Source organism: Toxorhynchites rutilus, chromosome 3, assembly GCF_029784135.1.
Source record: "Toxorhynchites rutilus septentrionalis strain SRP chromosome 3, ASM2978413v1, whole genome shotgun sequence".
Taxonomy (NCBI): Eukaryota; Metazoa; Arthropoda; class Insecta; order Diptera; family Culicidae; genus Toxorhynchites; species Toxorhynchites rutilus.
This window is the reverse complement of record NC_073746.1, coordinates 185,641,911-185,779,548: the sequence shown is the minus strand read 5'-3', so window position 1 is coordinate 185,779,548 and position 137,638 is coordinate 185,641,911. Positions and strand designations below refer to the sequence as shown.

Sequence of the window (137,638 nt, the reverse complement as noted above, 5' to 3'; positions counted from 1 at the left end):
ATTGAACGGATCCATATATTAACTATTCGTCACTAGATTCATACGTTCAAAAGCAAAATATAAATGTTTGACTTTTGTATAGATGTTCGCTGAATATAATGGTCATACATATACATACTTGCGAAAGAATATCACTTGTGGAAGAACTATAAACTATGAATTAATCGGTAGCTTATGGTAATTTTTAACAGTTACAGTTTCGGGGATTTTCTTTAATAATGGACAATATCGGCAAGAAAACAAGAAAAAGAAAAGGAAGTTCCTAGAAATCCTTTTATATCATCTTTTTATGCCACATATAAAAAGACATTAATTCTCAGTTTACCAAGAAAACAGAGACAAAGAATATTAGAAATATGCAAATTTTATATTCCAGAACCTTTATTATCTGGTAATTATCTAGAAGGTTGTTATACATTCTTCTCTTCGATAAAAAAAAACCCGAAAAACACGCAACAACTGCATGAAATGTAATAAACATGTTTGTTTCGAGCATGAAGTTATGCTATGTTCTGATTCTTACTTCAATGAAACCACAATCGATTAATACGTTTTTATGTTATTTTATAGCTCTTTATACTTCCATGAATTATATTCAGTTGTTTACTTTCAATTAATAGCAGTGAAAAGTTCGAATTTCGTTATTTGTGTTGGAGTATCAAAAATTACTCTATTTTGAGGAGGCTGAATTAGATGACTATTAAAACATAATAAAGACGAAGAAAACATATGTTTTGGAGTTTTTTTCATTCAATCATATCCTCTTCTTCAAATGCCAATGAAGCCTGAAAAATACACAATGGCAACATTACAGAGAAGTTCAATTTTCGGTCTGTGACACCGTGCGCGAGTATACTTGTTATGATTTTGCACGCGAGTACAGGAGGGTTAATGAAAATTTCGATATGGATAAAATTTCATTCAATCGGATCTCTGCACGGGTTGAAAAAAGCTTAGTCGCTTTGGGTTGGTTCTTGAACTACTGTATATTTTATCCGAATTACTTTATTGAAGTTCGATGTTTATTTACTTCACGTTTACTGGCGAACTTTTAATATGAACGTAAACGTGAACAAAAACATTCTATTCACCACAATTCTTTTAGTTGTTTGTTCGCAATGTAGTTCACCATGAAATGATCGTACTATTCCACCACCTGTTCAAGTTTACGTTCACGGGAACTCTAAACCAGCCTTAAAATGGCAGCGCTTGTGGAGTGAAGATGAGTTCGGTTGTTGGTTTCACACGATTATCTCTAAGGTCTCGACAAGTATATGGTTCAAGGGATTGAATGTAGGTCGTGATTTCATTCGCGTGATATCTCGCCTTATGTTCAATCACTACAACCTAAACGTGCATCTTTATCACATTGGCCTCGCAGCAAACAATCTTTGTGATTGTGGCGATGGCTTCCATGACGTCGAGCATATTGTCTGGTCGCTCTCAGCTCTCTAGACCACCGAGAGCACAAGGCAGACAATCGGATATCCCCGTCCGGAATATCTTAGGTAGCCGTGATCCTGATCTTCTGATTGTTTCTATCATTTGAATTGAAGCTCTTCAAGCGCTCTACAATTTGTTCTCTGACATCCTGCCAATCCAATCCACTTTTAATCTCGATCTTCACGTAGAAAATTCGCGTCTAATCGAGGATTTATATTATGCATATCATATTGAACACCTTCAACATTCAAGAGACGCCCTTAGAAGTTTTATTTCTGCCTTACTTCCATGTTTGAGATCTAATCTAAAGCAATTGTCTACTTCATGGCCCATCCTTGCATCAATCATAAAAACTACTACATAACGTAGTAGAAGGTATGATCACTGCACAATGGTCCATGAGATGCATTTAAGTGGAAATTAGCATTTAGAGCTCGATAATTATTCTCTAGACAAAAACTGTCTTAGACAAAGTTGTTACTCATGATAGAGCGCTCGTTTTTATGTTGTCAAAAATAGGGTGACCAAAACTGTCAATGAAAAAAATAATTTTTTATCTTTAAAGATAGAGGTAAACATAGTTCGACAATGTTGTAGCTCCAATCATTTGAGACATTTTTATAGAACAAAGTATTCCTCTATCTCTTGAAATAACCGATATAGCGCCTTTTTCCAAAGTTACGTTAGGGTCACCATGAAAAAAAACTGTTTTTTTTGCTCTAACTTCTATATTTCAAATTTTACATGCAAATTGTCTTCGAAAGACTTTTAGAGCTTACTAACACAAACATTTTTCGATGCAGAACTTGTCAGTATCTCAATTTTACTCAAAGTTATTGATATTTCTTCCCAAAAAACGGGCTCTTTTCATTTGTTTGTCATTCTTTCTGGGGCAAACATAAAAAATGTTTGTTGGCGGAATTTTAAAGAATAGATTTCACTCTATACAGGGTTTTCCAACTTTAAATTCCGAAAGTAAATTGAAATAAAACACACTTAGAATTCGAATTTCGATGAAACTTTTATTTCAAATTAACGTTTGGTTGATGCCATTTTGTGTGAAATACAACATCATTCAAATGTCAACCTAGGGCTTCCTCGCACACCTTGATCCGGAACAGGTAATTTTCGATGACTTTTCGGCACATATGGGGCGGTATCTCGGTTATAACTTCACGAATGTTGTCTTTCAAATGTTCAAGAGTTTGCGGAGAGTTGGCATAGACACGGTCTTTCGCATAACCCCACAAAAAAAGTCTAGCGGTTTCAAATCGCATAATCTGGAAGGCCAATTGGCATCACCAAAACGCGAAATTATGCGTCCCTCAAATTTCGTTCGCAATACGGCCATGTTCGGTCGTGTTGTGTGGCACGTGGCGTCGTCCTGCTGAAACCACATGTCATCCGTATCCATATCTTCAATTTGTGTCAAAAAATATCGTTTAGTTACCGTCTCGCCGTCATCATTTTCAAAGAAATACGGCTCGATGACTCCACCAGACAATAATGCGCACCAAACAGTGACTTTTGACGGGTGCAATGGCCTGTTCACATAGCCACCGAGCTCGAAATGTGCCTCATCGCTAAAGAAAATTTGATGCGAAAATTCAGCATTTTGCTGCTGTTGTTCGTTCACCCAATCGACGTATGCCCGACGCATTCCATGGTCACCACGCTCTAATTTTTGTACTAGTTGGACTTTATATGGCTGTAGGTGCAAGTCCAAATACGAAATTCGCCACAATGATGTGTTTGACAAGCCCAATTGCTGAGCACGCCGTGGAATCGAAACATTCGGGTCATCCTCCACACTGGCAACAACAGCAGCAATATTTTCGGCCGAACGCACGTTACGATGATGCACAGGTTTCACAATATCCGCTACGGATCCAGTTTGTTCGAATTTATGCACTACATTAGCGATTCTGTGCTCTGTAGGCCGTCCATGACGACCAAAATCCGTCCACAATGCTCGAAAAACATTTGCCGGTTTTTCATCATTTTTATAGTATAATTTAACAAAATTAACATGTTGTGCGATGCTAAAACGATCCATATTGTAAAATGGCAGACATTCAACTAACGATATGACGCTTTGGTTGACAGCTATGTCAAACGGTTGTCAGCGCAGGGCTGTATAATTTCGGAAGCCCGAAATGGAAAACCCTGTATAATATGAGATTTTCAAAACTATGTTATTTTTTGTGTTTGAGTAAATTAAAATTGAAATCATGAGTTTTTGGGATGAAAACCCATCAATAACTTTGAGCAGAATTAAGATATTGACATGTTCTGCATCGCAAAATATTGGTATTGATAAGCTCGTACGAAGACCATTTTGATGTAGAATTTTAAATATAAAAGTTAGAGTAAAAAACCCGTTTTTCATAGTTACCCTAATGCAACTAAGATAGAAGGCGCTAAAAACGGAGATATTTATTGTTTAGACAAAAACAAAGTTGTTAAAGCGCTCATTTTTATGTTATCAAAAAGGGTGACCAAAATTATCGATGAGATGAAAAACCAAACTTTCTTATCTTTATAGATAGTTCAACAATGTTGTAGCCCCAGTTATTTTAAACAACTTTGTAGAACAAAGCTTTTTTTCTATCTATTAAAATAATCTATTTAACGCTTTTTTCTAAGTTGCATTAGGGTGACCATGAAAAAACGTGTTTTTTCTGCTTTAACTTTTATATTTCAAATTCTACATCAAAACTGTTCTCGTACGACTTTTAGAGCTTATCGATACCAACATTCTACGATGCAGAACTTGTCTATATCTTAATCCTACTCAAAGTTATTGATGGTTTTTTTTACACAAAAACTCATGATTTCAATTTTAATTTACTCAAACACAAAAAATAACATAGTTTTGAAAACCACACATCATGTACAGTGGAAGGTCATCAACGATCCCTTGCCAATCAATATATCAATCAAGGATGGCCCGCAATCCACTGAACCATCTCGAGCTCCATTTCACCTAACCAGGAACATCGACTGGCAAATGGAGACAGCCGAATGGAGACAGGTCGAAGTAATAGCAATTCAAAAATCTGGCAAATCAGCGTCTGACCATAACTCAAACTGTCCGTTTGCTATGCTTTGGTGCATTAGAAAATTGTTGGAGAAATGATCCTTCGAAGTCTCGAGACTAGAATTTGCTATCAAGTACACAATTTGGGTTTCGCCAGCGCACAGGAACGAACGATTGTCTAGCGTTGCTTTCCACAGATATACAACTGACCTTTGCGCACAAGAAGCAACTGGCTTCAGTATACCTGGATATTAAGGAAGCTTTTGATTCGGTTTCCATAGAAATAATGTCAGACAATCTGCACAGATGTGGACTTCCTGGAAATTTGAATAATTTCTTGTATAATTTGTGGTCAGAAAAACGAATGAACTTCATCCTCGGGCAACAGACAACTTCCATAAATAGTTATATGGTCTCAACTTCCTTCTTTATAATTTGTATGTGAAACTGACAGTTGTTTGGCAGAACAATACACGCTGAAATAGCTTGCAGATGACGGTGTAGTTTTTGTAAGAGATCCACAAGTCGAAAACTTGCAAAGACCATTACAAAATTCCTTAGACAACTTGTCTTCTTGGATAAGTAATTTAGGGATTGAAATCTCGCCGCAGAAAATGAAATTGGTAGTGTTTACTCGGAACTGATTTAATGATTTGATTCAAAATCCACTTGGAATTCTAACATTCAGGGATTGGAAATATTGAATTTGTCAAGTAATATTGAAAAAACGATTTTTATCAGTATAACGCGTTTAATTCGCTTGTCGATACTGTTGCCATTCTTTCGACGTCAGTGTTTGCCAAATGATCCACTCATTGAAAAAATCGCTTTCGTTCGTTCAAATATGATCTATCAGGAAACATTTCCCCCAGCGGTATTCTATTGTTGTTATGTGCTGCAAATCACGACACAAAAGAGAACGAGACAACTCTGCATCGGCTCGCACTTCATTGCACACCAGCATGCAAGCAAAGCTATCATATACGCTTTCGGTGCAGAAAGCTTATTTTCTTCTTTGCCTCTAACATATACATACCGACTTCTCCATGCATCATGAAACAGCAGGATCGTACGGACAAAGCAAAGCGAAAGATTCATATTCAGCTAATGTAGCAGATCCTGATTTTTAAGTCTCAGAGAGTGCAAACTATATGATTATTTAGCTCGATAGAGGCTAAGGGAAGGGTAGTCAGATTATATTTTCCATTTTTAACGCCTCTATCCCTTAATATTCATATAGACCGCATAGTTTTACTAGCAACACCGCTCCAGTGAGAAGCAAAAACTCTCGCGTTTTATCTCTTCGCTGCTCTCCGCAAATGGTGACGTAATGATGACGTAATTATTCTTGTATCATTTATTGCTTTGCACTTGTCTGTTCAGTGGGTTTCACTATAGTAAAATGGGACGATATATGCGGTTCAAACTTGTATGCAGGCTTCGAAAATGGAATGCGATGTTTGATACAGATCGGATATGCAATCAACAGTCTTCGTTCCTCTCTCAGTTTAATCACTAAATATTACACAAGTGATTACTGACATTCATACAAGTATCTGAATGATCCTCTCATATATGGTACCGACGTACCGACACCGGCAGACAAATACATGATGTATTCATATCATCAGGCATAGCAACTTCTCTGTAGGGGCCGGCAGCGCAGACGGAGCGGAGAAATGCTACTGATGATTGAACCGATGTCGTACCGAAGAGCGACGAACACACCCATACCACGAACTTCGACGTTTGATTTGTATGTATGGTGCTACTCGCCCGTGTAGTTCGTGCCCGGCACCGGCAAATTATTCTTTTCGAAAATTCCTTCATGCATTTGTCTGAAACGTGCTGTGTATGTCCGGAGCCGTTCCGCTATATATACGCATACACATTTGAAACACACGTAATAATATTTGACTTGCATGAAACGTGCCGTGCCGGTTACACTACGTGCCTGATAATATAATATTACCTTTATTCATTGCTCTAATTATTCCCAACGCGGTCGTGTCTTGGACACCATCCTTCTATTTATTGATTTTTTGTTTGGGTTTTGTTTGCACCTCTGGTTTTTAACGTGGTTTGCTGTTTAATTTTCTTCATAGAACTAAATAAACCAATACCGGTTTGACTCAATTTTCCGAACAGACTCAAATTTCGAACACTTCATTTTGAAAACTAAATTTCCTGAACATCAATGTTCTCCAGGGTATAGCCTTCCATATAACAACATTAATTAGGAATAGTCTAGCTTCAGGAAGCAGTGCTTCCAATCGAGTTGAACGTCGGATGGTTCCTCTTGCCCGGGAATTATCAGGTTCAATACTTCCTAATGATCATGACCGATCTCACTTGAATGAAAAACTCAAAACAAGGTACTCGAAACTGAAAACGAAACATTTTGAGTATGGGGAATCGCTAGCTCATATATGGAATCAATGGAGAATATATTGAGTCAACAAATTACCAAATCGATGAAGCGGGATTAGTAGAATATTTTGCCGAGTGGTAGTCACGCAAGGACAACCCTAGGTAGTGCGGACTGAATCAAAACGGCTGTCAAAAAAGATCCAATTGAAATGTCAAAAGAGATCCAACGATCAGGAGTGTTATTTTTCTTATGATAATCAACACTATAAAAGAGGTATTGTTGTCAGGGGCAAAAATAATTCAAACAATAAAATGAACGAACTACATTTTTCCGTAAATTGTTTAATTAACCATTGCATCTCTGAAAGAGCATCTCAGCCTTTCACTGAGCTACGCCTTTTTAATGTCCCCTCTCTTTGACATAACGTTTTTCCGAACGAAATAAAAAACAAACGAAGTCAGAGTCACGTAAATGTTTACTCCTGCGATTTGAAAATATTCCATAAAAAGTGGAAGGAAGAGATGCCAGATGATTTTTAAAAAAAGTCTGTAAAAACATGTGAATGTCTGTTAAAAATGTGGAAAAGTCTGTAAAAGTGTGCAGATCTATAGAAATGTCTTTTAACGTTAATTTTCACATATTCATTAATACTTTGTACATCGTGATGCACGTAAGATTGTATTTTGTATATATATACAGCCATTCCATGCCAAACCAATATAGTGGTTCTCAGATCTTCGTCAAAAGTGGTAATATTGTACTTTATCGCAAAACATTAGACTCGTATTTTTTTATTTTTTCATTGGGGTGCCCATTTCCATTTTAGGGTGATCCAAAAAATCATTTTTTTCCACTTTTTCCCAAAATGACTTTTTTCAAAAATTTATAACTTTCGAACCACTTAACCGATTTAGATGATCGGCATATCAAATTGAAGCCAATGAGCTTTAATTGAGAAATATTGAACTTGCAGATAACATGGATCCTATTTTCGTAATTATTGATTGTACTCGTTTTTTAATGTTTTCATGGCTTTGGACTAGGGGGCGCTATATTTTTTTATATTTTTTCTTGAAACGTGAGAATTTTTTACATAAAATATCTCGATATCAGAGATGCTATTTTTTTCGTTTTTGAAATATGATTTTTCAAAACTAATCGATGGTTTGAAAAACAAATTTTACCTATTTTTCCCACTACAAAAACATAACTCTTGAACTATTGGACCGACATGATCAAATTGAAGCTTACGAGCTATTTTTCTTTGGAAAAATGTTACTTTTGCGAAAAAATTTAATTGTTGTTTTTGTAATTATTGATTGAGTTATTTTTTCATAGTTTTCTCGTTTAAAGATAGGAGCGCTATATTTTTTTTATATTTTTTATGGAAAGCTGAGGATTATTTACCTAACATATCTCGATATCGGAGATGTTATAATTATCGTTTTTAAGTTATAAATTTGTAAATTTAACATGTTTTAAGTCTTCGATCAATATTTATATGTGACTAAACTAGAACTATGCTACTAATATCCGTCCCGCAAGTGTGATATTTTTTCAAATTTTGCTTATTGGCTTCCATTTAATACATCGATCATCAAAACCGGTTCAGTAGTTCAAATGTTATGATTTTTTGCAGAAAGTTATTTTTGGACAAAGGGGAAAAAATGATTTTTCGAACCACCGGATTACTTTGAAACATCATATCTAAAAAAACAAAAAAATAGCATCTCTGATATCGAGATATGTTATGTAAAAAATCCTCAGTTTTCAAGGAAAAATATAAAAATATAGCGCCCTCTAGTCCAAAGTCACAAAAAAAAATAAAAAACGACTACGATCAATAATTACTAAAATATAATTATTTTTTTCGCAAGTTAAATATTTTTTAATAAAAGGCTAAGTCATTAGTTTCAATTTTATATGTCGATCATCTAAATCGATTCAGTGATTCAAAAGTTTTTAATTTTCATTTGTCATTTTTGGGAAAAAGTGGAAAAAATTGATTTTTCGGACCACTTAATGACTTATGTGTTGTAAGTGTGTTTAAATGTTTCAACGATCTACACATACATACATACACATACATACGCGTTGTTAATTTTTATAAAAATCGGTATTTCTTCGTTGATATATTGGACATCCACCAAGGTTTGCGGTCTTGTCGTTGATGAAACTTATAAGAAAATACAGTGTATATTTTCCATCCGCCATGCAAGGCTATACAAGTTTTAGATCCCCACTTAGCCATGAACTATGTCTGTGGTAACAATATCGAACAGTAACCCATATTTCGTCATAAGCAGGCCCGAAAGCGAATGTAAATTGTTGAGAATAGAATGAAAATTTCTATTCGATTTTGTTTTAATACTAAGAAGACATAGTCCTGACCCTAGCCTTACTATTTTTCAATAAATCTCCTTGCATTTCAGCAAAACAATCTTATCTAGAACAAAAAATAATTATCAGAGACAATTTTCGTTCAAGATTTTTCGTTACCTGCAGAGAATGCAATTTTTCATTAATTGTGAATAACCGTATCCTCTCTTTCGTCTGCAATGATGTCAGGGCAAAAGTACGGGTTCCAAACTTCATACACACCATATGGGTCAACCAGAAAGACTGCCGGGCCGCAGGTTGAGAATCGCTGGTCTAACGTCATGTGTATTGATATAAACTAAATATAATAACTTTTCTGTATTAAAACTGTGGAAAATGTCATATGGTTAGTCGAATATTTTTGATGTGATGAATAGAGCCCTTTTATTTTTCAAAAACCTGTGAAATATTGTTATATCCAAAAAGTCTACAACAAAAACAAAAAGTGTTTTACAGACATGTCTGTAAATTTACAAACATATTTGTAAATCTGGCATCTCTGGTGGTCTAAGAATTTATTGCAAGAAATCGCTTGAAAACATGCATGAATTTGCTTGAAAATGAAGTGGATTGAGTCCGCACCACTTAGGGACAACCTAGTACCTTTTGTAAGCGGTGTAATGTAACGACAGGAACTGCTGCATTGAACCACGCAGTAGTTACTTTTGTGTAAATCAACATCAATTTATACCAGCCCATGTTCCTTTCAGCTAAACGCCAGATGGTTTGAAAGCACCAATCCCAACTGACGAGTTTACATAAAGCTGCATCAGTTCATGCGATATCTACATTAGAGCTCAAAACCACAAATTGAAGTTTGTATTTCTACGCGCTTAAAATGTAGATGCGACCGTGATTATTTTTATTAATTTCTATTCAAATTAATTTTAACCATTAAATGTCGTCAGTAAATGGCAAGAAGGTTAGATTTTTGTATATTTACAATGGTTTCAACAAGATTTCACCAAAGTCATAGATAATCTTCGAAACTTTTAAGTTTGATCATGCTTATAGGTTATGAGTACTAACTTCCGGACATTTTACAGAAGCTCATGCTGTGGATTATAGAGATGCAATCGATATCATAAAAAGTAGGTTGATATTATTGATTATGTAGGGAATTCCATTCGGACAATACGAGAAGGATCTACTGTATTTGAAACGCAAAATATGCCGCCCAATGTTTGCCTAGTAAAAAATGTAAATCACAACACTTATACCAATTCAATCTTAATATGTTGTAAGTGAAACAATGTAAGGTTTTTTTTACACATCTTTTTTTTAAATTTTATAACCTTTTCAGCGTAGAAAGAATACTTGAAACCGGAAAATATTAATAATATTTTGAATTTTCGAAAACAAATTCTAACGAATTTCAAACCGAAAAAAACATCATCATAATTTTACTCGCTGAGCCATCTGGTTGTAAATCTAATGTAAATTCGTGTAGATGTGAGCATTAATTTTCCCGCTCTGTTTGTTCGAAATTCCATGAACTTGACGAAAGTTCTTCCGAAGTCACTTTTTTTTTCGTTGATATTTTCATTACATTAAAAAAAGCCAAAGTATTATGAACAATTTTCAAACGACTTTGACTTCAATTGTGTTAGTACCTTAAGAGAGAGAGGGGAGTTTGTCTTGCGTTACTTATTGTTACATAGGTGGGGGCCAAAAAGCGTATTTTAAGCGTAACGTAATTTGTGTATCACGCCTTACCCACAAACTCATGAAAACGAAAGTTACGAATCGTTCATTCGAAGGATACGCATAGTACTTTGTACTTCTACTACAGTTTGCGAAGAGGCGTTCCTTTGATTTACTTCAAATTTCGATCGATCGTCTTTAAAATTTGTCAAACGTTAACAGGGGTTTGGAGGCTAAAAAAATCGGCTAACGCGAAGAATATTTTCTAAAACTCTTCAAAAAACCTACTTGTGACACTTTTTTCAAATCGATGCAAAAAATCAATTTAATCAAAAACTCAAAATAAATCAAATAAATTGAGTTTTCAAATATGCCTTTCGATTTGCGATGCGATTTTCATTTATTGAATTATTCATCATCTTAGACGAAAGAAAAAATATGTCTGTATTTAAAGTAGTGATGAAACGGATACTAGTTTGGCCGGATGCCGGATACCGTATATCCGCCCAGCTCCTAGGCCGGATGGCTGGATGTCAGGCAGCCGGATATTCGGTTCTTTATTTGCGAATGCGAAACTGAGAGAAACTGCATGTGTGCATGAAGAAAATAAAGGATTACATTTTAAAGAGAAATAAACACATTTTTAAATAAAAATAATGAATGATGATTAAATTTTCCGTTTGGAATAAAGTGACCAGATGGTCAGAGGTTCAACGCGGGACACAAAAAACAAAACGTTATGTATATACGTTATGTGAACATAAACCATAGTTTAGCGAGTCTAAACTGATCAGTATTATTTCTTTCTGAGTATCGGCACTCAGTTGTGATTTTTCGGTGGTTTAGATTTTCTTTACGCCCGAAAATCACTCACTCAATCAGAGCATTTACGCCTGGCAAGCACGATTCAAATTCTACAATTTTCTTCAAATTACCGAATGGTGTGCAAAAAAAAGGACTAATTTCGGATTGCGATGAAAGATAATTTATAGGAACAAATTTTCTTTAAATCATACGTTTATTAAGTCTACAACAAAAATGATTCAAGGATGTTGGTTCGCAGCAGCAGCACTGTCAAGCAACTTGATGATTTTCCATACTGCAAGCTCCACCCCACAGCGAAGGAGTTGGACATCCTGAGACACTTTGTGTCCGCCAGATATAGCCGATCTGGTATTTACAATATCATCACTTTGCCGCTCCTTAAGCCGGGAGATCGAAGCAACCGGTCAAAAATCGAAGCAAAAATCTGGCCAAAATGGACATTTTCATGCGGAAGGCCGTATCTGAGCAGCAGGCAATCACCCAGAAGGAATAGCTTGAGTTGCTGGTGAAAAATTTCTTTCCGGCGAAAGAAGTAAAAACTTCTTTTCGTACTCATAATGAAAGACGAGACGTACTTGATGCTAAAATTCATCGAATGGCAGGGAACCCGGTACATTACGTTCCCCAGGTAAGCGACGACGTCGAATGTATCATTTACATCAAGTTCTCGAAGAAGATCCTTCTCTGGCAGACGTGAAGCGAATGTCCAAGCCGCTCTTCTTTCGAGTCATATGGTGAACGGGGAGATATGTAGGACGAAGTGCTTGCCAGAGTTGGGAAGGTGATGTGGTCTTTATGCCGAACCTGGGATCAGCCCATTATGCCAAAAGATCACTGGAGGATGGATCGGCTGGAGATAAACATTGTCGCGAAGACCACCAACCTTCCCAACATTCCCCAGCTGCCCCCGATAGAAAACTTTTGGGCGAATGGCCAAAATAGAGACAGACGACCACCAAAGCCACGAAAAGGTAAAATAATACGCCGATATACATATTTTCATCGGCCATGGTTCAGGTTCCGGCCAACTTCCGTAAGACAGCCCAGCGCTTCATTTGCGATAAAGGGTGTGTCACATCAAATTGCATCACGGAAAAAACGATGTAGAAATTTAATTTTTAGGAATTATATCTTCAGCTCTCGCTTATAATCAGATAAGAGTGTATAGATCACGTTGGCCATGCTTCACTGTCAATTTTTCGTAAATTTGGAAAAATGTCGTCGAACGAAAAATAGCGTCGTGAATTAATCCTGCGCACTCATTTCGAGAATCCGGAGTTGTCACATCGGGACATCGGTAAGATGCTGGGAATCGTCCAATCCAAATTCAGCGTTCCGGAGGAGATTCGCAAGCAGAAACTATCCAAGTTTGCCAAAAAGTACATGGTGTGGCAAGCGGAGCGCCCTCTTCGTGATGACCGGCACGGTAAACGGGCAGGTTTACCTTAAGGAGTGCCTACAGAAGCACTTACTACCACTATTGAAGCAGCACGAGGGCCCGACCATCTGCTGGACGGATCTCGCTTCGTGCCACTATTCAAAGGACGTGTTGGAGTGGTACGAAGCCAACGGGGTCACCTTCGTGCCAAAGGAAATGAACCCGCCCAACGCGCCGGAGCTTCGCCCAATAAAGAAATATTGGGCGATTATGAAGCAGGCCCTCCGGAAGAACCCAAAAGTTGTCAAATCGGAGGCGGACTTCAAGAAAAAATGGATTTCTGTTCAAAAAAAAACTACAACCTGACGTTGTACAGAACCTTATGGTCGGGGTAAAGAGGAAGGTGCGAGCATATGGGCTTGGGCTTGAAGTATGAATAAAAAAAAAATGCCAAAAGTTGTTTAATAGTTTTTATTTTACTGTCTAAAATTTTCAAAATGATCGGTCTACTGGGCGAATTTCTACAGCGTTTTTTCCGTGATGCAATTTGATGTGACACACCTTTTACTTCATCAAACAACTCTGCCTCTTCCTGTCGCGTGTACACTAGTTCTTCCGGCTTATTTGAAACGTAGGGCCCTGACCGAGCTAGGGGACCAAAGATGAACTTTTCGTCTGACTCACATTGGTCCCTGCGGATCGATAGGAGACATTCATAAAAATCATTTTCCAATTTTGTTGCTGTCGCTTCCAGTTGACACTCTCTAAACAAAAAGCCCAATGTCGGTGCAATGAAACCAGCTCAACGTATTAATCTTTGGATGCATTAGAAGCGCTCTTGAACAGTCTGCCAAATAAAAGTGTTATTTTAAGGTTCATCCATTTAAGAAAATCAACATGATCAAATTGTGATATTGAAGTATATTGATATCGCGGGACATTTTCGTTTCTTTTGTCAAATGCGGGACGTTTCGCGGGACGGAGTTTTTCGAGGGACATTTTGTTGAAATGCGGGACTGTCCCGCGTAACGCGGGACGTCTGGTCAGTTTAGTTTAGAATCAATATCTTTCAATAGAAAATAAAGCATTTAACGGGTGTTAAATAAAAAATGAGAATTTTTTCAATCACGTATAAAATTTTTTTTTTTTTTTCATCGATTTTAGTATTTTTTATTAATAACATAATGTATTTTTTTTTTTTACGGGCTAGAGGAAGGCAGCCCAATGTGCCGGTGAGAGATGTGTTGGCTCGGTTAGACCTTGATTACATGTCCCAAATATATGTTTTCCTTAAATCTATCGATGTTCGTGTGTGATTATCCTTATATCCTTATACCCTCCATTTCTTCCTTTGTGAGTAATTGGTCCGCTTGCTATAAACAGAAGAATGAAATGTAAATTCACAACTGATGTACGAATAGATTTAAGAATTGAGTGTGTGTAATTATCAACATTGTAATAATTTCCTTATACCCCATCCTTTTCCTGAGAAAATGTCACCCTTTTAATCTCGAGTCCACCACGAGTAATCGGTTTCCCACATTACTAACCATAGATTTAAGAAAATTGTTCATATATATAGTTTTAAAAATATATTTAAGATTTCAGCTCCTTTAAACTTATGTACCTGAGCCTGTAAAAATAAACGAATTTATAAAAAAAAAAAAAAAAAAAATAATGTATTTTCTTCAAAAAAATGTCAGTGAATGTTTGAGTAAGGGCCGTGGTCTGCTGTTCGACGCAACTTTGTCGCGATACTCTCACAAGAACGTTGTACGGCCTTTACGTCCATTTTCGGATACAATTCCGGATTCTTGTAGTCAGTTCAAGCAAACCATTTGTCATGACAATTGTCATGCGTAAATGCGAAAACAGAATAGAAACATACGGTATGAGGCATGATGTCGACGCCAACCTCTCTCAGTTTCTATTCTGTTTTCGCATTTTCGCATGACAAATGGTTTGCTTGAGTCAGTTGCTTTGTGTGCTTGGCCCTCCAATTGTTTTTATACACTAGGGCACTGAGTGAGCCAAAGAAATCCTCTATTGGGCGGCACTGGGGCAAGTTTGTTGGGTTACGATCTTTCGGCACGAACGGTATCTTTTTCTCCTCAAGATACGCAAGCGTCTTCTTGGCGTAATGGGAAGACGCTTTGTCCGGCCAGAAGACGGATGACTTGTCGCTTGAGTAGTAATTATCATTTGCTGGAATATGCGTTTTGGACAGTGGAAAATAGCTTTCGTCGTCCAGAACGAAAGACGTCCCGCGGTATTTTTTGGTCATCCACCGACACTGTGATTTAACCGTCTCAATCTGCTCCTCCGTGTACTCCGGCGACCTCGTCTTCTTCCTGCAGACGATTCCTTCCATCTTGAGGGTTCGATGGATCAATACGTGGGAGCAGCCATATTTCCGACCGGTGTCACGCAGGCTGGTTGCGTCCTTATTGTCAAACAGCTTCTTTAACGATGTCTTCCTCTGCTTCGTCATTATCGTCACCGGACGACCACTTCCGACCTTCCGCTCTACGTTCAGGGAACCCAGGATACGATATAACGTACTGACAGGTACATTTTCTTCCTTAAAATGTGCCACCGTGAACTTTTTTCCTTGCTGGAAATGCGTTTCGTAGAACCGTACAATGCGTTCGCGGAGCACGTGCTGTTTCGACGCCATCTTTGCTTTAACTAAATTCAAACTAGCAAAACCAAACACGCCTACTGTTTCTAGGGAGCCCAAAGAGCAATTTTTTTGGAGAAAGAAAATTTTATGCTCTTTATTTGAGTTACTGAAAGTTATTGAAAAAAATCTCATTTTTTATTTAACACCCGTTATTCAAATGATCTAGAATAGATTTTATTTCTGATGAGGATTTTCTACTACAATGATGAGATTTTTGTGGATATATGAAAAAAAAATTAACTGAACGAGTTAGAGTATGACTACAAATTTAAATATTCAAAGAACATCAATCAATTATTTGGGATGACAATCTGAGGGAGGGTACACTTACGTCACCATAAATAAAAAAAATAACAAAAATAATTCTTGAAATGGAAACAGCTCAGCAGAAAATCTTTTTGGACTATATAAACGACGAATCTTCTGAGAGTAACAGCTCATCACCGTTTTCAATACCTGTTGAACGAAACAAAAGAGATGGAACTGAATCAAGTCTTACACGCGAAACTCACGACACCTTTTGGGGATGTATCATCGAAGTGGCAAATTTTATTCAAATAATTCTCAGCGTCACGTTCAACAACAAAATCCCATTGCTAACGAAATCAACTGTTATGTCAAAACATAACGAATCAACCGTAATCACGATCCTTATATTTGGTGGTCATTAAACTATAAACAGTAGCCCCGAGTGGCAAGGTTTGCTAAAGTCTATCTTTCAGCTCCTTGCAGTAATGTTTACAGCGAAAGCCGATTCTTTGAACCTGGTCTGGTGTACGTAGCGAAGCATAATCGGTTGTCATCATCCGCTGCTGAAAATTATTTATTTGTTTTTTTTCCAAAATATATATTTTTATCAAGGCTCATAAGGCGTTAGCCTGACGGGGCCGGAGTTCAATATTTTGACAGTTTTTCTTATTATCTATGTTAGTAATATGTAACCGATTACTCGCGGTCGGCTCGAGGTTAGTATTACAAGTGTTCTCGTAATTGGGATGTTGCTGTCTCCAATGCTCTGTACGTGTGCCCGACACGGGATACTTCCTATTGGGATGCAGCTGACCATTAATCAGCAATGCCCCCCTAGTATGTACCCCACATCTAGCGTGGTGCGTCTTCTCGACTCGAGGAATCCAGGATAGAATGGTCACTAGCCGGCGCAATCATCTGCTCGTGTAGAGTTGACATGAGCGGTACAGCCTTTGGCTCTTGTTGAATCATCAGTGGACTGCACAACCTTTGGCCCGTGTATCTGTAAAGTGTGTGTGTATGTTTTGCCGCGACTAAGTAAAAGTTTATAGATCGGATAGGAGGGATATGAAACAGGGACACAACGAAGGAAACATCATTAAACGTTGACATCGGCGTTTCTGAGGAACAGGTATAGATGAAGCAGAAGATCAGGATCACGGCTACCTAAGATATCCCGGACGGGGATATCCGATTGTCTGCCTTGTGCTCTCAGTGCTCTAGAGAGCTGAGAGCGAGCAGCATGGAACCGGATACACGACCAGACAATATGCTCGATGTCGTGGTAGCCATCGCGACAATCACAAAGATTGTTTGCTGCGAGCCCAATGCGATAGAGATGCGCGTTTAGGTTGTAGTGATTGGACATGAGCCGAGATATCACGCGAATGAAATCACGACCTACATTCAATCCCTTAAACCAAGCACTCGTCGAAACCTTAGGGATAATCGTGTGTAACCAACGACCGAACTCATCTTCACTCCACATGCGCTGCCAGCTAACGAGTGTGTCCTGACGAGGAATGTGAAAAAATTCATTATAGGCCTTTCAAAAAGTGTGCCTTCTGAAGCGCCCACCTTAGCTAGCGAGTCCGCTTTCTCATTCCCCGGAATTGAGCAATGAGAGGGAACCCATGCTAAAGTAATCTTGAATAATTTTTCGACCAAAACACTCAATAGACATCTTATTCTTGTTAGGAAATAAGATGAGCGTTTATCAACTTTCATTGAGCAGATTGCCTCTATTGAGCTGAGACTGTCTGAAAAAATAAAATAATGGTCGATGGGCAGTGTTTCAATGATCCCTAGAGCATAGTATATCGCACCCGTTTCTGCGACATACACGGAACAAGGATCTTTGAGTTTGAAAGAGGCACTGGAATTTTCATTGAAGATGCTGAAGCCAGTGGACCCGTTTATGTATGAACCGTCAGTAAAGAACATTTTATCAGATCTAACTTTCCCATATTTTTCCGAAAATATCGACGGAATAACATTGGAGCGTAGGTGATCTGGTATTCCATGGATTTTTTGTCGCATGGACAGATCAAAAATGACAGAGGAATTGAAAAAGTATGGGAAGCAAACTTGGTTGGAGATGCCTGGTGAAGGGTGCACGTCGTGGGTAAGGTACTCATGGTATAAAGACATAAAACTTGACTGAGGAGTCAGTTGTAGTAGATTTTCGAAGTTATCAATCACCAATGGATTCATGATCTTGCAACGGATGCGAAATCTGTAGGATAATTCTGTGAACCGAAGAGTAAGCGGGGGTACTCCTGCCAAAACTTCGAGACTCATCGTATGTGTAACTGCGGGTTTCGGTGCTCGGTACGCTTTATTATTTGCTTGGGGAAAAACCTCGCGTTTGGCTACGTTACCTTACCACCCACTTCCTTAACCTACACTCACCTGGAAGCTGGGCTGCGACGACTCGATGTTCCGGTTTTAGAAGGGACAGTTCTCCAATAATAATTCGTCGTCTGTCGGGAAATCGCGAATTCCCGGGAAATTCCGCGAGCACTCGCGGATAACGCACGATCGCACCTTTTTTCTCAATCCTCTTAAACCCCGGATTGATCTCCTTCTTTTCACCAATCTTTTCACTGATCTTATTCGCGCGAACAATCGCCTTTTTTTCCACGCGCGAAATATCCTTTTTCTCTTAAAACTCGACCGTACCGTCCAAAGGTTTCTTTTCCAGTCCCCTTTATACCTTTTCAAGCTTGGTCGTCAACCTCTCGACCCGGTCATTACCCTCATGATCCCAGGTACAGGTCCGAATTCCCATTTTCGGACCTATCTAAATATTTGTCGCCCATGCCAATGCCATCTGGTGGCGGGTGCTGGTATCACCGGTTAAGGGCCGTGTACCCAGTTGTGGCGGTGCAAGTGAGGCGTGAAGCGGTGAAAATTCACGCAACCCCACGCTTAGCTTTTTCCCGACGGTGATTCATCAAAATTCGCGAACTAAAACACGCTAATTTCGTGTGTCTCACACGTTCACCTCCATGAACAGTCACACTCTCCCCCAGCTCGGGTAAAAATATTAGCAAAGCTAATATTTTTATATTAATAAACAAGAAATTCGTTATGATGCAACGTACCTCTGAACCATCGATCAAGAGAGATATCCAGCCGCCCACAACATATGCGGGTCGCGAAGAATGGGATTCATAAGCAACTTTCAGTTCGTACTAGATCTTAATGCTTGCTACCGGACGAGTGATTATTTTTTTATGTATTCGCGTGTCGGGGTCATAAGTTTTCATCGTTGGGGGACCAGCTCCTCTCTGTTTCTAGGGTTAACCCTACTACTGACCATCAATGTCTTGCGACTCCGGTCTCCAGCAATCACGTGAAAATGCATTAACCAACATCACAAAAAACAAATTTAAAAAAATATATAAAAATCCGAATAAAAAAAAATCATTCAAATGAACATGCTACATTTTAAAATTTACTACTATAATTATTGATAAAAACATGCAAAATAAATAACAATTACTAAATAAATAACGAAATTTTATTAAAAAAAAACATGCAAAACATATGTACAAGTACCATGGTATTTTATGCATTCTACGATAGACTATTTACAATAACAAAAATTGCACAGAGTTCAACTCATGAACGGATATGAAATATTTCATTCTGTCGGAGTTGACCTTGGAATGCATGCTATTACTTCGTTTCGTGGTGAAACTACTATTCATTGTTCGTGTGTGTGAGTGCTTCGAGCTTCGAGCTATTAACAATCATACGTTACAGAATGGAACAACGTATGCGGTGTCCCAAAGGATTCAATAATTTCCCGGAGATTCGTGATGGGTAAGTATCAAATCATATGGATATAAATTCTTTATCAGGGATACATGGGTACTTATTTTACTTGTATTTTCAACTACTAAACTAACTGCCTTGCTTGTTTCATCACCTTCTATTGTTCTTCTATTATGTTCGATTACCTATTAACCCTCACACTATAACTAACCTACAATATTAATTTAATCTATTTTCTACATCTCCAATCCAAATTTAGCGACATTGAAAAACATATTTTAATCAGATGGCAAGGAATTGACAAAGAGCATAAGCTTGAGCTTTAAAGGAAGACGGGAAGGATTTATTGAGACTATCCGGACGCCCTGTCCCCCAGACACCCTATTATGGGCCAACCTGTTCTATCCTCGATCTGGGATTTAGCGAATAGATTCAGGTGAAACTCCCTAAATAAGCATTACCGGGATGGATACCATCCTCTCATTTGACCTCCCGTTTCTCAAGAACCGGAGTCCTTTTGTTCACTTCTTATTATTCTTATGATTTATTTTTTTTTTAGATCTACCTACACTCGCAAATCTACGGCCGAGAATGTGCTCAATGGTTTACCATTCATATCTGAGACCTCGTAGGAACTAGTACCCTTCCTGGCCATAATGATGCAGGGTGTATAAATCGGTCCTAGCTTCGCATTGAAGTCCTTAACCGCGGAAGATTGAAGAAAAGTGCGTTTGAACACTCGTTGACCCACAGTAAAAGTAGGTGAGTATCTTTTGTTCCTCAAATCATACCGAGCTTTCGTTGACTCATAAGCTTTTCGCAAATAAGCTATAACTAGCTCATAAATCTTCTTATTAATTCCTTCAAATTTTCCGATTCTCTGATCTACAGAATGATTTCCTTCTTTTTCTCGTGCGTTATCGGTCCCCCGAACCACGATTTCACTGCCGAAAATTATTCGATGAGGAGTGAAATTGGTTGAAGCATGAATGGAGTTGTTCAAAATAAACTCAATTTCTGCGATTCTGGTGTCCCATACACGCTGATTTTCTTGAACATTTGTTCGAGTCATGGAATTTATGGTCCGATTTAGCCGTTCGGCCGGATTGGCTTGACTCCTGTGTCGAGAATTTGTCCAATGTTGCACCTCATATTTATGTAACAAGTCTTGGAATTCTCTAGACAGAAAAGTCGTCGCATTATCCGTTATCAAATATTGGGGAACGGATAGCTTTCGGAACCATTGATTTTCCACGATGGAACATAGACTTCCAGACGATATTTTCTTCACCGGAACAAGATGGCAGTACTTAGAGAATAAGTCCATTATGACTAATAAGTGTGCATTACCATTCTTGCTCCGAGGAAGTGACTGGATATAATCCATGCATATAATCTGAAATGGTTTAGTCGCAATTCTCTGCCTACCCATTTTCGGGACGGTTGAATTGGTTGGATGTTTGTTTTCTTTACACGATTCACAGTAACCGATATATCGTTTTAGGTCTGCGTTCATTCGAGGCCAGTAATATCTTCTCTTAACCCTTTCAATACATTTTTCGAATCCAATGTGCATGCTTTCATCATGTTCCTGTTTCATTATTTGCTGCTGCATCGAATCAGGAACACACTCCTTCCATTCGAACCTATAATCTAATAAATCCGACCGCGCGGACACAAATTTGAGTAGCTTCCCATTTTCGATTTTGAAATCCATATATTTTTCCGGTTGACGTTCCACCGCTTTGAATAATTTTGGATACCACCCATTTTTTCTCTCGACATCTACAGCTTCGACTGATCGCGACAACGCATCAGGGACAATATTGTCCTTGCCTTTTCGGTGCTTCACTTCCATGTCGTACTGTTGGAGTGTTATGCTCCACCTACTAAGTCTACATTTCGCTTTCATAATGAAAGACAACGCTGAAGAATCTGTCACCAGAGTGAAATGCGTTCCTTCTATGTAACATCTAAATTTTTCAATGCAGCGGAGGGCAGCTAACCCTTCCTTTTCCGCTGCATGATAATTCAATTCGGCTCCTTTAAATTTTTCCGAGTGATACACGATTACTTTTTCTGCACCATCCTGAACTTGCGTGAGGACTCCCGCAAGAGCGTTGTCGCTTGCATCAGTCTGTACACAAAATGGTAATGTGAAATCGGGATTGACCATCACTGGAGCGGAAATCAAACGTTCCTTGATATCGTAAAAAGCCTGCTCTGCTGCACTGTTCCACTGTACCCTTTTTGGCTTATTTTTCAACAAATTTGTCAAAGGTACAGTGAGTTCACTAAAGTTTTCGATAAACCTGCGGTAGTAGTTTACCATACCGAGGAATCGCCTTAGAGATCTCACGGAATTCGGAACCTCATACCCCAAGATCGCTTGGACTCGATCTGGGTTAGGTCGAAGACCGTCTCGAGATAAAATGTAGCCTAGATATGGCAGTTCATGGCAGCAGAACTTTGATTTCTCCAGATTGATGCACAAATTAGCATCTTTCAATCGTTTGGCCAACTCCCTTAATTTCGCTAAGTGGTCATCAAAAGTGTTGCTGACCACTACAATGTCATCCAAATAGACAAAAATGGATGGTTCCAGCACTCCAAAACCCAATACTTGGTCCATAAGTTTGCTAAGAGTTGCTGGACTATTTATGAGACCGAATGGCAATCGACGAAATTGGAATAAGCCTTTACCTGGAATTGAGAATGCGGTATATTTTCGCGATTCTTCCATTAAAGGCACCTGCAGAAAAGCATGAGTCAGATCGATTGTCGAAAGAATCCTGAATGGTCCTAACTGGCTGAGTATCCTGTTTTGGTGAGGGAGAGGGTATGCGTCCCTTTTTGTCCGCTCGTTAAGCGATCTAGCGTCGAGCCCAGTCTGACCTTGAGGGTTCGATAATACCCTCTTCAAGCATGTTGTCCACTGCACGATGTATTTTCCTTTGTATTTCGGGACTCCAAGGATAAGGATTCTTACGGACAGGTGGTGAATTTTGGTACTCTTCTTTGAGTTCAATTTTATGTGTCATGTAATTGGTTTTCCCAAACTTACCAGGTTTTGCGGTTAGAAATAGTGATTTGGTATCCTCTAACTGTCTTTGCTGTTCATTATTTATTTCTATTGCATTTTCTCCCTCTTGTCCAACAACTTCTCCTGCTTCGCTGCTATTGATCGTGGGTTTAATTCTAAATTTCTCCCAAAAATCATAGCCCAAAATGCATTTTCTATTTAATTGTGGGGCAAACAATACCGGTAAGATTTTAGTTTTTCCATTGAATGTTATTGGTACATCAGCGCATCCAATCACTTCTAAGTTCTGGCCCACAGCTGTTTTCAAATTGATATTCGTGGGTTTCAGTTTTAGTTTCAATGATTGAACTATTTCCCTTCCACCTATCCCTAAAATTGTTCTTAAAGCACCACTATCCAATAATCCTATCACAGATTTCCCCAACATTTCCACCTTTGCAAAGGGTCTGTTATCTTCCCTGACATTAATGAATGCAGTTACTATTTCTGAATTCTGATCTCTACACATGCTTACTTGTGAATAGCCATGTTGTCTTAGCTGTTTTGGTGGATCAGCTATTGAAGATTTGTGAGGACTTGAAAAGTTTGTTTTACGACTGCGTTGCCTCACTGGGCAGTCGGTTTGGTGTTTTTTGCTTGGCAGTAAGGGCACTCCTTTGTGATAAAACCTGGGAAACCACACACTTCACAAAAAACGTTCCTTTGCTTAGCGCAACTTTTGAAATAATGCCCATTTTCATGGCAATTGAAACAAATCCCTCCCCTCACCGGGATGTACGCTCGAACAATCCTCTGTAATGCACTTGTTCCACTTGGTCCTGGAACTGGACTCTTAGTCCTATAAGGATTGTTCGGATGCGTACTAGAATTGTAATAGTTTTTTGTACCAAATTTATTCTCTTGAACTTTAAAGTTCGATTGTGGTTTCCAAAGCTCTTTCTGGAAACGCTGCTCAAAATCCTGTCGTTTATTATCATTTTCCTTAATTTGTTCTTTATTAGACCGTTTTCTTTTTTGAAATCTATTTTCTTGATAATTTGAATTCTTTTCCTCCCTCATTTCCTCGATTTCTTCTGTTTTATGTACAAATCTATTTTCTCGTCTTTGATAATACTGCCAATTTATTGCATCAAATTTTTTGCCAAATTCTTTCATTTTACGTATAGTGGTAATATTCGCGGCAAGCATGGCTATTCTGCACTCGTCCCGGGTATTTCGGAAAAGGACGTCGAATTTCCGTCTCTCATCCCATGGATTGGACATGCTACGAAAAACTTCTTCTTCAACTTCTTTTAAAAATTCATTCAGCTTTCTTCCATTGTCCATCCCATCATATCGAATTGCCCACTTATGCACCGGTAAACGGTGACTATGGGTATTTATTCTAATATTTTCTCGTGGATTATTTTCATTTGCAATCCTTGATTCTGGATTGGAATAGTTTTCATTATTTTTCACTTTGCCAAGAACTATTTTTCTGTTTCAACCATGCTATAAAATCAGATGGTTTATTGTTTGCTCGTTTTTCTGTGTTTTTTTATTTAACCGGTTCCTCGACGTGTGTACTATTTTTATGATTATATTCTTCTTGATTTTTATTTTGTTTCGACTCTAACAGTTGTATACGCTGTAACAATTGGCTAACAACATCCATGAGCTGTTTGTTTTCTGCTTCTAATTTCTCTCCATTATCGTCCTGAGCTTTTTGTCGTTCAACCGTTTCTACTTCCCTATCTAACTCTTCATAAATGTTCATTTCAACCTCACTCGTATCACTCTCTACCTCTTCATTTGGATTAGCATTGTAATTTCCATCCGTATTTTCATTATCCGGTCCATCGTTCGAACTATTTTCTTCGATTTGCTGTCTCAAACTTTCATTGATCATCTTCAATTCGACCTCTCTAACCTCTGCTAGATGAGAGGAAGTTGAGAAATAACCATTCAACATGCTCAAACATTCCCCAGCTATCACAGCTAGAGAGTTCAAACCCTCCTCTCCACAAGCCTGACTTTTTAGTCTTTCCATTCGTAGAAGAATATGAATCAACCTAGTTTTGTAGCTCTGCTCTGGCGCTCTTTTCCCTTTCCTAATTTCCAACGCGTTTTTAATACTGTAAATTTTATCTCCACAGCTCTCTAATTCACCCATCACTGAATCCGCAATAAAATCTAAAAAAACCTCTTTCTGATTTTTTTCTTCTTTCAGGTGTGTTCGCAGTGTTCTTTCCAGTTAATTAAGCGACCCATTTACTGGAATCTTGCGTATCTTCAGTTCATATTCCAACTCATCTATTGTTAAGTGAGCGGCATTCATAGCTCGATATTGCGACACAAAATGAGACATCGCCATTTTTGAGGACTGCTTGCACAAAAGGACACCAGGACAATGAATAATACAGAATTTAAAAAGATAACACTTTTATTTCATACACAATTATACAATTTAAAAACACGATCAATGAAATACTATTACAAATAGATTAAAAATTGTTGTAAATTAAAAAAAAAAATAATAGAATATTGAATTAATATTATTTTTGACTAGTATAAGTAAAGATTTTAAGCATTGTAATACAGGTACTTATGTTTTTGGTTTCAATTATCTTTATAGTTTGGAAGAACTCACATTGACTTTTTTAAGAACGTTTTGCATTTAGAATAACTCCATTCGAAATGTAAAAATCTAGTTTTAATTTGTTTCACTTGATTGTTGGTAGTCACATTAATCTTTCGCGTTCACTCAAGATCTTTCCGAACCGAAAAATTGTACTCTTCTCGTCTCCACTAACCGTTCTGTTATGGTATAGCTCAATACTAGCTCTTGAAATAATGGGAATTTTCCCAGAGACTTCTGTATGAACCAATAACGAATCTCGAGTTTTTCCCTTGCACAAATAGTTTTGAAACTAATTTTTGTTGGGCGCCAAAGTGTAACTGCGGGTTTCGGTGCTCGGTGGCACACACGAAACTCCCTTTAAAAATGCCTCAGGGTCGGCATACGCTTTATTATTTGCTTGGGGAAAAACCTCGCGTTTGGCTACGTTGCCTTACCACCCACTTCCTTAACCTACACTCACCTGGAAGCTGGGCTGCGACGACTCAATGTTCCGGTTGTAGAAGGGACAGTTCTCCAATAATAATTCGTCGTCTGTCGGGAAATCGCGAATTCCCGGGAAATTCCGCGAGCACTCGCGGATAACGCACGATCGCACCTTTTTTCTCAATCCTCTTAAACCCCGGATTGATCTCCTTCTTTTCACCAATCTTCTCACTGATCTTATTCGCGCGAACAATCGCCTTTTTTTCCACGCGCGAAATATCCTTTTTTCTCTTAAAACTCGACCGTACCGTCCAAAGGATTCTTTTCCAGTCCCCTTTATACCTTTTCAAGCTTGGTCGACAACCTCTCGACCCGGTCATTACCCTCATGATCCCAGGTACAGCTCCGAATTCCCATTTTCGGACCTATCTAAATATTTGTCGCCCATGCCAATGCCATCTGGTGGCGGGTGCTGGTATCACCGGTTAAGGGCCGTGTACCCAGTTGTGGCGGTGCAAGTGAGGCGTGAAGCGGTGAAAATTCACGCAACCCCACGCTTAGCTTTTTCCCGACGGTGATTCATCAAAATTCGCGAACTAAAACACGCTAATTTAGTGTGTCTCACACGTTCACCTCCATGAATATGCGTTCACCTCACATATGTGTCGAATGCAAACACCCCATGGCTATACGCAAGCAACGATATTGTAACCTCTCCAGCTTGAGAATATGAATCCTGGCAGCTGATCGGAATCAAAAACTGCCATATTCTAACACTGACAATATCGTTGTTTTGTACAACTGAATGAGGTCTCCTGGATGGGCACCCCACCATGTTCCGGTAATTGTTTGGAGAAAATTGATTCTTTGCTGGCATTTCTGTTTCAAATACGCAATGTGTCTCCCCCAGGTACATTTAGAATCAAAATATACACCCAGGTATTTGAAAAACATAGAGTGTTGGATCGTTTTGCCGGATAGGTAAAGCTGGAATTGGGCGGGTTCGTGCTTCCTAGAAAAAACGATTTCAGTCTTCTCCGTAGAGAATTCTATACCCAGCTTGAGGGCCCACGTGAACAGATTGTTCATGGTATCTTGAAACGACTTTTGCAGAGCGACGGGATTAGTACCCGTGATGGAAATAACTCCATCGTCTGCAAGTTGTCTCAGCGTGCAGTCTCTAGTTAGACAATCATCCATATCATTGACGTAAAAACTGTACAAGAGGGGGCTTAGGCAGGAGCCTTGTGGTAGGCCCATAAAACTGTAACGAGAAGATTTCGAGCTGCCAATGAGAGAAAATCATGTGCTTCTCTGACAGTAAATTGTACAGGAAATTATTCAGAATTGGTGAAAGTCCACGATTATGAAGTTTCTCTGAGAGAATTTCCATAGAAACTGAATCAAATGCCCCTTTGATATCGAGGAAAACGGAAGCCATTTGTTCTTTGCGAGCAAATGCGATTTGGATTTCAGAAGATAGCAGCGCGAGACAATCATTCGTCCCTTTACCTCGGCGGAAGCCAAACTGCGTATTTGACAGCAAATTGTTCGTTTCGACCCACTTGTCCAAACGAAGTAGAATCATTTTCTCTAACAATTTACGAATACAGGATAACATTGCAATCGGCCTATACGAGTTGTGATCGCAAGCTGGCTTGTTGAGTTTTCGAATGGCTATCACTCTCACTTGTCTCCAGTCATGCGGGACAATATTCAGCTCCAGAAACTTGTTGAACAAGTTTAGCAAACGCTGTTTTGCCAAGTCGGGAAGATTCTTCAACAAGTTGAATTTAATCTTGTCCGACCCCGGAGCTGATTTGTTACATGAGAGGAGGGCAATTGAGAATTCTACCATCGAAAAATTCTCATAATCGCATTGGAGCGGAATATCGCGTACGACGCTTTGTGCAGGAACAGAATCGGGACAAATCTTCCTTGCAAATTTGAAAATCCAACGGTCAGAGTATTCCTCATTTTCATTGGTATGGTTCCAGCCACGCATTCTCCTAGCCGTATTCCAAAGAGTACTCATAGCGGTCTCCCTTGACAAACCATTGACGAATTTCCGCCAATATCCACGCTTTTTTGCTTTAATCAGACCTTTTAGTTTGGCTTCTAGAGCTTGGTACTTTCGAAACCATTCCACTAATCCAGTTTTCCTGAATTTTTTGAAAGCGGATGATTTTTCAAGGTAGACCTTTGAACACTCCCTGTCCCACCAAAGTGATGGAGGACGACGTCGGAAAGTGGTAGCCGGTACACGTTTCTTTTGAGCTTGAAGTGCGCTATCGTAAATCAAACTTGATATAAAATTATACTCTTCAAGGGGAGGAAGTTAACCTGGCTCTCTTCTCAAAATGATCTCTCTTTCCACGATTTTAATATAATACGCTTGGACCGCGATGACAGATACGGAGGGGTACTATTGGGGATTAATAAGTGCCACCCATTTTTTAGAATTGAACTTCCACCTATTGGAGGGATCGAAGCTGTTGCTTGTCATGCAAACATCAGAGGCAAAGACCTCTGTATTGTCAGTTTGTATTGGCCTCCGAGAGCTGCGGTTAGCCGCAAGCAACTTGTTGACATGTGCTCACTCCTTCCTGAGCCACGATTGATCTTGGGAGACTTCAACTCTCACGGAACTGCCTGGGGGGAACAGTACGACGACAATCGTTCATCGTTGATATATGACCTTTGTAACAGCTTCAATATGACCGTTTTGAATACTGGGGAAACAACACGTGTACCTAAACCTCCTGCTAACCCAAGTGCTCTTGACCTCTCGCTTTGCTCGAATTCACTATCGTTAGATTGCAAGTGGAATGTAATCCAGGACCCCAACGGTAGTGATCACTTGCCAATCAAAATTTCCATCACCATTGGGTCGAATTCTTCTGAATCTATAAACATGGCATATGACCTCACAAGACACATTGACTGGAAAAAATATGCGGACGCGATTGATCTAGCCATCAATTCCAGAGATGGTTTGCCTCCATTGGAGGAGTATAACTTCATTTCTCGTTTGATATATGACAGCGCGGTTCGCGCTCAAACGAAACCCATCCCAGGCTCCACTATTCGTCGAAGGCCTCCCAATCCATGGTGGGATAGCCAATGTTCCAAGCTTTATCAGGATAAATCGAACGCATTTAAAGCTTTTCGAAAACGTGGAACCATTGAGAATTTTCAAACGTATTTGGACCTTGAAAATCAATTTAAAAACTTGATCAAAGGGAAAAAGCGTGCTTATTGGCGAACTTTCGTGGGAGGTTTATCACGAGAAACGTCAATGAAAAAATTATGGAAAGTGGCTCGAAACATGAGAAATCGCTCTTCATCGAATGAAAGCGAAGAATATTCACATCGATGGATTTTTAAATTTGCACGGAAAGTTTGTCCCGATTCCGTTCCTGTGCAAAAAATTGTTCGAGATATACCACAAGATAGGTGCGATCTTGATTCCGAGTTTTCGATGGTAGAATTCTCTCTTGCTCTCCTTTCTTGTAACAATTCGGCTCCAGGAACAGATAGAATTAAGTTCAACTTGCTGAAAAACCTCCCTGATGTGGCGAAACATCGCTTGTTGAATTTATTCAATCGGTTTCTGGAGCATAATGTTGTTCCAGATGATTGGAGACAAGTGCGAATTATAGCTATTCAAAAACCCGGAAAACCCGCGTCCGACTTCAATTCGTACCGCCCAATAGCAATGCTGTCTTGTATACGGAAATTGTTGGAGAAAATGATCTTGTTTCGCCTTGATCGTTGGGTTGAAACGAATGGCTTACTCTCAGATACACAATATGGGTTCCGCAGGGGCAAGGGGACGAATGATTGTCTTGCGTTGCTTTCTTCAGAAATTCAAATGGCTTACGCCGAAAAAAAACAAATGGCTTCAGTATTCTTGGACATAAAGGGGGCCTTTGATTCTGTTTCAATAGAGGTTTTGTCAGACAAATTACACTCTCGGGGTCTACCGCCTCTATTGAATAATATGTTATATAACTTGCTTTGTGAGAAACATTTGAACTTTTCTCATGGAGATTCGGCAGTAAGTCGGGTCTCTTACATGGGCCTCCCTCAGGGCTCATGTTTAAGCCCCCTTTTGTACAACTTCTATGTAAGCGACATTGACAATTGCCTTACACAAAATTGCAGCTTAAGACAACTTGCAGATGATGGAGTAGTGTCTGTCGTAGGATCAAAAGAATCCGACCTGCAAGAACCCTTACAAGATACATTGAACAATTTTTCAACCTGGGCCATTGGGCTAGGGATCGAATTCTCCACGGAGAAAACAGAGATGGTGGTTTTTTCTAGGAAGCATAGACCAGCAAAACCAAAGCTTCAACTTTTGGGTAAACCAATCACTCATGCTATGTCATTCAAGTATCTTGGGGTCTGGTTCGACTCCAAATGTACTTGGGGGGCCCATATTAGGTATCTGAGTAAAAAATGCCAACAAAGAATAAACTTTCTCCGTACAATTACCGGCACCTGGTGGGGAGCCCATCCAGAAGATCTTATAATGTTGTATCGAACAACTATTCTCTCAGTGATGGAGTATGGCAGTTTCTGTTTTCAATCAGCTGCCAAAACACACCTCATTAAACTCGAGCGAATTCAGTATCTTTGTCTCCGTATCGCGTTGGGATGTATGCCCTCAACGCATACCATGAGTCTCGAGGTTTTGGCAGGCCTACTCCCACTAAAAGATCGCTTCAATTTATTATCTCTTCGGTTCTTCATCCGGTGTAAGGTCATGCACCCATTGGTGATCGGAAATTTTGAGCAGCTGATCGGGCTAAATTTTCATTCTGGATTCATGACTTCATATCATGAATTCATCTCCATGCAGGTTGATCCTTCTTCGTATATTCCCAACCGTGTTTGTTTTCCTGACTACATCAATTCCTCTGTACATTTTGATCTGTTCATGAAGGAGAAAATCCATGGAATTCCAGATTATCATCGATCGGGGATCGTTCCTACGATCTTCAATGCAAAATATGGGCGTATCAATTGTGATAATATGTACTTTACTGATGGGTCCTCTATGAATGAGTCCACAGGATTTGGAGTGTTCAACGAATTTTTTAGCACCTCACACAGTCTTCAGAATCCTTGCTCAGTGTATATTGCTGAATTGGCAGCGATACACTGGGCGCTGGACAGCGTCGCCTCACGACCTGTTGAACACTATTACATTGTAACGGATAGTCTTAGCTCTGTCGAAGCTATCCGTTCAGTGAGGCCGGAAAAGCACTCGCCGTACTTCCTTGAGAGAATACGAGAAATTTTGAGTGCTTTAACCAGACGCTGTTATGTCATTACCTTTGTCTGGGTCCCCTCACATTGCTCAATTCCGGGTAATGAGAGGGCTGACTCATTGGCAAAGGTAGGTGCAATTGAAGGCGATATTTATCAGCGTCAAATCGCCTTCAATGAATTTTATTCTTTAGTCCGTAAAAATACCATCGTTAAATGGCAACGTAAGTGGAACGAAGATGAATTGGGTCGGTGGCTTCACTCGATTATCCCTAAGGTTAGCCTCAAACCATGGTTCAAAAGTCTGGACTTGAGTCGGGACTTTATTCGCACCTTCTCTCGACTCATGTCCAATCACTGTTCGTTAGACGCGCTACTCTTTCGTTTTAATCTTGCCGATGGCAATATCTGTGCTTGTGGCCAAGGTTACCACGACATCGAACACGTTGTTTGGTCGTGCGAGGTGTATCTTGTTGCCAGATCGAATTTAGAAAACTCTCTTCGGGCCAGAGGAAGACAGCCCAATGTGCCGGTGAGAGATGTGTTGGCTCGGTTAGACCTTGATTACATGTCCCAAATATACGTCTTCTTAAAAGTTATCGATCTTCGTGTGTGATTGTCCTTATATCCTTATATTTTCCTTTTCCTTTTCCTTCGCGAGAAATTAAATCCCTTCTTACTAACAATAGAATAAGGTGAAATGTAAATACATGTTAGATATAAGATAGGCTTAAGAATTGAGTATGATGAATGTGAGTGCGAATGTGAGTGTGAACATTGTCAACATATCCTTATATCCCTTCCTTTTCCTGAAAAAAATGTCACCCTTCTAAACTCGAGCAAACCGCGAGTAATCGGTTCTCTACTTCATTAACACTAGAATTAATGAAAAATGATTATATATACTTGTAACAATACAGATAGGAGTTCGGCTCCTTTAAACTTATGTAACTGAGCCTGTAAAAATAAACGATTTAATAAAAAAAAAAAAAAAAGGGGAGGAAGTTCATGCATCGAAATGATTGCTTCAGATATTAATTCCGCAAATTTTCTCCAGTCAATATTCTTCGTGAGGTCATACGCAATATCGACTGACTCACTAGATTTTAATTCATTGGCGATCGATAAAATTATTGGTAGGTGATCACTACCGTGGGGATCTTGGATTACTTTCCATGTGCAATCCAGGGATAATGAAGAAGAGCAGAGAGATATGTCTAGCATACTTGTCCGTGCAGGAGGGTTGGCTATCCTAATTGCTTCCCCAGTATTTAAAACTGTCATGTTGAAGTTGTCGCACAGATCATAAATCAACGTGGTTGTCATCGTAGAGTGACTCCCATGCTGTTCCATGGGAGTTGAAGTCACCTAAGATTAACCGCGGCTCCGGCAATGCCTCGATAATATCAAAGAACTGATGGTGGCCTACCGTAGTCCTGGGAGGAATATATATGAGTGACGTTTTTTGATCCCCAATAGTACGCCACCAAACGAGTCGTTACGATCTAGGCGAATAATGTTGAAATCGTGAAAATTCAGCTCGTCGGCTGAACAAAGCCATGTTTCACAGAGAGAAAATACATCACAGTTAGAACTGTGAACTAAAAATTTAAATTGGTCTAATTTAGGGATGATGCTTCTGCAATTCCACTGTATGACAGTGGTCAAATCCTTGACCTCTTGCGCTGAATTAGGCATCAAGGGAAATGAACGCTGCTAAAAAGCCACATTTTTCTTTCAAAAATGTTCTCACAACCGGAAGCAAACATAATACTATGCTTTTAAGAGGAGGCCAGGTAGTGGCTGTTGCTTCGACCGTGAAAATGGAACAGACGTGTTCGTTGTTGTTCCGGGAAGTGCTGAGGACCCCTGGTTGGTAGCATGACCACGTAAACCGGGAGGTACTTGCTTCGGCCTATTCTCAGCACGTTCAGTTCGAGGCTTCATTCCAACTTGGGAAGTTTCGGTATTCTTTCTGGGGAGTGATGGAAAAGAAGTAATTTTTCTTTTCCTGATGGCACCCTGCGATGTACCCGAACTTCCTGCATTGGGAGCGTCAGCAACAGGCTCGTCGTTCTGCAGAATGGAGTAGGGATTGGCCTGTGTCGTTGGCACGGAACTCTTAAGCATTTCTGCAAAAGTCCGCTTGGAACGTTCCTTTAAGGAACGCTTGAGTTTTTTCCCTCGTTGTATGTACACCGGGCATTGAGTAAAATCATGAGGAGTCCCGCCGCAATGAAGACACTTCTGCTCTTTCGCGCAAGGATTCTCATCATGGCTCTCTCCACAATCTGCGCAACGTTTTTTATTGCAACAATAGGCGGCCGTGTGACCGAGTTGCATACATTTGTTGCATTTCATTACCCGGGTTACAAATAACCGAACAGGTAAACGAAGTGCCCCTATTGCAACGTAATTTGGAAGGGCGGAAACCTCAAAAGTCACACGAAAAGAGTTTGTCCGATTGAGAATTCTTTTGTCATTTTTATGTGACACAGATTTCAGTCGATCGCATGCAAGAATCTTCACAGTTTTTAGTGTGGAGTTCTTGAAGCGACCGACACCATCGATTATCTCTTTTCGGGTCAAACCCTTTTCGGTTATTACGCCATCTATTTCGACGTTGCAACAGGGTACGTATACACGATACTCAATCGCAAAGAGGTCGCAGGGCGTTATTTTGTTCGCTTGGGTCCTGCTTGAGACGACAACTCGTAGTTTGTCTGGCCCCATCCGTGTAATTTCGGTAACGTCAGAAAAATGTTGAGTTAGTTCCTTCGAAATGCGAATGACATTGAGAGGTTTGGATTTTCGTCTAAAGTACACAATGAATGGGCCTTTGGAGCCTTCAGGGTATTCTTTAGGACGAAAATCCTGTTTCTCGTCGATTTCCTCATCTTCGGAACTATCAACTTCGTAAACAGAATTTTCTACCTCAATTTCTGCTTCATCCTTCTGCTCTTCAGGAGGAGGTTCGGTATCAGAAATATTCAATTGCGTCAACGGGGGGTCCTTTCCGCCCTCAGCCATATTAGAAAAATCGGCCAACTGTTCGATATGAACAGAATATAATAATTATCAAAATGAATAAGTAAAAAAAATATGATAAGGTTATGCTGCGGATAATATTTATATTAATTTATTTTATTTGTATAAAATTCTAAAATGAAAAAAAGTTCCAATAAAATTTCAACGGTAATGTAACCAAGAAAAAATAGACACCCCTAATGCCAACGTTTGCCGATTTGGTAAACACACAGATGAACAATGGTGTAAATCGAGCACAGATGGTAGAAGGAATGATAGGAGGACAAAAGAAAAATAAACTTATACTTGCCGCTGCTGTGTGGCGTGTGTGATGAATCTGTCTGAATTGTATCCTCTGCGTCTCGGTCGCGCACCACTTTGAGCTTCGCTCTACTCGCAAGCGCAACCGATGAAAAAAAAAACACAGTCTGATTCGATGTGGAAAAAAAAACACCTTTGTTGGATCGTTTCGAAAACTTGTCCGATCTACTTGCGAGTTATCGAACGAATGAAAATTATTTATTTATTCATCAATAATTTACCAATGGTTTATTTTGAGTACTTTTAAAAAATAACATAACATAACATAACATTGAACGTAAATTCTTGCATTTCAGTAATTAAACCTCATTTTTCATTATGATGAATTATAAATAATGTTAATCAACTGTTTTGCTATGCTTTATTTTCTGTTAATGAGAAACTATTGATTTTCTCTATGATCTAGGCTGACCAAATAGTTCAGGAATAAAAAACGGGACACGTAAGCCAAAAAAATAACCTTTAGTATTTTTCGAAAAAAAAAAATTGAGTGAATAAAAAAGGGTGGGTTATATCTATCATAGAACCGGCAAGGTTGACGTGGACGTACCTTAGGTTAATAATCATTTGTTTGCATTGCTCAAATTTTTGATTGAATAAAACAAATTTCGAATTCAATTGAATTCAATATATTTGTTTTGTGAGTAAAAAGATTGAACGAATTCCATGTAAGGTCAATTCATCCATTGTGATAGATAATGGTTCTGCGTTACAAGTAAATTTCATGACTGTCCTTTTACGTTTGGTATAATGCCTAGGACTAATAAAATATGTGAATGGGCAAGTTATCAAGCGATTATTGTATTTTACATTTCCTTCTGAAGTTTGCATCCCTCAAGTGTACGTACTTCTCGAACCGCGAACTTGCTTGCTTTGATAAACTTCAGGCACTCAGTTTCGATTTGACATGTACGTCGAACGCATATTGTTTAATCAATAGGCGTTATCGCAGCAAATGGTTATCAACATTTTGCCTAATCATCAAATGGTATGCGTAAAAATATGAAGGCATGAAGATATGAAGGCATATCATTCAATGCAATCTTGAATAACCGAGTTAAAGCATTGTGTTCGTACCCGCTTTTGTAATCCGTGTTAGTGCAGAAGTACCCCTGGCTTGCATGAATCAACAACTTCAACTTCTACTTTTTCATACTATAGAGGCTTTAAACTTGAAAGATCATTCGCCTCTCCAGTGTCTACACGATTTTCCCAGGTTCCTAAGATAGAAGTTTTGCTAAGGAAACATATTCCAGTCGGAACAAAAATGCGTCCGACTTGCATGTATTTGCAATGTCGATTTCTCCAACACTGCTTGGTTTTGAAGTCTGTGTTAGGGAACACAATTTGGTGAGAACAAAAGCCCCATACTTTCATGTGTTTGCAATGCCGATTTCCCCAACGCTGCTTAGTTTTGATATCTGTGTAAATCGTAAATCGGGCCAATAAAAACGAGACAGTTAGGGCGTTTAGATAATGCTTAACATTTTACAGTTATTCTATTATTTATCTAATGAAAAATAACATTTCATTAATTGCGATAGATGCGTAGAAATATTCCCTATCAATTGATGCAAATATGTTTTCGATCCAGTAAGAAATGCTCGAGTTATAAGCATTCGAAATCTTTCATTTTTACATTTTTTTGCATGTTCTGTATTTAGATTTTTATTTTACCCCCATATATTCCGGTTAGACGTAGTCCCACGTCAAAACCGAATATTAAATAAAATAATCATACATTCTTAGGAATTCAACGAAGGAATATTTTGATGATGAAGTGACGTTGTGAAATAAATTAGGATTTTTAGAAGTTTTATCATTAAATTTATCACATTCCAGATCGAAGTTCTGTTTCACAATTATTATTACTTTCATTGTTTAGACATTGAGTCGTGACTTTTCCTTTGTCCACATTATTGCCCATGGCAGGAAAAAAAATCATTTTAAAAGATGCGGTACTACCTGGTAGATACAAAATATAGAACAATTTCACGCCAAACCAGGTAATTTTGACGATACCCTGTACCATTTTTTATGTAGAACTACGAGGCTCATATTAAGGTAGGGAAAAAGAGGCTCATATTAAGGTAGGGAACACTTTTAATTTCTCGAAGTTGGAAGAAATTTTCGAAGCTTCAGACAGAACAAGTTATTGGCACATGAAAAATTAAAAACACAGAGAATGCTGTGCATTGTTTCCGGGTTCGTGGCTTCAAGGTATTTCAAGCCAGATGTAATAAAGGCATTTTCCTGAGACAAAAACTGAAGATGAAAGTTTGCTCCGCAACGCTTATCCTCGCCGGCAATAATTTTGTAGTCCTACGTTAACAATGTGGTCGTGTTTTGGACACCACCCTTCTATTTTTTTAAAAATCTTGTTGCAACTGTTTAAAATCACAATTTTCATATTTAAATTACCAATTTTAATTAAGACTGACTTTTCTCTTATTTATCTCAAAAAGACGGGTGGGTAATGTCGGGGACATAACCGGAGTGACGTAGGACTATACAAAGGGGACTGATTTTTCTAAATATATATTTTAAATATATTGTTTTTTCTGAAGGCTTTGTCCTTATTAAATGTTCAACGCCGGGCATCTTCTGGCGTATACACATATCGTACAATCAAAATGATGGCTGTGATAGGGAATGCATAGGTAGTCATCAGCTCACTCACTATCATATATTTCACTATTGAGCACATTACCGTACCTTAAACTGTGGTTTCGGAGACGAATGAATTGTAATATTTGTAGTCTCTGCAAACAAAGTAAATAGAAATGAAAAAGAACTGAGGTTTTGGAGACGAACTCTACGATCTGTCGAGAAATAAACGAGCTATAAGTGTTCTGAAAAACCAACAGTAAATACAGGGACGGATGACCTTCTGATTAAAGTCCTTTAAAATAAGAACAGAGTAGCAGGAAATACATAGCTCATCATGTTGCTCCTTAGTTATTTTTCTATACAATGCAGATGTAACATCAGTCAATTTTCAACATCAGTTATCAACCAAAAAAAGCAGTTCTTGCTATTGAGAAAATTCGTTAATGCAATCCTGCATACAATGTGTTGTAATTTGAAACCACTTTTAATTCGGAAACCATATATGGGTTTGTGAAAACTGAATGATCAATTTAAAAGACCCTAACCACCAATAATCTAAAAAACAAGCATAAACAAAATAATTCAGTTCATATTATATGTCATATTATGTCACTTTAGAATGCATTGGTATTGTGAATAACTTTTAATAACTCTTCTTTGAAAGGGTCAATGGCCCTGAAAAGAGCCGTGTTTTACGGTGGCTGGTTTTGCCACCAAAGCAGTCTGTATAAACAAACTTTTTCCTTCTTCTACCTGCTGCCGTTTTGCGATTGCGTTTGTCACTCGCTGGAACTAGTTGTTGCCACCGAACCGAATGTGGTATGTTCTGTAGGCGGGTTTTCTTATTGTCGTGAGCAGCTTTGCAAGCCAACTCGAGCACTCCGGCGGCCGAAACTCTATAACCGCTGTTAGGTATACTGGTGCTCCGGCACCAATCCGTTCGGCCTAGTTACCCTTGCGGATCAGTCAGTGAATGCGACCAACAGGGAACTGCAAACCTGCACGATTCAAGTGGGACTTTGCCTTTCCCTTAACTTGTCCTCCTTTGTCACTTCCACACGTCCACGTTGCTGCTTGTGTTGCTTTGTTGATGTTATGCGATGCGATGTGAAACGATGCCATACAACCACACTGATTTACGGTTTGAAAGAGAATGATATATTTTTCAGCGGGTCCGCGCGTTTTGTACTTTAGCGGTACACGCTCACAGGATAGAGACAAATCAGCAGACTCAGCCAAAGGGGCGAGTCCAACGATACGAACGAATGAGCGTTAAAAGGCATCGATGGCAAAAAAATATATCATACTGATTTTAACCTCCGACCGAGAAGGTCGCGTTTACTTTCAGCTCGGCAGTTTGGCGTTTTGGACAGCGGACTAGGACGTCTCCCCCTGGCGATTCCGAAGGAGTTAATTTTAATTATCTTTAAGTGGCAGCAGAAGAAGAAGCAGATAGCAACGGCTAGTTTCGACCGTTAGGAGCGGGCGCTTGCCGGCAAACCGGAAAAGCGCGCGCTTTTGCGGCGTCACCGACGCCACGCCCCCTTTTTCCTTTGGGCAGTGGTGCCAGTTTTTCTTCTAGTATCGTAGTGATTTTTAACATAAATAAAAAAAAAACTAAAAAGAAAACACGCATTACGGACGGTGAAGTGACTGAAGGAAAACAAATTCAAAAGTTTATTCCCCTAAATTGTTCGCTATTATTGGTGGTTTTTGTAAGAGCTCTATAAAAAAGTGACAGTGTTTTTCTAGATAATATCCCAAAGTGAAAAGCCCTCATAAGTGTTCTCTCCTTTAAATAATAAAACGATCTGTCGGCTATACCTAGGGGGTAGCCGACAACAGCATGGCTTCCAGTAGCTCCGGGCCTCCGGGAGGCCGGGCTACAAATTTGTACGAGGGTAAACCTACCCAACGTACTGCTCCAAGGTGGGCCGACCCACTGAACGGCGACCTACAGATCCTGTTACTTCGTGCCACAGGAGAAAACGTGATCCCGACTAACCCGTTCGTCGTGAGTAAGACGATCGCCAACGCTGTAGGAAAGAAATACTACACAGCGCGACCGCAACGGGACGACAAAAAGAGGACGCAGTATATCCTTACGGCCAAGGACGAGGATATAATTGGTAAGCTCCTTTTAATCAACAAATTGATTGACGAAACCCCTATCGAAGTGCGTTGTTACTTGCCGTGATGTCATTGATATCAAAGAACCTGAACTAATTACAGAGCTTTCCGATCAAGGTGTGATCGATGTCAAGCGAATCACCAGGAAGGAGAATAACATTGTTATCCCAACCGCTACTCTCATTTTGACAATTCGTGGAACTGTTGTTCCCGATTTTATTAACTTCGGATTTATTCGGGCTGGGACTAGAAATTTCTATCCCAACCCAATGCAATGTTTCAAACGCTATAAATTTGGACATACGAGCAAGCGATGCAAACGCGAGAACCCGCTTTGTCGAAATTGTGGACAGGAACATCCAGAACAAAAGGATGGAATTAAAACCTGCAACACTTCAGCATTTTGCTTGAATTGCCAAGGGGACCATTCCTCTTCGAACAGGAAATGCCCCGTATGGCAATATGAAAACAATATAACCAAAATCAGAATCGACTATGGTATCTCCTATAAAGAGGCGAAAGAAAAGTTCAACGGTCAAAATAACGGAACAACTTTTGCAAGTGTTCTGCAAGACAGACTCTCCAACTTGCAAAAGCCAACACCCAGCTGCAGTTGCAGATGTAACTGCGCCTCGGCCGCTTCGGCCTCTTCTAGCCGCGAAAGCACACCCCCAATTGACACTACAATCGATACCTCAATGACAGAGTCGACAACTGATAGCTCAACAACTGAATCCGAAAACGAATCAGTCATTTCAATGGACACTTCTGATGTTCCAAACAAAAATAAAAATAAAAGAAAGATTGCGAAAGGTTCATCTTCAGATTCAGATAAAAAATCCGAAGATGAAACCCTAACTAACAAAGACAAGAAAAGAACAAGAAATGAACAAAAACAGACACCAACAGCAAATAACAATACAACCCCAACAGAAAACAACAACAGCAACAACAACACACATCAAACAAAAAACAAAAATAACAACAACAGCAACGCACATTCAACAAAAAACAACACAAACGCAACAAACACTCCAAAGACTTCTACACCAAACAAAAACAACACCAATACCTCAAAGAAAGCTTCTCTTTCCAAGGGTAAAGGACCATCGAACTAATTCTCTTTGAATAGTTCAAACATACACACAAATTAAGACTTAGGAATTAGAGTTAAAAACACCAACACATTCACTCCAACACAGAAATTCGGGATACAATGGAACATCAGAAGTATCCGACAAAATATTCTAGAATTGAAAATGCTTATTTCAAACTCTAATCCGGGAAATCCGCTGTGCTGAGAAGAAAACAGTCTCTGTAGCGCGTGACTGACTTGATGTTTCCATTACGCGCTTCCGTGCATTATTCGTCAAGGCATGGAAAAACGAAGACGCTAATCCCACAGTCATAGCCCTTCAAGAAACTATGACACCAAACAATTTCAATAAACACTTCATCTCAAAATATATCACATATTTCAAAGAGGGTCCCAACCCCTCAAAACACGGAGTTGCAATCGCAATCAAGGATGGCACTCCACATGATCTTCTTCCCATTACCACTGATCTTCAGGCAGTGGTAGTGCGCATTAAACACCCCTTTCCAATCACCGTCGTTAGCATCTACATCACTAATGATTCCGATCCGAACACTCTACGCGGACAACTGGACCATCTGTTCGCCCAACTTCCCGCCCCAATCATGCTTATGGGTGATTTCAACGCCCACTCGTACGCCTGGGGAGGTGCATACCTCGATCGAAAAGAATCCATCATTGAGGATTTCATATCCGACCATTCTCTTCTCCTTCTTAATAACGGCCAACACACCAGAATCCATTATTCTGGTACTACTTCAGCCATCGATCTCACTATAGTATCAGACAAACTCTCTTCAAAGCTTTCTTGGAACATCCACGATGATACTTGCGGAAGCGATCATTTTCCAATCTTCACTTCCTTCGGCCAAACTTCTCCAGAGTTTTCAACAAGGCCAAGATGGAAACTTGAATACGCTGACTGGGCTGGCTATCAGTTTGACATTGAAAACCGCCTCTCCGCTAAACGAGATTGGACAGCCGAGGAATTCTCCAAAGTTGTCCTAGAAGTTGCAATGGTGCACATCCCCAGAACCAGTGGCATCCCTGGCAGGAAATGTGTCCCATGGTGGTCGCCTGAGCTGAAGGCAGCAATCAAAGGTCGACGTAAGGCCCTACGCAAATTAAGAAAGGCCCACCCGGACAGCCCACTGAGACCCACTCTGCTTACAGAGTTCCAAAGGGCTCGCAAAGAAGCTAAGACGGCTATCAACACAGCCAAGCACAACAGTTGGGTTAAATTCGTCAGCGAAATTAATCCCAACGCGTCAACAAAGGAGTTATGGAGTAAGATTGGCAGGCTTCATGGAAAGAAAAGAAGCAAAGAATATAATCTTCTAATTAACGGTCAATACACCAATGACCGGAAAATCATCGCCGAGGCGTTTGGAGATTTCTTTGCATCCGCCTCCTCCAATCAAAACTACGACCAAACCTTTCTAACCCACAAAACGGAATGCGAAAGAATTCCCATCGATTTTCATACCGATGTGGAATTTGACTTCAACAAAAACCTCTCCCTCAAAGTGCTTGATTGGGTACTGAACAAGGTCAAACAAGGATCCACAGGACCTGATGACATCAGCTATCCTATGCTTAAGAATCTACCCCATCTCGGGAAAAAAGCACTTCTGAAGCTCCTCAACAAAGTCTGGGACAGTGGAACCCTCCCCAGTTGCTGGAAAGAGGGTTTAATGATCTGTATCCCGAAACCAGACATGAACAATCATCTTCTTGACAATTTCCGCCCCATCACTCTCCTAAGTTGTGTTGGGAAAGTCTTGGAAAAAATGATCAATCGACGCTTAACGACTTTTCTAGAGTCAAATAAGCTGATTGATCCCAGACAATTCGCCTTCCGTGCGGGAAAAGGTACAGAAGATTGCCTTGTAGCAATCGAAAAAATCCTAGACGACGCAACTGAAAAATTACACCACATTGATATTGTTTCCCTGGATTTATCCAAGGCCTTCGATCGGGCATGGAGGTACCCAGTGCTGAAAAGCCTTTTCGACTGGGGAATTCGTGGGAGATTAGGTCTCTTCATTAAAAGTTTTCTAGAAAACCGGTCTTTCAAAACCGTTATTAACAACCACCAATCTTCTCTAAAAATCCCAGAAAACGGCTTCCCACAAGGCTCAGCACTTTCACCAACCCTCTTCAACATTGCCATGCAATCTCTATTCGAGATTATCCCGGACCATATAAAGATCATAGTCTATGCAGATGACATCACTCTTATCTCTACGAGCTGCTTCGGCTTAATTCAGAGAAAGAGGCTTCAAAAAACCTTAGACTCCATCCAAAACTGGGCTCTAAAAACAGGTTTTAAAATTTCCCCGGAGAAATCCAAACACATACATATCGGAAAAGCTCTCAGAAGGAGAACCTATCTTCAGCTCAACAAAATCCCGATCCCTACAATGAGGACATTGAAAATACTAGGGGTTACTTTCGACAAGAAACTCAACTTCCTATCACATTCCCAAAAGACCAAAATAGCCACCAGAAAGAAACTGAACATCATCAAGGCTATCGCAGGCAACCTAGCCTCTGGTCATAGAAAGACGCTGCTAAATGTTGTAAATGTTTGGTTGGTCCCACAAATCCCTTACGGAATAGGCACCTTCAGCCGTGGAGGGGACAGGGTGTTAAACACCATTCAACCAATTTACAATAAAGCAATTAGGCTCGCAATTGGCGCTTTTCCCTCCAGTCCTACTCTTGCTGTAATGGCAGAAAGTGGGCAACTTCCCTTCACCCACCTGGTAACAAAAGCCATCACCAATAAAGCCATCCGTCACTTGTCACTCCCCGAAAGCGACCACAATGTCCCATTAATACATAGGGCTAAAACATGGTTCAAAGATCTCACGAACAAAGATCTTCCCGATATATGTGAACGTTCATCTGCGACGGGAAGAAATTGGAACGTCAAACCGCCGAACATTAACCTTGAACTTCTCAAGGCAGTTCGGGCGGGAGACCCTTCTCCAAAAGTCAAAGCCTGCTTCAATAACCTCGTTGCATCCAATTTTCAAATTAATCACCAGGTATACACAGATGGTTCAGTCAATGCCGATGGAGTTGGATGTGGAATTTTTGAGAGTAGATACATAGGTAGCTTTTCTCTTCCACCGCAATGCTCCATCTTCAGTGCGGAAGCTTTCGCCCTTTTAATAGCTACCCAAGAATGCACCCATGATTTTCTTCCTACCACAATATTTTCCGACTCAGCTAGCTGTCTCCACGATCTTCTAAGTGGAAACAGCAAACACCCATGGATTAAGCAAACAGAAGAGGCTGCTTCAAATAAAAACATCTCCTTCTGCTGGGTTCCTGGTCACTCAGGAATACGCGGAAACACAGCCACCGACATACTGGCCGGCAAGGGCAGCAAAATAGAACCCCCAGACATGCCCTGTCCTCCATCTGACATTGTCCGCTGGGTAAAACAGCAAGTCCGTGAAAATTGGGACATAGGTTGGATAAACAGCCGTCCCACTCATCTTCATAAAATTAAAAATTCCACTCTCCCTTGGGAGGACCGTCTCAATAGTAGGGAAAGGCAAGTCCTTACCCGTCTTCGAATTGGGCACACTAACTTCACCCACTCACACTTATTCTGCAGAGCCGAAAAACCCCAATGTGCTTGCAACGAAGCTCCGGTTTCCGTTAGCCATCTTTTACTTGAATGTCAACATACCAAAGATGCTCGAGTCCGACACAACATAGGTCAGAGTCTCCGAGATATCCTCAGTAGAGACGAGACCCAAGAAACCAATTTAATTGCGTTTCTGAAAGAAACCGACTTCTTTGGTAAAATCTAAATCGAAATACTAAATACCTTGGAAATTGCTTATTAAAGTTCGCCACTTCACAGTCATGTATGCGTGTTTATGTGTGTATACACATGTATGTACGGGTCGGAAGGAAGGAATTCATACATGTATATACATGCATTCAATAATAATACATAACAAATAATATAATATATACTTTCATACCCACATCTACCTTCTATCCATTACATTATACTTGATTCAACTTCCTATTCCTACAGCCACACTCACCAAGGAGGATAAATTCATTAAATAAACCTCTCCATTTTTCAGTTCTACTATATACCATTAAATTCAAAACCACTATATTTTATTATCTATTCAAACTGTATTTCATTTCATTTCAGATCTGATGATCTGATCTGATGAGTGATTTTTTTGGTTTCCCTTTCGCCAGACCCCTCTGGGCTGGTTTTATTGTGGCTCTTCACTGGGCTAGAGGCGAATGAACTGCAAAGTTTAAAGCCTCTTAAAAACAAAGAAAGAAAGAAAGAAAAAAAATATATTCATTACGATTTGTTCGTTCACATGCAGTATTTCTAACAAACACGAAGGCACCGAAGACTAGTGGAATAGTGGAAAAGCCGCCAAAAAGTTCGGCACGGCGCAGAAGAATATCTCGGAAACCGACAAGAAGAAGGAGAAGGAATCATATGCTATCTACATCATAAGGTGCTGAATTAGGATCATTCCGACATCGGTTTCTCATCGAAGGCGATGAGCGTCATGAGCTTCGTCAATGCATCTTTGAGCGTATCGTAGCGGAAGCCTCGCGTCTGACCCACTACAATAAGCGGTTAACCATTACGGCGTGGGAAGATCACAATCAGTCTGTTGCTGCCCGGTGAACTTGCATGCGGTTTCCGAAGGTACCAAAGCGGTGAAGAAGTATACTTGCACCAAATAAAGATTCGTAAGCAAACCCAAAAAAGGGTCCTTTACAGGACCACAAAATCATCTTTAATCTAAAGAGTTTATTGTTTTGTTATCACTCGATATCCTCATCTTGTTCGGATAAACCTGTTCAGCGATTTCGTTTGCCACTCGCCACAGGATTCGCAGTTGGAAAATTTCTTCCCATCCAGCTTGGGACATGTTGTACTGTAAATTATATTTGATGCGACATGCCGAAGCACCACTCAGTGTCGCATTGGAGGCGATTTTAACCTGTAATTGAACATTTGCGATGACAGTGGTACAGCTTTCACAGTTGCAGAATTTCTTCCCATTCAGCTTGGAACATGTTGGGTCATAATTTGGCCCCCAACTCTATGTTTACAAAAATGTCCAACTAAATATGTCGCATTACAGGTCCGTCCAATTAGCTAAATGTCGAACTAAATGTAAATTACTGTACTTTCAATCTGGAAGCAATTTAATTGGTGAAAATTGAATAATCGAGAAAGTCCCCAACCATCAATAAGCTCAGCACAACTGCCAAATTCTCATACTCATCATATCCTGGCAACAAATTATGAAAAAATCAATTTGTGTTTAATTATTATTTTGGATAATATTTTAGAATGCATTAAACTGTATTTCGTAAACTCTTTTTTGAAAGGTTTAATAGCCCTGATAAGCGCCGTGTTTTATGGAATGGTTCCAATTTAGAAAACTTTGTACTCGTGGTTTTGAAAAAAACCATTTCGAACGCCCTCGATGCCGCCTTGTTCTGGATTTGCCACCACAGCAGTTTGTATAAAGAACAAACTTTTTTTCTTCTGCTGCCTGCTGCTGTTTTGCGATTGCGTTTGCCACTCGCCACTCGCTGCAACTGCCCGTTGTTGTCTTGATGTCCACCGAACCGAATGTGGTCTGTTCTGAATGCGGGTTTTCTTATCGTCACGAGCAGCTTTGCCAGCCAACTCGATCACTTCGGGGGCCGAAACTATATAACGGCGGCTAGGTGGACTGGTGCACTGGTACTAACGAGCTCGACCTAGCTACCCTTGCGGAGCAATTGGCGGATACACCTACGGGGAACTGGAGACCAACACTGTTCGAGCGGGATTTTGCCTTTCCCTTCACTTTTCCTCCTTTGTCATGTCCAGACATGGCTGCTTGTGTTGGTTTGTTGGTGTGATGTGATGCGAACCGATGTGGTGTACGGTTTGGATGAGAATGATCGTTACGGCAGCGGAGCGGGGATTTTTAAGCTGAATGGTTGGCTCGAGAATTACGCATGTGTGAGATTGCGGCCAATGTTTCGTTCATATTTTTTCTTTTTCTTTTCCAATCGTGCTTCGTTGTATTTCGCTGCTGTTCTAGTTGCCCGGTTTGGTCGGTACGATTTGAGGAGCACAAAATGGACCAATCAAAAATGGGCACATAGTGCATTTGGACAATGCTTGATATTTCACAATTATTCAATTGTTTATCTCAAGAAAAATGAAATGTTATTCGTTATGATAGATGCGTAGATATATTTCCTATCAATTGATGCAAAAACCTTTGCGATCTATTGAGAAATGCTCGAGTTATAAGCGTTCCAAATCTTGCATTTTTTCCTACTTGTTCAGTGCCTAGATTTTCATTTCACCCCCTATATCTTCCGGTTAGACGTAGTCCTACGTCAAAAACAATAACTTCTTCAATAATTGTCAACTTACCAAACAAAATATGTTCACCTATTTGAACTCAATTTTTTTAACTAATGCTACTTTGAACATCTGACCATTTAGGAATAAACTTTAATACAATCCATTCATTCTATTGTGTTTCTCCTAGACTAGCCTTCCATTTTTCAATGTATTCCAACGCAGTATCGGAAAACTTTTCAAAGTTTTAATAACTTTAGCATACTATGTTTCATCTGAATTAGCTAGAATTTTTAGGAACAGTTTGTACCTCGCTAGTTGAAAATACTTCTCCCCTTTCAATATAATCTAATAAAATGATCAAAAATAAAAACATCTTCAGCAACATTGTTTCTTCCAACAAAAACGGTCACTATCCGATCTATGGTAGAAGCAACCACAGTTTGCGGCAGGAGTTTTCGAACAAATCGCGTAGTACAACGAGACCAGGAACAAAACATTTTTTCTCTTTATACTCAAAATACGGTACAGATTGATAAAAGGACGGACAATAAAAAATGGTCGAAAAAACGGTACCGGTAAAAACGATCCGGTATCCGGTCGGATAGTTACCGTAATTTGTACAAATCGGCTAAAAATTTTGACTTCGTAGTTTGTTTGTCTAATTTTTTGTCGAGTGTATTGTGTCTTAATCTGGTTATCATCAGCGGCAGCACGAGCTTTCCAGACTTCTCTTGTAATGTACCTACGTTGAAAAATTCACTTAGCCAAGAAATGGTAATGAAATGTGAATACTTTAGCGAACCACCTATCGTAACTTACATCGTAGCTAATTTCAACACCAGCATACCGATTATTTTGTTTCAACTTGTAGTGATGATGTACCATCCTAGGTCTCCGTTTCCGCGGGTTTTCCGAACTCAATCATGGTCGCACGCTTCTTTGAGTGGGAAGCACAAAATGGACCGTTATGCATGACATGTAGATGCAGTTATTGCAATTTTCGATAGAACGTATTTGCTTCAACTATTTTGTTTCAAAAACTTTTCGTGCTCCTTTTGGTAAACTATAGGAGGTTAACAGGAGGCGTATACATTGATTGTTGTATGCCATGACAAATTTTGTAAATTCACGTAGATTCAATATTGTAATTCATAGTTAACAAAAATACAAGGAACAGGAATATAGAATATGTTAAGGAACAGCTCATGGTGATTAATGGATTAATTTCATTTTTTCTAAAAGAGATGAAATTAATATTATTCAAATAAATTCATTTGATTTGTTCAATTATTTTACGCCTCATATGACTTATAAAGAACCAATCTAAAAAAAAAAATAAAATCACACTCTCGAGCTTCGAAATTTTAATATTCATCGTTTAAATATCTTCGTAATAGATTCGTTGTATCTGCTAAAAACTTCCAATGTATCGTTTTTAAATCTTACTATTGAGATGAGCACTAATAAAAAATATGTTATCGTTGAAGGGTGAATTTTCACTGATTGATGCAGTACCATCGAAAAAAAGAAGAAAATATCATAAATCATATATTAATTCAGCCCACTCCCCAGTTCGTGCGTTAATGACTTGTGATTATTTAAGTGCTTCATGATGGATTATCTAGATAATGTCCATATACAAACAATCGTTTATCATATGCATCGAGTGATCTGGTTCAGAAATCAGCGTATATAATTAAACTGAAATCGAATATAGAAACAAATAAGACATAGTAGAAATAATCATCATTCATATGCAACTACGCGGTTTCTGCTTATGCATCACACGTGGTGGCATAAGATTTTGTATGAAACTTTCGGAAATACAAAAAAATTAAACAACCATCGCATCGCATCCATAAATGTAGCGTCCATAGTCATCGCAAACACTCAAATGTTGCAAAGAAGCAACAAGCGTTTGACGCCTTCTCATCCCTCCCACGTGTTACCATCAATGAATAATATTCAGGATTTTCGCGCATTAGATGTAAAAGCTGTTTCGCGCCACCGTGCAGGTAGCATCATCATCATCATCATCGTTGTCGCGTAGCAAAGGTATCCTTTCTCCGTGCCACCTCTCTGGTTCTCTTTCTTCTCCGCGGCGGAGAAAATGCAGAAAAAGTCCTAGGCTACACACAAGATCAGCAGCAGCAGCAACAACGGCATAAGTTTACAGCGGATTCGTATAGCTTAGAGAGAAGCAACAGTGTAACAGCATCGTCATCATCGTTACGGATGCTGGACAAAAAGGTGCTACTTTTTTGGTGAGTTGCTTTATAAATACGTGTGTTTCACTGCTGCTAATGACATAAAGCTCGTGTCAACCGAAAGGGAAACAACTAAACAACAATCAGTAGATGGTTATTTCTAGTCAAAGGACGAGCAACAGTTATCGTGGTCTCGTGGTCGAAAAGGTTCAGTGAAGCGAAGTGTTATCTGTTTCGTGTTTTGCGTTAGAACAGAAGAAGAAGGAGACCAAAGGCAAGTGGTTTACAGTCAATGTGTGACGAAAATTGGCTTTATTTTGGGCATACAGGAAAATGTGCGTGAAATTTTCAAACAGACAGAGTTTGTGCAATATTAAATGGAAAATCTATTCCAACAAATTGAATTTACTTTTACTGTAATAAAATGCATGGTGCTTTCTGAATAGCGTTCGAAGTTTGCACGTTGAAGGAATAATTGTTGTCATTAATATATCGTCAATGAAACTGGGTGCTGTTTTGAATATAAAGCAATAAATTAGCGTGGCCTAGAATGAGTGAAAGTTCCGAAAACACAAATGCCATAAGTGGATCATAACTGAAATATTCAAATAGTTGCGTCAGCCCAATTTATGCGTCCTATTCTGGCGGCAAGTGACCCTTCAGCGCGTGCATATTTTCTGCAGTTAAATGGAAGACAGAAACGTGACCGATTGAAAACTACCATGGGGTCACATATTTTTGATCTGTTCAAATAACAACTTCCATTTTGTCTCGCTGAAATTATTGAAGGATTCAAAATTTGTCACTCGCTTCTGCCTGACTCATTCTCCGTCGGTCTATGAAACCCTATTACCGACTTCGAAACGGAGACTCTAGATTATTATGTTTGAGTTATACCTTATTGTATTGAATTTTAGAACAACATATAGTTTCATGAACATGAAGGATCTCATAAAATATTTCTGGTTGTAAGAAAAATCGTTGTGGAGAATCATGTCGTGGTTGTTTAGTTAGCGTAAAAATCACACAATCTTAGCCGATCTCACATCACTTCGGAATGTGAGTGAGCACTTGGGTTTTAATTAAACTTTTAGCTTTGTCACAATATGATTCCATTGGTTTGCTTATTAGAATCCATTTTTTAGTTTAGTTATTTTTCAGATTTCTAAACTATATTGTTCCATTCAAAAAAAATCCGTTCAGTTTTTTAGGATATATGCGCAGTTCATTGAATTGTCTCAATCATACACATAAATGCATTTTATTCGTGCATTACTTGCAAAAAATGTTCCATTATTTAGCAAATCCATCATATTGCATCATGTTTATTTGTAACAGTAATTCCGCCATACCTCCGATGCATTCTCCTGAACGAGTTTCGACTGCAACTCCCACAGATGGATTAGACTGAAGTCAACAATAGCGTCACGTATTCGACCTGAATATTATTTATATTTTACTCTGAATCGTTCAGTTACTCGTAGTAACGGCGGTTTTGACCATTCACTGATTATTAACACGTTCGACGCCCAACGCGACCTTTATGAGTTTCTTGCAGACCCCAACTTGCGATTAAATTATTAAATGAAGATCAAACTTAGTTTATAGATAACTTTTACATGATCTAGCAATGTTTGTTTTCAACTGAAGACGAATTGATGACAATAACACATGCCAAAGTCATAGTATAGGGGTTTTGCAAAAAACTGCAGTACAAACCATCCGTACTATAAATTAATAAAAAAGTATAGTATAAACAGCATAATATTATGGTTATGATTTTATTATTTTTCTTCATATCCTATAGTTACATTTAGATGCCTATTCTATTAAATACCTTCTGAAAATCCTACTCAATTCGAGCGAGGAAAGTGTCACCCATATCTGGGTGACGGGGCATCGAAAGTGTTAACATGGGTGCAATTACAGCAAATCGTTTTACCACAAATACGGGTCATCAATACAGTGGTGTTTGGTTTTGTGTATTTCAAAACTTGTTACCTACAAAGGCAAACAAAAATTTAGCACACAATTTGACTTATAAAGTGTATTTTATATTATACTTTTGAATGATGCAAGTACTAAGAAGGAAAAGTGAAATTGCCTGAAATAAACGATAACAAAGAACTGCTTGATGATTTATTTCGTACGATGTCAAAATTCTCATTATCTTGACAGCCCTCTCGATAACGTTTGTATCAAAACGTAAAAGTTATTTCTTTGATGAAGAATTCGACAAAAAAACAACATTCTATCTCGACAAAGTGATGCTCAACTGCATGAACTAGAAACTACACAAAATGGAACATAGATTGTAGTAGCAAAAATATGGTTCTTATAATTACTTAGGTTCTGTCTGCAAATGTTGGTGGTGTAAGTCATTCTAGTATTATTCGCTAACGCATTTGGCTAACAACTTTCATTGGGGGAATGAAACATCTCTATCGAAGCTCGTTGACCACCAGCTCTGCATTTCAGAGAAGAACTTCCTGTGATAATGCATAAAATCAAACATTTAGAAGATAAACTCGGCTCTGTTACAGCTGAATTACTAAATGAGCCTAATAAAATAGATGAATAGATGAAAAAAACATTTAGAAGCAAGTTATACAATGAAAAAAAAAGAAATACAATGAATATAGTGTGATCATAGAAGTCGATGGGGATACGAATAATAAAAATGTGGAAGTTAAATCAGTATTTTGTGGATTTGTAAAATATAGAGTGATTCATGGATTGATGATTCTGATATGATCCAAATGCTGTGAAATGACCATAAGATTTTTGACTGCAAATCACAGTGTATGTACGAAAAGCGAAAAAAATTCGAAGATATTCAATGTTCTAGTTGTTAAGTCTTCTATAGAAATACTTCGACGACTTGCCGGGCGACTTTACGGTAGTTGGGCGGAACCTTAGTCTTGGCTGATGAGAAGATGAATATCGGCATGTTTTCCAGCTCGTGGCCCTGGGGATCAGCTTCTTCTCCACGAAATTATTGGAGTAGATCCTCCGTTTGACGTTCTTCAGAAAAAAATTCTATCGACCAGAGCTGGGGACATTATGATGGTTGACGGTCTTTGGTACGATGTTTATCTTTAACCAGTCCATCTCCTTCAACGATCTCTCGACATAATAGACCGAAGTCAGGTCCGGCGTGAAACTTCTTGGTGAAGACGGCATCTTCCGGCATTCACTTCGTACTACAGGGGAACTTCGATGTAACGTACATTTCACTTTCAAAATTGTACGTTGTATGAAAGCATTATAAAGAACCCAAGAACATAGCTTATATCACTTTATTGTGCTGCTGTTTGGATAAGGTTAGTAAATGATAAAAAAGTTCAACTAGAAGATGAAGCCTACCGTTTCCCTTAGTACTGTTGGTTAAAGCTTGATTCAGAATCCGGAATCACAAAACCAGTTGTATCTCGGGATTGGATAAAAGTACAAACATGTTTTTATATCAAAGTACAGATAATTTATTGTTCTTTCAGAAAATAATATTATTCCGTTACAGTTTCGATGAAATTTCGCACTTTTCTTCCGATACCCTCCATTGAAGTTTGGAAGCTCTGTTGAACATCCTCAGTGACCATTTTATTCCACGAGTCACTTTGACTCCTTTATTTAATTCCGCTTGACAGTGTACCAATATTTTTCGGTTGAGCGGAATTGGGGGCAATTGGGAGAATTCAGATCTTTTTCAGTGTAATTTATCCCATTGCCACGGTACCACTGAAGCACATCTCGCCTGTAGTGGAAACCTGCCAAATCAGGCCAAAACTTCACCGGACGTTTCTGCAGGTACTCTCTCCTATACATTTTCGAGCCCATTGTCATGAACGAGGACCGAGAACCTTGGTTTTCTGTCCACAATTGCAAATCCCTTGCCAAATCAAGAACTTTCGGCAAATTTATCAACAAAAACGAACTTATATGGATATGTATATGGAATATGAATTCTCTGGATGGTACTTTGGTTAAAATTGTATTTGTGACGATGTCGTAGTCGAACGTCAAAATATAATAAGCAACGTTCAGCGATTTCACGATTTTAGTATCTGACCACCCCATATTTTTTAATAATGGTGTCCAAAATTAAACTTCTTCTCTTGGCATCCATCCTGCACAACTTTTTTCAAAACAAAACGGATCATTTGATTTTCACCGTCCGAAAATACAGGTTTTCCAATCTATTTGATGTCAAAAGATTTGAGATGCGCCTAGTGGCCGCTGCTATAAAATGAACAATGATTCCAGATTCTAACTGAATCAACTCTTAACAGTAAATAGACAAAATGATCGCATGCACCTTTGTTCTTCAGCACAAGTGTTCAACCCATATTGCAGAGCATGTAATGCAAAAATGCAAATTTCGTATGAAAGTCTTGATTATGGGCTATGATTCAGACATGAGACTACAATCAGCTTATTCACAATGCACAATACACAGATAGATTGTTTTTATGGGATTTCCAATGCTTTGATTGAAATCCGGGAACCCATACTCAGGCCACTAAATGACCTTTGTCGAACCTGCGTGATTGACATGAAACTCTCAGTATCTATTTCGAAAAGATTCTCACAAATTGAAAATGTGTACGTTATATCGAGGGTACGTTATAACGAGGAAACGTTATATCGAATTTCCCCTGTATATATCTCTACGTTCACCGCACACCCCAAGGAAAGAACAACGTCCTGGACATTCCCTTATCGCTTATCGTCGGCCACAGAAGGACCTTCTTCGGGAACTTAATTTCAGAGATATATTTGACGTCGTCGTTTACCTACTTGGTGAGGGATTTACATGGGTGTAATGTAGCTGGATACAAAATGGCTATTTTTTTTGTCGAGATCGAGGTTTATGGCGGTTCTATGTATACAGTGACATCTTGATAATATCACTGTGCGTTATTATAACGTCTCGTTTATATCTCTCTCGAATTTATCACTAAAAATATTTCGCTTATATCACGTTTTTCGAAACATGACAAATAATGTGAAAAAGTCTATTCTTTGTTCAATTATGCAACCAAACAATAAGAATTAAGCAGAAACAAATTGTTTCAAGCAGCCCATATAGGTGTTCAATATTATTGCGCAATATTTTGGTTTGAGCAATAGAATTGTTCGTCTGGAGGCTTCAATATTGCCCCTAAACAAAAAAATATATTGCACAAACCAAAATCTTGTGTAATAATATTGAACGTCTATGTGCCGCTCTAAGCATTTATACCAACTGTGATGATCAGCCGAATTCACGGTGCTTACGGAAAATTTTCGTACTGTACTATTTGTAGCGTATACCAGCTTGTATCATTATTTTATTCATATTTATTTTGAGCGACTTTCTCTTCGATTGTGTGAGATGAGATGAAAGGGCAGTAGTGAAGTATATTTTTTCGAGTCGATCACAAGTAATCGGTTTCCTATTTTATTAACCATAGAAATAAGGAAACATGTACATATATGCTAGTAGAAATATAGTTTAGAGTTTGGTTCCTCTAAAACTATGTAACTGAGCCAGTAAAAATAAACGGATTAATAAAAACAAATTATTAAAGTTTCATTTCAAGATAGTCGGTGATACATTTTTGTGTAGCTCTAGTGGATTGAAATTTGTATTTATTCCAGTGTATTGTCAAGTATACAAAATAAGTTGAGTGAATAGAATTACTAATCAGTGTTTTTATTAAATGCTGTGACTTGTTTTTTTACGGTGATCCATTATATGAGTGCTATGGCCACCTCTTGGCTAAGAATACCGTGGCCAAAGTAACTTAAAGAAAAAGCTGTACGACAGCATATACCAGACGTTTTAATTATTTACAATGAATCTACATTTAATAGAAAGATTGGACAGATTCATAACACAACAGTAGTACGACGTAAAAAATAATAAAAAAAAATAATTTGTTAGATTCACGAAAAGGCTGGATATTTAGAATAAACTAAAATGCAGTAACTTCAAACACAAAAAAGTGACGAAAAGTAACGAATAAAAAATATGCTACTGATGATAGAATTTCTTTGGTTTCAAATAATACAAAAATCTATATTATAATTACTTTGAAGGAAAATACAGTCAGCTAGAAACGACTGTATACATGTGGTTTCTCAAACAAAGTGAACTTAACATCATCATTTCTTCTAAATATTAGGCTGTCAAAAAAGTTCTCCGGTATTTTTTTTGAATTTTCATTTGTTCATAAAATTAGTTACAATCATCTGTTTTAAGTCAAATATGCGCCGTTTTGTTCGATGACTTGTTCCCAACGAGATGCCAACTTCATAATACCCCTGTTATAGAAGCTCGCTTCCTTATTGGCAAAAAACTCGGATAGCCAATTTTCACAGGCCTCTTTTGTGGCTAACTTCTGACTACCTTGCTCGTTTGCCATGGACAAAAACAGGTGGTAGTCACTTGGTGCAAGGTCCGGACTATACGGCGGATGCAAAAGAACCTCCCATCCGAGCTCCCGGAGCTTCTGGCGCGTCACCAAAGAAGTGTGTGGCCTTGCGTTGTCCTGATGGAAGACAATGCGGCCTCTGTTTATCAAAGATGGTCTCTTCTTCATGAGTGCTACCTTCAAGCAGTCCAGTTGTTGGCAGTACAGGTCCGAATTGAGCGCTTAGTCATAGGGAAGCAGCTCATAATAGATTATTCCTTGAAAATCCCACCAAACACACAGCAGAACCTTCCTGGCCGTTAATGAGGGCTTGGCCACCGTCTGAGCCGCTTCAGCGGGCTTCGATCACGACCGTTTGCGCTTCACGTTGTCGTAAGTGACCCACTTTTCATCGCCAGTAACCATCCGCTTCAGAAACGGGTCGATTTTGTTGCGATTCAGCAGCGATTCACATGCGTCGATACGGTCAAAGATGTTTTTTTGCGTCAACGTGTGTGGCACCCATACATCGAGCTTCTTTGTGAATCCAAGCTTCTTCAAAAGGTGAATAACGGTTTGATGACTTATCCCCAGCTCTTGGCCGATGCTACGGCTGCTACTATGCCGGTCTTTCTCGGCTAATTCAGCGATTTTGTCGCAATTTTCGACGACAGGCCTTCCGGAGCGTGGTGCATCTACGACGACCTCTACACCAGAACGAAAACGTTGAAACCATCGTTGTGCGGAGGAAATGGAAACTGTATCGGGTCCATAAACTGCACAAATTTTATTGGCAGCTTGAGATGCATTTTTGCCTTTGTCATAGTAGTACTGTAAAATATGTCGGATTTTCTCTTTATTTTGCTCCATATTTGCGACACTATAACTCACGAACGACTTAACCAAACAAAACACTGTCAAGGACTATATTATAGCGCGCAAAAATACCTTTCCAACAAGCTATAGTATGACTCGATACAATGAATACAACTAGAACTACGCGCTTACAACGACACCTCGCGGAAATACCGCAGGACTTTTTTGACAGCCTAATATATTCACTTGCAGGCCAAAAAGTTTGTATCTACTTTTTGGAATACCTGCGTCGTTTAAGTTCAATGGTTCCTTAATTTTCAATAGAGATTCGGCGTTTTAAAGTTTAACATATTGTATGTGACGAAAATTTCTTGGTCGATTTCCAGGTTTATGTAAAATGAATTCACAATATATAAATATTATTTCTCCCTCCACCAAATTTGTTTTTTTGTTATTTATTCTTCGATCCAAGGTGTATTTACCTTGGATTAATTTTTCTTTTTCTTACACACTCAACTCAGTGTTATCCTTTTCCTACTCACATTTCCGAAGCGCGCAGTGCATATGGTAATAGTATACTGTTTTTCAGTCGTGTTTCAAAGACTTCTGCGACAGGCGAGGCTGAAATTTGGCTCATTCCATTTCGTCCAATTCGTCAGTGTTTTGTCAACAATGCCTAAACGAAGAGTTTTCAAGAATGCTGGAAACTTATAAAACTACCTCAAAAACAAGCTATCGCTCAACTTTTATCTTATTTAACAGCCATACAATAGATCTACCAATTCATCCACAACTGGGGCAATGTTCATAGCAAAAAAACTTACCCATAATAGTTCATAGAACCCGCATTCTATGCTTACTTTGAGCTTATATAAACATCAAATGTTATAGATCCCTCAAATCATTCTAAAGTTCAGAAGGTCATAGAGTCAATGTGCTCCATCGAGTTTAATTGAAATGAATATAAAACCCAAGTAAACTTGCTTCCGTTTACATCAATTGGATATTAGTTTCTCATGGTCACTAAGTATTTTAGTTCCAGATAGTATTAATATAACGCATAATCTAAACTGTCCCAGTTGATTGACGCGTAGCTCGTAATGAAAAGAGATGCATATTTGCATAAAACGCATATGCGCCATCGTTTCTATTTTTCGAGTACAGTAGAACCCCGATTATCCGCGGAATAGTTGGGCAAGATCATCGCGGATCACTAAAATCGCGGATAATACAACAAATGATCAAAAATGAGGTGCAAACACAAAAAACAGATTTTTCAGCATGAAAACAATGTTTTACAAATACAGGAATCATTATACTATCCATCTGTAAGGTCGTGTACACCAGTTGTCAAATAATGTGTAAGTCATGTTCCGAACAGAAGAACAAAAATCTACCACTCATTGACAAATTTAGGGTAGGTTTATAGAATTACTATGGAACTCGCTTTCGCGGATAAACCGCACCGCGAATCATCCGCTCGCGGATAATGGGGGTTCTACTGTATGCTAATGGACACATTCCATGAGGTTATGAACCAAAGAACCAAATTTCAAATCTAGTTTTAAGGAGAAAATTGAAAACGTTATTTGAATAAGCACTAGTTATACCATATGTTCTTTGGAACGAATCTGATTTTTATGCACCAACCATTGAGAATGGCGAGTTTAGAAAACTACATAATCATGTTTTAAATATTTTAAGTTTTTAATATTTTTATGTTTCTTGAGATATTTCAGCACTTGCTTAATTAAAATTCAATGTCTATATACCATTGAATAGATAATTGAATACTTGTTTGAAGAGCCGTAGGTAGACTTGGGTTTTATTTTGAAATTTATGAGAAACAATCATTTATAAAACAGGTATTGTGGAACGTTGTCACGTCACAAAAATGGAGTTGTTTTGTTTAGTTAATCAGATGAACTTAAGTTTAATTTTTTTTAGTAAACAATTAAAATCTACAACCCACAAAATTTAGTTAAGATAGGTCCACAAATAGATGGGTATCAACTGCCAGCGTGACGTGACAACATTTTGACTTATTTCAAACACTTTATTTACGTTTTCATGATGTTTCATAAATCACACTAAATTAAACGATGTTATAGTAATATTGTGAACAATTCAGTTGTGAACCATCAGTTGGAGAATATTTTATAGTTAGATTGGCTTGTTGTCAGTCAAATATTTTTATGAAGTAACAATACCTGACTTTTTTGCTGTTTTGTTTGTTGTTGTAGATTATAATCTTGTTTCGACTTCTGGTTCGTTGATAATTGTATTGAATGAGAAAAAAGTATGGAAAACCCATACGATATGGGTATTGGGTACAGGTGTCTTACCAGCGGAAGTCGAATATCGTTCCGATGCCGTTTTGGAATCGGTAAAGGTGACATTCGGTTCGTTAAAAGGCGTGGCTGTAATTTGGTTCTTTCCATTTCGTCCAATTTGTAAGTATTTCGTCGAAAATGCCTAAACGAAGAGTTTTCAAGAATGCTGGAAACTTATAAAACAGGCTGGATCTAATAGACCAGAAATTGCATGAATTCCCACAATACAATCGGGAATGGTAGTGTAGGCATATATCCATGGGTGCGCGAAGAAGGACGAAAAAAGAGAATAATGTTATAATGAGCAGATAGAATTCAAGCGAGAGCAAGATAATGTTAGAGTGGGAAGAACTTATCCTTAGAGCGACACGTGTCCACGACAATAAAGTCCACATAAAAAACTCGCAAACGTCAACGGTCAAAGTCAACGTCAACGGTCAAAGTCAACGTCAACGTAAAAGTAATTTTCAACACGAAAAACTAAACGTCCTTGAACAGGTACGAGCACATGCACACACAGATGCATACAAATAGTTAATCAAATGTTTCTGATAGCAAAATCAAATGCGTTCCTCGGTAGTGAGAGCCGCTCGGTTAGCCAGGCTTGTGCGAGCCATCTAAAAATCACATTCGCACAGAGGGTGTTGTCTTTTTTTCTGAATTTTACTTTGATATCGTTTACTATTTGGAAGTCGAGTGATTTATACATGAAAACGAAAGTGAGCCAAAATTTTGTCACGTCACGCTGGAATGGGTCTAATCTTTAAATTATGTAAAAACATGAAAATGAAGATCTGTTTACACGGAATAAAACACTTTCAAATGTGTAAATGCTGATAACTAGATACACTGTAATCGCCAAAAGAAGGGTGTCCCATTTCTGTAAGATTTATTTTAATTTTATGCTTTAGACTAGGATTGGGCGATCTCGGATCTATTCTTAGAAGATCGATCTTTTCCATTCCGATTTCCGATTTTTTGGATCGATCTTTTGTACTCGAGAAAATCGAGAAAATCGATTCTTTTGCCTTCGATCTTTTCGATCTTTTTGTAGATTTATTTTTCAGTATACATCGATTTTTTATCTCACCAAAGGCCAACTAACATTTTTTTGAAACATAATGTCAACATTTGGATCGCTTCTTCTACGATTTATTTCTGAAAAAATGCTGACAAAGACAGAACTAGCGGCAGCTACTGAGGGGTTATACCAGTTGCACAAAGGATAACTGAACTTGATGTTGACATCAATTACAGGCGAAAGGTTGTTTTTCAAGAACTGATGGCAAAATCAAAAATCGACTTCGACCAAATGGCAGATGTATGGTACGATTGGTTTTAATGGGATCAGTGTGAGCTGAGTTCTGGCGGTATCGTTTTGGGCTGTTGTTGAATCTAATAATGCGTTTTCAATTAATTTATTCATTAAAACGGCTGCCTGACGGGACAAGATGAATGCATTATGTCCTTCATGCTGAGGACCAAAACAAAATGCTTTTGATGTAATTGATGAAATTTGTATTCCCTGCTTGAAGAAAAAATGACATTCATATAGAATAAGCAGATAAAAAAAAGCTTTTAATTTTTAATTCAGCAAAAATCGATTCGGCAAAGATCGATTCTTTGGTACCGATTTAATCAGTGGATCGATCCCCACACCGTTTGGAAAATCGATTCGACAAGATCGATCTTTTTGAAAAGATCGCCCAATCCTACTTTAGACGCAGTTGCTTCAAATCATTACATTTTCCGGACTATGCAGCCAGACCTAACGGGAGAGTTTTACTTCCTATTAAAGCATCAAAATTTGTGTTAATAATTGGATTGCCTCAAAAGACCAGAATTTTCTCAGGCAAAAAATCAATAAATTGCCTATAAGTGGATCGAATGTACAGGATGTATGTACAGGAAGAATTACGAACTTTGAATAAATCATTCTTTTATTTTCTTTACGAGCAAATGTGTTTCAATTTCACGAAATAGCACAGTCATATTTTCACAACGTCCAACATCCTTCTCCTGCTTTTGACAGATTTTCGTGCACTCTGAATTCCAAAAAGTATTTCGATAAGGTTACCACTTCCCGGAGAAACACACACATTTATAATTATGCTGAATTCAATTTCATGAGAATAAGAAACAAAGAACCACAAAATTACTTCGCTGGTAAATTTGGCCGGTCGGTCCAATAATTCATTTTTATAGACAGACAAGGTGTTGGATGTAATAAGAAAAACAAACGACGCCTTTTGTCGGCATAACGGCTTCTTCTGTTGACATAACATAGTAAGGGGTAAAATTTTACAGTCGAAGCCAACCCGCTTCAAAACTGTCAACGACAGGTGTCCTTACTCGCCTAGGGATATGCTACGCAGGACTATGTGGGGTACAATTTATGTTGTGTTCCGATTCTACAAACTACAACTTCTTCACTACTGATTCGTTCAGCTCATGTTTGTTCAGGGTTCACCAGCATACCCTTCCAATAATATTGAAACACCAACGCGAATTGAAAAATTCTATTGCAATATAACAAGTTTGAGCATATATTTTAAATTTTGACTGAACTTTTTGAAAATCTTTAAAGATTTTCTCACAATAGCCACAAAAAAATCTATAAAAATAAGGGCGAACGCACATTGCAAGGAACAGAAAGCTTGATTGACGAGTACGTCAAATGGAAGAGGATTACTGTAACACCTGAGAAATTTCGATGCTGTCGCATGAAACGATAAGGATGGTTCGTTATATAAGGAGCACATTCTCACAAAAACAATTCGCACATATTTTGGTGATGATGGATTTGTACGAATGTCATTGCCAGACTGAAATCATATTGATTTTATTTGACTAGTTTTCCACGCCGAAACGCAATGATAAATGACCAGAAGTAAGAGAACAAAGTCGCCTGAGAACGACCCGTTTCTGTAGCATTTTTGTTCAGAATTTGGATTCGCAGAGAATGCCTACTTAATATGCTAAATCGATACCATCATATCCAAGCGCATTGCAGTGGAAATATTGAAATTCCGACGTGAACTCAATTAAAGCAATTATTAGAACTGTCATTGAATTGACGAGGCATGATTTTAGATTTCGACATATATGAAACCATCCGTCGGTTTTGGCTGCAGTACAAATTATGAACGGTGCGTTCATCCCGCGCATACTGACTAGAATGCAAATTGCGCGTGAAACTGGACGGAAACATTCATTATAAAGTTATGAATCTCTAATGAGATTTCAAACATGGATATGTAGCACACTAAAGTTTCAAATGTGTCTCATTGGCTTCTTCGTGTAAACAAGTATTGTGGTATTGTAATGTTTCTTACTGTTTCCTCTTAACATTAATGTCAAGTAATCTCATCGAATAAAATGTTTTATAGCAAAAGTTTTCCTTGATTACTAGTCAATTGCTTCAAATATACCATCTTCCAGAAGTCCCCATTCAAAAATATGTGGAAGGGGTGAATAATCGAGAAATCGAGTTGCATATCATTAATAGACAGGGGTGCACGAAAAGAAGGGGGAGGAAACTTTTCTTAGATAGGAACTCTCTATCATTCTGTGTAGAGAACTTTCCCACTCGTATCCTTACAAGTGGCAAGATATCAGACACTTCTGCTTATGTGTGTTCTTCTCTCAAGCTAAGCAAAGGATATATTTATTACATTGTTTCCCGGGAATAAGCCAATAGAGATACTAAACGACGATGTATGGCGAATGAATGAATAGATTGAATGGAGTTTTTTTGCAATTTACGGTGTTCTTGATTATTACATTCAATGCTATTTGATCTGCTCGTTCATGAAGTTAACTAGACTTGTTTTCGCTGCAGTTTTGACGTTTAATTTGTTGCTCCGAGAGAAAGATGCAGTACGTGTACTTGTTTCAGTGTATCCAATGACGAAAATGGGTAAGATAGTGATATTGCAAATATCCCTGTAATTGTTTTGACAACGAAAATAACGTTTTTGCTCACAATGCGCACCTTTACAGGAGATAACTATTATTGGAATCACCACGACAGAATCTTAAAGTACATCTTATATTCAGGAATTCTTAAGAGTTTTACCATTTACCGTTTTTCTGTTTAATAGAAATATTGTATTTACAGTGTTGGAATTATAAATATAAAATTCGGAAACAATGAGCTCGGTTTGCATCAAAATAATGAGAATCGGAAATAAGTAATACATCAAGACAGTGAATATAGATATCATAGGGATTGGAAATACTTATTTAAAATTAAAAACAATATAGCGTGGAACATCGTTTTTTACGAGTTATATTATTATGATGCAAGAAAATTATTCGATTAAAATAAGGTTCATTGATTTCAGTTCTATTTTTAGTAATAATTAGTTATTGGTTGGAATGATAGAGAACCCAGTCTTATTCGAAATGAGACAGTCAAACAACTATAATTCCTCAAAAATTATTAGCCATTGCATAGCATTAAGAATAACGAAACATTTATTGACTCCATTACGTGTTAGTGCACAACTAAAGACTGTAGAGCCGTATTGTTTTTTTTTCTAGTTTGATATAAATCAAAGTACCACCATATAAACAAATTGTTAGGGAAAGGTTATTCACGAACCTCATAATTCCTTGAAGAATATTTATAATTCAATTCCATTTGGAGTAATAAAACAAGAATTAAGAAACAAACCTAAGACTTTTCCAGTTTTTTTCTTACAGATCTCAGACATAGACAAAAATTATAAGCTTCTTTCATTTTCCATTAATTTTTTTCTTGCTTCTGTGAATAAACAAATCAATGTCAAAATGATAAGCGTAACAGTTGAGCAACAACTCGTTATGAAATTTTACAAGAATCATGAACCAACTGCAACTGTATAAGTGTCACACTCTCACAGTAATGCGAGGATTGTTAAAATGAAAGAAACAAAAAACTCTTCTTACTCTCATCAAACCTTCTCTTTCTATCAATCCTGCTGTTTCTTTCTGAAAACAAAAAATAACGACCAATCGTGATTAATCACTGCTTCAATTTTGATTCTGTCAAATATATAACGGGAAATTGGGTTTTTAAAGAAAATACCTTATTTATCATCTTAATTTTATTATCGCCTTCTAAATAGACTCCTTCCGAAGCAATACACTTTTTCCAACGAACAATCAAGTCATCGAAACACTTTTTATAGCTGTATTCAGTAATTGCATCCAGCTCACGCAGCGAATCCTTTTTTATGTCTCCATGTCACCTGTTAAAAGGATTTTTTTCTGCCATAAACAATATGTGGACAACGGAAAAGTCACGACTCAATGTTGAAACCATGAAAGTTATGATAATTATCAATCGATCTGGAATGTGACAAATTTAATGATAAAACTTCCAAAAATCATAATATCCTTCACAACGTCACTTCATCATCTGAATATTCTAAGAATTTTTGATTATTTTTAATTGAGGGGCTTAGAATGAAAGGGATGTAAGTGATTTGATCGATTTCTCTACATCGACTCGCTCTTTTGGTCATAACTTAGCTGCAAATATATTCCCAGCTGTATTTGACAATGCGGAAGACAGGTCAGAGCCTCATCTATCTGATTCTATAGCAAACTCAAATTGGAACGTTTTTGCAGTTGAGTTATTAACTGAAGAAAAAGTTGATGAAGAGAAATCGATCAAGTCACTTACACCCCTTGCATTCTAAGCCCCTCAATTATACTCAGTTTGAACATACAGAACAATTCTCTTTGCCGCAATACATGGAGTTTTCCATTGAGCCTTTTATTTATACTGTGTAACGCTATATATTGTGCTCCCGTGGCCGAGTGGTTAGCGTCATAACTAACATGCCGGGTGTTCGGGTTCGATTCCCGTTCTGGTTGGGGGAATTTTTCGTCAAAGAAATTTCCTCCGACTTGCACTGTGATCACGCGTATTCTAGAGCTTGCCACTCAGAATGCATTCAAGGCGTGTTATTTGGCATAGAAATCTCAACTAAGTACTAATAAAAATGACGCAAGTAATACTACCTTGAGACGGCGAAGTTCCTCTAGGAACGTTAGTGCCATTGAAGAAGAAGAAGAAGAACGCTATATATTATTCATAGGAGCTCCGTTTGGATTCGTGAACAGATTCACTAGACATTAATATTCTTTTAGAAGAAGTGTTAACTGATATATTTTTGCATAAAGTGCACGATTAGTATACTTCCCTGCTGTGATGGCTGAGAGCAGACAAACGACCGCAAAGGGTTACAACTGAATGAAGTTGAAGAAAAAATATTTTCTTGAGTTTTTTCATTCAATTATATCATTTTCTTTAAATAAATACCATTAATGCCTAAAAATACACAATAGCAATATTACAGAGACACACACAGTATGCTGTGTCTGTGTCTGTGAGCATGCAAGTTATAATTTTGCGCGCGAGTACAGGAGAGGTCATGAAGCTGTAAAAAACTATATGACAGATAACACTCAAATTTGAAATTAAGACCACTAGCAATTATACCAACTTTGAAAAACGGAAAAAAAGAAAAACCTTACCAATTCCCTTATATTGGGTTGGGGAAAAAGAAATGTCGTATATTGTCAATATATGGCAACACTTAAACATATCTTGTGTTGTACTTAATCTTTATCATCGTTTAATTCCTTTAATCCGGGTTCTCGTTGAAACTTAGGGATAATGTCGCAATTTTTCAAGTCCTTCTCTTTGATTATGTAAACTGATAAGTGCTTACTATTGTAATATTACGAATTGTTTAAATCATAAAAAATCATAAAAAATACAAACAGAATTTAAAGATTTTTTTTTTATTTTTAAGTTTTTTTATTTTTTTAATCTTAACTCAAAAACTATAGACCTTCAAAATGTCATCCGTCAAATGTAGTCAGCCTAAAAGCGAGAAATTTAGAAAAACAATTAATGTTAATAGGAGTAAGTTTCTTCGTTTTTAAAAAAAAATCAATGCTTTATCTGCAAAAACGGTAACAAATTTAATATTCAAAGTATTTCCCATCGCTAGTCACAAATTTTTCCCATCTTTCTGGCAATTCACGGATCCCTTTTCGGCCGGTTTATCGGCTAACCACGAATCGATCCAATTTTTGACTTCATCAAAAATAGAGAAATGCTGGTCAACCAGGCCATGTTGCATCGATCGAAAAAGGTAGTGATCGGACGGAGCAATGTCTGAAGAATACGGCGGGTGGGATATTTCCTCCCATTTCAGCGTTTCCAAGTATGTTTTGACCGGTTCCGCGACAAGCGGCCGAGCATTGTCGTGCTGCAAAATAACATTATCGTGTCTTTGCTCGTATTGTGGCCGTTTTTCTTCAGTGTACGGCTCAAACGCATCAATTGTCGTCGGTAGAGGTCCCCCGTAATGGCATCCAGTACTGCCCTTCTACGCATACTTGTCTCATGTTACTTTTCGACAATTTTCACTTTTCTTCATAAAACAATGTTTTTATGCATAGTCTTTCGAAAAAACACAAAAAAAAGTTAGTTTGTTCCCAGCTTTAAATAAACAACGTCAAGCTCAATTGTCCAATGTTGATATTCTATTCATAACTGTGCATCATATATTTTTGTAGATCCATATCAAATAAATCGGTTCTAAAGGGCGAACTTATTGCGACACCGAAAATGTCATGCCAATTTTCTTATAATGTAACAATGAGAGTTATATTCTACAAAGGTGTTGCAGATGGCTTTTCTTCATAAAACGAAGCATAAGAATAGTTCGAGTGTTTGTGATACAACCTAATTTTGTGTGACCACCATTGGAAGAAAACTTTTATTCAAAGTGACCCCCAAACCGCAGGAGAATATTCTCTTGCGGTAATGGATAGAGGCAACGTTGTCGAGACCCTCTATGCAGACTTCAGCAAGGCTTTCGACAGAGTAGATATTACAATGCTTACTTTCAAGCTCCAACGTATGGGAGTAACTGGAACTCTATTGAAGTGGGTAGAATCTTACCTCACCAATAGAACGCAGTTTGTTCGCTTTAGAGGAAAAATCTCTAGTCAAGTGAATGTCACATCCGGAGTTCCACAAGGTTCTCACTTAGGCCCTTTACTTTTCATCCTATTCGTAAATGATATTAACTAACCTAATTAATTCTAATGTATGCTGTTGATATGAAATTGTACATGGAAGTAACCAAATGTAGTGACCTTGTGATTTTCCAACAAGAAGTAGATGTTTTCTTCGAATGGTGCGTGAAAAGTCTTTTAGATATTAATGTGAAAAAATGTAATATTATATCGTATACTCGAAAACATGAAACTTATGACTTCATATGTTCTCTAGGATTTGAAACTGTAGAGAGATGCGTCAAAATTAGAGATTTGGGTATAATTCTTGAATTGAAACTCACTTTTGACGAACATTACAATACAATGATCAATAAAGCAAATAGTATGCTCGGTTTCATAAAAGATTTAGTTACAATTTCAGTGATCCATACACAATAAAAACATTGTAGTTTTGTAAGATCTATTTTAGAATATTGAAGTGTTGTACGGAGACCCTATCAAGAACTGCACTCCAATCGAAGAGAATCAGTACAAAAACAATTTTTATTATTTGCCCTGGACAACTTAACCCCTTCCCCCATATGAATCTCGTTGTATGTTAATAAATATTGAAACACTTGAGAAACGCAGAGAAAATGCCACAATTTTATGTTTAATTGACTTAGTTTCACACAGGATTAGTTCTGAGAACTTACTTGAAAATCTAAATTTTTATGCACCAACACTTGCGAGCAAGCCTTGCAAGCTTTGCGAGCACGGAATTTGTTCAAACCTACTACATTTTGAACTTTATATGCCATGAATGGTCCACTTAATAGAATGATGAGAACGTACAAGAAGTACAGTAATGTAATTGATGTGACAATGACGAAGAAATTATTGAAAAAGTCATTGACTGAAAGATCATTGTATTCGTGAATTACAGTTTTGTCATATATGTTTGCTGCGTTGCATTTCGTAATTCATTATTAATACAAAATACATGATATCTCTAATAATTGATTTTCATAAATATAGCTATAAATTATTCATTAAGTATATTGTAATTGTAATGTTATGTATGTTATTGTTGTCTACTATAGTTTGACGAAATAAAGAACTATTAACTTATGAATAAACTTTCGGAAAACACAAAAAAAAACTTATTGTTTGTTCCCAGTATTCCAAAAAACAACATCAAGTTCAATTGTCCCTTGTTGATATTCTAGGCATAACTGCCTCACCATGAATTTTGAACCTGTTACCAAGATTGACTGATAAAATTCAGGGCAACTTTTCACATTTCATTAAACAATATATCTCTGCTCATAAAAAAAAAACCAGTGTATTACTAAACCGAAATGCTTAAAGCTTTTGGTAGACAAATATATGCTAGAAAACTTTGGATGCGTTTTTCTCAGTTGCTGATTTTGGAACATAGGGCAACTATGCGTAGAACGACAAAGTGGATCTCGATAAGATTGGTAGAAGTTAACGTTGACTGAAATCTTACTTATCATTGCCATGTTTCGCTCTCAAACCAAACAGAGCGGCAGAACTCATGGTAGTATGAACAAAAAACTTAACCTGAAAAAACAAACGTATTCACAGCAATACATTCGAGAATATGAGCATGAAATGGCGACATCGTATACAAATTTCACAAACATTATTTTCGACGGTCAACCCTAGGATAAAATATTATGTACCGTTTTTCATGTAGAATCGCATGTAGGTTCCTTTTTTCATATTACTTTCCATAGATGGCTAAGATTACGTGAAGCTTTAAAATATCATACATTTAAAAATCATATTTTCATTTCAAAGAGTCCGATGGTTTCAAAAAAATCGAAGAGGGTCGAGGTATCAGCCGGCTGATTTGGCGTGGACACGCCTTTTCCAATAGTAAATATATTGCCGAATGAATTTCCCATTCAATTGTATTTTTTTCCAAAAACGTTTATTAATCAGACTCAATTACTTATTATTTAACGTTTACAGAATCATATTTCACTTTCAAATATAACTTATTTTCTATACAATTAAGACTAACAATTTAATAATAACTAAATCTTACATTAGATTGATTGGACAGGACTAGGATGGAGAGAGAGAGGGGTAGTTTGGTTTGATGAGAAGGGAAGGAATAGAACAGAGATATCATTTCTTTTGAGAAATTGGTAAAGAGAAAGCATAAGGTTGAGGTCGCGGCTAGCTAAGATGTCTCTAACCGGTAAGTCAGATTGCCTTACTAGTGCCCTGAGTGAATCCGATAGATGAGCCCTGGCAGAATGAAAGTTTATACAAGACCAGACCACATGCTCGATGTCATGATAACCATCACCACAAACGCAAATACTACTATCAACGATCCCAATGCGATACTGATGTGCATCTAACAGGTAATGATTAGACATGAGGCGGAGATCACGCGAATGAAGGCCGGACCTACATTCAATCCCTTGAACCATGCATTTGTCGATACGTTGGGAATAATTCTATGTAACTAGCGACCCATATTATCTTCACTCCAATTGTGTTGCCAATTGGAGAGTACATAACTACGAGGAGTACAAAAAAATCGTGATAGGTTATTTATCGCTCAAAAATGGTACCTTTCAAGACCCTGAGTTTTGCTAACGAGTCCGCTTTCTCGTTACCTAGAAGATTTTTCCACTAGTCTACCCAAGAGCTGTCTTATTCTCATAAGAAAATAACTTGAGGCTCTTATAGGTTTCATCGAACGGATAGCTTCTATTGAGCTGAGGCTATCTGAATAGATAAAATAGTGATTAATCTACAAAGATTTAATTTTTTCCAAAGCGTGATAGATTGCAACCATTTCCGCAACGTACACCGAGCATGGATTTCTCAACCTATAATAGGCACTAAAGTTTTCATTGAATATGCTAAAACCAGTAGAGCCATTAATGTATAATCCTTCAGTAAAAACATTCTATTAGAACTTACTTCGCAAATTTCGACGAAAACATCCGTGGGATACCCACAAAACGTGTATGTTCTAGAATATCACGTATTTTTTGATGCATGGTTAAATTTAAATTTACAGTGGAATCACAGAAGTACGATAGACAGTCTTGGTTTATGATGCTTGGCGAAGGTTGCAATCCTAGGGAACGGAACTCAACATATAAGTTGGTGAACCTTGACTCTGGATTCAATTGAAAAAGTTCTTCTAAGTTATCAATTACCAATGGATTCATAATCTTACAGCGAATAAGATATCTGTATGATAATTCTATAAATCGAAGAGGCATAGGAAGTACTCCACCTCAAGACTTATCGTATGAGTCGATTGCATGCAACCCAAAGCAATACGCAAGCAACGATCTTGTATTCGCTCCATCTAGAATAGAATATGAGTCTTAGTTGCCGTTCAGAAGCAAAAAGTACCGTACTCGAGGACCGATAATATCGTTGTTTTGTATAAAGTTATGAGGTCTCCTGGATGGACAACCCACTATTTTCCAGTTATTGTCCTAATGAAGTTGATTCTCTGTAGACATTTCTGTTTCAGATACGCAATATGTCTCCCTCAGGTATATCTAGAATCGAAATAGATACCAAGATATATAAAATTCATAGAGTGGGTTATTGTTTTTCCGAATAAATGAAGCGGAAATTTTGCGGGTTTGTGCTTTTTAGAAAAAAAACTACCATCTTTGTTTTCTCCGTAGAGAATTCGCTACCCAGCTTGATAGTCCATATGAACAAATTGTCCAAAGTATCCTGTAATAGCCTTTGCAGATCGACGGAGGAGGATTCCCTAAGGGAAACCACTCCATCATCTGCAAGTTGTCGTAGCGTGCAATGTCTCGAAGGCAATTATCGATATCATTAACATGAAAGTTATATAATAGGGCAGGGCGCGGCATAGTCATAGTCAACTGAGGATAGTCGGCTGACTAACCGACTGACTATATCCATAGTCAGTCGGTAAATGACTTTTGGCTCTTCACGCAGTTTCTCCGCCAAAACGACTGAACAGTCAGTCGGGCGTTTAGTCGCTATCTCCCTCTACCTCCCTCTATCTCCCTCTACATTCCATTCTTCCCAGTCAAATTGACCTCATTGCATTTTGAAGTGAGTTCCCTCAAAACGAATTCACGCTTAACTTTTCAATAGGACCTATATGTTTTAATCGATTCTCTTTACTGACTTTCTCTTACAATTACCACGACCTGGCATACAGATTATGCGCCAGTTTTGCCACATAGTTTGATAAACGAAGATCACTTCTACACTCCTGATCATCGAACAGATTAGGGAATGCTTTTCCCGCTGAGTTATTGGCGATAGAGAATGTCGATGGAGAGAATCGATCAAAACAGATAGGTCCTATTGAAAAGTTAAGCGTGAATTCGTTCCTCTCTCTCTCCCATACACGTTTGCATGCATCGATGTTTGAGTTCACCGTGGTTTGACAAACGCTACAGGTGAGCTAGATTTTTTTTTGTTGCGTACACGAAAACTACTCACACGTATAAAATAGCGTGCAGTGTGTGTGCGCTATCTTGCACGCCTAATACTAACTAATACTAATGCGAGGACCTTTACAGCATACTTGATAAATGTCTAAGTTCGTTGGTTTGAGTTCACGATGGGTAGAAAAAAACCGTCCAGTGATGGGGTAACTACTTTTTTGCATCAGGAATCAAGTTTTCGTTCCTCTTTATATGGACGTGCGTATGCGGGTACAAAATTAGTATCAGGGGGAAATCGAAATGTGGATTGAAGTCAGTTGAATGAAAAGGCAGATTTGTATTCATTAGTCGAGTCAGTTAAAATAACCACTGACTGGACTTGTTCACCAGTCATCCTCGCTAGTCAGCGCTAGTCAATTCATTTTCTAGTCAAGTCCTTTTTTGTTGGCGGCAACTGCCGAAGCAGTTCTAGTCGAAGCGAAGCTACTGGGAGTAGAGTCGGTCCTCATTTTTCACCTTCGAAGATTTCGGGCCCTGTAATAGGGGGCGCAAACATGAACCTTGTGGAAGGCCCATACAGCTTAGTCGAGAGACTGCCAAATTTCGATGAGTAATCAATTTTACGTAGTATAACATAATTTTTGCAAAATATGCATTTGAAATCCTTAATTTTTCATTACATGATTCATTTTCAATTTCATAGAATGACTATAGAAATATATAGAAATATAGCAATAGAAATCAAAGACGTAGTCCTACGTTAAAATAGTTTTTATGGTTTTTGGAATGTTAAGATTTTTTAATAGCTGGGACTCCTTCACATACCATATCAAAGATAGGTAAATGTTTCGGTTATTGAGATATACTTTCATTGGTTAAAACAAATGACTTTAAATTTATACGAGGATTTGAAATGCAGAAATGAAAAGAAAAATAATTCTGTACGCTACTTGCAGAATAAATACAAAAGCATTCGTATGTGAATTAGCAAATTTGCAGAATTTGTCTGAATTTGTTGCAGCGGAACTATTTACCGTGAGTTGGTGTTGAACGTTATCTGAAAGATTAAGGATAACCCTAACATCTCAGATTTAGAATGATATATTTATAACGGATAAACTTCTGGGTATGTCCTAAAAATAGGGGTTTTACTTATTACGATGATAGGGAACGTTTCATTCTGGGTAAATTTGGATAGCTGTTACTAAAAGCGGTCACGCTACGATGGCACGAAAATAACGAAGGACAAACTATATTTATCGCAACAGAATTGGATCCACCGAATCGCTCCAAATTCAGGCAAATAATGGAGGTTTGACCAAAATTGACGCGAATTTGGAAATGCAGGGAAATATCGTCGGAAAGATGAAAAATTGAACAAAGTAACAAAGAATTACATTGGTTGATGTCAACACATCATACCAACAAACAAAATGGATAATTTTTTCGAGATGACGATGGCCTATATTTCATCCTCAAACAGTACTAGATCGTTTATCAATCCGATAAATTGACCTAGCTTCACGGCCACTTTTCTCAAATAATTCGGTGGACATTTTTACTATTTTTGAGGAATTGGTCTGAAGTTTGTTATTGTTATGAACGGAAGCCATTAACAATCGCCAACATTTGTATTCAACCTTTTTCACACAATTACAAGTAATCTTGTAATTACTATATTCAAAAGTATTTTTATCTAATACTCTTTGCCGAAAGTTCCAAACGTGAACACAAAAAAGATTTATCACATAAGCATTTGTCGAACGGAGGAATGAAACACATCCATGTACTTCTTTTTCATCTGACTCCATTTTTCAGTAATTTTTTAATTCCTCTAACTAGTCGGTGTTAAGTCGGAGGGGACCAAGTTGCAAAATTAAAAATTTCGAGTTTTTGATTACATTAGGTTAAGCATTTCGTAAGCTACATAACACATTTTTCAGATTCGGAAAATCACGCGTGCAGCAGGAATAACGTATCGAAATTGTGTTGAATGCTCAAAGATAAAAGCATCAAAAAGTTCGTTTTTTTTCGAAATCATGAAAATGTCACATGGTCCGGTCTACGTGTAACGTGAGATAAAGTTCTAAATGTCACCATAATTTTAGTCGATACCACATGTTGGTTTATGGGCTGTGTCATATTTTGTCTCTGGGAAACGTGGTTTGCTTGATTTGAAGTTTTATTCCAATCATTCCAATCACAAAATGAAGAAACCATGTTGTTGATAAAGAAGGGATCAATAATCAGTATTGATTGAGATTCATATATTTATACATTTTTGTTTGTGTGTTTATGTGTACCCAACATTGGTACAATGACTAGACTTTCGACATTCAAAATGAATTCATAACTTATCATTATATTATTATCATTAAATAATAATTGAATTATACATACTGCTCATACATCGATCAGTACAAAAACGCATTTGTACTCTCTCAATGCATGTTAGAGGTGATTTTTCTTCTTCGTCTTACATGGCACTAACGTTCCAAGAGGAACTTCGCCTTCTCAACGTACTATTACTTGCATCATTTTTATTAGCATTTAGTTGAGATTTTAATGCCAAATATCACGCCTTGAATGCATTCTGAGTGGCAAGCTCTAGAAAACGCGTGATCACAGTGCAAGCCGGAGGAAATTTCTTTGACGAAAAATTCCCCCGACAAGAACGGGAATCGAACCCGAACCCCCGGAATGTTAGGTGTGACGCTAACCACTCGGCCACGGGAGCACATGTTAGAGGTAATTGTTGCATCTAAATCCAAAAGTACAATTCAAAATTCCCACAACGATAGAGAAACGAAACCGGAACCACAACTCTGTAATGTTGCACCTGGTGATATTTTATTTTATGATTAAATTATTCAAATAATTAAATTGTTTTCTCCCGCCCCCGAAGTGCCGTGAAAAAGTTGGTCGTATCTGCGTTCGCCGCTGGACGCAGGGCGCTATGCGTGTAGTATACCTACCTTCTAGCTTTGAATAATTTCTTCCTCGATGATATTGTTAGAAGTAAATGTGGCCACTGAAATCCTACTTATCATTGCCATGTTTCGCTCTCAAACCAGCTAGAGCGGCAGAACTTGCGGTGGTATGAACATAAAACTTAACCTGGAAAACAAAAGTATTCACAGTTTTACATTTGAGGATATGAGCATGAAATTGCTGTATTTTGCCTACAATTATGTGTGACAATTAACAGAAGTTGCTCATGTGTTCATTTCGCCACTTTGCAAATATTTCGAAGCCACTTTCTATCTTTCTCGCAATTATCACTAACAAATATAAATAAATAACGAGAATGCAACAATACTCTCATGAATGAATTACATTTTTATTTTTGCATGCGTTTAAGTTGTTCATGTTGTATATGTTAATAGATACAATCGATATAATCGATTATAAAGGAAAGGAAATCTTGAAAATCAAAATACGACAAAAACCAGCTGCACCTCCAACGCCTAAACAAAACGACCAGACCGTTCCATTATGTTGGCGGGTGTCGATTGCAACTATGTCAAATACGCACATGCTCACGGAGAGAGGAGGCATTTGTTAACAAGATGCGAAATAAAAGGAAAGCATTTCTATTGTTGTGACATAAAGACGTTCAGCATCCTTTGAAAGTGCTTCCGAGTGTCGTGTTTACTGGAAAGCGAGATAGCTCAGTTTTTAAAAGTGATAACACTTTGCTCGGTACGAAATGAGCTTGTGAAATACCTGCCAAGACCATTACGACGTGGTACATGTGCATACACTAGTATTGCACATGATTAAAGCCACATTTTGGATGCGGTATAACTTTACAATCCAGAATGTCTCACAATATGTAGAACAATTTCTGATAAATGGTCATTAATCCGGAAAAAGTGGAAATGTTGAGCTGAAACACCTATACTCAGTTGTAAACTTATCAAATTAGAACGCAAAGGTGCATGATTGATTATACAAGATAGTCGGATTCGAAAACGTAGGTAGACAGTTGGGCAAGACGATATTCTATAAACGTGTATTGATCTTTACACTATTATTATGAATGACCGTGTTTCTTCCCTTTTTCAATAATGATGTGATGATAATGATGTGAAAATTCGGACTCACATTATTATTGTCCAACATTTGAACCTTGTTTGTATTACACCTAAGACAAGACATGACATCTGGCTTCTTACTTTTCGTTTTCTAACAATCAAATGAAAGCTGTTTGATAAGATTAATTAAATTTGCTATTGGGTTGGTTGGCAAAAAATTGTGTTGATCTACAAAAAGTTTGGAAAAACAGTTTTCATGTATTTTCACAACTGCAATCTATGCAATTCCGTAAGGAGTCACGCATGAATTCCACTTTTTTAGCAAAAGTATTTTTTTGCATGTAATTTTCTTTTAGCGTCGATTTATTGTTGTAGCGGCGTCAATAGCTTTATTGTATTGGGCCACCACCTGTGGCCCCTAATTCCGCTTGTTGTGTGCTAGTGTTTTCTTTACCTTTCACCTCATGTCAACTAAAATATGTAATTCAAAAAAAAATCATTATTGTTTTGCAAGACATTTCAGCTTTAGCTATGACATAGAAAGTTTGGTAGAGTATAGCAATAAAAAAGAAAATTGCTGACAAAATTAACACGTACTATTGTACGCTAACAGGGATAAGCTATTTTTGGGTATGAAATTCGGTTGATAGTAATTCAAAGATTATGATAAAAAGAATTTATGAAGTTATATGTATCGTAGAAGAAACACTTACTTTCTGCCATTCTGAACCAAGACGCATTGATGGTCTCAGTGCATTTAGCTCCTCACTGAATTCCTCCCACTTTTCCTTAACCGGGATTCTATTTGAACTGCCTCTACAAAAACCTCGAGCAATGTTTACATTCTCTTTCATTGGTTCAACGAGTCGTTTAAACTGGTGGTGATTTGTCTGTCCATTCATTTTCAGCCACTGAAATATGCGCTGGAAGTAAGTTCTGCATTGTAAATTATAACATGATTAATATAAATAATGCTGGATTGAACACTTACCTTGTATAGACTATTCTGGCAGCACCGTAAAACAAATACTGATCAAAACAAACGAACATGTGTTGAAAATTGTATATATTTAAGCGTTTCTGAAATGTTTCTCAAAGAAAAATATCAGGGACGCAAACCAAAACAAAATAATTGTCTGAAGATATGCAACAGGTGAACCAAACAACTCGAAAAGTAAGTAAAATAGAGCTAACAAGCAAAATTCTTATCGCCTCGATTTCTATAATAGGGCCCTATATTGCTCTAGCATATATATTATACAAGTATTGAGGAGTAGCACATTTTCTGTTATTTTTAGGCTCATTCAATGTAATAATCGGGAAGCCAAAACATGAGCTAAAAATAATTTTGGGTGCAGAATTAGAAGATAGTTATGTATGTTATGAATCACAGAATTCCACAAAATCATGTTCCATTTGTTCAAAATTCTTCATTGTGTCGTGATTTTAAATCCGGGCACTTTGTACAATCATAATTTGAATTCCGCGCACTTTTGCTTTTGGTTCCGGACACATGTGGTCAGCAGTATTTCTTTGAGAGAAATTACTTATCGATTATTATAAAACTTATTAACGGATGCGTCATAAGTAGCGGGACGAATTGGAAACACTTTTGGTAAAAAAGTTTTATTATTAATTCAATTATTTACTGCATTTTCACAAGTCCATACAATGCATAATGGTCCAGGGAACGAATTTAAATGGAAATTTGAATCTTGCAGCTCGACAATTACTCTCTAGTCAAAAACTGTCTTCGACAAAGTTTTTGCATATGATGGAGCACTCATTTTCATGTTGTCAAAAATAGGGTGACCAAAATTTTAGGTGAAATAAAAAATCAAACTTTGTTATTTCTATAGATAGAGGTCAATACAGCCATTCCATGCCAAACCGTTATAGTGGTTTCAGATTTTCGTGAAAAGTGGTATTTTTGTTCTTTATCGCAAAACATTAGACCCGTATTTTTATATATTTTTTATTAGGATGTCCATTTCCATTTTAGGGTGGTCTGAAAAATCTTCTTTTTTTCATTTTTTCCCAAAAAACGGTTTTTTTTTTCGAAAATTCATTACTTTTGAGCCATTGAACAGATTTAGATGATCGACATATCAAATTGAAGCCAATGAGCTATTCTTTTATTTAAATTGTTTTATTGTTTTCATTGCTTTGGAAGGCGCCACATTTTTTATAAGCTGAGGATTTTTTACATAACATATCTCGATAAGAGAGATGCTTTTTTTTTCTTGCGTTTGAAGTTCATTGTTATGGCTGTACCAGGTTAGATATCACATCACTAAAATGGCTCTGACTCGGTAAATAATAGGATTTTCGATAAGTCATTTCCAGGGTGAATGCCTAAACTACAAAAATATGAAGGAAAAAATTGATTTCATTCAAATTTTAAGACTAGAATACTATCTTAAGCAAATTTGTAGAACAAATTTTCTTCTATCTGTCAATACAACCGATGGACCTTTTGTTTTAACTTACATTAGGGTCACCATGGAAAAAAACACATGAAAATTGTCTTCGGGCGATTTTCGGAGCTTTCAAAAACAAATATATTTCGATGCAGAGCTCATTCATAATGTAGAGACTTGTTGGCTTATCAAGTATGTGCACAACTTCGGATACCTTGAGATACACACCTACTGCTCGAAACCATGTACCTATTAATCCATTCTCAGATGAGATGCTGAGTCGACAAGTCGAACTCGATATTATACAGACTCGATTATATATGATTCGATTATATACAATTTTTGAATTTTTTTTTAATATTTCAAATGTGGCTTATTTCATAGTTGAGGTGAAAGTTAATTGGTTAAAATAAATTATATGTACAGTTGAGCAAAAATCGTTATTTTTGAAGATTTTGATTGAAGAAACGCCAGTAATTGTTTAAAATGGCATTGCAGCGAAATTAAGAAAGATACAAGTTGGGTGACAAACAACAAATTGTAGATGGGTTAGAGAGCTTTAATTCGATTAATAGAAACTATCAAGTTTATTTTGTATTTTCTGGTTAAAATTAGTAATACACTTTAACAACCACTAACTTCTTAGTTTTTCACTTCCAAAATGTTAACCACTAATTTAGAAGTTTTCAACTATATCCTGTTTTAGTTTTATTTATTTAATGTCAAACGTCTTCGACCTAATGGTTGTACAGACTGCTTATAGGGACTTTATTCTATTCTTATAGATTAACCTACTAATATTAAAATCGAACAGTTCAGATACCTCGTTAAAGACGCGGCAGCAAGCGTCTAATGGATTATTTTGCCCATATATGGTACGGTGATTAGGCATCGCCAGGACTCGATGGTGGCGTAGCTGTCGGGATGGTGCGTGTAGGCTAACGTTTCGAAGTAGATAGCTGCAGTCAATTTTGTCTGTCAATACATCGAAAATAAAAATTCTCTGTAGCACCAATCGTCGGCTTTCCAGGGTTTGCATTTCAATAAGTGCACAGCGCTGTTCATAGGGTGGTAGGTTGATTGGATCATTCCAGGGTAGGCCACGTAGAGCATACCTTACGAAGCGCTTCTGAACACGTTCGATGCGCTGGATATGTACAGCGTGATATGGGGCCCATACTTGTACTGCGTATTCCAAGACGCTGCGAACAAATGCACAGTACAACGACTTCAGAGCGTAGACGTCATCGAAATGAGCTGTGTTGCGTCTCAAAAATCCAACCATCGCATTTGCTCTTGAAATTGTGACCGAGACGTGCTCATGGCAGCTTGCTGTCAAGAAGAACTCCCAGATCTTTGATTCGATTGACTCTCTGCAATGGCGAGAGATGCAACATGTATCCGTGTACAATAGGGGAGCGAGAGCGCGTAAATGTAATGGCCTTGCATTTATCAGCGTTTACATGCATTCCATTTTCCTGGCACCAAACCGTTAATCGCTCAATGTCAGCTTGCAGTATGCAGCAGTCTAAATTTGATTCTATTACTCGGTAAATTTTCAAATCATCCGCATATAACATTTTCTCCGAACATAACCTTTCGCACAGATCGTTAACGAATAATACAAAAATCAGAGGTCCAAGAATGCTTCCTTGTGGCCCACCAGATGGAATCGTAAATTCGTTGGATTTAGTACCGTGGACCTTGACAAAAGCTTTGCGGGATGTTAAGTATGAGGTTAGCAGGTTTATGATCCAGGATGGTAAACCAAGTCGATCCATTTTTAGAATAGCAAGGTCGTGGGGTACTTTGTCGAAAGCTTTGGAGAAATCGACGTAAACAGCATCTACTTGTTGCCGCTTCTCGATTTTGTTGAATAGCATGTGAGTGTATGCCATAAGGTTCGTGGTGGTTGCGCGTTTTTTAACGAAGCCGTGTTGGAACTCTGAAATCACAGGCTGTACAATCGGACATAGTGCACCATGAACTAGACTCTCGAGCACTTTTGCTAGGCAGTTTAAAATCGATATCGGGCGATAGTTTTCGACATCGTGAAAGCTGCCTTTCTTGTGGACTGGAGTTATCGATGCAAGCTTCCAAGCCTCGGGAAAAATACCCTCGCGTAGAGATTGGTTGTAAACCATAGAAACTGGTCTGGCGAGCATCGCTGCACAGTTCTTGATGAAGACCGGGGGAATAAGATCCGGACCGGGTCCTTTTGTTGCATCTACTGAACTGAGTGCTTTATGCACCACATCTTCATCAAACGCAAGTACTGGGAAGCGGAGACTGTAAGATGGCAGACTGTCAATATACTGGCGGGTTGGTTGAGATGAATTGCTTTCATACATGTTTTGGAAAAATTCGGCAAAGAGATTGGCAGAAGAAAGTGGTGAGTCGGAGTTGCTGGATTGATAAACGATTTTGTCCGGTATCCGCGTTAAGTTCTTCCGGTTCCGTACGAAACTCCAGAAAGAAGATGGATTTTGCTTGAATGTGCTTTGAAGAGCATTTATGTACTTGCGGAAGCTTTCAAGCTGCAAGTTTTTGTATTTTTCTTCGGCCTCGTGTAGTTCTCTTCTGCGTATTGGAGTTTTGTCGTGAAGAAATCGTTTTCTCGCTTTTCGCAGCCTATTGCGGAGATTCCGAAGCTGTGGAGTCCACCGAAGCTGTGGAGTTGAAATTCCTAGAACGCTGGGCCTTCAACGGAACTGTTTCTCTAATAATTTCGTTCAATTGTTCATAGAATGTAGATACGGCATTGTCAACTGATGTATGGTCAAGTATGCGGTCCCAATCCAGAGAAGCAATTTTGAAATTTACAGTATGATAGTCACAGCGAAAAAAATCAAGCTCAGAGCGAGAAGAAGAGTCATCTTCCATTCGGGAACAAAAGTTAACAATTAAAGCCAGCGGCTTATGGTGGTCGTCCACTTTGAGGAGCGCCGATGGGTAGTCAACAAGACTTACACGGTCAGGGTTGTTAACAAATGTCAAGTCAAGAAGTTTACCGTTGGCGTTCAGTAGGTCGTTAATTTGATGTAACCCAGACGACAGTGTTGGTTCTACTAATGCTAGTTCCTGCTCCGTAGATGCGTTAAGAGGTAAAAATGAATTGAAATCATCGTCGAAGGTCCACACTAGATTCGGGAGATTATAGTCACCGAGGATTACGATCACATCGTCAGGGTTGGCCATTTGTTGAATTTGATGGATGGATTCAACGTGACGGGCGTAGGTATCCACATGACTGTTCGGGCGGATGTAGATGCTACAGATGAACAATGAGAACCGGGGTAGAATGATGCGCACGGCTGTTTGCTCCAAACTCTCACAGTCTACTAGATGCACCGAACTACAGTTAAGCTCAAATTTCACTGCAATCAAGACACCACCGCCACGGGACAAGTGACTGCTGAGTGAATTACGATCACAGCGATACATCTCGTAGTTACTTGATAATTCAGCACTTGATATTCCAGAATGAAGCCACGTTTCTGTAAGGACCACTGCATCAAAGTCACAGGCGAGAAGTGATAGAAGCATGTCATTGGTCTTAGTCCTTAATCCGCGAACATTCTGATAGTAGACAGTCGGCTGTGCATTATTTGCGTTAGATGAAGGTATTGGATGGCAATGTTGTTCAAGATCAGGCGTTGAAGAACTTGGTTGGGGTATGTGGTTTACTGACTCCCTCCCTGGATGGGGAGTTGCTGTGATTGGTTCGTTGCTGATGTTCCCGTGTCGATGACTTGCGGGGGTTTCCAAAAATGTTGTACATTTGTACCATACTCTAGGAATTCCCTGAACTCGATTTTTCTGGGCCACGTAGAAGGGTCCATAGCTTTGGCTTTCAGATCTTGACTGACGCCTATCTTGAAAGAGACGAAGGTCAAAGTTGAAAATGATATTCTCGACTTTCAAAAGGAAACAACAGAATCCTTCTACGTCGCGTATTTTTCGAAGTAGAGCCAGTTTGAGCCAACAGAACTCGAAACAAAAAAGAAGTTCAATAAGTATGTCATTGTTTAATTTCGAACATATGCCTAAAAGGTCTTTTTTCATCAAATATGATCCTCCATCACATTCTAAAAGATTCCGGATATATGTAGTTTTTTTATGTGAGAAAGGTGTTTTCTGACTTTAAGGGGATGAATCAAAAATTGAATTCTTCTTTCATATTCAAAAACCAACATATATATGTAAATAAAACAAAATATGTTTTTTATCCCATTATATACAGTGGAAAGAATTTGGAGACTGTATATAACGTGTCCGTCCTGTATACCGAAGAGTAGGTACTATGTTTTACACTACACTAAATAGATACAATAGTAGACATCCGTCACATTAATTCAACATGCAAAAAATTCATGGTTACGGTATGATATTGAATGTACAGGCAAACCTGTTTTTGTGCGGTCGGTTTTTGCGTGATTCCTCATTTGTGCAGTCTTTTTAGTGCGATTTTATCATCAAATCTGAACTTAAATCAAACAAACCCTTTGCACAAATAATAAAATCACACAAATAAGGAATCGCGCAAATACAGACCGCAAAAAACAGGTTTGCCTGTAATAAGAAAGGGTGAAAGGAGAACGAGGATTAAAAGCGTCCGGATTCAAAAGCATTACTGTATCCACTCATGCGTTGAATTTTCACGATGTAGCAGCATTTCAAAAATCACGTAAAAATATCAACTTCGCACTCTGTCCTATTTTTTGTCGAGTGTAGATTCATCTTCTTTTATCTTATTTAGCGAATTAGACTATATTTATTTATTATTTTGTTTAGTATTAGTTGGGCTAAGTCTGTAACACTATAGTCTATTTTTCATTGGCACTGAACTAGACTAGTACAAAGTTATACGTTATTTACGTTTCCCCAAAATAATACATACCATACGTGCCTCAAGAGTATTTTTTTTTTAATGTTTCTGAAGCGACATCCAAATATTATCAACAATGCTCAAAGGCAAATTTCAAGCTTCAGTAAAATATAAAATGGATAAATATAATGTGGTTATTGTGGTTATTCAATACGAATGTATATTATCTGCGTGCGGCAGCACTATGTCGCATTTTTGTACTTTACCACAAAATTGAGCCAATACCTCTTGTGATGAAATATGAATAGAAAAAATATGAATGGTGCAATTGAAGATATATTTATTGCACCGTTCTCTTTAGTTGGCATTGGATGAATTTTGGAATACTTCAAAGATTAAACTTTCATGTTAAGCATCGCATAAAGCTTCAAGATATGGGTAATGCATCATTTTAACGGCCTTCTCCTGATTTAGTAAGAAATATTCCAAAGTATGGTGGAAAAAAAATTGTTCAAGGTATGAAGTTTCCGTGAATTTTGGTGATGATTACGGAGATTCTTCTGCAAAAAAGACAGGAAAAAAGATCAATCGGTGTTTCCAGTTGCACGAAATCTACATCATGTTACCCACTAAATACAGCATGAACTTTTCGTAGGCACGCAGCTGTTTTGCTACGTTTGTACAACGTCTTTTGCGTCAATATTTAATCATCCTTGCGAGCATCCTACATGTCCTCGATGATTTATGGACCGCGCAAAATTTTTGCTGTTGATTTTATTGGCTTAATTTTTATGTGCATGTCATCTTAGCATATTTTCGGTTTCCATTGGATAACATGTGTGCGATGTAGAGGGAGTTTTTTCTAATTCAATGTACCGTTTTATTGCCTCAACCGAAGCAACCGCAATTGAGCTATCAGCGCCGCAACAGGAGCCAGTCCGATGGCAATGCATAGAGCTTCCAGCATTCAGCCTCTGGTGTCTTCGCGAGGTAGCAGCGGATGTGAAATAGATTATTTCACACTCCATTAAATTACCATTATCCGGTATCATCCATGCTAACAACGGGTATTCATTTTCGGGAACGAAAAGCACCCCTTCAGAATGATTTGCAATTAGACGATGTAATAGAGCAACTGGACTTCCGGTCCATTGTGCCAACCGTTGGTATGCTGACCATTTTGACGTATGGTATGATCATAAGCTGGAGGACGGACGGAACAAACAAAAACTTATGGCTAGCATTAAGCTGTGGTTCGCTTTTAATCCAAAGTCAATTCGTGGTTAAAAATTATATTCTACAGATCATAGCATAAGGCGAATAGCTGTTCATATTGGCGAATGAAGTACCGAGTACAGACGAAATATTCGCCAAAGAACAATCCAGATGTTTAGTCATTTTTAGTGACTAGCCCACATTCAATTGTTCATGTGGTTTTTGGCACCACCTTTACGCAATCGCTGTCATCTGTGTAATCAACATTCTTCCTCGGGTTATTCCATTTCCAACTAAGCAAAGCATGATACGATTACGGCCGGAAGATGGGGTACACGGATGCGTGCGAATAAACAGCACCGATCCCACACACATGGTTTGGCTGCACAGTGTTTTAACGATGTAATGAGCGAATCTGTGGTTTAATCCTCCATTAGTCGCGTGCTTCCGGTGACTCGCAATGAGTAAAGGTTGAACACGGAAAAATCCGAACACGAAAATCTTGTTAGAGTTAGAATTGTTTTTTTTCAGTGTGTGTACTGAGTTTTATGATCTTTTTAAGAACGCGATTTCATCCTACGCCATAGCTCATAACCCATAGTCCTTCGAGAAGCTTCGGGATATTGGCCAGATTCCATTCCTCGGGAACCACAGTGATGTCATTGTCATTCACTCATATTTCGAAACCCAATCGGGTTTGAAATTAGCAAAATGTTGCATTCGACCATTTTTTCGAATTATTTCAAAATACGTTTTTATATGGATGTGAAATTTGCAGATATGCTTGCAATTTTGATGATATTTAATTATTGTCGCAAACTTTATTCTTAAGCAGACTTCTTACTTCCGTTTGCAGGCTGCAAGAATACGATATTTCTGTTCTTCATGGCTCGGTTCAGTTCTCTGCGCCAACTGCATCTGTTTTAAGAGATCACTCTGCGATTATTGTGGTAACAAGGGTAGCTAACAACTCGACATTTCAGATTTCCTACGCAGACTTTTAAAAAGGTCGTCTAGCATATCTGGAGGTGATGACATGACAAAGGCCAAAACGAGAACAACACAAAAAATCTTCATTCATTTTCAATTTAATTCCATTTCCTCCAAAAAGTGTTTGGTTTTTTTTCTGAAAAGTGCTGAAGCAGAAGTATAAACTATCGTTCCTTATTCCGACTCCTAATGAAAGTCCACGGTCGGTTCATAAGAACCGGTGCGAACCTGACGAAAATTTCTGTGTCAGCTCATCTTTTTGAATTGGTTTCTCTTTTATCTGACTGCGATGTAAGTACGAATTTCGAAATTGACCACCTGTTTGGGATTTGAGACGAACGGGTGGCAGAATTCAAAGTATATATTTGAACTGGATCTAATTGTGAAATCCGATTGCCGATCATGTTACGAAATAGTGGTGATTGTATCACTATGTTTGAATCTAAACAGAGATTCACCCTGGTCAAGTCTAGACAAGAAGGGCGATCAACTTCATCTTGCTCCAGAAAAATATCAGTAACATCATTTGAGCATCTTTTTGATGAATTTCAGAAATTGCGGAAGTATGACATTTCAGTCCGGAGAACGGGAAACGGGGTTTTTAGTCAAAGAAATTTCCTCCAACTTGCCCTGTGGTCACGCGTATTCTTGAGCTTGCCACTCAGAATGCATTCAAGTCGTGGTATTTGACATGGTATTTGGTATTTGGTAATCTCGACTAAGTACTAATAAAAATGACTCGAGTAATGGTACGTTTAGACGGCGAAGTTCCTCTTTGAACGTCAGTGTCATATAAGAAGAAGAAGATGTCAAACGGGGATCTTTTTCGAAAACTTCAACTTATTTTTTATTATGCAGTCTTTCGGACGACGAAAGCCTACTGAGGTTGTATACACTCTTAAGTTATTTCTGTAATGTTTTGATGAATTGTACTCAAAGAGCAAAGAAATTGCACAATTTTTCGTCTATCTGGATTTGTCCGTGTTCAACTTTTATTATTGGATTTGTCCGTGTTCAACTTTTATTATTAGATGATTAACGTGGTTTTTTGTTACGAGATAACCGCGTAAAAAACCAGAGCAACATCACATCTCTCCTTCAGCTCACATTTTTCCCTCATGCTCAGTCATATGCTCAGAGCATATGACAGAAATGAATAGTGATGAAACGAATAGTAGTTTGGCCGGATACCGGATATCCGGCAAGCTCCGAGGCCGGATAGTCGGATATTCGGCTTTTTATTTGCGAATATGAAACTGGAAGAAACTGCATGTGTGCATGAACCAAAAAAAAGGATTACATTTTAGGGAGCAGTATCAACATATTTTTATATGATAGTCTGAGAGACTTTACTGCAAACATGCTTCATGGCTTTATGGAGCAATGCGTATCATATGCATACATGTCACACAGAAAGAATGCTCTTACACCTGAAAATGGCTACTGTGTAATGTACAGTTTATAGATGCGATACAACATGTAATATGTACACTATTAAAATCCGGCTCTGTTACAGCGAAAATACAGCAGATAGTGACGGATACTTTGAAATTTGGCGGCCAATATAAAACTGGATATGGTTCCATGGGAACCCATGGCCTCATACATGTCATGGTATGAGCTTCGTGTTGATTCCCGTTCTGGTCATTTTTTTTCCTCAGACAAAGTTCTTCCGGCTTACACTTGGAAACGCCTGAGCGGTCTTGAGCTTTTTCTTTTAACTTATTTACGGAAAACACGACCATTCTTCACTGTGTCTAGGTACTAACTGCTTTATTTTCAATCTTAGAAAATATATACAAGTTTTTCTTAAATCTATTACCACTTTCGAATATAATGAACAAAACGAACTTACGATAAACTCCCCGCTATCGTAACACCAAAACATAAACAAAACCCTGTCGTAAAACTAGATCTATGAATCACACGATCCACAACATGGATTGTGCAAGAGAGATGTATTCATTTATTCGGGATCTACCCGAGCCTATCATAAAATGTGTGCTATGATCACGATCCGCAAGAAGGATTGTGGGATAAAGATATGTTTATTTTGCTTCGCTCGGGCCCTGTCATAAACTTGGGTAAAATCCCGTCTATTATTATGAGGTCGCTGCACACTGAGACACGCGTTGTTGCGACAGCAATCGAGAGACAACCGTTTTTGTTAGCAATACTTTATTTGTACGTATGTTTGCTTCAAACTAAAATTAGAGTATAATATGAAGCAACAAAGTTATATCATAACTGAGTTTACATTTCAGTGACCTCTTCTGTAGGGGAGATGGGGGTAAGACGGACATGTTAAGGAAAACTTCAATTGTATGTTTGGAATCTAATGTTTTCAAAAATTTAAAAGCAGTTTCTTACCTCTCTTCCCCCCGGTGCTTCCCAGCGTCTCTAGGGACAGTGAGACATCGAGCACTGCTAGCCTGCTAGCCTCGAAGTAGGACGTCTGAAGACTCCCTGTCTTGTTTGCTCGGAAGCCTGTCATTACCTTACCATCTGCACCTTGGAAGATTTGGATCACTTTGCCTCGAATCCACTCGGGTTTTTCACCGTCTGCAACCAAGATCAGGTCACCAACTTGTAAAAGTTTTGTTTCGTCGAACCATTTCGACTGTCTTCTAATGGCTGGCATATTCTCTACCAGAAAGCGTTCACAGAATTTGGCCAAATGTTGCTGCTTGTCCAGGTTTCCCGAAGGTTCCTTTGAGAATTTGTTTTTTTTTCTAATAGCTCTTGAGCTCGCTGTTCCTCCGCACTAGGACAAATCCCGAGTTGGCCTACTTCGTTGTCCTCCACTACGAACTGTTTGACTGTCTCGTGTAGTTCGTCGTTTCCCGATCATCCGCAAATAAGGAAGCTGAAGGATTCCATTGGTCCGTGAATCACACCTTCCGTAGATGTACCAACCTAATCGCGTTTTTACGGCAATTGGTCCACATCCATTACATTTCTTGCCTCCAACGGCACGGCAAGTTTCAAATTGTCTAATCCAATCAAAATGTCCGTCCACCGCAAGCAAAGCGAATGTGGATTTCCTGACAAACCTAGCTGCGCCACCAGTGCACCCTCAACAGGAGTCAATGACGAGCCTACGTCCAGAAAACCGTCTTTCCATTTAGCGTCACAGTTACTATTCGGAACAGAACAGCGGAATCTAAAAGTCGATGAGTGTTACTATTCGCCACTTGAGTTGTAGGAGTCGTTTTCCGAGAAGCAATGGATGATGCTTAAACTGACAGTCATTCGCATTGCATTTGCTGTTACTACGGCATGCTCTTCTACCATGATCAAACAGACATATTTGACATAGCTCCCGTGTTCGAATTGGTCGCCAGCGAAGCTTGTATGGCACTCACAAAGCTTGTGACCTTTCTCTCCGCAATGCAAACATCCGCTAGGCTTGAGTTGTTGCGTCGTCGAAGCAGGTGTCTCTTCTACATAAGCCAAGTGTGAATTATCGTACGTTTACATTTTCTCTCTGCCGCTACTTTTCCGGGAATTCGAATCATACAGGACTACACTTGAAGCATCCTGCATTACTCCGGTCATGTACTCGTTGAACGTTTTCAGGTCTACCACTGGTCGTCCACATTTAAAACCAGCCCACATCAGCTTCTAATCTGCAGGTAACTTCCCGACAAACTCTTGCAGAAGAGTTGGGTTTGACGCTCGTTGGGCTCGGACCTTCTCCAACAATGCGTCGATTAGCAGCTCTGAACGTCCGTATCTCATACGTGATGTCTCAATCACTTGTGGAATCGCTGCCGGAAAAACAAGACGACTTCGAACACAATCCAGCGCACGTCCACGCAGGCATCGTTGAAGGCGAGCCATGTTCTCTCCTTCTGTATACCCGCATGTCTTCGTTGTATATTCAAAATTGGATATAAATTTCCTCATAAAAATCATCAAGACACTTCTCCATCTTCACTCGGATATTACGGACCAGATCCATAGCTGTTTGTTCAACACCAGCCTCTCTCAGTGAGGATAGTAGAATCGAACCTGCATCTCCGGTGGTGTTGAATGTTGGTATGTTTCGATCACTAAGAGGTGAACTGTACATTTCAGTACCAGATTCAATCTGGATATTATGAGAATTATGCTACTGGATCGTTGAAGCTGCTAGCGTTCGATGTGCTGCGCTCGTTTGTGAATCCGCGCTACTCTCGATCCACTCATGGATTCTTCTCATGCTGACTGCGTGGCTCCTTTTCTTCTCTTCGGCGGCAATGACAGCATCCAACATGTTTTGCTGTTTTTTCAAGAACTTCTTCTCTAGCTCGAATTCCGTCCGCTGCTTCTCTAGTTCTTGATGTTCACGCAATCCTGTCATGGTGCCCGCCAAGCATGAGGACGATCCACTAACGACACTGACTCTTGTAGAAGTTCGAGAGTGTGGCTTACAACGGATGCACACCACGAGCGATTAATCCAGAGACGACCGAACAACTCAAGTGCCAACATGCATGGCATTAATCACATTGGACCATATTGTCCGCTTCACCTGGTCTGGTGCATCCAGCACATCCATTTTTCTTTCCGGGAGTCTAACGATGACTCATTTTGAAAAAAAAAAAATGGTTATGCTTATCCAGAAAATTTTTTTCCTTTGTATGGGAGACCCCCTTAGAGAGGGGGGAGGAGTGTCGAACCACCTTAGAAATGTTTCTTCCCCATAAAACCTCCACATGCCAAATTTAGTTCGGTTTGCTTGATTAGTTCTTGAATTATGCGGAAATGTATGCTTCATTTGTATGGCTGAACCACCGTGAAAACATTTATTGCGCCCTAAAACCTCCATATACCTAATTTGGTTTCGTTTGCTTGATTAATTCTCGAGTAATGCAGAAATTTGTATTTCACTTTTATGGCAGCACCAACCCCCCAAGCCCCCACCCCTCAAGAGAGGGAGGAGGAGTATCTGACCACCATAGAATCATTTATTGCACCCTAAAACCCCACATGCCAATTGGGTTCATTTGATTGATTAATTCTCGAGTAATGCAGAAATTTGGGTTTCATTTATATGGCAGCCCCCCTAAGAGAGGAAGGAGGAGTATCTAACCATCATAGAATCATTTATTGCATTCCAAAACCTCCACATGCCAAATTTCGTTTCATTTACTTGATTAGTTCTCGAGTAATGCAGAAATTTGTGTTGAAATTTGGGGGTGGCTTAGTTATTTCTCGAGTAATGTAGAAATTTGTGTTTCCTTTGTATGGCAGCCCCCCTTAGAGAAGGGAGAGGGGTCTCCAACTATCGTGAAAACCTTCCCCGGCCCCAGAAACCCTACATACCAATTTTCATGTCGATCGGTTCAGTAGATTCCGAGTTCATGAGAACCAGACAGACAGAAAGACAGAAAGGTAGACAGACATCACTCCTTTTTTATATACATAGATGCTCAAAAGCTTTGTTTTGAAATTACAAGTCCCGTTCATTTGTTGTAATGTCAAGTCCATTTCAAATCAAAAAATCTACTGTGTTATAGATAAAAAAACAAATGTTTATCGATAGATAGCGATACTCTTACGCCTCAAAATGGTAATAGTGTATACAAAAAAAGTTATCTTAAGATAAAAAATGTAAACGAATGAATTCGGCTCTGTTACATATATATATTTATATATCAAAGCACTACTTCGATATTGTTTTATATATTTTTATTAGAAACCCCTTTGAATTGACGAAGATTGACGTGTAGTGGTGCCTTGTCCGCCTCACCAAAATTAAATTAAATTTATGAAATTTGCAGCTTTTTGCGAGATCGTAAGAAAGCTGGAGATAAAATGGAATCTACATGCGATTCTACATGAAAAACTATATACAACATTTTATCCTAGGACTAACCGTTCTTGTGATATTTCTTGAGTTGACTGATGCGGCGTGAAATTACTCTATAACAAATAAAATAAACCAGCATTTGGAATATTAAAAGTGTCTACTTTACGGAACGATTAAAAGAGCTCAATTCAAAACCAAATGATTCCAACAATTACAATCCTACGTCAAGCTCCCGTCCGCACCCCTAGGAACTGACCTTTTTTTTATTTGTTCTTTACTATAAAACTAACAATGTAGAAACTGTACTACACATTATGATTTTTATTACGTTTTGGGTGCTTTTATTGTTCCAGAATAAAATTTTAAAAAATAAGAAAACAATTGGAAATAGCTTTTTGTTACTTTGAAAATTTGCCTACGATCTCTTGAGTTCTAGAGACGTAATCAGAGCAGTTGTAGTTGTAGAATAGTAGGAATGAAAGAGTCACAATAAACTTTTAAAATTTTCCCCCACGCAATATACCATGGTTTACGCAAAAAATGTGCTTAATCGTGTGAAAAGTCTACAGCGAATTTCTCTTATTTATCCCGTTCAACTTTCTGTTAGCGGAAATCAGATTTGAATATCTCGCGTTTCACCGGCACAACTTTCCCAGTTCGAAAGGCTCGTGGTTAGTTTCTCGTACAAGTACTATCATTTAAAAACAGCCACAACTTCACCAGGCAAAAGATGACGGGTTTACAACAGTTCAAGGAGTGTCACACTTGGTGTAAAATCTCAACGAGAAGGAAACAGCGTAGAAAAGACTTACCAAGCGCTGGTTAACAAAACTCATTAGGCACGTTTTTTGCCAACTGTTTTTTTGTGTCTCATTTGGTTTCGGATTGTAAATAAGTGTTTTTCTCAGGTGAGTGAAATGTTTCGTAAAATTTTCAGATATATCAATGATGATATATGTTTATTGATTTTTCAGTATTGTCAACTTTCGCAAAAAAATAACGGAACTTTTAATAGTTGATCTATGTAATGGATGTGTGGAAATAACTTCGCATTTCTCAACTTTCATGATTTCACACTAAAATGTATTCTTGAGATATTTAAAACAATGAAAATTTGAAAAATTTAAGCACTTGAAATATTTTACAATGAGAAAAAAACATGAAAAGTCACCCAAAATAATCAAAATGGTGATTTGTAAAAATAACTGGCAGATGATTTTAATCAAATGCAATTAACATCGGCAAATGTTAAATGTCGATGGCCTAGAACTGTTTTGCAAGCAATATATAGTATCTGGGTTCCTCAATTTAAAGATATGAAATGCTGGATGACTACTGGAAATTACAATCGATATGTTGATACAAGAAATGTTGATTGAAATGTCAAAAATCTTGATTGAATCCTGGAGAAGCCGGTATGAGTTTCCGAATTTATTTGATACTACCACTGGAAATGGATACCGACAATTAATGCATTTCAATATAATTATACAAGAAAAACGGCAATGCAATCAGATTTTTCAAGAGAGTAATTTGTTTTTTTCTAAAGCATTAATTGGATTTTCTCAAAATATAAGGACTCCTTCAGACAATGAATCCGCAAAAGGGCCAAAAATATGCGTAACTGTATACAGAGCATACTTCAAATAAATTATTTTCCCATTTCTAAACAAACAAGAATGTTTTATTCTCATATAATTTATATCTACGCATTAATAGAATTAATATACTGTGATGTATACTTCTGAGTTCAGTTATTAACAAATATATATGCGTTCCGTTGAATATTCTAAGATTTCATTCGCTTTGTATGTCTTATAGTTTGTTTTTATCATTTTATAGAACATATGGAACTCATTTATTACTTCTAATTGAGGTAAAAAATGCATATTGTTTCAAATCATTTCAAAAAACATAACTATGAACAATTGCTTCAAATATGTTAAAACAGGATCGCTATAAATAAAACATTGACGTTTTAACGAAATTCTCTGTATACTCGAGATGGTTCTTCACATACTGCCAGGAGTTACACACTTCGCAACTTACTCCAGTATTGAATCCTGTATTACGATTGCAATTTCCCCTCTACCAATAAATCGTGGTTTGAAATTACTCCTTTTTTATTTTCCTCTCAACTCCTAAAGACAGATCCTCGTTGAAGCATGGAAAAATCTCTATAAAGCTTACATTACACGCATGCAGCTATGAAGAACCGAACGGATGGGAGAAGTGTCCTATTTATAAACGGTGAAAAGATCCGTAACATGAATAAGCATACTATCGAGCAACAAATGCTCTGTTGCTTCGCTCTCTACAGCTCAAGAAGCTGAATGGAGGATTAACTTATACGATATCCATCTTCTGACAGCTCAATCGAGAGTCTAAATTTTCTTCACGTTGTCACTCTTTCTGTTGTATGAACTTCGTTCTGTGTATTCATTTCAAATTCTTTTGAAGTTAATCTCTACCATAAATGGCGGAGGCACACTCATGGAGCTGAAATGTGTCATCTTGGGTGTTCTGCAAGTGTGTTCCTTATAACACAAAATAGACTAATTTGAATAACAAATGCAATTATATTCATCATAGACAACAAATGATTGGAAAAATTGAGCTGAACAAATGAACGACTATCAAGCTTATTCTCTGTAATCCCACCTTATTCAAAACGGTCTGATTTTCCTTGACATCGACATATTTTGTTTACATCATTGTTTGACGAGCAATTAGCGAAAGCAATGATGAAGTTGAGTCATTATGACAAACTTCACTAGATTTACTCCCGGAATTGCTTCAAACCATTTTAAATATGCTTTGGCACGTCCCACTTTTGCTTTTTGTTAAATGAAAGTCATTAATAAGGCCGATTATCATGAATGACTAAATTAAACGCTTTGAGAAATGGTGCTCTGCTTTAATAATGTCAGTTGATGTGCCCTGTTGTAATAATATATATTTTGGGGTATCAACTGTTGTGAACGAATAATCGTTTAACGCTATCACACATATATCATTTTTCCGCGATGTGTTAGATGATTACGTAATATCATGACACTGCACAGACAAATTAATCGTTATTCTATGAATGAATAATTCAGTTCACGTTTGATATAGCGTCATTAAAAGGACACTTGATCCTCTCGGTTGCTGAGGCAGTAGATTGATTACCTTGCCAACAATTGCTCGTTCAATCCATAATGAATGAGATTTGCTGCTCATATGAGGTGGAAAATGCCAACGATTCAAAAGGACATTAGAATGAATACCACACCAACGGGTATGCTCATAGCCAGAAGAAGGATAACTATTCATTCGTTTGCTCTTCGTTAATTGAGAAACATGATTGATATAGACCACATGTTCCATAAGTGTCCCTTGTCCAATAGAAACGTTACTAATGTGTGGTCGTTCGTGCAAACAGCTATATTCATTCATCTGATTTTCACACTCAGAAACATCTTTATATTCAGAGCAATCGCTAGGCAATCATGGAATGCCTTTAAAACTCAATTTTATTATACACTTTTATTCCTATTGATTATCTCCGATACCACTAGTAAACTGAATTTGCTCGACTCGACTGATTTTGACGTAGGACCTAATTTGACGATACCGGCTAGATGTTTTCCGCCCAATCATTACATACCGGAAGTCAGGTTTCCAACCATCGTTGCTGGGTAATCCCTAGGAAGTTCAATCATGATATAAATTAACTAAACCGGCAGACTGCATTTTTGTCTGGGTGTCGATTTGTGACCACGCTTCGACCCCGAAATGAGTTGCTAAGCTGGTTGGAATGATGGTACTATGTTTCGGAAGCACGAAGTTAATGTTAATGTTCCAGAAGCCAAGATGGTTAATAACTGTTAATAGTGTTTGTTTGTATTATGATTGTTGAATCTGGAGCTGAATCTGATCGGCATATTTTAAAACAGTTCCAAGAAGAGGGACAGAAGACAGTTAAAATCAACATAGAATTCGAGAACCCAGATTAAGTTTTCTCAAAAATTTCGTACCAGACAGACAAAGAAATTTAATGTTTTTCGTTAAAAAAAAATGATAAGGTACACCGGGGCAAGTTGAAATACGGGGAAAGTTAAAACGGAAGTCATAACTTTCACTAGGAAAGATGAAATGACGTGATTTTTTTTATAAACAATACCTCTCAACCCACCTTATGACAGCCATTAGCAGAATATTGGAATGCCTTATTGCAATCCGCGCCTTTGTTTACTCTCCTCGTTCGCGAAATCAAAACAAACATTTTTGCGCGCTGACTCAATCGGTCCGAAAAACACTGATTTTTTTCAAAAAGATCACCCCAAGATTCTACGTCAGGTGATTAAATAGGGATAATCAAGTGTAGGGGTTTTGAAAAATAATCTGAACAATCTTTTTCCGTATAACTCTGACCATTTCAACTCACCCCATGTTTTTTTTTCAATTCTGGGGTAAATTGAAACCAGTGAAAACGACTATTTCAAGTTAAACTTCGAAATAACCGTTTCAACTTGCTCCGGTGTACCTTACTATGATAGAACGACGCCCACACGTTACTAGGGGAAACAAATGCAGAACTGTATCATCAACTTGTATCAAGTATCAAGTACAATCCACAACAATGTAACGGAACATCAACGTGAAGTCAACGTAAAAGAACGTAGTATCAAATACCTTCTCATGTAAATCTCGCAACCCCATTCACATACGCTATCAACGTCAACGTTGACATTACGTTGTAGGGCAAATTGGTCACCTGCTTGTTTGGTAGTATAGCTATTGACTATGGATGTCGTATTGATAGTCACCTTATATTTGAAGAATTTAATGACTTTTGAGTCACCCTGTACTTCAGTAGAGCTGTCGCATGTCAAAATATAAATAAAAACAGAAATTGCTCTCTCGATAGCCATTCGGCCGTAGTTCTGTGCGCATGGTATCTAAGGAATTTCTCGTGAAATTTAGTTTATTCAATCTGATATGTTGGACAAATCATCAGTTTGAACGACTGTTCACATATTTTAGGAGAGATGAACAGATATTTTGTTTAATCTCAGCGATTAATTTACATAGAAATTACTTTGATGTTTGGGGGCAAAGTGGTCATAGGTGAATAACGACTTACAATGTTCTGTTTACTAAAGCTGATATACCTCATCACATACTGCTGTTGAAGTGGTTCCTTTTGTAGCTTTGACCCTGGAAAAATATGCCACTTCAACTAAACCAAGCCTCACTATGCGGAACGTTATGTTTCTTACTGCGTTTTTGTATGCTTAAAAAAATTCAAATTGAGACTTTAGGTAAATAGGCCAAACTTATTTTATACATGTACCTACTATATCAAATATGATTTGAATAAATTTGGAAGAAAAAAACGCATAAATCTATCTCATTTAGATTGATATGTGCAAGTGACCACTTTGCCCCCACTAGATTACCTACCTTACCTCCAAGCAAAAAAAAGTTCGATTTTTCAACTTTTTTTATAATGATGTTAAAAGTACTATTTTGAATTTTTCTAGTAAAAGCCTTTTGCTATCTCGAACAACACTGAATTGAACTATAATATTCTTTGAAAAACGGGCATTGAAGCAGTATGTGGACGCTGGAAATGGGCATATTCCTTAGGGTGACAACTATGACCCCACTTCCCCTACATTATCGGAAATGTCATGTCCAGGGGCTTCCAATTTCACTTCAAATAACACATTGCCACTCAAGAATGAACTTATCGCATTTCATTCGCAGCAAACTCATGCAGGCTGAATATATTGCCGCTCTCTCTCTCTCTCTCTCTCTCTCTCTCTCTCTCTCTCGCTCTCTCTCAATACAGAAAATATCTGTTCTCTAATATACATGTTCGTTTCGCTTCACGTTCGTTTGTTGCATTCTTCTCATTGAAAGAAAATTCTCAAATCATCATGTTGATAGTGAATCAAAATATTCAATTCGAAGTTTCGTTTGAGTTCGAACTCACTGAAACCAATGAAAACGGCGATGTGAAAGAGTGTGCAGTATTCCATCAGATCCGATGTTTCTTTATGCGAATATATTATTATATCCTAGTTCATAGAGAGTTCAAGAGGAACAAGTGTCAAAGAGTAAAAAAATGTAATTATTGAACCTTTCATGATCGATTTCAAATCCTACTCCAAATCCTTTATTTGGTAACTGAACACATGACTGAAAACTGGCAATCTTTAATGTAAATAACAAAAAAAACATTTTCCGAATGTAATAGTGACTTCGTTTCTTCGGTTTTACAACAGATGGCGTAACTTGATTACTATTCCAGTGAATCAAATTTCCAGACATTCGTTGAAAAGTTACTGTTATTGCGCGTCTTGTCCAGTATATGTTACGAGAAGGAGGAAGATGGAGGATGACAAAATGGATGACTTAAATAATTAATTTTGTTAAGTAGCTTTTGAGTGATGCTAATCGATTATTTTTGGTAATTAAAATACAGTTTGCTTTATTGTATTATTTTTGTTGAGTAAATTATACAGTTTAAAAACCACGTCGACGGCGTACTGAATAAATTATATGATTTAATCATAAAATTGTTCAGTCATAGTGGCTGACCAAATGGTCAAGTTTCTGAAAAATATTTTTTTGTTCAATCAGCGTGGACCAAGTACACAAAACCAGTCGTAAAACCCTCTTAATCAACCTTAAAGAGGTTTTATTGCAATAATATAATTTCATGATTTCGTTAACCCCCACCGTGGCCGTGGAAACTAGATAACGAATTGATTCCAAATTCAGAGAACATAATCATTACACGGGGAATAACAAATATTTACCATTGATAAAAAATTTACTTTTGAAACAGTTGGAAAAATTTATGGCTGCCTTGTAAGCTCATTTTATTGCGCCTTTGATTATGCGAAAATCAAAACAACATTTTCAGTGCAGCGAAAAAAAAAGTTTTTTTACATAGAGTTACAAAACAAAAATAATTAAATTTGAATTTTTCATCGCCCTTTTCGTCCTATCGAGAGATATTAGGCAATTATCAAAAACAAACTGAAGAAATGTGACGGAAACATCAGAAAATCAGCTCAAATTGAAAAATGATCGAATAAGATATGAAAAACGGTTACCACCAGTACTGTGCAAAAAATGATTGGTGGTGTCACACTAAAAGTTCGAAAATTCATCCGAACAGCTGACGAATAATTTTAATGTTTTTCCCCTTAAAATTAAAATAAATTAAAAACCTACAAAATGACATCCTTCCCTTTTTTATACGTTGTTTCCATGCTGCGTAATGTCCTACTTTATGTGACTGAATCCTAACTGAAACAGGGTTTAATAATGGATGAAGGGATCGTCTATTTCCAGATGCCATAGGCCGAGGACATAGTGAACGCGATGCGGTGCAATGCGAAGCGATTAGTTAGAGTTCATCGCGTGCATACTGATCGCTTTAGATCGGCGTTCCTCGGCGTTTAATAATATGACAATCCACTTCATTCTACATGCAAACAGCCCAGCACAAGGATGCCATTTTGAAAAACAATTGAATTGTTGTGGGATATTAATTAAACGCTATTTTTCTCAAGAAAAATTTCAACCAAACAGTATACCGAATGAAACTTCTTTTAGTGGCATTTGGTTAATTTTTCTCCAGTGTCTGATATTATGTTTTATTCACTCAATCACTGGCCATTCTCATTTTCAGGCGCATGTATTTTCCTGAAAGTTTTATGCGATGTCACGGTCAACGATGTTGAAGATCGTTGTTGCTGCAGTGGCACATTCACTGACGATCTTATCTGCAACTAGAAGCACGTCTACCAACAATGCCAAGCAGATACCTACAGTCAAGCTCTAGTGAACAATAGGAGGTTCAGCAAGTGCTCAGAAGAGAAGAACGTGTGTTATTGAATTCATAGAATTACCCTTTATAATTTATTTCCAAACTAAAAGCCAAGTATACTAAGGTTTATATACCATAAGACTAGAACTAGTTAGTGCAGGTTATAAAATTAATTATGTTACCACGGATTTATGCTTGAAGTAAATTATATTTTCTTTAATTACTCAACGAATCTCTGTTACCTTCTTCTTCTTCGTAAATGGCACTAACGTTCCTAGAGGAACTATGCCGTCTCAACGTAGTATTACATGCGTCATTTTTATTAGTACTTAGTGAGAATTCTATGCCAAATAACACGCCTTGAATGTATTCTGAGTGGCAAGCTCTAGAATACGCGTGACCACAGTGCAAGTCGAAGGAAATTTCTTTGACGAAAAATTCCCCCGACCAGAACGGGAATCGAACCCGAACCACCACCCAGCATGTTAGGTGTGATGCTAAGCAACTCGGCCAGAATAAACACAGAATAAATCACGGCTATCGGAAAAACAGTGCGTTTTCCCTGACTTACGCGTTTCTATCTGCGAACATGGTGAATGGGAAGTCCGTATCGTAATATCGTGTTAATTAAATTAGAATAAAATTATATGATTTATCGAACAAAACGAAAATAATAATTTAATAACTCAATGTTTATTTTCGTTCGACAAGATCTATTGTGAAAATATTTATGAAAATCATCTGGCAACCATCACTTGCGTTCACACGCGGCATAACACTCCACAAATAGTTTCGCCGCATTTTTATGTTTGTGGTTTTCGATACACTCCTGTTGAATTCTCAAAGGACACTGAATAATTTTTCAAACTGAATTAGTGTTTAATAAATTTCAAAATAATAATCGATATATCAACACAAGTGCATCTCGAGTGCATTGTTTTTTTTTTATCCAAAATATATATTTTTATTAAGGCTCATATGGCATCAGCCTGACAGGGAGTTCAATATTTTGACAAGATTTGCTTTACAACTATGTTGGTAATATGTAACCGATTACTCGCGGTCAGCTCGAGGTTAGTATTACAAGTGTTCTCGTAATTGGGATGTTGCTGTCTCCAATGCTCTGTACGTGTGCCCGACACGGGATACTTCCTATTGGGATGCAGCTGACCATTAATCATCAACGCCCCCTAGTCTGTACCTCATATCTAGCGTTGTGCGTCTTCTAGACTCGAGGAATCCAGGATAGAATGGTCACTAGCCGGTGCAATCATCAGCTCGTGTAGAGTTATCATGAGCGGTACAACCTTTGGCTCTTGTTGAATGATCAGTGGACTGCACAACCTTAGGCCCGTGTATCTGTAAAGAGTGTGTGTATGTATTGCCGCGACTATATCCTAGATATCCCGAACGGGGATATCCGATTGTCTGCCTTGTGCTCTCAGTGCTCTAGAGAACTGAAAGCGAGCAGCATGGAACCGGATACACGACCAGACAACATGCTGGATGTCGTGGCTGCCATCGCCACAATCACAAAGATGATTTGCTGCGAACCCAATGCGATAAAGATGTGCGTTTAGGTTGTAGTGATTGGACATAAGCCGAGATATCACGCGAATGAAATTACGACCTACATTCAATCCCTTGAAACATGCACTCGTCGAGACCTTAGGGATAATCGTGTGTAATCAACGACCGAACTCATCTGCACTCCACATGCGCTGCCAACTTACGAGTATGTGCTGACGAGGAACGTGAAAGAAATTCATTATAAGCAATTTGCATTTCAAAAAGTGTACTTTCTGAAGCGCCCACCTTAGCTAGCGAGTCCGCTTTCTCATTCCCCGAAATCGAGCAATGAGAGGGAACCCATGCTAAGGTAATCTTGAATAATTTTTCGACCGAAACACTCAATAGATGTCTTATCCTTGTTAGGAAATAAGATGAGCGTTTATCAACTTTCATTGAGCGGATTACCTCTAATGAGCTGAGACTGTCTGAAAAAATAAAATAATGGTCGATGGGCAGTGTTTCAATGATCCCAAGAGCATAGTATATCGCACCCAGCTCAGCGACATACACATAACAAGGATCTCTGAGTTTAAAAGAGGCACTGGAATTTTCATTGAAGATGCCGAAGCCAGTGGACCCGTTTATGTGTTAACTATCAGAAAAGAACATTTTATCAGATCTAACTTTCCCATATTCTGCCGAAAATATCGGCGGAATAAAATCGGAGCGTAGATGATCTGGGATTCCATGGATTTTTTGTCGCATGGACATATAAAAAATGACAGGGGAATTGCAAAAGTGGGATAACGATATTATTTGATTTAAATTCGATTGTGTACCACTTCAATTTATTAAAATAACAAATTTAAGAATTCAGTACAATTTTAGGGCCATTGGTTTGCACAGTTTAATACTTTCAGCTGGAGCGATTGTTCAATAGTGTGAATAATCAATAACTTATTTCAACAGGGAGAAATATCTTCACTCTATAATGGCTCCAAAGTTTTTTGCGGAACTTCGGGTTCTTAACGGAATGGGAAGTTGGGAGAAGCTACCATCGCGACATGTTGATTTCAAACTCCCGTTTAACATAGTCCTGAGTCGGGTTCTCAACGTAAGTGTGCAAAGATTTTTCCCGCGTTTCGCGTTCCATCGTCGATAACTTTTGAATATGTCCTTCAATCTCGATGAAACAAACCATCCGGATCAAAACTCTGTCAATAGTTTCTAGATGTGACAACTAGGGGCGAAACATTTTTGCGCCTAGACCTACAAAATATCCTGTGAAATTAAAATCTATCACTAATCAATTAACATAAAAAAATCGAGCGCAGTTGTCGAAATTGACACCTTAACAAATTGCGCGAACGAAATCTGCCCACACGTGTGGAATGGAATGGGTTAAAACTGAAAATGCATAGACCATGGCGGATGAATCTGCTCCAGTGCCAATGCCAGGAAACACAGAAAACGATGTGTAATTGAGGAAAGCTGATGATCGTCAGCAATGGAAATCATTTGCAACGTTTCGACAGCATCTGTATAAATATATAAAACTTTGTTCTCTCTATGAGTTTCAAAAATATTCGATAAGATCTAAAAATACATGATTAGTCAAAACGTAGTTTTGAAGTTGCCTAGAATCGTATGATAACATACGAGTTTTGAGCTTGTTTCATGAAAGCAATGCTCCGATACAAACGCAATAAACCCACGAACCTCCGCAGTGAAGGCGTTGATTAGAAAAGTTTATCGTGCAACAAGAAAGGAACCACGTGACATTGCTTTTTGCCGCCAGAAACATCTTTGGGGAGTAATACGGCATGTGGCGTTTAGCGAAAAATGTTCTAATAAAATGTGATATGTTGATACTGTTGGTTGAAGTTCAAGCTCATCTTTTGTTGTTTGACTTTTTCCTTACTCTTTTTTTCCATTATTGAACATCAACAGTGCTATTTATCATCATATCCTAACTTCTTCTATGAAACACTGACATACAATAATATCATATTCATTCTTCAATGTTGTTTCCCTACATTACATGCTTCAATAGTGAAATGTACAATCTACAGTAGTAACTCACTAGATACCCATCGCTGATCATCCGTTTTGATGGCTTCGAAAACCAATGACTGACAGCTACATGTAACGGAGCAGACCACGTATGCTCGCTTAAACGTTCAGTTATTAATATTTTATTGATTTTACATCAGTTTCATATAGCTGATTCTGATGCTATCGCTCTCGGCAGGCTTACTAGTGGATATACATCAAAATTTGTTTGTGAACGACACGTCGAGGGCATGAAACTGACGCTATTGCACCAGGAAATGAAACCCTGCTGCATGAGATTCTGCTACCCACAACCCACCACTGCTCTATAGCAACACCCAGGGCGTTGAGATGTAGATTACATGTGGACATAATTTCCTTGCAGAAGCATACGATATCGAAATAATAAAAGTATAGCTCTCTTATTATACGGTGTGATTTCAAGGCTCATGAAAGCAAAGCTTTTTACGTGACAGGATGCAGAAGTAGTTATTTATTTTCTCAATAGTTTATTGCGAAAAAACATCACAATATCGCTATAAAAAGCGATATTTAAATAGGCGGCAACAGTTTATGCTTCATTCGTGTTAAATTTTAATTTCTTTGTCACAGTGTATTTTTTCCCGAGCGCGGATGCACATTCAAACATATTGAAGGGTTAAACCAGAGAAGAAAACTGTAGGCGTCTAGCATCTTTGAATTCATCACGGAAGATAATGATGAATCTGAACAGAAAATATTCCATTTTGACAACTTTTGTCATCCTGTGAAATGATTAAATTTTAATTAGAGTGACCCTTTTCTTTTCTCTTTCCATGCTATTTGCAGAACATGTACCGAATAAACTTTACAACGTTAAGTTTACTGCTCGTGCTGGGGACAAGCGGTTTAATGTCTGAACCAACGAGTAATGCTGACGGTGAGTGATAAAACAGGATTCTGGATTCCTTTTTTTTATTTTTCCTTTCATAATATAAGGCTGTTTTTTTTCATTTCGTTAGTTTTGATATAGTTATGATGAAAATTAGATTGATAGTTATTTTCACTAAAAATTAATACTTTTGATCACAGAGGAAATTTGTTCAAGTTGAAATGATATATTGTCAAAACTTCAACCGTATGAAAAGCCTAGCAAAAATGAAGGAAATTCATCTAAATCTTTTACCCACTTCTTTCATTGTAATTCTTGCAACTGAAGGCGAAAGGGCGAAAGCGTAAGAAGCGAAGATTTTTTTTAAAATAATTTCAACGTATTTCGGCACGACCGCAACTTATCATTGTCTCATAAGAAGTCCGGAGGAAAGGTCCTCATTGCCATTAATGTTAATTAATGTTAATAATTCTGAAGAACTTATGACCGAGAAACATAAAGAATTTGGATGTATGTATGTATGAATGTATGAACAAAATCATCAATAGCTGGTAAAGAACACAAACTTGCTTCTTTGTATTTCCCACCTGAACATGCACATAAAATTTCCTATGAATTATTTATTCAAACAGCAAATCGAATAGCAGTAAAACTAGAACCAGGAGTGAAATGGCATATCTATGGCGACTTCAATCAAAATAAAGTAGACTTCATTCCCGATAACGATAATGAATGCATTCTACTTTCATTTTCTATTTAACGATATTGCACATCTCGGTCTTAATAAAATAAATCATGTGAAAAATTCCCAGAATTATTATTTAGACCTTTTATTCACTTACATCACCGACGACTTTTATGTGCATGAGTCCATGTCTCTCCTTTGGAGAATGAAAAATTTCACACAGCAACTGAATAATCAATCTTTATACATAACAGACAATTGCCCATCGACTGGGAGTATGAGGAAGTACCGGTATACAACAAGGCGAACTTTGAAGCAATCAAATCTAGTCTACAAGCCATAGAATGGCAAACTTAAACAGTGAAGGAGAGGCCAACTTATTTGTACATATTCTTCACGGATTTCTGAATAATATAATATCAGAATTTGTGCCGAAGAAAGCAAGCTGAAAAAATTAAGCCAGCAAATGTTCTATTTAGTTTAATGCTCAATTGCAGATGCAAAATGTGGGGAATTCTTCGAAATTCGAGATTGCAAATTTCTTCCGGGAAGTATATACCACATTTTCCGAAGAAAATTGCGATCGGGACTACTTTTCATTTAGCGGAATATGCGAATGACATATCGGTGAATTATCTTACGCAACAAGAAATATTCCATGCATTAAAGAAAATACGCAGAATGAAAGGACCTGACGGAATAGCACCTGCATTCCTGAAGAACCTGGCTGAGGAACTCACCCTTTCCTTACTTGCATTTCTAATATGTCACTACAAACTGGAATATTCCCAGAAAATGGAAAATGAAATCTTTTTTGGTACCTATCTTTAAATCAGGCGCTAAATCTAACACAATTCTCAAAGTATTGCCATTATCTCTGGCATTCTTAAACTATTCGAAGCAAGCAAAATGTAGAAAAATGCGAAATAGTTAGAGCTCAAGACGTCATCCTCGACTGTAAATTCACATTCATAGAGCACTACAACTCTGTAATAACGGGTGTTAAATAAAAAATGAGAATTTTTTCAATCACATATAAAAAATTTTTTTTTCATCGATTTCAGTATTAATGTAACATAATGTATTTTCTTCAAAAAAATGTCAGTGAACGTTTGAGTAAGGGCCGTGGTCTGATGCTCGACGCAACTTTGTCGCGATGCTCTCACAAGAACGTTGTACGGCACTTACGTCCATTTTCCGGATACACTTCCGGATTCTTGTAGTCAATTGCTTCGTGTCCTTGGCCCTCCAATTGTTTTTATACAGTAGGGCACTGAGTGAGTTCAAAGAAATCCTCTATTGGGCGGCACTGGGGCAAGTTTGTTGGGTTACGATCTTTCGGCACGAACGGTATCTTTTTCTCCTCAAGATACGCCAGCGTCTTCTTGGCGTAATGGGAAGACGCCTTGTCCGGCCAGAAGACGTACTTCCCATCCGCGTGATGCTCGTTCAGGAACGGCAGCAGGATTTTATCGAGGCACTCTTCTCGATAGATTTGTTGGTTGATTGCCAGACCGCTCTGCTTAAACCAAGGCTTTGAAATGCCCCGGTCGGAAATGGCGATGTACAACAAAACCTTTTTTCACACTTGAGCTTGAACTTGTATTTCACTTCAGGTGGTGTGGATGACTTGTCGCTGGAGTAGTAATTATCATTTCCTGGAATATGCGTTTTGGACAGCGGAAAATAGCTTTCGTCGTCCAGAACGAAAAACGTCCCGCGGTATTTTTTGGTCATCCACCGACATTGTGATTTAACCGTCTCAATCTGCTCCTCCGTGTACTCCGGCGACCTCGTCTTCTTCCTGCAGACGATTCCTTCCATCTTGAGGGTCCGATGGATCAATACGTGGGAGCAGCCATATTTCCGACCGGCGTCACGCAGGCTGGTTGCGTCCTTGTTGTCAAACAGCTTCTTTAAAGATGTCTTCCTCTGCTTCGTCATTATCGTCACCGGACGACCTCTTCCGACTTTTCGCTCTACGTTCAGGGAACCCAGGATACGATATACCGTACTGACAGGTACATTTTCTTCCTTAAAATGTGTCACCGTGAACTTTTTTCCTTGCTGGAAATGCGATTCGTAGTACCGTACAATGCGTTTGCGGAGCACGTGCTGTTTCGATGCCATCTTTGCTTTGACTGAATTGAAACTAGCAAAACCAAACACGCCTACTGTTTCTAGGGAGCCCAAAAAGCAATTTTCTTGGAGAAAGAAAATTTTACGCTCTTTATTTGAGTTACTGAAAGGTATTGAAAAAATTCTCATTTTTTATTTAACACCCGTTACATAACTAGTGTGACAATTTCTGTCAAACGCATTGAGCCAGTCCAAAAACAGTTTCTTTCATTTGCACTTCGTAAACTGAACTGGACCTCATTCCCACTTCATTCATATGAGGAACCTGCATGCTCAGAAACATCCAAGCACTAAAAGAACACCGTAAATGCTTGCAATGCTTTCTTTTGTTGATGACCTAATTTCGAAACAGTACAGTCAGCTGAATTACTACAAATGCTATTATGTACCTGGGCGTCAACTAAGGACAGGCAATTTGTTTCTAACCAAAACATTCAGAACAAATTATACAAACAACGCCCCTATCAATTGCATGATGCGTATATTAAATCAGCACGGCGAAATAATTGACACCACAATCAATAAAAAAACAGTTAAAAAGAAACATGTACCATAGGAATAAAATTTAACCAAAAAAGCATAGTAACATCATTATATAAATGTATATTCTACATTTGTCTGACGAAAAAATGAATAAATAAATAAAACTTACGTAACATTAGTATTTTTCATTTCAACTGATCAACACTCTCAACAATCAATCAACAAAAACATTCTCTACTAATTCAAAGAGTATATAGACCAATCATATACTCGGTATGGAACGAATCCCATTTCATGTAAGTGAACTCAACCTACAAGAGAGAAATGCGATATATACAGTGGAATCCGTTTATAATGACATCGTTTTGTTAAAAAACCGTTTTTATGTAAATATGTCCTTATGCATGTGAGAAAGTCATTATATCCGACTTTTTTTACAAAGGGTTTTATAGGAAAACCAAACTTCGTGTTGTAATTACGTAAAACATATTTGAAATTTATTGTTTCGTTAAAACAACTAAAAAATATGAATTACACAAACTACAACATTTTTTTCATTCAAGTTCAGCTTTGTGCTTTGTTTTTTTCATTTTCTAAAGTTTATACGTGTTCAACCTGTGCCGTATCTAATTAGATTGGGGAAAAAGTAATCCATTATTTTTGGGTGAAATTCAAACCTATTTTTAATATACATCAGATTGTCCTATTCGGGTCAAATATACACCGTTTTGTTGGAAAATTTGTTGCCCTTCTAAATTTAGCTTCATGATGTCTCTATCATAGAAGTTTTGGTACTTATTAACGAAAAACCATAAGAACAGATTTTTACAATCTTCTATTGATCCCAATTTATTATCACTCTGGAAATTTTCCAATGCGAGAAAAAGGTGATAATGGTTTGGTACCAGGTCCGAACTATATGGTGGATGCATTAAAACATCCCAATCAAGCTCTCAGAATTGTTAGGCCTTGCGTTGTCCTGATGGAACACAACGCCTCTACTGTTGGCCAATTCTGAACATTTCTGGTCAATCGCTAGCATTAAACGGTCCATTTGTTGACAGTAGAGATCATAATTTAGTGTATTGGATTTTTTTTCGAAAAAACAAATTTTTAATTATATATAAATGGATTTCTGACTGAACCGATCGACATGAAAATTTGTATGTAGGGGTTTTTGGGGCCGGAGAAGGTTTTCATGATAGTTTGAGACCCATCCCTCCTCTCTGCCATACAAATGAAACACAAATTTCTACATTACTCGAGAATTAATCAAGCAAACGAAACCAAATTCGGCATGTGGAGGTTTTAGAGTGCAATAAATGATTCTGTTGTGGTTAGATACTTCTCCTCCCTCTCTTAGGGGGGCTGCCATACAAATGAAACATAAATTTCTGCATTACTCGAGAATTAATCAAGCAAACAAAACCAAAAATGGATAAAATAAATACGGTATATGGTATATGGAAGTTTTAGGGCGCAATAAATGTTTTCAATGTAGTTAGACACTCCACTCCACTCTCTAAGGGGGAGCTGCCATACAAATGAAAGACAAATTTCTGCCTATCTCGAAAACTAATCAAAAAATGCCAAATTTGACATGCGAAGATTTTAGGGGACACAAAACGTTTCTATGGTGAATAGACACTCCTCCCGTCTCTCTGAGGGGGGAAGGGGGCTGCCATACAAATGAAACACAAATTTCTGCATAACTCGAGATCTAATCAAGCAAACGAAACCAAATTTGACATGTGGAGGTTTTAGAAAGCAATAAATGTTTCTGTGGTGGTTCGATACTCCTCCCCCCTCTCTTAGGATGAGCTGTCATACAAATGAAAAACAAATTCCTGCATAACTCGAAAACTAATCAAGCAAATGGAGCCAAATTTGGCATGTGAAGATTTTAGGGGGCACGAAACGTTTCTATGATGAATAGACACTCCTCCCCCATCTCTAAGGGGAGAAGAGCGGAGGGATCTGTCTTTATTCTATCATATTTCCTATATCAAACATTTATTCCATGTTACGGAGAAACATGTTATTTGCAAGTGGTTGAAAAATCTTGAACGAGAATTGTGTCTGAAAATAATCTGATGATCACTGTTGTTCGCGACCGACAGCGCGAAAGTGGAGCAAGTGTCAAAAATGTAGTTTCGCTTCCAAATTTTCAATCCTTTTTCCACATCCAAGCCATCCTTCCACAACCACAATCACAACCAACACATAACCCAATGCATAGTATAACGTGAGCCGAACGCATACAAACAAACACAGCATACTAATCAATCTCTACCAATATAATATATGCCATTCCTATTCCAACTATCAAGTATGAAAGATCGCGAATAAACCATCAACCATTTTCCAACAAGCCACATTCCAAAATCCTGAGCTATCATCCTGGCCTCCTTCACCCGAAGGAACCGCCATCTCCCTCAATGGTGTGATCCACCAACTATAGAAGAGTTTTGGTAGAAGTACTAGGAATTTGATAGTAAAAGGTAAATTCAACGGGATCGATTAAAAGATCAATCAATGAACAGTTCTGCGATTGGACTCATGAACTTGCGCTTATTAATAAAAAGTGAATGTTTGAAGGTATTGATAACAAAAAAAAACAAATTTTGGGCGGGATGAAGTTTGCCGGGTCAAGCTTGTATAAAATAAAAGTGTAAAATGTACCGAATTTTCTCTTTGTTGACCTCCATAGTTAACACCCTGTAACTCACAACTGAATGGAACAAACAAAAAACAACCAGAAGTTTTTTTAGTGTGAAACAAACAACCTTTACAACGAGCCTAAACTTGAAATTATATGATCGATATTACGCGAGATATTAATCACTAAAGCCAGCCAACGAGAAATTAATGGATAACTTTTTCCCCAACCTAACATAAATGAAAAAATGTTTCATATCAAGGCAGTTAGGTATAACAGGGTATAACTATTAAAACCAGCAAACAATTTTAACATTTCGAATAAACGTTTCCTGAATTTCCAATACCTTCGTCTTTCAGCTGCGTGTAGCAGGAATCTAACGTCACAAAGATTTCTGCAGAAGTTTATCTTTCTTGAGTGAAATTTTGGTTCCGTCAAAAAGCAAATAACAGAGAACATTTGAACTGATTCGGCAGATTAAGCTGTAAAAATGCCATCTACCTATGTAGAACAGTAAGTTCAGAACTTCCCCAGGATATACATCTACATAAAAAATCATTAAAAAGAAAAAAGTGAAAGTTAACACGTTGAGTCCCGCGCCGTTATTGCTGCGCTTTCCATTTATCCTGCACCGAAAGAGCGAGAAAGCACTTAACAGGAAGCGCTTGCACAATATCAATGTTGGACCCAACCTCAAAGTTATTTATTTGCTAAAAAGCCCATATTTTTTACTTTGTAACTATTGGTCCCTATCGGTCATAGTTTTGAGGGGAAAAACCACACATGGGCTGAACCTTGAAGCTGCATTGCCTGAGAAACATGGGCTCAGAGATGCTCTATTTGAAAACCAAAAAACGGAACATGCTTGGCTACTTGAAGCGAATTGATCGCACAGTATTGATCCATATATTAAACATAGAATGTTGAAACAAAAAATGAAAACAATAGATTTGTCATTTTCGGGAGCCCAAGCACAGTATGCAAGCCCAATAAAGTTAACCATGCACTGTAAGGAAACCGACCATGATACAATGATCACCTGAACAGAGAATACGTACCATCCCTCACAAAAATGAAATGGGTAAAGCTTCAGAGTAGTTCAAGAACCACACATTCTGTCAAATATATACTGGGAATTTGCAACTTCAAATCATCCCGCTGAACATTTTCAAAATTTTATTTTTTACGTTGGTACTATGGTCAGCGGTCTTGATATCAATTTTGAGCGTGATCTGTCATTTACTTTGTTTACAGCGTCATTAGAAGCAGTTATTCTTTTGTTCAGGTATTTTTGGTATGGGTAAATTCTATTGATCAAAGATATTGTGTGAAATTTTGTGTTGCAAACAATTTTTTTGTGTCGAAACGTTGAAAAGGGTGCAATATACATTTGATAACTCAACTATGTCGAAAACACGAGTGTATGAAGAGAATAAGGCATTCAAAGTCGGCCGAGAAGAGATGAACGATTTGCCACGTCAAGGACGAATATCCTCCTCCTCCTCAACTGACGAAAACATTGAAAACATATAAGGAATGGTACTCGGAAATCGGCTCACACACCACATCCTTAATAATGACTTATGACGCGATCATTTTACTGTGATTTTCTCATATCGAGTTTATTCTTTCTAATCATTCTAATTATTTCTGTCAATCACTTTTCGTCTGACGGCACCCCAGCATAACTGCCAAGAAGGGTCACAAGCATTATTCTGACACTGTGAAAACTCGTTCTATTATGGTTTTTGAAGTCCCGAACACAGTAAAAATACAGTGATGTTAAATGCTGTTAAAAATCAAAGATAGTTTAAATAAACTACCATATGGTGTGGATATTCTCAGGTATGACAACAGTGGCCGGCCGTCGTTTGAATTGAAACAGCTTGTTGTATCACCCAAATTGACAAACACTTGAAAAAGTATAAACGAGTTATACCGACTTGAGAAATACTCTGCCGAATTATTTACACATATTACATACACCAAACATTAAGTACAAATATAATGAAAGTCTTTAATTTTTATTATTTCAAACCAGAATCCATGAAAAATCTTTACGATTCTTTGCTACAACGGGAATACGTAGCACCCGTACCCTATGCCGACCATCAGATAACACGTAAAGCGGCTCGCTCACCTTCGTTGAGATTACGATTCGGACGACGCAGTGATCCCTCGGTACCATTGCAAGATGAGGTAAGTGTCTGAACTGTTACGTTATGCTATATGATATCTGCGTATGAGTATGGATATATATTCATGTTCAATGATTTAATTGTATTTTGGGACGGTTGCATACCGATCATCCAGATGAGTTAAATTAGTTAAATCAGTTAAATTAAATTACATAATCTCAATAACGAACGGGTCTGCAATTAAAAAACTGAACAAATACATTTTATTTCATAAATTTCATATTGCAGATGTCGCAGGAAGAATTGATGGAAACGAAGTCCATTCGTAGTCCACAACTCCGGCTACGCTTCGGTCGTAATGACCCAATGTGGTCATCTTTCAATGAAAATGCTCTGCTAGAAGAAAAGCGGGCTCCTACGCAACGTCTGCGATTTGGACGCTCCGGATCAAGGGTAAATATTCGTGGAAACATATTTGCACATGCACACTATAGTATGAACATATCCAACAGTTTCAAAGTGAAAATGTATTAGACCAAAGACTTATCCGAGCACCACAACTGAGGCTTCGTTTCGGAAGAAGTGACCCCTCGTGGATAATTTTCAACGAGCACAAACTCAATGCAAATCGTTTCCCAAAATTTTCACACATCACGTCAGAACTGAATCGTATTAGTGATCCTTCTGCAGCGGAATCTGAATCTGAGGTAAGTTGTATGTTGTTTTCGAAATTCCGATTCGTTAATATGATGCATATTTGTATTGAGCAGTAAATATTATTCCAATTATTCCGAGTTCAGAATCTTTTATTCTCTCATTCACTACGTAATAATAACGCCTCTTAACAATAACGAAGGGGTCACACTGTGAAATTAGTGCATACATGCACTGTGAGTACATTGACTTTCGGAATGCTAAGGAACTTAAATAAAAAAAAATTCAAAGTGACTTTTTTCTTTACCGGCTTGACCAAAAGGATGAGTTTTTATAAAGTGCAACAGCGTTCGAGCATTGTGTTGCGGCGTCGTGTCACTTGATGTCTAGTGAGTGAGTAGATTGAAGAAACAAACTCAATTTAAACGGCCCTTCCGACGATACGAGAACCCCAAAGGATACAACCTTGTCCCAGACTCAGTTCGTAACGTTTAGAGAAAACGGTTTAATGTCACCACGCTGCTCGATGTTTGACCATTCTTTGAAAAATCTCGAGTTACCAAATATCTATTCGTAAACTGATGACACAGAACTAAATCTCACATTTGGATCTTTGCTGCAACAAGAGTTGGTACATCCTTGTGTGGATCGATAATCAGTTCTAAAAGCTCGTGATCGGTAATCAAAGTGAACTTCCAGCCATAGGTGGAACCAGTGTTGCCACATTTTTATCAGTACCAGAGGGGTTGAAAATCTTTCTAGTCTGTACTTTTTCGTCTAAAAGTCTGTACCGTCGAAAATATTCGTTTACTGTCCACTGTTCTGATAGATTCTTCTGCTGCCATCCCAACCGGAAAATTCTTGCTACTTTTCAAATGATCTTCAAATTTAATAGCATTGGACATAAAAACAACGTAAGATTCCTCGCAGATTTTAGTGAGAGTGATCAAATAAAAATATTTCAGCTCTTCATGTAGCATCTCTTGACCTGGAACAATCGATTCAATCTGCTGATCTGGGGTAAAACATGCTCCCAAAAAGCAACTGCGACGTAAAAGTCGTCATGTACCCTAATGTTGCTTTGTTCAAATGTAAGAAATTTCCCACGCGGAATAAATCTGAACCAATCTGTACTTTTTGACGAAAATCTGTACCCTGTACCGTACATAATCTGCACCAAAAATTACGAAAAAATCTGTACCTTTCCAGATAAATCTGTACGTGTGGCAACACTGGGCAACACTGGAAATGTCTCAGGCAAAACACAATTACCAAATTCTTCTTTTGCAACTGAAAATGCAGGCATTCAGTGTACAACAGAGTACACGATGCGAATATTACTGGACGCTCCGTTTCGTTTACGATGATGGTCAGACATTCATAATGGCGATTCGTAAATCGCGTTAAAACTCTTCGATTGACCGTTATGAACAACTTTTCGTTCACGCTTTGAAGAAGTTCAGTTTACTTTGAATATCTGGAATCCGGAATCTGGAACCCTATATCTAATGGATGTCTGGATATCTAATCCTAAAGGGTGCACCGTTTAAAATCCGCACACACTCAAATTGCTCTAACTTTTGATTGGGTAAAATTAATTGTCATTGTTTGATGTGTATTGTTTTTACTCTGTCAGTTGATCTGGTGCGCAAAAGTTGTCGTTGTCGACGAAAGAACAGTGTGTGCGCGAAAAAGTTTTGTACGAGTACTTCGAGAATAAGACTCTGTCGCATCGTGCCATCTGAAAAAGTTGTAAATCGCGAGTTCCACAGTGTCTGGTATCATAACGGTTCAAAGAACGTCTGACTGTAGATCGGAGCGAGAATCCAGAAAAATGAAAAAGACCACAAACGCGTAATTGAGGCTTTTAAACGGAAACCGAACGCCTCAGGTAAAGATGTGGCTAGAAAACTGCAGGTGAGCAAGACTTTCGTGCAGAACCCCAAAACTCGAGTTGGGCTACGTACGTTTAATGTTCAGAAGACTCCAAACAGTGACGAGAAACAGAATACGGTCACAAAAAGACGTGCCCGGAAGTTGTACGATCAGATGTTAACGAAACCACACTGCGAGGCGAGACATATGTGAAGGCGGACTTCAACCAGATTCCAGGAAACCTGTATGTCGGATGTTCCCTAGAACCTCCGGACACAGAAGATGTCGAAGTTCATCAAGAAGTTCTTAATTTGGCAAGCGATTTGTACTTACGGAAAGCGGAGTACACCTTTCGTTACCGCAAGCACCATGAATGGACAGGTGTATTTGGAAGAGTGTCTTCAATGAACAATCGAAAATCAATACTAGATATCAAAATATTATTTAAAATAGTGTAGTACAAATATTTGACAACATAATTAGATAGGTATACTCATTGAAAAAAACATGACAAATAGCTATTTAACAACATGATTAGATAGGTATGCTTATTGAAAAAAACATCACGAATAATAAGTATTTGGCAGTTTTTCTAGTACGATCTTCACAATCTTTGTAATATTTTTCAGACCTTCCTCCTAGAGATGAACAATCTTCACTACTCGGTGCCGCAGTCACTAAATAACATAAAAATATGGTATCCTATTAAATATTTTTAAAGCTCCATTTATAATAAGAAAACACTACAATTACCAGTTTCTGAAGGAATTACAAATTCCAACTTCAGCCATGCATCTTTTTTATTTGAAAATCGGTCCACCATATTGTTTGCAGAGCCCCATTTCTCTACTAAAGGGTGTGTCACATCAAATTGCATCACGAAAAAAACGCTGTAGAAATTCTCCCAGTAGACCGATCCTTTTGAAAATTTTAGACAGTAAAATAAAAACTATTAAACAACTTTTGGCATTTTCTTTTTATTCATACTTCGAGCCCAAGCCCGTATGCTCGCACCTTCCTCTTTACCCCGTCCATAAGGTTCTGTACAACGTCAGGTTGTATTATTTTTTTTTTTTGAACAGAAATCCATTTTCTCTTGAAGTCCGCCTCCGATTTGACAACTTTTGGGTTCTTCCGGAGGGCCTGCTTCAAAATCGCCCAATATTTCTCTATTGGGCGCAGCTCCGGCGCGTTGGGCGGGTTCATTTCCTTTGGCACGAAGGTGACCACGTTGGCTTCGTACCACTCCAATACGTCCTTTGAATAGTGGTACGAAGCGAGATCCGGCCAGAAGATGGTCGGGCCCTCGTGCTGCTTCAATAGTGGTGGTAAGCGCTTCTGTAGGCACTCCTTAAGGTAAACCTGCCCGTTTACCGTGCCGGTCATCACGAAGGGTGCGCTCCGCTTTCCGCAAGAGCAGATCGCTTGCCACACCATGTACTTTTTGGCAAACTTGGATAGTTTCTGCTTGCGAATCTCCTCCGGAACGCTGAATTTGTCCTCTGCGGAGAAGAACAACAGGCCCGGCAGCTGACGAAAGTCCGCTTTGACGTAGGTTTCGTCGTCCATTACCAGGCAATGCGGCTTCGTCAGCATTTCGGTGTACAGCTTCCGGGCTCGCGTCTTCCCCACCATGTTTTGCCTTTCGTCGCGGTTAGGAGCCTCCTGAACCTTGTATGTACGCAGGCCCTCCCGCTGCTTGGTCCGCTGAACGAATGAACTTGACAAATTCCGCTTATTGGCGACATCCCGGACCGAACTTCTCGGATCACGTCTAAACTGCTTAACTACGCGCTTGTGATCTTTTTCACTGACGGAGCATCCATTTTTGCCGTTCTTCACCTTCCGGTCGATGGTTAGGTTCTCGAAGTATCGTTTTAGTACTCTGCTGACCGTGGATTGAACGATTCCCAGCATCTTACCGATGTCCCGATGTGACAACTCCGGATTCTCGAAATGAGTGCACAGGATTAATTCACGACGCTCTTTTTCGTTCGACGACATTTTTCCAAATTTACGGAAAATTGACAGTGAAGCATGGCCAACGTGATCTATACACTCTTATATGATTATAAGCGAAAGCTGAAGATATAATTCCTAAAAATTAAATTTCTACAGCGTTTTTTCCGTGATGCAATTTGATGTGACACACCCTTTAATTTACTAACAAATCTCCCAATTTTCTTTCGTAGAAGCGCTTGCAAAGATGACGAAATGTTGGTTAAATTTGTTCTCCTATAACGAAGTCGTATAATGAATTACTCAAAGGAGTTGAGGCAGTTATATTCTGCGCAGTTATTCTTAAATGATCGAACAAATCCTTATTACATAACTGGGAGGTCATATCTACGAAAAAACTATTCACTTTAGTAATAAAAAGGCACAACTTCAAATAACAGTTATTTCAAATTAACATTTCGGGTTAATATTGAGAAAAAATCCAAAAGGGGGATTTGGAGTGCAAAATTCAAGTGCTGAGTGATAAAAGACACTTTTAGGAACACTTTAGTTAAAAAAGTTTAAGTTTAAAGTTTACCAAAGTAATACGGTTTATTCCGATTATGTTAGCTGTAGATTTCCCTAGCACAATGATGCCGTTTCAAATTGTGACTCAGCTCGTACACTGTGTCATACACAGTGTTTGCATATAGAGTTGAATACTTAACTTTTTCCGTTGATAACATTCAACTGGAAATTAGTGTTTCTGTGTAAACTCTATTCCTGCGAAAAAAAACCGTATCCACGCGTGTTTATGTTGTTTGCCGCCATACCTGCGGAGTACCGTTTATGCGACTAAATTATTTGCCCACACACAAAGGTAGACAAACGTGCAGTTTCTCCACCACTAATTATCACAGGCGTAAAATTTACACCACGAGCTTGAGCGTAAATTGACATAATCCGGTTAGATGGGGAGAAAATTATCCTTTTGCCCGGCGGATGCAAATAATGTACAAACATATGTATCCTACTGCTGTTTGGGGATCGAGTGAAAATGTGCTATGCAAAGCAAATCACTTACAGCTAAGTGGATGAAAGCGCTTCAGGTGCTGAAATCACAAATGGTACATCTCCGGATAAAGGGTAATATTAAAGGCTTCTTCGTGTTGCTATCTATTTAGATTGTGTTTGTATATCATTCATACCTTTACCCTGCTTATGCCGGTAAAGTATCTTAGCATAAGTTATACTTTAACACTGAGATGACCGTTTTTCACGGTAGCATACTTTTGGTTTCTATTTACTCCATGTGGTCCATGTCCACGAGAAAACTTCTATGGTATTTCAGCGATCAGCTCACAAACAGTGTATCAAATTTATGGACGCCACCGAAATGAACCTTCATTAAGGGATACAGTTTCTTTAACCCTTTCACGCCCAAGGGAAATATTTTTTCGTTATATAAAATCGTTATCGATTATTCAATTATTATTGAATCGATATTTTTTTACTTAATGTCAAAATAAAACTTATGTTCAAGGCAGCAAATGTGTTTATGAACGAATAAAAAATGAACTGTCAAACATGGTCCGGTCTGACTTAACAAGGACCACATAATAAATGTGTTATGTGCAATGTCCACTTATGCTGTACAAGTAAACGAAATTGTTTCGTAGAATACCATAACTAAAAAATAGTTAGTTATGGTATTCTTACTTTTCTGATAATTTTTATTATGTTTTTTTTTTGTATTACAAAGCAATAAATAAAATACCGATATGATAAACCCCACTTTTCGATTATTTACTTTTACGGTCCATAGGGAAACTTTTTTCCCATTAAATTATAGGAAACCTATACACCCTGCTTTGTTTTTCTGGTGATATTTTTTTACTTTACACCCATATTGTGTTGTATTAGCATATTTAGTCTTGGACATCTTATGGTCCTGAAAGGGTTAAGAAACACAGGCTTACAATCATTGCAAAATCATTATCACGCGTATTAAAGGGTGTGTCACATCAAATTGCATCACGGAAAAAACGCTGTAGAAATTTAATTTTTAGGAATTATATCTTCAGCTTTCGCTTATAATCATATAAGAGTGTATAGATCACGTTGGCCATGCTTCACTGTCAATTTTTCGTAAATTTTGAAAAATGTTGTCGAACGAAAAAGAGCGTCGTGAATTAATCCTGCGCACTCATTTCGAGAATTAGGAGTTGTCACATCGGGACATCGGTAAGATGCTGGGAATCGTCCAATCCACGGTCAGCAGAGTACTAAAACGATACTTCGAGAACCTAACCATCGACCGGAAGGTGAAGAACGGCAAAAATGGATGCTCCGTCAGTGAAAAAGATCACAAGCGCGTAGTTAAGCAGTTTAGACGTGATCCGAGAAGTTCAGTCCGGGATGTCGCCAATAAGCTGAATTTGTCAAGTTCATTCGTCCAGCGGACCAAGCAGCGGGAGGGCCTGCGTACATACAAGGTTCAGAAGGCTCCTAACCGCGACGAAAGGCAAAACACGGTGGGGAAGACGCGAGCCCGGAAGCTGTACACCGAAATGCTGACGAAGCCGCATTGCCTGGTAATGGACGACGAAACCTACGTCAAAGCGGACTTTCGTCAGCTGCCGGGCCTGTTGTTCTTCTCCGCAGAGGACAAATTCAGCGTTCCGGAGGAGATTCGCAAGCAGAAACTATCCAAGTTTGCCAAAAAGTACATGGTGTGGCAAGCGATCTGCTCTTGCGGAAAGCGGAGCGCCCCCTTCGTGATGACCGGCACGGTAAACGGGCAGGTTTACCTTAAGGAGTGCTTACAGAAGCGCTTACTACCACTATTGAAGCAGCACGAGGGCCCGACCATCTTCTGGCCGGATCTCGCTTCGTGCCACTATTCAAAGGACGTGTTGGAGTGGTACGAAGCCAACGTGGTCACCTTCGTGCCAAAGGAAATGAACCCGCCCAACGCACCGGAGCTTCGCCCAATAGAGAAATATTGGGCGATTATGAAGCAGGTCCTCCGGAAGAACCCAAAAGTTGTCAAATCGGAGGCGGACTTCAAGAGAAAATGGATTTCTGTTCAAAAAAACTACAACCTGACGTTGTACAGAACCTTATGGACGGGGTAAAGAGGAAGGTGCGAGCATACGGGCTTGGGCTCGAAGTATGAATAAAAAGAAAATGCCAAAAGTTGTTTAATAGTTTTTATTTTACTGTCTAAAATTTTCAAAAGGATCGGTCTACTGGGCGAATTTCTACAGCGTTTTTTCCGTGATGCAATTTGATGTGACACACCCTTTACTAGCACTTTTTCCAGTCATCTTTTAATCGCTTGGTGAAATTATCATATTTTGGCTGTGTTTTGATTATTTTATTTTAATAAAATTTAGTTTCCATTTGAGACGTCTCTATCTTTCTATTTAATCTTCCCTATCAATTGTGGGGATTTTCAACTATAATTTATTCAATTCTCGTGCGTTTCCAATTAGTTTCTCATAAGCTAACCTGACGAACTTCGTCCTGCCCAAAATTGTGTTTTTTTAATATGAATACTTTCGAACATTAACGTTTTCTCACCAAGCAAACGTTCATGGGCTCCCGGGACGACTCATCAATTTCATGACAACCAATTTAAATTTATTCGCATGCCCAGGTTTTGATTAGGGTTTCCGACTAAGGGATTGTTCCAGAATAAACTGTGGACACTCGCAAAGGAATATAGAGGATCCCATCAGTGAATCACTAATAACTAAAGCTAATGAAAACAGTGAGGATAACAAAATCTACCAGTTGACCGGAAGGATAATAGCGGAAAGAAATGCACTATTCCGTAACAAAAGATGTGTTTGATCAAAATATTCGGACTTGATAAAAGAACTACCTCCAAGGTCATCCCATTCGTATTTTCTACCAATGGACGAGAGTGCCGAAGTTTGACCTCGCGCACACAGAGGTTGCCTATAATATAATAATACCGTTTCGTAGATTTTATGATTGAAATGGGAGCCCACGCTATTTAATTCGGTGTGCGAGAAGTCAAACTTCAGTGTTCTCATTTCATGTTTCGTCGATAAAAGCACTAGTGCACTAGAATCTAACGGTGTTCAATAAAAAATGAGAATTTCTTCAGTGATATAGTAAAAAAAATTCAAATATTTCAAGCAAATCAGTATTTTTCATTAAAAGCATAACGGTTGTTCTTCACAAAAAAAGTCAGTGAATGTTGGCAAAGGGGCCGTGCTCAGCCGTACGGCGCAACTTGGTGGGGATGTTCTCACAAGAGCGCTGGACGACATTGACATCCATCTTCCGGATGCAATTCCGGATCCTCGTGGTCAGCTGCTTGGTGTCCGTGGCCCGCCAATTGTTCTTGTACGCCAGGGCACTGAGGAAGCCGAAAAAATCCTCGATCGGACGGCATTGGGGCAAGTTGCTCGGGTTCCTTCCCTCGGGTACTTACGGGTACTTGGCGTAAGGGGAAGACGCTTGTCCGACCAGAAGACGTACTTCCCATGCAGAAATGGGAGCAGCGAAAATTTCGGCCGGCGTCACGCAAACTCGTACTTTGTTGTCGAAGAGCTTGTTCAGAGATTCCTTCTTCCTTTTCGTCATGATCTTCGTCGGACGGCCACTACCGGTCTTCCGCTGGACGTTCCAGCATGCCAGTATTGGGTAAACAATGCTCTCCGGGACATTTTCGCCCCGAAAGGTGTCTACTGTAAACTTTTTTCCTTGACTTTCACGCGTTTCGAAGAACCGTACAACGCGCTCGCGGCGTGCTTGTTGTTTCGACGCCATTTTCGATCAAGCTGAACAGCACCCGAGCGAAAATAAACGGGCAACCCGTTTCTGGGTAGCCCAGAGAACAATTCTCTCGGTGAGAAAAAAAACGCTCTTTACTTTTTTTTACAGAAAGGTGTTTAAATCATTCTCATTTTTTATTGAACACCCGTTATTTAAATGAAAAAGAATCGCCAAATGTGTTAGTTGTGTTCATTTATGCCGATCATTGTAACGGCGCGAAAAATTGAGAAATTTTAGGAAATTTTGAAATTCGGAAAAAGAGGTGGAGAAAAGAGGTTACCGGTAGTTACTATTCGACCTGTTTCCCTAGTTTGTTCATTCACGCTTGTGTCTACGATTTGCTATTCAAACGTCAATAGTAAAACTAAGAAAATTCCATTGTACTCTAAAATTCCATTGTTCCATTGTACATCAAAACAATGCAAAAAGTCAATACGTCATATTATTGAAATGTGATAATTCGTTTATACAGCTTAGGGTTACATATAGTATTCTTCTAATCAGGCAGCCTCGAAGTATTGTTAATTGCGGTAATCTGCGGAAAATTAAGGAGGCAAGGCCTTTGCTACAAATGAGTACCACGTCTGCAAGTTGAAATTGTCCGGTTTCCGCGATAAAGATTTCAAGAAAGGCTTAACACGTTGAGCCTCGCATTGTTCTTACTGCGCTTTCCATTCAGCCCGCATCAAGAGCGTTTGCACAATATCATTGTCGGTCTCAGCTCCCAAAGATACTTATTGTATGAATAGAAAACAGTCAGAAAGAAAGTAGTCATATTTTGTAACACATCCGGAAACAAACCATATATAGGGTTGGGGGAAAAGAAATGTCGTATTTCTGATCGAAATTTGACGCTTTATTTAATATAGTTAAAATTATCCAATTTAAGTCAAATATGCGCCGTTTGGATCGCAAACTTGTTGCCATTTAGAAGGCAACTTCATTATCCCCCCCTTATAGACCCCCCCCCCCTATTTGCAAAAAACTCAGACAGCCAATTTTTCGCAAGCCTCTTTTGAGGCCAACTTAGTATCACCAAGAGCGTTTTGCATGGACCGGAAGAGATGATAATCACTTGAAGCCAGGTCCGGACTATACGGTGGGTGCAATAGGACATCCCATCCGAGCTCCCGTAGCTTCTGGCGGGTCATCAAAGATGTGTGAGGCCGATCGTTGTCCTGGTAGAAAACAACACCATTCCTATTGATCATTTCTGGCCGCTTCTGGTCAATCGCCTGCTTCAAACGGTCAAGCTGCTCACAGTAGAAAACCGAGTTGAGGGTCTGGCCATAGTTGAGCAACTCATAGTGGATGATTCCCTTCCAATCCCACCAAACACACAGCAAAACCTTCCTGGCCGCCAATCTGGGCTTGGCGATGGTTTGGGCCGGCGCACCGCGCTTTGACCACGACTTTTTTCGCTTTAGATTGTCGTACGTGAGTCACTTTTCATTACCAGTCGAATTTTTACGAATTTCTTTTTCTTGATTGCTGTTTTCTGGTTGAATATCGGGCTGAGGCCAGCCATATGGACCCGTACGAAACGAAAAAGGAAACCAGTTTCCGAACGGTGAATATTGAACAAATTGTTTTGGTGTTTCACGTATGGATATGAGTTTACGTCGGTCTGACGATTTAGAATGATTAATCAACCGATCATCTCTATTATTTTTCTCTGACATTTCCGACTCTCCCTCCACATCACTTTGTATTGGAATAGAGCAATTAGAATTTTGGGGATGACTGTTCTCCCCTATTTGCATATTCGACAATGATCGTGCGATTTGTTGCACCATTTCTTCAAGGACTATCTGTACTGGAGAAAATGGGGAAAAATAAGTATTCATCATCCCCCGTGCAGCACTAATTATTTTGTCCAAATCTAGAAGATCGTCTTCTATTTCGACGAATTCCTTAACTCGCCGTGCTCGTGTGAAGTAATGAACCAGCCGAGTTTTCAAACTGTCCTTTACCCCTTCAAAGCGCACTCTATTTTTCAAATATTATCTAATAATTTCTAAATTCTCATCTATCTTTTTAATTTCCTCATCTACAGACTTCTCCCAACGTTGAACGTCCACATCCACTACATTCTTCTCTCTCTCTTCCTTCAATCAATCTCTTAATCTTCTCTGTATCGTAGCACGACTTTCTGTATTCACATACTGAACTGCTCTGATTGCTAACTCATATTTTATTTCATGCCTTTCCAAATTGTGAACTAACAAATTTTTATACTGTAAATGGAATTCCAAATCCATTTTTGCGAAACTCCCACGCACTCTGTAACTTGAACACTATATTTATTTAACGAAAAACGAAAATAAATGAAAATTCCTTTTTTCTTTTGTGTTTTTTTTAACTGCTGAGCAAATTTTTGTTGGGCGCCAATTTGTAATACTCCGTTGCTCGGGATTACTCAGGGTCGTTATAAGCTGCTCGTTAACACTCAGACAGAACCATGCCGCCCACAATTTTCCAGGAGCCTACTTTTTCCCGTTTACCCTAAATAGAGCCACTCGCGTCACTCGTGGGGAGCCTCTCTTACTATTGTTCCCAAGGCTCCTGTGGTGAAACCTTCTATTTGACCGACAACGGACGAGGGCTGACGGCTACCTTTGTGAGCCCAGAATAACGGACAATAAATTTAATATTCAGGGCTGTTTGTTAGAAGGGAACGACACTTAAGGTAATGGTATTGAATTTTTGTATTTCGGAGGGGGTTTACAGCACACGGTACTTGCGTCTGATTCCACTGGGCTTCGGATGTCTGCGTGCGTCGAAGGAAATCTAGGTTTCCCAATCGCGTGGTATTTTGCTGGGGGGAAGGAGATTTCTGGTTGTTCCTTCCGCAGGGCCTCTTTCTGCCGTGTCCTTTCCGATCTCCTGGCGTCCTCGTTTATATGTAATAAAGAAAAGGCCCACTGGTCGGACCTGACCAGCTGTCGACACCGTGGCGCCCACCGTGGTTCCCAATTACCTTATCTTATTATTTTTTTTAATACTAACGATGTTCACAGCTATCAACAACTTGAACATATAACAAAACCTAATAAACAAACAACACTTAACATTACTACTATCTACATATTTAAATCAAAGACATTTATTTTACACGACGCGCACTTCTATTTCCGGAGACGGTCACTAACAGAAAGAAAGACCACATACAACGGACAAAAGAGAACAATATCGACAGGCCGAATACAATTGTACCCAGTCCCTTTGAGCGACGGTACGTCGCCCCATTCATGGACGCGGCCTCTCGTTCACTCAAACCGGTCCATTGTTAAGTACGCGGGGTCCCTCAGATGAGTTAGTACGGAGCTTGCAATGACCCTGTCAATTGACATATGGCAAATTTTGTTGTCTGCGGTTTTGCTTGATTTCAGTGATGGCAGAGTCATCACTTTAGCCAATGGTGAACGACTGTTACACAGTTTTACCTTGCAGGTAGTAAAAACGTAAAATATGGCGAATTTCTTGCTTGGTGGACTCCATCCTTGACGCGCTATAACTTGAGACTGAAAAGGACAATCACAACACTGTCAAAACGACACTTGTAGCACAGATTGTCGTCTTTAAATAGCCGTATAGTATGACCCGATGCGATAAGTACAACACAAGATATGTTTAAGTGTTGCCATATATTGACTATATACGACATTTCTTCTTCCCCAGCCCAATATTTTTTCATTTTCTCATTTTGTAACTGTTAATCCCAGTCAGTCAGCGGATTCCTAACAAAAAGCTCAATGTTGGTCCTTGGGGACAAAAATCTATAAATATGGGTACCTGCTTGAAATGTCATCTCAGTCATGATTTATACGCGGGTGATGGAAGCCTCTCAAAAACAAAGAATAGAAAAGAATATTTGCTCACAGTATTATAATTTGAACAGAGACAAAATAAACTCTTTCTCAACACAATTCTAAGTTTTAGGCAGAATTGACAGATTATTTGTAAGCATCGATGACATTTATTTGGTTGCTACTTCTTGACGCCCACCAGTTATCAATGCTGACTCGATGACCTCCAAACGAAAAGAGTTGCGTGTACATGTGTGTGTCTCGGCTGTTTTCAATGCTGGTGCTTTCTTGGTCGTCTTATTCCGATGGATTCCCTTTTGGCCTTAGGGGGAATCTTTAATGAACTCGACACATCAATGCCTCCGTGTGTCTGCGATCACTCCCCCTTATTCCATGCGACGAGTGACGTGAGATAGCCATGTTTTTTCCAAGTTTGTCACATTAGGCGGATTCGCCGCTGCGGATCCCGCGAGTAAAACCGCAGCGGAGGATCTACAGTGTATTGTGAATGAGCCATGTCAAACAGAGCGAGGGGGTTTTGAAAGCGAATCCATATTGAGAAAAAAAAACCGTCGCGATATCCGCGGCGGCGAATCCGCCTAATGTGACATCAGCCTTATAGTGGAAGCTACCTTACTTGTCAACTTCTTTTTGATACCCGAGTCGATAACATATGAGGAAACGACTTTAAATCTCACTAAACTATTGTCACGCCCTTCGCCTACGGGAATGCAGTGACTTGAGCCATCTCACCTCATCCGCCGCGCGGAATAAAGAGGGCTATCTTCTCGTCCGCCAGTGGAGCGTTTTCTTCGGCCCTTCTGAGCTCCCTCACAGTTCGAAACATACTGAATGGGTTTTGAACATCGCTAGAACATCGCTTAAATATGCTTTTTGTTGGTTAATGAATCGAGAGGAGGTGTGGTTGACTATGGAAATTTGGAAGACAAAATAGAAAGATTTTCCGTTTATTATTTTATACACCAAATATGTACGTTATCTCACGTTAGAAAAATAGTTTGTTACAATATGTAACACTTTTGTGTCACACAAACACCAAATTTTTACGACCAAATAGATACAACTATATTTTACTGGTGAAGAAGAATAATCTTCAGAAGCTTTCCTGTTAATTGCACTTAATTGAAAAATCACAAAACAAAATGTGTTTGTTCGTAGTGATATATTATTAATAGAAAACAAAAACATAATCTTGAACGTAATTTATAGTTCTAACGAGAACTGACAGATTATTTGTCAGTAGCGATGACATATTTTCGGTTTCTTCTCCTTGACGCCCGCCAGTAATCAATTCTGACTAGATTACCTCCAAACGAAAAGAGTTACGCGCGTGTGTGTATGTGTGTGTGTGTGATGACTGTTTTCAATGCCTTAATACTTTCCAATGTTGGTGCTTTCTTGATCGCCTTCTTCCAATGGATTCCTATTTGGCCTTAGGAGGAATCTTTAATGGACTCGGTGTATCAATGCCGTATGTGTGCACAAACAGACTCCTGATGACACCGCTCATCAGCGCTTTCATAATGAACGAAGATAGCTTCGCCACAACAGCGATAATATGCTCCAAATGATTATAATTGAGTAGATTTCCGTTCGGATTTTTCCCAGGCTTATTGGGTTTGAAGTCTGTATTAGGGAAACACACAGATTCCAGCGATCGTACATCAACCGCTGCCCAATCATAACTGGGTGGATTTCCGAACGGGAACTCGTTTGTATACAGATTTATGTGATTTCAATAGCCTGTTTTGAAAGAAATTTTGAAGCTATTGAAACAAATTTTTGGATCAATAAGTAACAAGCATATAACGCGTAGACATTTTATCTTTCGAATGAAGTGTTTATCATACGATTTCATCCAGTTGTTTAGGAGGTATCAACGCTCAAAATTTTGTTGCTCCGGCGTAACGTTCTCGTTTTCGGATCTTCGAAGAAAGTAGTCCTACGTCAAAAATTCGGATTTCAGTTGAGTTTTCATTTGACGAATATATTTTCGCTCATAGTAGTTTCTGCTAGCAATACACCTTTTCGTCTATTGTGTGCTACTTGAGCACCATTAGCAAACAACCTACTTTTTTAAATGGACACTTCGAACCACATCAAACGGTATATCATTTTTTGGTTTATATAAGTGTTTCATCTGTATGTCGTCTATTCAAACGATTATTATCCTGCTGAATTTCTTAAAAGTATGGCAGCTTTCACTGTCTTCGAAATAGGCATCATATATGACTAAAGAAACATAATAATGATCATAGAGTCACAGTCGGTTTTTATTTCTCTAAAAAGTTTCTATTTTTCAGCAAACAAACTCTGATGAAACGGAATCAACAATCGTGGATGAGAAGTAAACGGAAACCGACGGCAACTAAGAGGAATATATCGATATTTAAGTAGACTGGAAAAACCATGAATTCATTTTTATTTGGCCCCCAAAAATGGTTTACACAGTAGCAACAGATGAAACTAAGTTACATTGTTTTAAGCGTAATAATTACGACCAGAACAGTTTTCATCGAACATTCGCATCTGCACTAAACGCAGGCATTTAGGGGAAATTGAGATATGAATTTATCTGTAACTGTAATTTCAAACGAATAAAAGTAAATATTTATAAATCCAAAAACTTTTTTTTTAATTTGATCGATGATGAGGTAAAGGAAGATAACAAAATAAGAAAAAATCAATGTTCCATCATGTATTATCAATTTTAAGCCCTACAAAAAAGCATCGAATTGAACGTTCAAATTAAAATTGCACCGACGTTTCAACACTATCTTATTCACTCACTGCCTCTTTTTTTTCAATTATCATCGTTATCTCCTATTCTTCATTAGCATTTGTATCAATGTAAATCCAAAGATATTCGACATTAAAAAGATGTTGCGTCTCATAAATGTAAAATTAAAAAAAACAAAAATAAGAGTGAACAACCAAATAGATTAGAAAGGATTACTTTGAGAAATTCCATGTACATGTATATAAATAAAAAGTACTTCCGCTGTATAAAAATACTTAAAAATTGTTTCTCTACATGTTCTCCATCTATATAATATACGATACAGAAAATACCATCTTAAATATAACATCGTGACTCGTTGTCTTCAAGTATCGCTGTTGGTTGAATTACACCAAGGAAAAAACCCAAATTCCTACTGTAACCTTCGCTTTTAGCTCGTGTATTTATGAAACACGCGGGAACAATTATTTCTTTTTCTTCTTTTATTGGAGTATGGAACCGGAATCAAGGTAAGCAATTTTATTAGGCGAGACGATGCATACAAAATGAGCGGACATTCCCTCCTACGTATCTCAAATGGGCGGTGATTAGATATACTATGAATCTAATTGTTTTATTGGCATACAGTCAGAGTTTTACAGACAATATAACACGAACTTAAGTACTGCTTTGGAGTTTCACGTGTAATGATTTTACGGTGTCCACAATAGAAAAAGCCTGATGAAATCCAAGGAAAAAATGGGTTATTTGTACACTCATAAAAAAAATAGAGGAACGCAGTGCGTAGTCCAAATTTTCAAGTGATTTTTAAAGTGCCGTAACTTGGTGAGAAATCAACACATGAAGATGAGATCATCATTTCTTCTAAAATATCTTTGTTATATTGGTGTGTGTAGATATAGTTGACAAAAATATCGGGAAGAAATAAAAAAATGATTTCTTTCTGGGTTATCAAAGATTTTGTGGACTTCAATAGCAAATCAAATTAACCTTATCAACTGGTATCAACTAGTTCTGGTATCCAACCGACAATCAACTTTGATCGATGGTCTAAAAAATGACTAAACGTATCAATATGAAACGTTCATAGATTTTTTGCAGATATACTAGGCTAAAAAATCTACAAATATTAGAACTTACTGCAATATTTGCAATACTGCAGATGATTTTCTAAAACACTGCAAACAAATTGTTTTTGGAACTTTTTTGAAATCCATAAATTATTTTTTTCGTCAAAGCAACTCAACGTCTTTTGATCTCGGTGCGATCATTAAAGGTTCTACAAGGTTCTACAAGGTTCTACAAGAACACCATAGGGATAAAATGAAAATTGGTTGATAAGGTTAATTAGATTTGCTGTTGACTGAGTTAGCAAAAATTGTGTTAGTCCACCAAATTCTCGAAAAAAAAACATACGATTTTTTCTTCTTCTGCATACATTATGTACATTTTGACTGAACTGCATCTAATAGTCCCTTAGCAAGATTAATGCGATGCTGTTTTGATCGAAATGGATTAATTTGGTACGAACTTTGCGATGACCCGTCTCATGTCCAAATCATTGAGAATAAAAAAGTAAAAAAAACCTTTTAAGTTAAACGGTTTAATTTGCTAAAAGCTAGAAAATAATAACGCAAGTAGCAGTTAATAGTTATCACATCCCTTCCTCCATTAATTTAGGGCAATGATGAGACTCATATTACTCATATTTTAGGATGGGTTTAGAGAATGTAGAGGTCGATTTAGCAGCATCCTTCCGCAATTGAAAAAATTCTGCCGATTCTGCTGTTGATAATACATGAAACGTTAGCAGCAATGTTTCGAAAGAAGTTATTTCAAATTTCAAGTATGATGATTAAACAAAATATCCATATTGCTGCATCGTTCTATGACAAACATTTAGTTTATATAAACAAAATAATAACGTGACTCCGCCTGATTAAACTATCAAGACTTTGTGAAAGTATTTATATTTTTTTGAAAGACATGAACTACAATACATTTTCTGCAAAATAGAGCTACCATTGGGTATCGTGCTTCCTTTCTATACCTACAGTATATCCTTCGTCGGATATCGACTGGCTTCTACACCCGCGCTAAACAGACTAAGCAATCTAATACGGACATTGCGATTTGCAATACCACAGACCGCAATTTAGTTAACCTGATGCAGGTGTGGCAAACAAATGACGTAAACATGAATTGCATTTTAGTGGATAGGCACCATCATCGTCTAGAATGAAACGTTGCCGATAACACACGATATCGATGCGATGAAATGAATCTAGCCAGCAGCATGACGGCTGTTGGTTTCGCCCGTAAACTAATCTGGGAAATAGATATGTTTTGCTTTACTAGTGAGACAGCGCAATGATAATATTCTCCTGTTGATAGATTTCTTTCTGAAAGTTCATAGCTTGTGGGATTTTCATAATATCTTACACCTTGTACAATATATTCTTATGCAAATTCAAACTAAACTTCTACACATCGTTAAACCACATTTCATTGGTCGAAAGGGGCTCGGATGAGGCTCATTAAGTAATCCGGATAAAGCCTGTATATGCATTCAACGACATCAAGATACCGAGTTACAAATAAGCCATACCGAAGATAGGACTCGAGAATAATATCCACCGTGTCAATTTCTAGAAAGATGTGCGGCTCGTCGACAATTAGAAATTATTAAGGTAGCATCAATTCGCTTGGAATCGAGAGGAAACTTTCGAACAAACTACTAAACTCGTTGGAAAGTTGTTGAGATCGGATTACCATGGAAGATAACGATGTATGTTTTTCCTTCAAAAAACCTCTTGGTGTCTGTAGAATTATGTACAAATAGACAAAAATGCTAGATAACCTGGTAATCTGTAATATCAGTTACAAGAGTGTTCAATCAAGAGTACCCTTTAATGTGAAATTCTATTCTCGTTCTAGTACCTTATATACTATGGTTATACTCAGTGTTGCTACATTTTAATCTGTACCAGAAGGGTTAAGAATCTTTCTCATCTGTCCTTTTTCTTCCAAAAATCTGTACCAGAAATCTGTACCATCGAAAATATTCGTTGAAGGGAATTCCATTTTATTAGCATAAGAAATACTCATTTATTTACTACAAATACCATATTTACATTTCATTCATCATTCGAGTGTTTAATGATGCTTATAGATAGTTTTTCTGAATCTAGATTGCATACTATCATTTATTAAAAGTTTCGAGCTGCCGCACCAAGCGATACTGCTGCGTAAAAGTAATTATTTACCTTAATGTAGCTTTGTTCAAATGTGAGAAATTTCACCCGCGGAAAAAAATCTGTACCAATCTGTACTTTTTGCGAAAATCTGTACTCTGTACAGTGCAGAATCTGTACCAAAAATAACGAAAAAATCTGTACCTTCCCAGATAAATCTGTACGTGTGGCAACACTGGTTATACCCCTACTCAAAAATCTACTGGAATTGATACAAACAGTAGGACCTTGTGTTATCGATTCCATTCAAGATCAATCCTTTATAGTGTAAAATATGGCATCGCCAACGTCTACTCGCATAGCTATTTTAGTTCACCTGGGGAACTTTCACTCACCGAAATCTTTCTCGTCTGTTCAAATAGTTTCTATGCTGTCCTTAAAGTCGAATTAATTGCCCATGAGAGTATGCTACCTTTAATTTGCCCAGTTGCGAGCAGTACTCGTGGGAATTTATTCACTGATTTCTAGGTGCAAACTAGCTAGCTTTGCAGTTAGCTAAAGAAGAATCGTTCCGTTTATCACTAGTTTTTTTTCGCTCAATGTTAATCAATTTTAACCACCCGTCACGATTTACATCAAACGAAAATATCGTTGCGTTTATGAAGAAATGTGATTTTTCGGTCAAATTGCGTGGAATCCACACATCGTAACGATTTACGTAACCAAGACTCACCAGATGCTCATGAACAATGGTTTTAGATATACAGGGTCTTTCAGATTAAACGCTCACACAACAAATTTTAATAACTTCTACAAAAGTGAACCGATTTTTATTTCTAAAAAACGAAAATAAAGCTTATTTTAGGACATTTTCGATGTGATCACCTCTTTTTTCGATAACGCGTTTTAAGGTGAATGTGGCTAGCCATAATTGGCTGCCACAATGGCGCTCATTTCTTTCAACTCCCTCCCTCACCCCTCGCCCGAAAATCAATAATTTTGCGAAACAGTGTGAAGAAAATGATCGTTTTCGCACACTTTCCATCAAGTAATATCAACCAAACTCTAATCGATTACTCACAAGATATTAAATTTTCATCTGCTGTCGCACTGTATAGTGAAAAACGTCGGAAAACTCGAGCTAGTGCTCTGAAAGTTAAAATTTCATTTTTCAATCTTCGGCAATGGTTTTGTTTGTATTGGTGAAAGCATCGTTATTTTTTCGACACTGATGCCAGACAACTTCATCGAAACAGCTACAAAAACCACTCAATAAAATGTTATTCCTGTGTCATAGCGTTTTATGTCATTAAAATCAATAGAATAAAATTGTGTTGATATCAATACAATTATTATTTCTACGTTTAATGGGTCTATAATGTTAGTTTTAGCAACTTTAACATTGGGTAAGAAAATTGTATTGCAGAGCTCGGAACACTGCCACGGCTGCCTATGCTTACAAAAACAGTAAACGGAAAAGTATTACATTAAACCAAATGCCTCTGCCAACGAAGAGCGTTAAGGCTCTCCGACGTGAATATGTGAAAACAATACGATCAACGAAGGAAAACATTAAGGAATTATCAACATCGAGTTATTGTGCGGAAGAACTTGTTAATACCAAAAGGGCCCCAATTCGCATGTGTTATAAATTTGCTCATGTTACGCTCGCGTATGATCAGAATTTTACTTTTATATGCAAATGCACCTTCTATATATATTTATATTTGCAATTGTTCATCGGAACATATCGTTCATACATTTTACTTTAGTATTGAATTGTTTTATTTTTTTTCAAATTTGCAGTGCGATACTAACAGCTTTCGGGGCGAACCTAGAGCGACACTAGGTTGAAACTGAGTGTATAAAAACGTTTTGACAGCAGTTAGTGATAAGAGGCGAATGAACTGCAAAGTTTAAAGCCTCTTAAAAATAAAGAAAGAAAGAAAGCAGTTAGTGTGGCACTGGGGTTGAAACTAAACAAAAACGAATTCGCTAATAGAATGTAAGGAAAAGCCTTGATATAATAATATAGTAAAAGCTGTTCAAGGTGGGATAGATGTAGTATCCCTAGTTTCCCTACCGGCTTGAAAGCCGCAATGATGTAGATTGTTTTGTTGCATACCAAAATTTTATAGCAAATATTCTAAAAAATGTAGGGTAGATAGAGGTAATATGGTCCCCCTAAGAACGGAACATCCTAAACCACGTAGAAACATTTATGAATTATGATACATGTTAAACCTCACGATTTGAAACCTTATTGATCGATGTAAATTGTATGAATATGCTTTAAAAAAGATTTATGTGGAAAAATTACACTTTTAAAAATGTGTTCCATTTCCGTCGATCGAAATCACTGCGAGGCAAAATGGCCCACCATGCGGGGCAATGTGACCATGTTAGTTGATTCAATCTTTTGAGCATGTTTTCGTTTGGAAATAAAGTAACAAGTTCATAAAAGGGATAAATATTTTGCAACTATCACGTATATTTCATTGGGTTTCATTCAGGTAACATGTGCAACATATAACAATGTGATCGAAGTAATTGGACTGCAATTTTTCGTTACTCAAAGCAGGAACAGAGAATATCTGTGCCGTTATGTACCCACTAGTAGCATCGATAGCGTTGGATCCATCCATCGCCGCCCGTAGAGGAACTGAATTGTGCCGACCGTAGCAACATAGAGACAAAGATTCTATGATCGTGTTCAGCACTCAGCGCTCAGCTGAAGTTATATCGCTCTTCTGTCTTTTTGCCCACATTGCTAGAATTTTGGAATTTCTGGTCTGCACCTGTTGAATGAAGATAATAATTTTTAGTTTACTTGCTTCTACTATTGATAAGAGATAGTTACTGGAATGACTGAATTCTCTTCGACGTTGAATTGTCTTACTGGTGAAATGCTGTATTTCTGCTGTACGTCCTCCAGTAAATCGTAGAATTTCCCGACTGCAATGCAATTGAATCCTTGTGCCCTGGCGGCGGAGGTTGCTTCTGATGTCCGAAGAGAGAGTTGTGAGTGGTGCTTTCGAAAACCAGCCAATCAATCTATTCCGGCTTTGGGTTATTGAAAGTGTGAGTAATATCATTTCTTTCGGCCAAATCATACGCCAGCTTCCAGATTTCTCTTGTCGTAACACCGTAGAACCGTTGTTCCATAGCGAGAATATTACTCCGTCGTAAAAACATTACCAAATGATCCGAGCAGCTAGAGCTGCAAAAGATCTGCACAATGTAAATAAAGTTCAAGTGTTTCTCGCGGGACACAATGTACTAAGAATGCATGTCGCACTGACGTAACACTCTTCGCCGCTTCGATAGCCGCGTTCAAGCCGTTCTGTAACCACTTTTTACGATCGGATGTTCTGGTATAAATCAGCACCATGATCCCACATCTAGCTATTTCCAACTATGCTTACAAATGTTGACAGCTGTATTTTCAGGTTATGTAGAAAAAATACATTGTCATACTGCCCCAAGCAGGTATGGCCATTCCGCCCCGTACATTTACGCTCAATAGAAATGAATCAATGGGAGTCGTACCTACTATGGTCTCCACAAACACTTAAGGTCAAACAGACTTAGCAGTCGTGCGAAATATTCCCTGTACCAAACCCCCTCATAAGACCGGTTGTCCTCTACGGGCACGCGACGTGGACAATACTCGAAAAGGACCTGCGAGCACTCGGAGTCTTTGAACGGCGGGTGTTGAGAACCATCTTCGGTGGTGTACAGGAGGACGACGTATAGAGGCGAAGGATAGACCACGAACTCACGTGACTCACCGCCGAACCCAGTATCCAGAAAGTGATCAAAGCTGGAAGGATACGCTGGGCAAGACATGTTGCAAGAATGTCGGACAACTATCCTGCAAAATCGGGAATCCGACTGGTACGAGACGACGAGGAGCACAACGAGCAAGGTGGTTAGACCAAGTGGAGCATGACATGATGAGCACGGGGTGCTCGCGGAATTGAAGAGAGATAGCCACGAACCGAGTTAATTGGAGAAAAAATGTGAATCAGGCCATGTTGTAAAGACATTAAGCTAAAATAAATGAATAAATAAAAATGAACTAATCCTTTAAATGAATCGGCAAAGCAGTGCAATAAATCAGTGGAAATGTTCAGAAATAATACCAGTACGAATTGACATAAAGAGCAGAGTCATAAATTTCAGTATGAAGCATACAGAACTTATTTTGTTGACTGCTTTTCTTATATGGTTTTCGCCATAATCAGTCAATGTGAGATTTGTTCCAATATCTGTATAAAACAATTGAATTCGAATGTGGTTTTCACGGAGATGATGATGATGATGTTGGATTAAAGAGGCTTTAAACTTTTCAGTTCATTCGCCTCTAGTCACGGAGATACTTAATAAGAATATTTCTAACACAATTTTTGGAAAATAAATGTTATTGGTTCAATAACAAGCCCAAACGCACCGCCCGGTCATATTGCCCCTATCTACCCTATATCACCAATTCGCTCTTTTTTCTCAACCAACCATCGAAGCGACAAGAAGCAACCTAATACCATGGACAGACATACAACTGTACTAGCGCTGTACGTGTACAGCGTTGTACAGGTACCACGATAGCATGACACACATACTTTAGTTGTACATTGTACCGCATGTCAGACTGACAATCAGATGTTTGAATTTATTGCATTGTATTTTCACCAATATTTCAATGAAAAAGGTTTTTATTTGGCGTCTAAACTATCGAACACAACAAATATGTTTCCAATCTGAGTTATTAACTCAAGAGAAAGTCATTGAAAAAAAAGTATACCAAATGTTTTGATTCGTTTTGTTCATGCTACCCACCACTAACCGTCTATGGCGCTGCGCACACTACAACTGTAGCCATGTACAGCGGTAAAATAGGTCGGTACAGGTACAGCGATTGTACCGAGTTGCTTGCATGGTTCTAGCGCTGTACATGGTGACAGACATACAATTTTCGAAGTACAACGCAAGTACAGCTGTATGTCTGTCATAAGTATAACTTGAAAGTTAAAAAGTTAAATTTGTAAGAATTATCTGAAATAGTGTGCCTCGATAAATTCTGACGACAGTTATGTCCGAGGAATGCCTTACCTTCTATCGGAACATGGTCGATCTGACATTCTGTTTGATTTGATGACCTTCAGGAGTATTGGTGGAGGAATTTGTGTTGGAATATAGCACTGCGTTCAATTTTCACTGTAAAAACCATTTGATATCTTGGACAACAATAAATATGTCACAAGAAAAATAAAGCACAAAACAAGTCGGGGTGATTTGTTTGTATATTATATTTTATTTATCATCACACGGTAGAATTTATTCTGTCAATTCTGAATAACTATGAATCACAATCGCAATTGTTTTGTTACTGCATGCGTGAATAATTAAAAGGAAAATAACTGTTTTAGATTTGTTACCTAAACGACAAACGAATATGACAACATACTTTTATACACACGATTAGATCTAATATCACTTCAACATTGAACGTCATATCTTACACTCAATCGAAGGGGCCTCACAGTATTAAGACTAAAGCGCGATTCACATACAACATCCACGTCACGTTCACGTTCCGTCACGTCACGTTGCGTCAATTATTCTACCATGAAATTCTTATTGGAGCATTCACATATCCCAGCAACGGCAAGTCGAAGTTGCCGTTGCCGGTGTATGTGAATGTTTGCATAAGAACTGCTTGGAAGAATAATTGACGCAACGTGACGGGACGGAACGTGAACGTGACGTGGATGTTGTATGTGAATCGCACTTAAAGTAACCAAACCAAAGACGACGACATGTATCAGTTATTGTTATTACTGACACTATTACTATCATCAACTTGATCGCTAGCCGTACTGTTGTTGTTATCATTACCACTATTATTGCATTTACTATTGTTATTACAGCTTATCAAAGGCACTCCAAAGATTTTCTCCCACAAGTTACATATCGTTGATACTGTGCTTTCTTTTGCGGAACCGGTGGCAAAATCTATTCGCCACGTTTCATATTTATCTTCTTGTTCATCCATGAAATTGAGCCGGCAAGAAAGGTCGTTAATGTCTTCTAGTTCAACTAAGTTCGACATTAGCTGCGTATATTTGGGTTCGATTTGGTATTTGCTGTTTTCGTTGAGCCACTTTATGTCAGTAGCCAGATACAGATGATTGTCGGTCAATAACAAGGTAGACATCTGCATGCTCTGCAGCACATCATCGGATAGGACGTCGCAAAAGTTTACCATCGTTAGAATTTTAACGATGTCTCCTTTTGTTGCCTTATTGAGCTTTCCCATCAATATCTCCGACGATTGAGAGTCAAATGTGCAGTATTCCGGGAGTGGATTATCTGAAAAAACAGCACTCAATGTTATAAGTTAGTTACATTACGAAGCTTCGATGCAAAATCGTAACACACCAGCGAAAAATAATATCAGACAGTCAGTCCTCAGAATATCTTGTAAAATTATATGAATTCCACCAATGGCACTGATGTAAAACTTCATCCCAATCTTCCATGGTAGAACTTGTGCGATCCCGACTCTATCTATTGTTCCAGAAATATGTTTCTTCAGCCATGTAGATGGATCATCACTGGAAATAGAATTCCATTATCGAATACGTATGAAAATTGATATACAAACAAGACTCACTTCTCTGCAGCGACTTTTTTCATCACATAGAACTTAGTCGTGGACATGATGAATAATCCATCGAAACCAGTGGGCCATTCGTCCAGCTGATTTTCATTGAAAATGACACACGACACCAGCCACTTCAACGATTCGTTCGCATCTTCGAACAGATTCTGGTACAGATACAGCTTCAAGCGATGATCTACGTTGGCAAAATCTGTGTAAGAGTATCGCATGGGCTCGAATGTTAACTTCAACGAAGAATCCGCCTTATTCAATTTTGGAGTTCGCGACATTAACATGTTGGTGGATTGAATGATGCCGCCAAGCATGGTGCCGATCATCGAGGATTCCAGTTTAGCGACAGATTTTTCCGCTTGTGCATCTTTTTTCGATATGTCGCCATCTGATTTCGAGCCCGATGAAGTTCCCTGTTTTTGCTCTGGAAATGCAAGACTCAGATGTAATTGATCTAATAGTCCATCATCAGAAATTTGCCATACCTTTGATTGATTCATACGCTGTGCACACGCTATCCGTAACGGAACCGGAAGAACTACTTTCTGTGAGGTTAACTCCTGTTAGGAAAGATTTCTTCTGAGAGAGTACCGATTTGGTTGTGTTGAGCGTAACGTCTGTATTCACCGTGTTGCTCGGGCATTCTATCTTGGGAATATCGCTATTCGTTGGGTTTGTCATAAGATCATGGGTGGACGTTTCTTGGCTGATAAGCGTCGTTGCACTGTCATCATGCATTGTTTCCTCATCTTTCACTTGGATACTTTGATTATCCTCGGAGTGTTTTCTGCTAGGGATAAACCTACGAAAAAAAAATAATCAAAATCCGAACATTAATCAGGCGATTATAGAGTTTCTACTTACCCACGTGACAGAACTTCTATACTACTTTGGCTAGGATTACTAAGAATTTCGATGTCGCTTTCATTCCCCAATAAATCAAGATCTCTATCCCGCTCTGAATTAGTGCTGCCAGCAACGCTTTGGTTCGAATCACACGAACTACTCGTTTGAGAGATCCGGGAGCAGGAAGAAGAATCGTTCAACGAGCCAGCAGATCCTAAAATTTGAAGTAGACGATGATACTATATAAACACAGTTGAAATTGTATTTAAAAGCATCTTAAGAGTATTAATATATAATTGTTAAAAAATACGGTTGAATTTATGACTTTTTATATGACAAAAAAAAACAACTTTATGAACTTTGGAACATGGAAGTTTTTTAAAACTTTCATTAATCATGCCGCAAGTATTAGAAGTTCTATTCCATTAACAACATCGTGGATACCTAATTACCTAAATAAATTAAAAAGGAATCGCAAAATTTGGATTA

The 137,638-nt window shown here is 38.3% G+C and overlaps 2 protein-coding genes and 1 long non-coding RNA gene across 7 annotated transcripts in view; 2 read left to right on the top strand and 1 right to left on the bottom strand.

Annotated features, from left to right (window-relative positions):
* The first annotated feature begins 19,763 nt into the window (after window positions 1-19,763).
* On the top strand, window positions 19,764-25,269 carry LOC129774617 (uncharacterized). Its single transcript, XR_008742735.1, has 4 exons — window positions 19,764-19,843; window positions 20,055-20,231; window positions 20,355-20,557; window positions 25,048-25,269. It is a non-coding gene; the product is annotated as an uncharacterized LOC129774617 (long non-coding RNA).
* Window positions 25,270-49,020: 23,751 nt separating this feature from the next.
* LOC129778375 (short neuropeptide F) lies at window positions 49,021-126,673 on the top strand. 2 transcript variants are annotated; one of them, XM_055785244.1, is made up of 6 exons: window positions 49,021-49,266; window positions 102,438-102,528; window positions 110,488-110,645; window positions 110,873-111,037; window positions 111,097-111,291; window positions 125,997-126,673. In XM_055785244.1, the coding sequence occupies exons 2-6, from the start codon at window positions 102,441-102,443 to the stop codon at window positions 126,042-126,044; spliced, it is 654 nt and encodes a 217-aa protein (XP_055641219.1). In that variant the 5' UTR covers window positions 49,021-49,266; window positions 102,438-102,440; the 3' UTR covers window positions 126,045-126,673. The 2 variants fall into 2 exon arrangements, with proteins under 2 accessions (XP_055641219.1, XP_055641218.1); XM_055785243.1 differs by having other exon boundaries at window positions 49,022-49,205; window positions 125,997-126,672.
* An 8,248-nt stretch (window positions 126,674-134,921) lies between these two features.
* Window positions 134,922-137,638, bottom strand: part of LOC129777475 (serine/threonine-protein kinase 11-interacting protein) — a 12,592-nt gene continuing 9,875 nt past the window's right edge. For all 4 annotated transcript variants that reach the window (XM_055783748.1, XM_055783747.1, XM_055783749.1 and 1 more), the window contains 5 exons: window positions 137,168-137,363; window positions 136,789-137,105; window positions 136,304-136,727; window positions 136,069-136,244; window positions 134,922-135,999 (listed from right to left, as the gene is read on the bottom strand). In XM_055783748.1, coding sequence (XP_055639723.1) covers window positions 135,452-135,999; window positions 136,069-136,244; window positions 136,304-136,727; window positions 136,789-137,105; window positions 137,168-137,363 — 1,661 coding nt within the window. In that variant the 3' untranslated portion in view covers window positions 134,922-135,451. The remainder of the gene's footprint in view (window positions 136,000-136,068; window positions 136,245-136,303; window positions 136,728-136,788; window positions 137,106-137,167; window positions 137,364-137,638) is intronic.

Coding starts and splice junctions, on each gene's coding strand:
- LOC129778375 (XM_055785244.1), top strand. CDS start 102,441: ATGTACCGAATAAACTTTACAACGTTAAGTTTACTGCTCGTGCTGGGG. Junction 102,529..110,487: donor ACCAACGAGTAATGCTGACG/GTGAGTGATAAA, acceptor ATTTCAAACCAG/AATCCATGAAAAATCTTTAC. Junction 111,292..125,996: donor CAGCGGAATCTGAATCTGAG/GTAAGTTGTATG, acceptor TCTATTTTTCAG/CAAACAAACTCTGATGAAAC.